Source organism: Elephas maximus, chromosome 1, assembly GCF_024166365.1.
Source record: "Elephas maximus indicus isolate mEleMax1 chromosome 1, mEleMax1 primary haplotype, whole genome shotgun sequence".
Classification (NCBI taxonomy): Eukaryota; Metazoa; Chordata; class Mammalia; order Proboscidea; family Elephantidae; genus Elephas; species Elephas maximus.
The window spans coordinates 148,256,363-148,400,541 of record NC_064819.1 but is presented as its reverse complement, the minus strand read 5'-3'; positions in this window follow the sequence as shown (position 1 = coordinate 148,400,541).

Below are 144,179 nucleotides of genomic sequence, written 5' to 3'. Positions count from 1 at the left end.
CCTCCAAAATACATTTATTTAATGGAATTAAAAGTTAGGCCGTGGATGAAACCTGATTTCACCTAAGGTTACAAATCTCTGAGTGTTCTTTTGAAAGAGAGGAAATTTTCCTCCCTGGACATAAAATAATAATTGGTCCTCTGTGGCCCTTCAGCACTTTCCTACTCGGGTTGCTTCAGCACGAACATTTTAGGGAAAATGCATAAATGGTCCAAATAGATTTTTTGAAATTTCTAGGAATCAGCTGGGAAGTTCTTCTGGTCTGGGCCAGCTTGGCTAATCTCAGCTGAGCTCACTCTTGCTTCTAAAGTCAGCTGGCAGGTTTGTTGGCAATGATATAGGATGGCCTTATTCACATGTTTGACAGTGGCGACTGGGTCATGTGTTTCTAAATATCCAAAATGCTAGCTCAGGCTTTATTATGGATTGAATTGTGTCCTCCCCAAAATGTGTGTCAACTTAGCTAGGCCATGATTCCCAGTATTGTGTGATTGTCCTCCATTTTGTTGTCTGATGTAATTATCCTATGTGTAGTAAATCCTAACCTCTATGAAGTTAATGAGGCAGGATTAGAGGCAGTTATGTTAATGAGGTAGGACACAGTCTACCAAGATTAGATTGTGTCTTGAGTCAATCTCTTCAGAGATATAAAAGAGAATCAAGCAGAGAGAGATAGAGACTTCATTACCACCAAGCAAGAAGAGCCAGGAGTAGAGCACATCCTTTGGACTTGAGTTCCCTGTGCTGAGCAGCTCCTAGACCAGGGGAAGATTGATGACAAGGACCTTCACCCAGAGCTGACAGAGAGAGAAAGCTTTTCCCTGGAGATGATGCTCTGAATTTGGACTTCTAGCCTCTAAATTTCTGTTTGTTAAAGCCATCCTCTTGTGGTATTTCTGTTATAACAGATCAGGTAAATAAGACAGGCTTCTTCCCAGGGAGGATGCAGGGTTCCAAGAGCAGGAAAAGAGAGTAAGCCCCAGTTCACAAGTGTTTTTCAAGTCTCTATTTGCCTCATGATTACTATTGTTCCATTGGCAAAAGCAAGCCATATGGCTAAGCTTAGAGTTAGTGAGAGAGGGTACTACCTAAGAATGTGAATACAGAGAGGTGTGAATTTGGAGTTGGGGACCATAACTGTAACAATCTGTCATGCCTGGTGAAAGATAATTAATAACTGTACTGTCAAACTAATGAGCATCTTTTGTTCAAACTTCTTTAACAAATTTTCTAAAATGAGGCTAGTAGGAGAAATGTAGCACAGAATTATATAACCATGTATGGACAGTAACTACAGTTCTGGGACAATAGGAAAAATCCTCTTATAACAGATCTGAACTTAGTGCACAGGAGGAATCATGCTTTTTGCTTTGGTTGGAGGAAGCCTTCACAGAGGTGGTGATATTTATGCAGGAACTTTTTCAAAACTCAAGTACAGCCCATTTATGTTTACGCTGTGTCTCAAAAGCAGAAAACCAATTTTTCGAAAAGAATGAATCATAAGTAATCTGAATGTGGATGTCTCAGTAGTGTGCCTAAAGTGGTTAGTTGACTTTAGTTCTTCATCATTCTCTAACATGTGAGCACTTGCCTTGCCTTTCCCCAAATTGCTGTGCTCTCAATTGTCTTTTGTCTTTAGCTCTTTTTATTTTCTTTACCTCATTTCCTCTTTAACTTTATTAAGTTAAACTTCCTTTCTCTTGATTCTTCTTCTTTATCCATTGGCTCAGACCATCATTTTTTATCCTGGGATCTAGCTCAGCTCCAAGGAGAACTAACAGGTTTGCTGAGAACAAAGGCAATTGGAGCATACACGTCCTGGAGATTTGTTTCTCAGAGTGAGATCACTTTGCCTTGGGAGAAGAAGCAATTCATCAAAGCCATTCTTCCTGCTTGTGCCTTGTCGAGGGAAGTTTTCTCTATGCCATTTTCTATTCCAGCATCAACATGATTCAATTTCTAACACTTCCACTCTCATTTTTGTTCTATCAAGAGTGACAAGAAAGGTAGAATGAATGAAATCCTTTCTACAGATCTATCTTCTCTTACTGTGGAAAGGACTTTATTTTTATATACCCTAGAAAGTGTGCTTCATGGAACAGCTCTGGAGTAATCTGAGAGCAGTGTTCACAAGTTCAGCAAGAATAAATTTTGAAGCTGTAGGCCACTTAGACAATAAGCTCCTTGAGTGCAATTTTCATCTACATTTTATCCCAAGAATTGAGCTCCTGTCTGATAGATGCTCGATAAATGTTTGAATAGGCTTAAGTCTGAATGAGTTGACATAGACTTGAACTTCATTTATATGTTTAGCTATGTCCTTAATGGATGGGTTTGTCTAGGGCCGTGTAAATAGACAGCTTGGAAAGTTACCTAAGACATGAGTCAGGTTACACATAGACATGCACGTCAGTGCCTATTATTTCAGGGCCAAGTTGGGTCCTAAGAGAAGCATCTCTGAATCAAGGGTTTGCATCCTAATCAAGAAATGAAGTTCTATGTGTCGGTTCTTGGCCCATTCTGTATCCAGGGATACAGAACTAAACAAAGGAAAACGTGTATTGTAAAAAGGTTTTCATGCATTCACTAGTTCCCTTGCAATCTGGCTCCAAAGCCTATTACAACAATTGTGGCCTTGGGCAGGCCAGGAAATAGTTTTAATTTGCTCAGGTCCTAAATTATAGACTATGCAATCGCAACGATTTTGAACCAGTCAGGAAAGCCATAGTTTTTAAGAGATTTTAAAGGGGTCTTTTCAGTTTACAGGTTAGAATGTTATAGAGTTTGTTGATGCAAAATAAAATAAAATTTAGTATTTTTTATTCCCCTGAGGAATGGTGAAGGAGCCCTGGTGGCACAGTGGTTAAGATCTCAGGCTGCTAACCAAAAGGTCAGCCATTCAAATCCAGCAGCTGCTCCTTGAAAAAAACCCTATGGGGTGGCTCTGCTCTGTCCTATAAGAGTCAAAACAGGTTTGGGTTAGGGGCAAGGAGTGGTGAAATTGAGCAGTATCTGTGAAAAATGAATATTGTTCATCCTGTATTAAATTGCTCATCAAAACACATTTCTTCTCTTTTCTTTTTTTTGGTTATTATCAGTTGTCAAAACACATTTCTTCTCTTTTCTTTTTTTTTTGGTTATCATCAGTTGTAACAGGTACTCAAACTCAGTCAATAAATTGTCAGGTCTTTAACATGGTCAGAAGCTGACATGCGATCTTTGTGAGATGTATACTAGGCTAAATTCTTCCCTCAAGGACCAGAATCCTGTTATAGGAGATATGAGTTTAGTTAAGGTCTGGTAGGTGTGCAACCACAGCAAACATGAATTAGACTGTAGCACTTCATTCATTCATTCAATGACTGAGTGTTCTCTATGTGCTGGGCACTTCACTGTTGAATTTGAGACCCTACCACACCAACCTATAATGTACTCCTAAATCTTTTAAAACCTTTTTACCACTGAAATTAATTTTTATGTTCTGGTATCTCACATTTTTTAGTGCCTGATAAGTGTTTGTTGAATGCATGAATGGAGATCTGGGTTTATTTTAGGTATGCATTAGAAAGTCTTGTTTCTCTTAAAATTATGCCTGCAATTTCAGGCATTTCCACCAGGTGGACAAAGGCGCTTCTATATTTTGGCTAAAGGAACCTTAGTGACACAGTGGTTGAAGCATTTGTCTGCTAACCAAAAGGTCTACGGTTCCAACCCACCCAGCGGCTCCATGGGAGGAGGATGTGGCAGCCTGCTTCCATAAAGACTACAGCCTTGGAAACCCTCTGGGCCAATTCTACTCTGTTCCACAGGGTCACTAGGAGTTGAAATGGACTCGATGGCAATGCATAGGGAAGAATAGAAGTCCCTGGGTGGTGCTTATGGTTAATACACTAGGCTGCTTATGAAACATTAGAGGTTAGAGCCCATCCAGGGGTGCCTTGGAAGAAAGTCTTTGTGATCTACTTCTAGAGAATCAGCCATTGAAAACCCTGTGGAGCACAGTTTTACTCTGACACTCATGGGGTCACCATGAGTTGGAACTGGCTCAAAGACAACTGTGAGTGGCTAACCATTGCATAATTTCATAGTATTCATCCACCACATTTTACTTATTAACTCACCTATTGATGATCTCATAGGTTTTTTATAACAACAACTTGTTACTACCGACAACTTTATGATGTATACATCCTCTTAAGTATCTTCTTATGAATTTGAGAGTTTCTCTGAAGTATATCCAGGAATAAAATAGTTGAATCACTAGGTATTTACATATAAAATGTCACTGAGAACTGGATGGCTGTTCTAGTTTATATTTCCTCATGATATATGAGATTGTCAACACTAAGTATTGTCTGACTTTCTAACTTTTGTAAATCTGTTGGGTGTAAAGTGGTATATTTTGTTGTTTTTAGTGTGAATTTCTGTGATTGAATGAGTGCCTCATATTTGTTAGTCATACAAGTGTAGCCTGTCTATGCCATTTTAAAGTAGTTTCCTTCTTTTTTTAATTAACTTACAGAAGTTTCTTGTATATTCCATATCAACAATAGTTGGTTTTTGAATATATAAATATCTTCTCCCAGTCTGCCAATCATCTGTTACCTTTGTCTTGATTTTGATATAAATATAAAATCATGATGTAAATATATTTGTCCCTAATGATTTGTTCTTTCATGTTTTAGAAGTCATTCTTCTTACCAAGGTATGAATTTATTCTACATTTTCTCCCAATATCTTCCAAGTTTCTCTTTTCACATTTACACTTTTATTCAGTTGGAATTCACCTTTGATGAGTAGAGATCCAATTTTACTTTTTTCTGTTTAGTAAGCCAGTTTTCATAACAGCAACTACTGAATCATCCAATGTTTGTGATGCCATGTCTATCATAAAGAAAGTTGAAATATGTTCATCAATTATTTATAGTATTTCATTTTTGTATCCATCTGTTCTTGTGCCAATACTATATTGTATTTATTACAATGTCTTTGGAAGTTGCCTTAATATTTCCTATCTCTCTTCTTTTTCATTTTTGAAAATTTCCCATGAATTTTAGAGTAATTTTGCCAAGTTTCCCTCACAAAATAATCTGGCTATGACTTTTTGTTTTAAAGATTTATTGAGATACAATTGACATATGTTATATTAGGAATTTCTGTCATCTTCCTTTCTATTTTTTTTATATCAAGCCTTATTTTCTGCTTCTTTTTGAAAATTTTCTACATCTTAATGTACAGTTTTATGAGTTGTGACAAATTTATATACCTACGTAGCAACAACCCCAATTAAAATATAGAACATTTCCTTCACCCCACAAAGTTCTCTTATATTCCTTTGCAGTTAATCTATCACCCGCTCTACCCCAACTTGCCCCCTGCAAACTGTAACCTGATTTATATCACTATGGATTATTTTTGCCAGTTTTAGAATTTTATATAAATGGAATAATCCATAATGTATCACTTGTGCCTGGATTCTTTTTGTTCAGCATAATATTTTTGAAATCTATCCTATTGGTATAGATAGTCTATTCTTTAAATGTGTTCTGTAGAAGAAGATTGTTGCCCTCTGGGATACATTCAAATTTCAGAAAAAGCCAGCAATTGATCAGAGCCAAATGTAATAAATAAAGTGGGTGACCAGTTGGTCTAATGCATATTTGGAAGACAGCATATTTTTGGATCACTTATTTTCTAAATGGAAAGACACATGGATTTTAGAATAGACAGACCTGTGTTCTCATCCTAGTTCAACAGAATAATATGGGTGGTGCAAGGCAAGTCACTTACCTGTATTACCTTTTCTGTACAATTGGGGTAATAATATATACTGGAAAGGATATTGTTAGGTTAAATAAAATAATATTTGGGAGGTACTTGACTGACAGTTAATGTTAAAAATTATATACTGAGTTAAAATTAATTACTATATAATCATATCTAATGCTTACATATTAGTTAAATTATATTTTATTACTAATAAGATGCATAGTCAAAAAAACTAGGTGATAAACATATTTCTAAATAGTAGACCTTGAGAAAATTGTACTTTAGAATTAGCATATCAATTTCCTATGCATAAATGGGTATTTCTAGTGTTTCGAAAGCCAATTTATTCTAAAAGCTAATTAGATTTTTAAAACTATTGTTTGCACTACTAATTTGCTTAGCAAACCTTTTCCCCATATATTTGCAGTGAGAATTCTCTACCTTGTCTTTGTCCAAATGATTACAGATGAGGGCATAGTAAATTACTGAGCTTTTTGCCATTTTGCTGAATTGAACTGTCTACATGGGGCCAGTTTTTCATTTATTGTAGAAACTCATGGCTTTTCCTTAGCAAAGCGATGATTAAAAAACATATGAGAACATTGCTGGCGATCATTTCTACCTGATGTCAGAGATTTTGATTGGATTTTCCTATCTAAGCACAGTTACCCCTCTTTCCCTCATGCTTCCACCCCTACCAATTGACTTATTGCTTTGGCATAAATAAAATAATGATAGTGATAATAACAATGGCAAACATTTGCTGAGCTCCTACTACATGCCAGGCATTATTCAAAAAGTACTTTACATATTATTTCATTTAATTACTAAAAAATCCTATGAGGCAGATATTTCTACTATACTGATTTCCCAGAAAAAACAACTTAGAAGGATGTAACAATTTTGCCCAAGGTCAGACAACTTGTATCTGAGCCTTGCTTTATAGTAACAATGGCTAAATTTATTCAGAGCTTACTAAGGCCAGGCACTAACTCATTCTATATGTTAACTTATTTTTGTCATTGAAACAATCCTATGACGTAGGTATTACCATTATACAAATGATAAGATTGAGGCAGAGTGGGGTTAAATAACTTGCCTATATGACCCAGCTAGTTAGTGAAGGAGCTGAGATTTGAATTCAGATAGGCTGGTTCCAGAACCTCTGCTATATTTCCCCTTAATCTTATGTCTCAAACAGACAAAAGCATTTACCAAGCTTTTAGTCTGCGCACAGTACAGACCAGAGAAGAAACACGTAGCTTTATTTTGTTTGTTCAATGAATTTTCTATCTTGCCAGAGAAGTAAAAGGAAAACAAATGAAACCGTTAGAGAAAAAGTGAGTGCTGAACTCTTAGCTACAAACACCAGGAGTAAAGAAAGGGTTTAGAAATGAGAACATGGTTATGTACTGGCTCTATGATGCCTCCGTGAGTCAGGTGTGGCAGGGGTTGCACATTTAAGAACTATGAGTGAAGAAGAAGGAGAGAACATTCTGGAGTGTGGCATAAAGTATGAACTTTCTATAAACAATCTGTTTCTAATTTCAGGGTTAAAACTAACTTATCTTGGCATTTTTACTCATTAGGGAAAAAAAATCAGCTTCTCAGTATTTTGCTCTACAGTCCTTTCTATTTGTAGGATTAACTTTGTAAATTAAAAAAAAAATCTTCCAATTCCTCAGTTCTATCAGAGTAAAAATGTTTCATATCCTATGGCATTAACTAGAGAAGTTAATTTCCTTTGCCTTTAATTTTGGCAATAGTTCCCTTTACATAAATAATGGCAGGAAGAATAAAAATTCCTTGTGACACTTCGACAGTAAATTTGGTTAAAATGACATCTCTTTATGAACACAGTTCATTTATATGTTTTGGATCAAAGACTTTTTTGGCAGAATGAGAGAGAATTAACAGGTTGGTTTAATAGAGAGTCTATCAGTTTTTAAAAACTTAGAAGATTTTTTTCCTTTAATAACAGGGTTAGTTTAGAACCCATCACTCTGATTATGGTTACAGGTACAGTGTGCACGTCTACACTGAATTATAAACTCTATCCACAGATCCTAACACAGTGCTTGACATACGGTAATCAGTAAACAGACATTTTTAAATTGAAGTTATTTGATGATGTTCTCTAGCTAAAATGTGTTACCGAGATTTTTCTCTTTGAGAATTCCTGATGCTGTGAGAATTCAATGAGGAGAAAAGACTATAAAATGCTTTTCCTAGAAATTAAACCTAGTTATTCATGGAAGGACAAGTCTGTGGCTGCCTGTGGAATAATTATATACCAAGCTCAAGCATTTTTAATAAGAGCATCTCGGATTATGTGGCATCTTTAAGGACATCAGGGTCTTTTGTAGACCTGTCCTAGGTAAACCAAACCAGATATCAGTTTTCTGAGGCGGGTCAGAGTTTGAGATAAGAGTGCAGATGTTTAGGAAGAGATTGTGCAATCCCCTTGATGTGTACTATTTCTGAGTCAGTCCAGAAGAAGAAAGTGCATATGAGAGAAAGAATGGAACTGATAACTGGTGGGGGAACCATCTGGAAGACCCTCAGCTTGTACAACTCATAACCTACTACGAGGGTCAGAAGACATGGTCTGTCCTCTGTTTTACAAACCAGATTGAAAAGGAAAAGTCATAAAGGAGACCACACATGCTCATACTTCAATGCACCTGGTGAGTAGGTAGAACCGTTTTCCTAAAAATTTTACTAATAGGCTTTTCCCCAATTATAACTTAAAACAGTAACTCTAAAGCAGATATGCTTAATAAGTGCTAAGATAGAAAATTAGCCTGTGAACATGACTCTCTTAAGAGCCATAAGACATTAAACAGGGTTTCTTTGCATGGGGTAACATAGCTGCACTTAGCCATTGACTTTACTTGGCTGATTTTAAGAGTGTATGCTCACTTAAGAATTCTGTCATATATCACTATTTTCTCTTTAGGGTCTTGGTAGCATTGCTTATTATTAGCTTAGGAGATGCCGCATGAGAGTACAAGATATCATATTGGTATGAGCCCTAAGATTAAATGAAACTCAAATTAGGAAGGACGCTGACTCTGAAGAAAGACATGGCCCTAAGTTCTACTCATGCTCTTAAAAATAAAAATCTACAATCAAGCACTGGTAAAGATTTGCTAAAGAGACAAAACTTGCTGAGGCAACATCATAGACTTAGAAATATTCATATGAAGAATTTTTCTTGTACGTCTTGTGACACAGCAGTGGGAACAGTCTTTGAATATAATACAACCTAAAGGAAAAGAGAGTTACACTATCTCCTCTCCCACCGAATGAAGAGCAGTATAATATTTTTTGTGCAATCTTCCACTATTTTTTTTTTTCATATGAAAGACATCATTTTTGTGGGTTATTGGAGCCACAATATAGAAGTTACAACGTTGTTCCAATCAACAGCACCTTTAGCTGTTGAATGATAATATTTTTTCTTCAAATTTTTCTCAGTGCAGAAGTAAAAAAAAGGAAAATTGTGCTGTGCCACAGAAGAAGTAGAGGATCCCAAGTCAAATCCCCTGATACTGAAATAAAAGGCCCCATAGAGCAGCTCTTCAGGAATGGGGTCAGAGAGAGGAAGGCTGTCCTCTGGATGGCTAACTTTGTATTTTGATATATTATTCTCTCATTATATATCACTTGTGACAGCATTCCTCGACCCAATTCCATACTTCAAAATTTGTTTTTTCTCATTTTTAAATCAGGCATCTTGAAAATGGATCTAAGTGAATTTAATTTGTTGAACATTAACAAAATTACACCAACAATACAAAGTGGATTCTACCTATTTCAAGATTTTTTTTTTCCTTCGGCAACTATTTATTAAGATCCACATGTCAGACACTATTTTGGGCAATGGCTATACGCAGTGAATGAGGCAGGGGGAGTTCCTGCCCTCCTGGAGCTTACCGTCTGGTTGGGGGGACAGGTCATGTACATAAGAAATAATTTAGATAAAGCCAGATAAATTCAGATGTGGAAAAACTAAAACAGGATAATGTGACAGAGAGGATCTGGGATTGGGTAGGGGCTGCTTTTGATGATGCAATCTGAAATGACATTTGATTTAAAATCTGAAAGAAGAGACTAACAAAACAACAGCTAACACATACACTCCAGGCACAGTTTTAACCCCTTTTCATGTATTAACTCATTTAATCATTCTAATAGCCCTGTGGAGTCTGTTATTCCTAGGTCTGGGAAAAGAGTGTTCCAAGCAGAAGGAATACTAAGCTCTAAGCCTCCGAGACAAGAACAAGTTTGGTGTCTTTGAGGGGCAGAAAGGAGACCAGTGTGGCTGAAAGTGAGAGCAGATGAAGTAGGCAGGGGCTAGATCACAGAGGGCCTTTTAAATCATTTGAATAAGTTTGGATTTTACTGTGGTTGCAAAGAAAAGGCTTGGGGCCCAGATTGAGGAGTATCTAGGTGTGTTTTATGGTCCAAGAGCTCACAAAGCTCACTGTGGCCTCTTTGTGAAGGATGCACTGTAGGGGGCGATGATGGAGGTGGCAAGCCTGGGTAGGCGGATGTTGTGGTGAGAGATGAGAAAGACTTGTGCAAAGGTGGTGGCAGTGAAGAGCAGGAGAAGTGATCAGAATCAAGCTACATATTAGAGGTAGAGCCAACATGATTGGTTGATGGATTGAAGGTGGGACATGGACCAACTGGGCAGTGGTGACATATCAAGATGGAGAAGATTTAGGAACAATGAATTGGGGGAGAAAGATGTGAACTGATAGTTCTGTTTGGTTCATGTTAAGTATGCAGCTACAATTAAACAACTAGAGTTGTTAAGTAACAGTTGGATATATGATCGGTCACTAGAGATTTGATTGTCACTATGTGGCCCAGTGGTTAAGAGCTTGGCTGCTAACCAAAAGGTCAGCAGTTCAAATCCACCAGCCACTCCTTGGAAACCCCATGGGGTGGTTCTACTCTGTCCTATAGGGTGACTAGGAGTCAGAATCAACTCAATGGCAATGAGTTTGGGTTTTTTTGGTTTTACTTTAGAGACACTATTGAAAGCCATTGGACTGGGTAAGACCACCCAGGGAAAGACTTGCAAAGAGAAGAAGATGGAGGGCAGATCCCTGGGGCATGCCCAGATTAAGAGAAAGGAGGAAAACCTGCAAGAGATTGAAAAGGAGGGTCAGTGAAGTAGGAGGAGAAATCAAGCTATTGTTGTGTCATGGAGGGCTACAGCGTAAAATGTTTCAAGTAGGATTAAGTGATGAACTACATCCAGGCTGCCTAGGAGCAGTTGGCTTTGACAAAATGTATTTCATTTTTTACTTTGATGAAAGCCATTTCAATGAAAAATTAGGAACAAAAAGCTCAAATGGAATGGATTAAGGAAAGAACAGGAGATGAGGAAGCTGGACTCTTCTAAGAAAAAAAAATTATTTTTTGAAAAATATTTAAGTGTAAAACATAGAAACTCTGTCCTACTTAATGTCAAAACACCTGACTATTAACACAAACCTGTATGTAGGAGTTTGTCATTGTTTATTTACTCAATATTTCACTTCAACAAAACTTTGATGTTGGTAGACCTAGCCTTCTTGATAGCACATCTTAGATTATTTCCAAAAGAACTGACAACAAAAGCTTAAGATACAAACATTATTTTGAAGAACTTTTATTATTTTTTCAGAGCAATACATGAAGAATTATTAGTACATACACTTGAGAAAGGCAGTTTTATTAAATATCTTAAGCAGCAACCATGTTTGTTGTTCTGGTACTTTTTTTTTCCAGTTTATCATTATTCCGGTTTCTTGGTTCTTTCTTTCATAGCATTGTTTATATTATAATATACAGAAACAGCACACTCGTTGACCCTCTAGCAAGATAGTTGCCATTTTGATCTGGCAGTCAAACTCAAAGGTCTGCCCTGAAAGCTGAGACAGTCGATCATAGTTTGGATTCTCAAGCAGTGTCAACTAATTTTAGTTGCCAAGGCTGGAATGTTGTGAGATGTGATTGGCAAGGCACTTGTCCAAGGCCCAGCAAGAGTTATGACTGTCCTTATGGTTAACAACTGCACAAATAGGGACAAGCTGAGTTTGTGAGCATAATTTCAACAAATTATTTGAAGTACAAGGCTACTTCCTATCTGTATTTATTATTCCAGCTCTTGGCATAACGAGGATGAAAAGCTCTGTTTACTTTGAGCTTTTCCCATTAAAAAATCAGTGATGCCTTCACTTCCCCACTCTGTGTACACATAACTGACCATATGTTTAGTCTTAAAAAAAAAAAAAATGCCATTGAGTCGATTTCAACTCATAGCGACCCTGGAAAACACTACCTAAAGAAAACCCCCCAAAACCTCTCTCCCAACTTGAAGTCTGTATGAAGAGCAAATGTCCTTCATTTTACCTTTCCTCCTTCATTAAACTTTTTGGAATAGGGAATCATTGAGTAAAGCCCTACCTCAAAATTGGAATAAATACATTAAAAAACAAATATAGGAAGTGAAAGGTTTAGAGTCTTGGCAGGTCTTTTCCCTACTCTATGAAATGCTTCTTTCGTGAAGAAGCCCACCCAGAGCTCTAGACAATACAATGGGAGTGTGTGTCTAGGAATCTTTTCGAAAGATTCTGGATGGGAATTAAAAAAGTATGTTTGCTACTTTCAGTTGCCTTACACGCTGGACACTGGCACCAGAGAATGGCATACAAAGAGATCTATTCAGGTTTTATTGCTCTTCTTGCTTGGCAGGCTCCCACCTGACTGCTATTGGCTTGGAAGCTGAGGAAATGTGGGCATGTCAAGATTTTATTGGGTCAGTGACTGTCAATAAAGCAGCTTCCTGGTTTCCCTGTGTTTGTGCACAGGATTCCAGCATTTCAATCCACAATCTTCGGTGTCTTTAAGTGACTGGTGTTCCTGATAGCAAGAGATTGCCCTTACTCAATCTGTTCTCAGATGAAGGTTGGCATATTTAGAGCTGATTAAAGCCGTGTTTCAATGAACCCAAGGTTTTAGGAATTCAAAACATAATATTTTAACCCTTAAAAAGAAAGATTTTGACATGTAATGAAAGAGGAAAAGTAAATAGATTGGTGAAAACTTAAATAAATATTAAATCTTTAATTTTTAATTATGAAAATAATTACTCATTGGAAAAAAAAATACAGCAGCATATCAAATAAAAAATTTCCCTCTTTCGAATCTCATTCTCCACCGATAGCACCTTAGAGCTTATCCTTACAAACACTTTATTCCACATATATAATCCAATATGTTTATACAAAAATACATTCACACATGCCTATTCTACCTTTCAAAAAAGGAATTGCAATATCATGCTGTTCTGAGATTGCTATTTACTTACTAATCTTGACATAGACATTTCTCCATGACATACAACACAGCAGAGATAGATAAAAGCTATTTTTCCAGTCTTCCTACTTCAATGGTGTGTAAATCTACAAATAAAGATGTGAAATAGAGGCCTGAAACATTTTATGTATTCATGTAAAACACGTATTGTCTTCTATGTGCTAGGCGGAAACCCTGGTGGCAGGGTGGTTAAGTGCTACGGCTGCTAACCAAAGTTTCGGCAGTTTGAATCCACCAGAAACTCCTTGGAAACTCTATGGGGCAATTCTACTCTGTCCTATAGGGTCGCTATGAGTCAGAATTGACTCGACGGCACTGGGTTTGGTTTGTTTTGGTATGTGCTAGGCAGAGATGAATCAGCTTGATTTTTTTTTTTTTCAGTTTGAGATATTATCCATTCACTTTGTACTATGAAAGGTGAAAATTTTACTCTCTAGTCACTCCCAACACACCCCCCCACACATACACTCACTCTTCCCTACATATAATTTTATGATATATGATAATTTTGTAAATCAGATTTTGAATTCGCAGTATTTACCGCTATTAGGAGTATGTGAAAATTACTCACAGACGAGCCACATGGTATATTTTAATTACCTTTAACTTTCTCATCCCAGTATTCCTGAGGGGCAGTGTTGCAAGGAAATAACAGCACTGTTTAGATTCATACACCAACTCCTCATTTACTCTCTGGGATGACCAGGACCAAGACATTCAACTTCTCTGTGCCTCAGCTTCTTCACAATAATGCTTACTTCATAGGAATTCTTTAAGGATTGAGTGGCTTACTACATGTATAATGCTTACAATGTTTCCTAGTAAGTACAGAATGTCATATAAGGGTGTTATTTGCTGTAAAGGTGTGAGGGAGGTAGCCTTTTTATTTTCTTACCTTGTGTCTTTATTCTGGAAACCCTGGTGGCCCAGTGGTTAAGAGCTACGGGTGCTAACCTTAAAGGTCAGCAGTTCGAATCTACCAGGCACTCCTTGGAAACTCTATGAGGCAGTTGTACTCTGTACTACAGGGTCGCTATGAGTTGGAATCGACTTGACAGCAACAAGTTTGGTTTTTGGTTTTGGTCTTTATTCTATGTTCTTATTTGATTAATGGCTATTGTCTTAGTTGCTGCCGTAACAAAAAAATACCACAAGCGGTTGTCTTTAAAGAACAGAAATTTATTATCAGGAGACTAGAAGTCTCAATTCAGGGTATGGCTGGTGTTGGGAGCGGCGGGAGGGTCCTTCCTCATTGGTAGCCTAGATAGTTCGTTGGAGTTCTTTGGTGTTGCTTGGCATCTGTCTTCCCTCTGTGTGTGTCTATTCTGCTGTTTTTATAACTCAGAAGTGATTAGGTTAAAGACATACCTTACTCTGGTATAATATAATTAACATAAAGAAAGAAAAACTACAAACAGGGTCATATCCAAGGGCCCAGACATAAATACATACTTTGGGGGGACACAATTCAGTCATAACAGCTGTATATAGAAATCTATGTTAAATATCATTTATTTTTTGCTCAGAATCTTGAGATCATTTCTATACTGTCTTCTGGTTACTATGAAGTCTGATGCTATTTCATGTCCTCTCTTTTTGTATATGACCTTTTTTTTTGTTTATTTTTTTCTCTTAATTTAATTTAGTTTGGTTTAGTTTTGTCTCTCTGAAAAATTTTAGTATCTTCTACAAATACCTAGTGGTTCCAATATTTTGTAATGATATACCTGAATATAGATCTTTCTTATTAATTGCTCAGGGCATTTTGTGGGCCTTTTAAATCTGTAAATCACATCTTTTAGTTTGGGTAAGTTTTTTCGTATTATTTCTTTGATCATTTGCTTTTCTATTTGTTCTTTCTGGAACTCCTATTAGTTAAATAAAACCAACTAATTTCTTTTCTTCCTGTTTTTCATCTCTGTTTTTTGTCTTAATTTTGGGGTATTTTCTCAACCTTTCCAACATTTCTATTGAAATTTATATTTTATTATGTTTTAAATTTCAATGAGTTTATTCTTCCCTGAATGATTCTTTTTATTTTTCAGTGCCATTTTATTGTTTCATGGCTGCCATGACTTATCTGCAAATATTAGCATTGTACAGTCTCTCTGCTCCCTGCATTGTCTCTGTTTCCGCTGATTCCCCGTTTGCTTTTGTTTGGATCTCTGCCTTCCATGTGAAAGGCTCCTTCAGAGAATAAAAGTCCACCTTTGTGGATGAGAGCGAGAATTGGAACTGCTCCTCATGGACTTCCAATCAATTGTTTTGTTTTCAGTTTTGCCACCTGAACTTTGCTTTTTCATAGATACCTTGAACTTTCAATTCCTGGGCCTTTCTTGAGCATGGTGGCATAAACTGCCGTATTTCTTGTTGACTTCTTCCCTTACAGATGCATAGATTTCTGAATTCTCCAATCTGTTAAATCAATTATTCCTCTTCATTCTACTTTCCTTCTTCAGTTTTTTATCAGTGTCTTTGCTTTCATTGTCTCTGCTGGTTTCTATATCCCTACAGGCTACACCTTTTTTAATTGCTTTACTCTCATTTTAGTGTGGTTTCACGAGGGAATATAAAAAAAACAAAAACAAAAACTCTCATTTTAGTGGGGTTTCAGGAGGGAATATAGATACATTTATATGTCCAATCTGTCATGTTTAACCTGAAGTCTATGATATTTTTCAGTAGATATTTTTCAAAATTTGGGATATTTATTAGGTGCCTACTGTATGCCATGCTCTCAACAAAGGGCTGCTTCTTGAATTTTTAACACTTACAATTTATTATCCAAAATATGATTCAGTATTCTTTAAAACCTGGTGGCATAGTGGTTAACTGCTCAGCTGCTAACCAAAAAGTTGGCAGTTCAAATCCACCAGCTGCTCCTTGTAAACCCTATGGGGCAGTTCTACTGTGTCCTGTAGAGTCACTATGAGTCAGAATTGACTCAACGGCACCCAACAACAACAATTCTTAAAAACAGAACCCCTAAGTATTTCTACCAAGCAATAAATGTATTAAATAATTGGCTTTTTTTTCCAGTTTGAGTTACTGAATATGTTTTAAAAGAAAATAATTAAACAGCATTATGTAACCAAATTTTTATAAATCAGATTATTCAGCTTCCAACGAGTGTAATGCAGATAACTTGTTTTCTTTTAGGTCTTCATGCTTGAGAGCATGTATGTGTATCTGTGTGAGTGTGTATATGTGTCTCTTTGTGTGTCAATGTGTGTATGTGTGTGTGAGTCTGAATATGTATGTACGTGTGTGTGTACAGGTGTATGTGTTATGCTGCAGACAAAGAATAACTCTGCTGGTGACTCTAACACCAAGGGCCTTGTCATCCCTTGATGCTTCAATCTCTCCATTTATAAAATTGGAATCATCGTTCATTGTATAGGTATTGAAATACATCATGTTAAAAACGCTTGGAAATAGCTCTCTTAGACATAAAATAAGCTGCTGCCTATAAAACTGGGATTAATGAAATATTAGAAGCAAAGGTGTTTTCACTAGTGAGGCTTATATTCCACCCAGGCAGCAATATGAGGTCTGGATTCGTTCTTCCTTCCTGGGATTATACTACTTTTCCATCTGAAAACCCCTTTCCAGTTAAAATTATGTTGGTGAGCTATGAAGGAGTTGCCTTTGTTCTTTGACCAGAAGACTGGTGGCAAAATGGAGGAAGAAGTTGGCAAGCAACTCATCTTTAGTACTAAAGGCTCACCAGGGAGACTGTTATAAAAATTAAATAAAAGCAAATAAATAGAACTTCCCTTAAAACCTTGCTGTGTAAGACCAGGAATGTTCATGTAACTATCCAGTTATCTAGTCTGCATTCAGAGATAGAAATGAAAAACTTCTTTCAACCCGATATCAAAAGGTTTTAGATAACAAATATGCCATCCTTCAGTCTGAAGTAAAGAAACACTTACTTCATTCAACAGTTAAGTGAGCTGCTATCTGGCCCTCATTATATCTGTGATTTACAAGGACCATGCAGGCCTGCGTTGCCCACGTCAGAGACCACCAATATAAACTGCAGCAAATGGGATTTTTATCTTTCAGCACTCCTCGGAGTTGTTGCACAAGATACACTTCTCAGTCTGCATATAATCAATCTAACGTAAACCATTATCTCTGCACAGAAGACTAAACGGAAAGCTCCTATGCACAGGATCATACTTAACCACCCCTGACACTCACAGCTCCCTGGATCCTCGCAAACCCTGAGCTGTGCAAGATGTTCCACGCTGAGACAAGCGGGCTCAGTGTGAAAGTAAAAAGGACACTATCTAATGAGAAGTTTGTTGACAGGCTGGGGAGTGAACATTTCACCAAAAATTAAATGATGATTTGTTCCCAAGCTTCCAAACTAGCTGGTAAATGTGGGCACATCAGGAGTGGGATTCTCCTTAAATTTCAAACTCAAGGTCAATACTCTTTGTTTCTTGGAATTAAAAAGATGTACATGGAGGCCTTTATTATCTTTGTTTGCTAGTAATATTATTTAGATATTCTGAAAAATAATTCAATTTAAACTTCTTTTAAAAATAACAAGGATTATATTCCTTTGGCAAAGGCTAAATTTAGGGATAAATTATGTTACCGTTTTGCGTGTGTATATTTTTTCACATTCTTTTGCTTTTTAAAGTCTTTATTAGAAAAAGCATGGAAACCCTGGTGGTGTACTGGTTAAGAGTTCAGCTGCTAGCCAAAAGGTCGGCAGTTCTAATCCACCAGTTCGAATCCTTGGAAACCCTATGGGGCAGTTCTACTCTGTCCTATAGGGTCTCTATGAGTCAGAATCGACTTGATGGCAATGGATTTTTTTTTTTTTTTGGTTCATTAGAAGAAGCATCTTCAGAGGAACTGTTCAACACCTGCTCTCACCTTTAATGTTTAGAGCTCTTTCTTGAATCACTGAGCTCAGTTTCTCCTAATGAAGGAGCTTTGGTGATTGCACAGCAGTGCTCAATGGGTCTAAAGCTCCCAACCTTCACCAGCACTCACTTTGTAATAAACACATGAATAAATATCCTGATTTCAACAGTAAATGAGTAGTGAGACCTTCCAGCAAGGTTATCTGTGAAGCCAGACCACATATTAGATCCCCCCCCGGGCCAATTAGTTTCTCCATAAATTACTGGGACAGGACCTGTGGTCTCACAAAAGTACTCTTGTAGACACAAGAAAGGAATCCAGAAAAGTACGTGTGGATAACACTTTGTAAATTACATTATTGATTTTGTGTGTGTGTGTGTGTACTCAATATGTACTTGGTTTTGAAAGTGGCAACACATTATTTATAAAATAAATTTAGTTCACTTAAAGATTGAAAATGAAGAGTTTAATCCCTACCATAGTTTCTCTGTTTCACATATAGCAGCTAGATTAATGATGATAGTGTAAAAATTAAGAGAAGTCCCTGGGTAGTGTAAATGGTTCAACACTAGACCACTCACCAAAAGTTGTAGGTTCAAACCCACTCAGAGGCACCTCAGAATAAAGATTTGGTGATCTGTTTCTGAAAGGTCACAGCCTTGGAAACTCTAAGGAGCACAGGTCTATTCTGTATACGTGGGGTCCACATGGGGTTGCCATGAGTTGGAATAAACAATAACTGGTTTGGTTTTTTGGTAAGCATTAAGAAAAGAATTGCTTAAAGAAAGAAAAAGGAGCAGATAAAATGTACCACCTTCCCTGGGATACCTGGAATGTTAAACCAAAGGATTTAACATAATTGAGATAATACAACTGTTTAAGTCAAACTTTTAATACCTGTGAAGACATGCTTTCATTTTTCCAATAACCTGAAAAAAGTAATTTTACAAATGCCCTTTTGTAGTTCTGTGTCAATTCTGTTGTCTCTTGGGCATAACAAGAATAGACCCCCCCCCCCGGTCTTTACAGGGTATCTTTGGCATTTGTTTTTTGCAGCCTAGGTGAGTCTTCATTGACCACTCTGGATGAGTAAAATTACCACATATTTATTCCCAAATACTTAAATTGATTCTAGATAGCTTCTATATTTGGAATTACATGCTGCCAACATAAAGAATTCCCCACATCATTTCTGTTATGAAGCCATTCTTCATTTCTTGCCCCATAGTGGAATTCTGATTTTTTTTTTTTTAACCCATGAAACTGGCTGTTTTTCAGAGAAAAGGGGGAAGCACTGATTTGTTTATTTTGAGGCCATCTTTCAGGTAGTAAACAGCCAAAACTCACTCGAGTGTTTTCTAAGAATCGGCATTCTAATACTTCACCTTGTAACCATCTAGGAAATATTCCAGAAACTTCATTTATTGGGTGCAATAAAACTCATGGCTTCAACGTAATTCTTTTACTATAAAAATAAAGGCATGTGCTATGGCAAGACATACTGGCAACTGCAAATATGTAGATAAAAGCCTTATAGAACCTTCCTCTTCCCTTTTTACCCCATCACAGCCACCAGCAATACCAACCTTTGCTAGAAAACCATCATGGACATGTTGCTCCATGGAATCACAGCTTAGCTGTGACAATTACAGCTCAATTTTGTATTATTGAAGTCCCCGTGTATCTCGTACTGATAGATCTAAGAAAGAATACTAATTTCTGCTCCATCCCAAAGTGACCAGTCACTATGAAGCTGTGCTATCCTTTGGCTGCTGAAACATGGTGGCTGACCTGATGGACCACATCAAGTAGGGAACATCAAACTGAGGCAAAAGGCAGGCAGCCTTTATCCTAGGATCAGTACTCAGTACTGAGGCCCTGGCAAGAGTACAAATGGAGGCTCACATACATATGTCTAAAATTTTAAGTATATAAATAAAACTAATAAATAAAGTACTCTATCCTTCTAACTTGACAAATGTACCTTCAAGATGACATGGAAGGCCAGGTTCAAATTTTGAATTCTCAGACTTTGTGGAGTTAACTTATACCGTAATGTGAATGGCAGATTTCAGGAGTAGCTTTTCAGGTCAAAGGACTGGGCTGCATTACGATGCTCTTGTGACAGATGCAGAGAGGAGATATGGAAATCCCCAAGACAAACGTAATATTTTGTAACACCTTCAAATGCTAGTCTTATTATGCTACTTATACTAAAAATTTCAGACACAGAAAGACCTCTACAAATCTTTTGCCAGAGGTCTCTGTTGGGCCATAGGTTAAATTAGGCCTGTAGGTATGTTTTATTGTTGTCCGACTCCTGCCATTCCCCTCACTTGGAGTTCTCCACTACTCCCTACTTCTCTCTGTCAAATTATCTAACCTTCCCATCTGCCTATTCTCCCACATTAGGTTTACACAGAAAGAGGAAGCTTCGTCTCCCTTCAAGACATCTTGATCATTTCAGTCAGAATTGAGTTCTCTGTCTTTGGATTACCTAACCCACTTGGTGTTTATACCGTCTTATGCTATTGATCATTGTGTATTTGTCTTATGTCTTTACTAGACTGGATGCTTCCAATGGTGGGTGCCGTGGCACAGTCATCTTTATGTCCCCTGTATCACCATCCACAGTACTAGGTGCATATTAATATTCAGAGAATTTTTCCAAATTCAATATGAATAAACAGTGAAAGTTGGTCCTTGTTCTCAAGAACCTTGTCTTCCAGTTGAGGAGAAAATGCTAACACATAAGGCAGTGTATAATTAAATTATTGCTTCATCATCATCATCACGTGTGATTAAAATTGTGTGGTGATGCCTATGCTTGGGATTCAGGACTGCAGTGATAGGGAAAGGCTTCATGGAGGAGTAAAGACATGAATATGACATTGAAAGATAGAGCTTGGCACATAGTAGTAATATTAAAAAAAAAAAAAATTGTTGCCATCAAGTTCATTTGGACTCCTAGCAACTCTACAGGACAGAGTAGAACTGCCCCATAGGGTTTCCGGGGCTGTAATCTTTACGGAAGCAGACTGACACATCTTTCTCCTGCAGAGCAGTTAGTGGGTTTGAACCAACGATCTTTGGGTTAGCAGCCAACGCTTAACCACTTCGCCACCAGGGCTCCTTTAATAGTAATATTAGCAGTTAATATTTATTGAAAACATATTTTGTGCTCAGCATGGTATTTTGTGCCAGGGAGCCTTAATATGCTTGATTTAATTCTCATAATAGCCTTCATGGTAGCTGCTGTTATCCCCATTTACTGTTGAGGAAATGAAGGTTTTAGACTTAGAGTCATGGGATAACCTAAGGATGTGGCTGAGATGGAATCTGAGCTGCCTGCTACTCCATGTTGCTTCCATGATTAAGAAGCTGATAGATAGAAGGACATGGAGGGCTCAGTGAATGAATGAATAAGTAATCACATAATTGCTAGTAATAAGGGGAGAGCAGGAGGGAAGCATTTCAGTCAAAAAGAATACTCAGCTATGAGAAGGCTGACTTTTAAATTGCAGTGGGTTTACAATGGGAAGATTAAGGCAAGAAGCTTTATTCCCAAACAAGAAGAAATAAAATGTGGGTTCTTACTCAACCTCAAATACTAGGGACTCTAAGCTACTGCTTTTACTCAAAGGCACAGTTAGATATTGTGGGTTCAGGGACTTTGCAGTGTTTGTTTCACTGCAGTTAAATTCTAAATTGCTGGACTTGTAAATTCTAAAAGGAGCCTACTGAAGTGTTATATGGACAGTAGATAATACAACTCTTACTACCAACTGCTGGGCACCATCACCATATTTGTAGATTTTACAAAGAACTTTCACCAGCGTCATCTAATTCAAATAATATTCATGATAATGATAATGACAGGGAATGAAAATAACTATGCTCTCTTCTTCTGCCTATTAAGAATATTGTTAACTGTTAAAAAGTAAACTATACTTGTAAGAAGTTTGTCACATTTGAGAGAAAAGTTTTCTCTTTTTTTTTCATTTTGATTATCGTTCAACTTTATATTCTTCCTCTATATTGTGATTTCGCCATGTTGGATTCCTGTGATCACTCTCTTCATTGCCATACAGTAAGTATCTCAGGTCAGCGCAGACAACAAATGGATTCTTCGTGTACAGCCAGGCTCTCTGGTCCTGAAAGTGGGAAATGGGGTGTAGGGGTTGTTGCTTGCAATCTCCAGAACTCTCAAAAGAAAAAGTGCGGAAGCCACGCAGCCCAAGGGAAAACCATGAGATGGGATCTTAGGTAATGAAAATTCTTCTTCTTCTTTTTTAATCATAGATTTTAATTTCCCATATAAATAAAGAAGCAAATGCAGTCCTCCCCTTCCTTCTTAGTAGCACCCCACCACCCCATTGCTTGGATCACAATGTACCATCATATTTCCCATAAGTAGGTCAAAAACCATAAAAGACTGTTTCCTCTAGATGCAGATGCATTTTTCCATGCCCTTTTTGTATTGAGCAAATAATTGTCACCACAAATACCATAAACAAGAAAACATTATTTGTCACCATTGCATCTAAGAACCACTCTTCTTTCAAATTTATGTTTTTGAACTTACCGTATCAATTCTTTTTCCTTTCTTCTATAAATGCCCTAAACAAACAGTCAAAAAGAAACACTAGATTCTTGCTAAAGTCTTTTGTGAACATTAACAATATAATGGAATTGTTTCCTGGGATTCTTAAAGGGTCTATGGAAAGTAATATGTTGTACACAAGTGCACGTAAAAATTCAGGTTAAAGCACCATTTTATTTCATTTTTCCAGCTTTGTTCTGTGGCATCTTGTTCGGGGTATCTGGTTATTTCTGTCATTGCATTCCACATTTCTGACAGATGATTTAACACATGTATACTTTGAACACTGCAAACTTGTGAAAGTAAACTCTGCCATGATTTACCTATCACCTACCCATCAATCACTGGGGCTGAGGTAGTTGTGTTACAGCAGTGCTGTCTCCCTCACAGTACTGCCAGACCGCTGAATATGGTGGGGGAACTGGGAGAAGAAACAGAGAACGAAAGTTTTGTATAAGGTGTCAGTTGATAATGCACATTCAACAATCTTGTTAGTTTAATACATCAAAACCTTAAAAAATGTCCAAATTTAAATGAAGAATGTGGTATAATGGGGGGGGGGCTTTGATTTGGTTTGAAAAAAAATTGACACTCTACATGATTCTTTTTGGTGTGGATTAATATTTGCGCTTGAATAGGGACCAAGAGTACACAGAGAAACATTAGAGTCGAATATGCTTGTCCAGGATATAAGTGTGAATGGGGTTGGGGTGATGATTACGGAGAAAGAAAAAAAAAAGCTTTGGGGAAATGAAGAGAAAAAGTATTGGAAAGGAAATATAAATATGCCTTGAATTCTTTATCAATATTAATGATGGACATTTACTGAGGGACAGGTAAACCAAACCTGTTGCCATTAAGTTGATTCTGAGTCCGCATGCATTACAGATTAGAACTGTCCCATGGGCTTTTCTTGATTGGAATCTTTATGAAAACAGATTACCAGGCCCTTCTTCCATGGTACCACTGGGTGGGCTTGAACTACCAACCTTTAGGTTAACAGTCAGTCTCACCTGGGGCACTCCAAATTTCAGGTACTAGTTTAAATATGTTATAGGCAATATTTTATTTAATCCACACAATAATTCTTTAATTATTATTCCCCTTTCATAAATGAGAAGAGATAGGCATAGAGAGATTGGCTGACTTGTCCTGAGTCCCACAGTTAGCAAGTAGTGGAGACGGGGGATGAACCCACAAGTTTGAATGCTTGAGTCCTCACCCTCAACAACTGTGCAACACCACTTTCCTAATGCTCTTTAGAAGAAAGCCAGCTTCTTCAAAGAAATGGTCTACTATTGTCCTTAGATGCTCAAGTAGGATCATTTACCCAACACATGGCCTGCCAGCCTAAATACAAACATCAGTCTTCTGGGGCTGGACTTAGTATCTCAGATCAGCGCAGACAACAAATGGATTCTTCGTGTACAGCCAGGCTCTCTGGTCCTGAAAGTGGGAAATGGGGTGTAGGGATTGTTGCTTGCAATCTCCAGAACTCTCAAAAGAAAAGGTGCGGAAGCCTTACGGCCCAAGGGAAAACCATGAGATGGGGTCTCAGGAATGAAAATTCCCCCTTTTTTTTTAATCATAGATTTTAATTTCCCATATAAATAAAGAAGCAAATGCAGTCCTCCCCTCCCTTCTTAGTAGCACCCCACCACCCCTTGCTTGGATCACAATATACCATCATATCTCCCATAAGCAGGCCAAAAACCATAGAAGACTGTTTCCTTTAGATGTAGATGCATTTTTCCTGTATCCTCAGGGGGTTTTGTAGTCTGTAAGCATGGGAACTGTCCACACAAACTCATACATCCACATTTCAGCTCCTTTCTCTCCATATTTTTTTAAATTTTCACTCAAGACAATTTTGACAGGAAAATTAGCATACTAATGTCCCAGTCCAATATTCTAATGCTTCCTTTTACCCACTTCCATACATATTTTAAAGGTAAGGTATTAGAAGAATAAAATAAATTCCTGAGAATTCCCATTGGCTTTGAAGTAAAGCAGAAGTAAGTGTAAATCTTAGCTTTGCCCTTACTAGCTCTGAGGGAAAATATCAGTTTGCTTATCCGTTAAATGGGGCTGTTGTGAGGAATTTTGACAAAACGTAGAGAAAGCCTACAGATACAAGTATCTTGCACATAAAGGGTTATTATAAGGGAGTTAGAGGAGGGATAAGTCCCTGGAGAAGGACATAATGCTTGAGTAGAGGGCCATCGAAAAAGAGGATTGACACAATGGCTGTAAAAAAGGCTCAAGCATAACAATGATCATGAAGATGGAGCAGGACCAGACAGTGTCTCTGTTGTACCTAACAACAACATGAACAGAGGAAGTTAGGGGCCAAATTGCATTAAATTGTATCTTAGTCATCTAATGCTGCCATAACAGAAATACCGTAAGTGGATGGCTATAACAAAGAGAAATTAATTTTCTCACAGTCTAGTAGGTTACAAGTCCAAATTCAGGGCATTGGCCCCAGGGGAAGGCTTTCCCTCTCTGTCGGCTCTGGAGGAAGGTCTTTGTTCTCAATCTTCTCCTGGTCGAGGAGGTTCTCAGGCACAGGGACCCCATGTCCAAAGGATGTGCTCTGCTCCTGATGCTGCTTTCTTGGTGGTATGAGGTCCCCAACTCTCTGCTTGCTTCCCTTTCCTTTTAGAGATAAAAGGAAAGGGAAACTCCTTTTACACTGGACCAGAGAGGTGATCTGAGTAAGGGTGGTGTTACAATCCCACCCTAATCCTCTTAACGTAAAATTACAATCACAAAATGGAAGACAACCACACAGTACTGAGAAGCATGGCCTAACCAAGTTGACATGTATTTTTTGGGGGACAGAATTCAATCGATGATAAGTTGCATTTAGACCTTAACACCTCCAAGTATGCAGGCATCAGCTGAAACCTGCAAGCCTTGTTTTCCTAAATACAAGCAATGTCTTGGGGGAACCTAGTTAATATCAAGTCTTCTAACAGTGCTTCAGGGTTGTCTTTTTTCCTAATTCTTTTTCCATTTTGTTCTTGACAAACACCACCTCCCAAGTGATGAGTAGGTAACATGGAATCTATGAAAGAGTAGACTCTCCATTTCTCTCACCACTACGTTTCTCTGGAGGAGCTGAGAAATAGCTGGTGTTTTCAGGAAAGGTAATTAATATTGAGAGACTGCCACTGCTTCAATCACCTGCATATCCATCAACTTCTGCAAGGGCAGAGTTCAATTAATTGATGACACCCTGGAGACACCCAAAGCAATTAACAAGTCTCTAGAACTTGGTGGAAAAACAAGCTGCAAGGTCCAATCTCCCATAAATTCCCATTGCTGGGTTCCATCTCTTAATTTATCCTTTTAGGCCAAATACCCTTCTGTTAACTTATTAACTTTATTAACCTTCTGTTAACTTTGCAAGAAGAAGGTGTAGAAGCTGAGCACAAAAAAAGTCACAGCATTTCATAATGAAGCATTAGAGCATAAGACTTTATATCTATGCTCATCAGAAAATACCATTTTGTTTTAAATCCTACAACATAAACTATTTCTAAGAGGAAGCTTGTTTTGTCTGGGTTTTCATAAAGTAAAACCCTTCTTGCTAGAACACATTTCAGCTGTTTTCCAAAAGAGAAGTAAGTCAGTGCTTGTGTTCCTAAATGTGATTTGTTGAAAAGCTGGACCACAGTGTGTGAAGGCCTCAGGTATTGTTAGGAAGAAGTTTCCAAGAGATGTAGGGTGATAGTAATGATGTTGAGATGAGGTTATTTATGCCACTCAGTGGAGGGAAGGGAAACAGGGTAAACCAGTGCTATTCTCTAACCTTGGACTCAGGAGTTGAATCCAAAGCACCTTGGCTGGGCCTCCCTTTTTGAGAGTCTCTCTGGAAACCTCCAAGGGGTCTGAAGGTTATGTTCTCTTTAGTGTAGAAGGGACCAAAGATGGTAGCCATGCTCACTAGTAAGAAAAATTGCAGATGGTAATTATGGCAGAAGAGAAGAGCCAACTCAGTAGTTATGGTCCAGGGACAAGTTCATACGGTTTCTTTCTTTTCCACTAGGCCAACCAGCATCATCAGGTAGTAGCTTTAACACAGCACACTATAGTAACCACACACAGTTAGTGGAATCATCTCTATTTCTGAACCAGGGAGAAAACTGGAGAGCTTTCTTGTTTACCTCCTCATCCTCCAAACTGTAGTACATCCTTTGACTGCTGCTTCTCTGGTCTGGTAAGTATTTATTGGCTTGTGTGATGTTTGCCTGTCTGGCCCTCACCTATTATGATGTACGTTCCCTGAGGTCAAGGTTAATATTTTTTTTATTCTAGATTTAACCAAGTGCTTGGGGACATAAATACTGTCTTATTATCAGTTTCCCTGGCAGCTCTTTCAGGGCCTACACAGAGGTAGCATATTTTATTTTTCAATTTTTATTTTAAATCTGTGCTTAGCTCTGGAGAAAATTCTACTTATACAATCATTTGGCCTGTCATCAATTTTGAAGTCACACCGTCATGTAAACAAAATCAATTTTTCTAATCCCCAGTAAAGTAAACTTAAGTGCAAAAAAGTCCAATGTGCTTCGGCTTACACTGAAATATATAAATACTTCTGTGTCTCATAAAAAAGCAAGACTAGGAGCATTGTAAGCTGTTTGCATTTGACATCATTCATTTTAGCTTTATTCTTTCTTTTACAAATGCAAAATCTACAGCTACATACCAGTCCTACTGAATCAGAAACTGGAGGAGAGGCCCAGTAATCTGTACTCTTTAGGTAATCCCAATACATGTTCAAGCTTGAGAACCATCATTCTAGACCAACCAACCTACCAGTTTCCAGACACATGAGTGAGGCCATCCTAGACAAGGAACACAGCCACAGGCATTTGTTTCACATTGTCTGTGGCTACTTTTGTACCACAATAGCAGAGCTGAGTAGTTGCAATAGGCACCATAGGGTCCCCAAAGCCTGTAATATTTACTATCAAACCCTTTACAGAAAAAAAAACTTTTCTGACTCCTGTCCTAGATCAAAGGTGTCCCTGAGTGGTCAAATGGTTAAGCATTTGGCTACTAACTGAAAGGTTGGTGGTTCGAACACAAACTAAAGGTATCTTGGAATATCTTCTTCCAAAATATCACAGCCATAAAAACTCTTTATCTTCTTCCCAAATATCGCAGCCATAAAAACTCTATGGAGTGCAGTTCTACTTTGCAACACATGAGGTCGCCATGAGTTGGAATGGACTTGATGGCAACTGGTTTGATTTTTGGGAGGAGCTAAACTAAGAAGTCCTCTTTGCTTTCAGCAAATGAGTTTGTACCATCTGCATATCGCAGGTTGTTAATGAGTCTTCCTCCAATCCTGAAGCCACGTTGTGCTTCATATAGTCTAGCTTCTCAGATTATTTGCTCAGCATACAGATTGAATAAATATGGTGAAATGATGCAACCCTGACGAACACCTTTCTTGATTTTAAACCATGCAGTTTCCCTGTGCTCCATTTGAATGACTGCCTCTTGGCCTATGTACAGGTTCTTCATGAGTACAAAAAAGTGTGCTGGAGTTCTCATTCTTTGCAATGTTATCCAAAATTTGTTATGATCCACAGAGTTGAATGCCTTTGTATAGTCCATAAAACACAGGTAAACATCTTTCTGGTATTCTTTGCTTTCAGCCAGGATCCATCTGACATCAGCAGTGATATCCCTTGTTCCATATTCTCTTCCGAATCCAGCTTGAATTTCTGGCAGTTCCCTGTCAATGTACTGCTGCAACTGCTTTTATGTGATCTTCAGCAAAATTTTACTTGAGTATGATATTAATGATATTGTTCGATAATTTCCATATTCTCTTGGATCACCTTTCTTTGGAATGGGCACAAATATGGATCTCTTCTAGTTGACTGTCCAGGTAGCTGTCTTCCAAATTTCTTGGCATAGATGTGTGAGCACTTCCAGCACTGCATCCGTTTGCTGAAACATCTCAGTAGGCATTCCATCAATTCCTGAAGCCTTGTTTTTCACCAATGCCTTCAGTGCAGTTTGGATTTCTTCCTTCAATACCATTGGTTCTTGATCATATGCTATCTCCTGAAATGGCTGAATGTCAACAAATTCTTTTTGGTACGGTGACTCTGTGTATTCCTTCCATCTGCTCTTTTTTTTTTTTTTATTAAGCTTCAAGTGAACATTTACCATTCCAATCAGTCTGTCACATGTAGGTTTACATACATCTTACTCCCTTCTCCCACTTGCTCTCCCCCTATTGAGTCGGCCCTTTCAGTCTCTCGTTTCGTGCCAATTTTGCCATCTTCCCTCCCTCTCTATCTTCCCATCCCCCCTCCAGTCAAGAGTTGCCAACACACTCTCCAGTGTCCACCTGATTTAATTAGCTCACTCTTCATCAGCATCTCTCTCCCCCCCACTGACCAGTCCTTTTCATGCCTGATGATTTGTCTTCGGGGATGGTTCCTGTCTTGTGCCATCAGAAGTTCTGGGGAGCATTGTCTCTGGGATTCCTCTCGTCGCAATCATACCATTAGGTGTGGTCTTTTAATGAGAATTTGGGGTCTGTATCCCATTGGTCTCCTGCTCCCTCAGGAGTTGTCTGTTGTGCTCCCTGACAGGGCAGACATCGATTGTGGCTGGGCACCAACTAGTTCTTCTGGTCTCAGGATAATGTAGGTCTCTGGTTCATGTGGCCCTTTCTGTCTCTTGGGCTCTTAGTTATTGTGTGACCTTGGTGTTCTTCCTTTGCCTTTGCTCCAGGTGGGTGGAGACCAATTGATGTATCTTAGATGGCCGCTTGTTGGCATTTAGGACCCCAGGCGCCACAATTCAAAGTGGGATGCAGAGTGTTTTCATAATAGAATTATTTTGCCCATTGACTTAGAAGTCCCCTCAAACCAAGTTCCCCAGACCCCAGCCCCTGCTCCGCTGACCTTTGAAGCTTTCATTTTATCCCGGAAACCTCTTTGCTTTTAATCCAGTCCAATTAGGCTGACCTTCCTTGTATTGAGTGTTGTCTTTCCCTTCACCCAAAGCAGTTCTTATCTACAGATTGATCAATAAAAAGCCCTCTCCCTCCCTCCCTCCCTCCCCTCTTTGTAACCACATAAGTATGTGTTCTTCTCTGTTTTTTCTATTTCTCAAGATCTTATAATAGTGGTCTTATACAATATTTGTCCTTTTGCAACTGACTCATTTCGCTCAGCATAATGCCTTCCAGATTCCTCCATGTTATGAAATGTTTCAGAGATTCGTCACTGTTCTTTATCGATGCGTAGTATTCCATTGTGTGAATATACCACAATTTATTTACCCATTCGTCCGTTGACGGACATCTTGGTTGCTTCCAGCTTTTTGCTATTGTAAACAGAGCTGCAATAAACATGGGTGTGCATATATCTGTTTGTGTGAAGGCTCTTGTATCTTTAGGGTATATTCCGAGGAGTGGGATTTCTGGGTTGTATGGTAGTTCTATTTCTAACTGTTTAAGATAACGCCAGATGGATTTCCAAAGTGGTTGTACCATTTTACAATCCCACCAGCAGTCAGTGTATGAGAGTTCCAATCTCTCCGCAGCCTCTCCAACATTTATTATTTTGTGTTTTTTGGATTAATGCCAGTCTAGTTGGTGTGAGATGGAATCTCATCGTAGTTTTAATTTGCATTTCTCTAATGGCTAATGATTGAGAGCATTTTCTCATGTATCTGTTGGCTGCCTGAATATCTTGCTTAGTGAAATGTGTGTTCATATCCTTTGCCCACTTCTTGATTGGGTTGTTTGTCTTTTTGTGGTTGAGTTTTGACAGAATCATGTAGATTTTAGAGATCAGGTGCTGGTCTGAGATATCATAGCTGAATATTCTTTCCCAGTCTGTAGGTGGTCTTTTTACTCTTTTGGTGAAGTCTTTAGATGAGCATAGGTGTTTGATTTTTAGGAGCTCCCAGTTATCTGGTTTCTCTTCATCATTTTTGGTAATGTTTTGTATTCTGTTTATGCCTTGTATTAGGGCTCCTAACGTTGTCCCTATTTTTTCTTCCATGATCTTTATCGTTTTAGTCTTTATGTTTAGGTCTTTGATCCACTTGGAGTTAGTTTTTGTACATGGTGTGAGGTATGGGTCCTGTTTCATTCTTTTGCAAATGGATATCCAGGTATGCCAGCACCATTTGTTAAAAAGACTATTATTTCCCCAATTGACTGACACTGGTCCTTTGTCAAATATCAGCTGCTCATACGTGGATGGATTTATATCTGGGTTCTCAATTCTGTTCCATTGGTCTATGTGTCTGTTGTTGTACCAGTACCAGGCTGTTTTGACTACTGTAGCTATATAATAGGTTCTGAAATCAGGAAGGGTGAGGCCTCCCACTTTCTTCTTCTTTTTCAGTAATGTTTTGCTTATCCGGGGGTTCTTTCCTTTCCATATGAAATTAGTGATTTGTTTCTCTATCCCCTTAAAGTATGACATTGGTATTTGGATTGGAAGTGCATTATATGTATAAATGGCTTTTGGTAGAATAGACATTTTTACTATGTTAAGTCTTCCTATCCATGAGCAAGGTATGTTTTTCCACTTAAGTATGTCCTTTTGAATTTCTTGTAGCAGAGTTTTATAGTTTTCTTTGTATAGGTCTTTTACATCCTTGGTAAGATTTATTCCTAAGTATTTTATCTTCTTGGGGGCTACTGTGAACGGTATTGATTTGGTTATTTCCTCTTCGATGTTCTTTTTGTTGATGTAGAGGAATCCAAGTGATTTTTGTATGTTTATTTTATATCCTGAGACTCTTCCAAACTCTTCTATTAGTTTCAGTAGTTTTCTGGAGGATTCCTTAGGGTTTTCCATGTATACGATCATGTCATCTGCAAATAGTGATAGCTTTACTTCCTCCTTACCAATCTGGATACCCTTTATTTCTTTGTCTAGCCTAATTGCCCTGGCTAGGACTTCAAGTACGATGTTGAATAAGAGTGGTGATAAAGGGCATCCTTGTCTGGTTCCCGTTCTCAAGGGAAATGCTTTCAGATTCTCTCCATTTAGAGTGATATTGGCTGTTGGCTTTGCATAGATGCCCTTTATTATGTTGAGGAATTTTCCTTCAATTCCTATTTTGGTAAGAGTTTTTATCATAAATGGGTGTTGAACTTTGTCAAATGCCTTTTCTGCATCAATTGCATCAATTGATAAGATCATGTGGTTTTTATCTTTTGTTTTATTTATGTGATGGATTACATTAATGGTTTTTCTGGTATTAAACCAGCCTTGCATACCTGGTATAAATCCCACTTGATCAGGGTGTTGTATTTTTTTGATGTGTTGTTGGATTCTATTGGCTAGAATTTTGTTGAGGATTTTTGCATCTATGTTCATGAGGGATATAGGTCTAAAATTTTCTTTTTTTGTAATGTCTTTACCTGGTTTTGGTATCAGGGAGATGGTAGCTTCATAGAATGAGTTGGGTAGTATTCCGTCTTTTTCTATGCTTTGAAATACCTTCAATAGTAATGGTGTTAAGTCTTCTCTGAAGGTTTGGTAGAACTCTGCAGTGAAGCCGTCTGGGCCAGGACTTTTTTTTGTTGGAAGTTTTTTGATTACCGTTTCAATCTCTTTTTTTGTTATGGGTCTATTTAGTTGTTCTACTTCTGAATGTGTTAGTTTAGGTAGGTAGTATTGTTCCAAGAATTTATCCATTTCTTCTAGGTTTTCAAATTTGTTAGAGTACAATTTTATGTAGTAATCTGATATGATTCTTTTGATTTCATTTGGTTCTGTTGTGATGTGGTCCTTCTCGTTTCTTATTCGGGTTATTTGTTTCCTTTCCTGTTTTTCTTTAGTCAGTCTAGCCAATGGTTTATCAATTTTGTTAATTTTTTCAAAGAACCAGCTTTTGGCTTTGTTAATTCTTTCAATTGTTTTTCTGTTCTCTAATTCATTTAGTTCAGCTCTAATTTTTATTATTTGTTTTCTTCTGGTGCCTGATGGGTTCTTTTCTTGCTCACTTTCTATTTGTTCAAGTTGTCGGGACAGTTCTCTGATTTTGTCTCTTTCTTCTTTTTGTATGTGTGCATTTATCGATATAAATTGGCCTCTGAGCACTGCTTTTGCTGTGTCCCAGAGGTTTTGATAGGAAGTATTTTCATTCTCGTTCCTTTCTAAGAATTTCCTTATTCCCTCCTTGATGTCTTCTATAACCCAGTCTTTTTTCAGGAGGGTATTGTTCATTTTCCAAGTATTTGATTTCTTTTCCCTAGTTTTTCTGTTATTGATTTCTAGCTTCATTGTCTTGTGGTCTGAGAAGATGCTTTGTAATATTTCGATGTTTTGGATTCTGGAAAGATTTGTTTTATGACCTAATATGTGGTCTATTCTAGAGAATGTTCCATGTGCACTAGAAAAAAAAGTATATTTTGCAGCAGTTGGGTGGAGAGTTCTGTATAAGTCAATGAGGTCAAGTTGGTTGATTGTTGTAAGTAGGTCTTCCGTGTCTCTATTGAGCTTCTTACTGGATGTCCTGTCCTTCTCCGAAAGTGGTGTGTTGAAGTCTCCTACTATAAATGTGGAGGTGTCTATCTCACTTTTCAATTCTGTTAAAATTTGATTTATGTATCTTGCAGCCCTGTCATTAGGTGCATAAATATTTAATATGGTTATGTCTTCCTGATCAATTGTCCCTTTTATCATTATATAGTGTCCTTCTTTATCCTTTGTGGTGGATTTAAGTCTAAAGTCTATTTTGTCAGAAATTAATATTGCTACTCCTCTTCTTTTTTGCTTATTGTTTGCTTGATATATTTTTTTCCATCCTTTGAGTTTTAGTTTGTTTGTGTCTCTAAGTCTAAGGTGTGTCTCTTGTAGGCAGCATATAGATGGCTCGTGTTTCTTTATCCAGTCCGTGACTCTCTGTCTCTTTATTGGTGCATTTAGTCCATTTACATTCAGCGTAATTATAGATAAATAAGTTTTTAGTGCTGTCATTTTGATGCCTTTTCATGTGTGTTGTTGGCCATTTCATTTTTCCACATGCTTTTTTGTGCTGAGACGTTTTTCTTAGTAGCTTGTGAGATCCTCATTTTCATAACGTTTAACTTTGTGTTTATTGAGTCGTTACATTTTTCTTGGCTTTTTTCTTGAGTTATGGAATTGATATTCCTTTTTGTAGTTACCTTTTTATTTACCCCTATTTTTCTAAGTAAAAACCTAACTTGTATCCTTCTATATCGCCTTGTATCACTCTCCATCTGGCAGTTCAATGCCTCCTATATTTAGTCCCTCTTTTTGATTATTGTGATCGTTTATCTATTGATTTCCTGTTATGTGTATTATTTTGTTTATTTATTTATTTTTTAGAATTAGTCTTAATTTGTTTGTTTTTGTGCTTTCCCTATTTGAGTTGATATCAGGACGTTATGTTTTGTGACCTTGTGTTGTGCTGATATCTGATATTATTGATTCTCTGACCAAACAATATCCTTTAGTATTTCTTGTAGCTTTGGTTTGGTTTTTGCAAATTCTCTAAACTTGTGTTTATCTGTAAATATCTTAATTTCGCCTTCATATTTCAGAGAGAGTTTTGCTGGATATATGATCCTTGGTTGGCAGTTTTTCTCGTTCAGTGCTCTGTATACGTCGTCCCATTCCCTTCTTGCCTGCATGGTTTCTGCTGAGTAGTCTGAACTTATTCTTATTGATTCTCCCTTGAAGGAAACCTTTCTTTTCTCCCTGGCTGCTTTTAAAATTTTCTGTTTGTCTTTGGTTTTGGCAAGTTTGATGATAATATGTCTTGGTGTTTTTCTTTTTGGATCAATCTTAAATGGGGTTCGATGAGCATCTTGGATAGATATCCTTTCGTCTTTCATGATGTCAGGGAAGTTTTGTGTCAGGATTTCTTCAACTATTTTCTCTGTGTTTTCTGTCCCCCCTCCCTGTTCTGGGACTCCAATCACCCGCAAGTTATCCTTCTTGATAGAGTCCCACATGATTCTTAGGGTTTCTTCATTTTTTTAAATTCTTTTATCTGATTTTTTTTCAGCTATGTTGGTGTTGTTTCCCTGGTCCTCCAGAAGTCCCAGTCTAGATTCTAATTGCTCAAGTCTGCTCCTCTGACTTTCTATTGTGTTGTCAAATTCTGTAATTTTATTGTTAATCTTTTGGATTTCTACATGCTGTCTCTCTGTGGATTCTTGCAACTTATTAATTTTTCCACTATGTTCTTGAATAATCTTTTTGAGTTCTTCAACAGTTTTATCAGTGTGTTCCTTGGCTTTTTCTGCATTTATCCTAATTTCATTTGTGATATCTTTAAGCATTCTGTAAATTAGTTTTTTATATCCTGTATCTGATAATTCCAGGATTGTATCTTCATTTGGGAAAGATTTTGATTCTTTTGTTTGGGGGGTTGGAGAAGCTGTCATGGTCTGTTTCTTTATGTGGTTTGATATGGACTGCTGTCTCCGAGCCATCACTGGGAAACTAGATTTTCCAGGTAGTCAGGTAAAAAAAAATGCAGTCAGTTCCCTATCTGAATTCTCCCTCTGGCTCCGGGTATTCGGATATTAATGGGGCCTCCTGGGGAGGGTGGAGGAGGGATCAGAGAGCTAGGAGTGTAGCACCACAGAATATAGAGCTGAACACCGCGTTCATGCTCCGCCCCTGTCCGCCAAAATCCAGGCGGGACGGGTCCCCGGCTAGGACACTGCTTTCCTTGCTCGGAGACCAGTCACTTCCTCCCGGGGACTTCTCCCTCCAGTGCGCGGCACCGCTCGTGCACACTGGGTGGGCGTTTCCCACATGAACGGGTGGGCCCGCCCCCAGGGTCTATTCAGGCGACTATAATTGGGCCCCGCGGTCACGCCCCGCCCGTGTGCGCGCCCAAATTCCAGCGGGACGACTTCCCGGCTGGGACGCTGCTTTCCCCGTTCCGGGACCAGTCACTTCCTCCCGGGGACTTCTCCTTCCGGTGCGCCACACCGCTCGTGCGCACTGGGTGGGCATTTCCTGCACGAACGGGTGGGCCCGCCCCCTGGGTCAATTCAGGGGAATAAAAATGAACCCCACGCTTACGCCCCGCCCGCGCATGCGCCCAAATCCCAGCGGGACGGCACCCCGGCTGGGACGCTGCTTTCCCCGCTCCGGGACCAGTCACTTCCGGGGATTTCTCCCTCCGGTGTGCCGCGCCACACGCGCGGACTGGGTGTGCGTCCTCCCGCACGAACGTGTGGGCCCCGCCCCGGGGTCACTTTAGGGAAATATAGCTGACCCCCCCTTGCGCCCCGCCCGCTTCTCGCCTAACTCCCGGCGGGACGGCTCCCCAGCTGGGATGCTGTTCTCCCCACTCCCAGATCAGTCACTGCCTCCTGGGTGCTTCTCCCTCCGGCTGCGCCTCTTCGCCGCCCGCGCCAACCAGCTAGACTTCCTCCCGGGAGGGGTTCAGGGGGGAAGGGGTGGACCCCCCTTCTGTGCCGTCTGCCCCCCTGGGCTCTGCCCCAGATTGGGCTCCGAAGGCCACCTGCCTGGTACGCTGGCTCCTGGTTCTGAAAACGGTCGCTGTCTGCCCATATTTGTTCGTTTTCCGTCTCTAAGTCTGTGCTTGTTGTTCAGAGTTCGTAGATTGTTATGTATGTGATCGATTCCCTTGTTTTTCTGAGTCTTTGTTGCAAGAGGGATCCGCGGTGGCGTCCACCTAGTCCGCCATCTTGGCCCCGCCTCTCCATCTGCTCTTGATGCTTCCTGCATCATTCAATATTTTGCCCACAGAATCCTTCAATATTGCAACTCAAGGCTTGAGTTTTTTCTTCAGTTCTTTCAGCTTGAGAAATGCTGAGCATGTTCTCTTTTGGTTTTCTAACTCCAGGTCTCCACACATTTCATTATAATACTTTACTTTGTCTTTTCAAACTGCCCTTTGAAATCTTCTGTTCAGCTCTTTTACTTCATCAATTCTTCCATTCATTTTAGCTTTTGACATTGAAGAACAAGTTTTAGAGTCTCTTCTGACATCCATTTTGGTCTTTTCTTTCTTTTTAATTACTTTTTGCTTTCTTCAGGTGAGATGTCCTTGATATATTCCCACAACTCATCTGGTCTTTGATCATGTTCAAAGTGTCAAATCTATTCTTAAGATGATCTGCAAAATTTGATTCCTGTGTTTTCCATCCAATGAAGTTCATATATATACATGCTGTTTATGTTATTGAAAAAAGGTATTTGCAGTGAAGAAGTTATCGGTCTTGCAAAATTCTATCATGCAATCATTAGCATCATTTCTATCGCCACGGCCATATTTTCCAACTACCAGTCCTTTGTCTTTGTTTTCAACTTCTGCATTCCAATCGCCAATAATTATCAATGCATCTTTGTTGCATGTTTGATCAACTTCCAGCTGCAGAATTTGGTAACAATCTCAATTTCCTCATCTTTGGCCTTACTGCTTGGTGCATAAATTTAAATAATAGTCTTATTAACTGGTCTTCCTTGTAGGCTTATTATCCTGTCACTGATAGCACTGTACTTCAGGATAGATCTCTTTGAAATGTTCTCTTTGAGAATGACTACAATATCATTTCTCTTCAATTTGTCGTTCTTGGCATAGTAGGCCATATAATTATCTGATTCAAAATGGCCCATACCAGTCCATTTTAGCTCACTAATGCCTAAGACATTGATCTTTATGCATTCCATTTGATTTTTGACAATTTCCAATTTTTCTAGATTCATACTTCGTACATTCCACGTTCCTATTATTAATGGATGTTTGCAGCTATTTCTTCTCATTTTGAGTCATGCTACATCAGCAAATGAAGGACCTGAAAGCTTGACACCATCCAAGTCATTAAGGTCGACTCTACTTTGAGGAGGCAGTTAGCTCTTCCTCAGCCATATTTTGAGTGTTTTCCAACCTGAGGGGCTCATCTTCCAGCACTATATCAGACAATGTTCTTCTGCTATTCATAAGGTTTGCACTGGCCAATTGTTTCAAAGTAAACTGTCAGGTCCTTCTTCCTAGTCTTTCTTAGTCTGGAAGATCCACTGAAACCTGTCCACCAAGGGTGACCCTGTTGGTATTTGAAATACCAGTGGCAAAGCTTCCAGTGTCACAGCAACGTGCAAGTCACCATGGTATGACACACTGGAGAAAAGATTGACATTGTCAAGGATTTCATTTTACCTGGATCCACAATCAACGCCAATGGAGCAGTCAGGAAATCAAATGACATATTGCACTGGGCAAATCTGCTGCAAAAGATCTCATTAAAGTGTTAAAAAGCAAAGATGTCACTTTGAGGACTAAAGTGCCCCTGACCCAAGCCATGGTATTTTCAATTGCCTCATATGCATGTGAAAGCTGGACAATGAATAAGGAAGACTGAGGAAGAATTGATGCCTTTGAATTGTGTCATTGGCAAAGAATATTGAATATATCATGGACTACCAGAAGAATGAACAAGCATGTCTTAGAAGAAATACAGCCAGAGTGCTCCTTGGAAGTGAGAATGGCCAGACTTTGGCTCACAAATTTTGGATATTGTTAGGAGGGACCAGTTCCTGGAGAGGGACATCATGTTTGGTAGAGGGTTAGGGAAAAAGAAGAAGACCCTCAAGGAGATAGATTGACACAGTGGCTGCAACAATGGCCTCGAACATATCAACAATTGTGAGGATGGCTCAGGGCAAGGCAGTGTTTCATTCTGTTGTACATAGGGTTGCTATGAGTTGAAACCGACTTGATGGCACCTAACAACAACAAGACAAGCAAATTTTAAAGGAGTCACTAGCTAGCAACAGAGATCAGCCAAACTGGTCTGGACCAAAAAACCAACCAGCTGACCCACATAATCATAAATGTTTGTTTTAAGTCATTAAAATTTGGAGCGGTTTTGTCTGCAGCAATACATGCAGTTTGAGTGCAAGATAACCACAAGCCAAAAAAAAAAAAAAAGGTTGCCTGTCTGAAGTTGATCATTGACCCTCCACCACCTTCCAGAGAATGACACATAACCTCCAACCTCTACACCCATGACCAAGCTTCTCTTCTTTCTTTGGCAAGTACGATAAACCTTCATTTCATTACATCTTATATTCCAACTGTATTTATTTACTTTTAAATTATTGTTATTTGTAGGAACTTGCATTTATTGTTCATTTGACATATTTTTCTGTCTGTAAAAATCATTCGAATGTCTTGGTTTGGCAGGGAACATATCATTTTCCACTAAAATTAATGAAAATATTTTTGTAATTTAATGACTTCTCACATAGCAGCAGGGGTTTCAGAGATGAATTAAGTTGTAAAAATATATAAAACCTGGAAAGAAATATAAAAGAAGTTAATGGTTACATCTGTGCAGTGGGATTATGAAAGTTTTGTGTATTTTGTACATATGTACACTTTTATTTATTTTCCTATTTTAAAAATAATGACCACAGATAATTTTTAAATCAGAACACCTCCCTCAACAGACGTAATTCACTTGTTTTATTTGTTTCTTACTTGAATAAGTCTTGTCCTGTGTTCCAAAAAATATTGCATATGTGATTTTAAATGATGAATGTCTCTGGGTTTTATCTTTACTGTTTTATTACTTATTGTGCTTGGTGTGTATGTGACAGGGGAGGCCTAATTTGAGATATAAAATAGATAATTCCAAACTAATTTCAATCACATTTTGTTAGGTGCCCTCGAGTTGATTCCAACTTATAGCAACCCTCTGTAAAACCAAACGAAATACTGTCCAGTCCTACACCATCCTCACAGACATTGCTAGGTTTGAGCCCATTGTTGTAGCCACTGTGTCAAACCATTTCCTTGAGGGTCTCCCTCTTTTTCACTGACCCTCTATTTTATCAAGCATGATGTCTTTCTCCAGGGAACGATCCCTTCTGATAACATGTCCGAAGTATGTAAGATGAGATCTCACCATCCTCACTTCTAAGGAGCATTCTGGCTATGCTTCTTCCAACAGAGATTTGTTCATTTTTCTGGCAGTCCATGGTATATGCAATATTCTTTTCCACCATTGTAATTCAAAGGCATCAATTCTTCTTTGGTCTTCCTTATTCATTGTCTGTCTTTTGAATGCATATGAGGTGATTGAAAATACCATGACTTGGGTCAGGGGCACCTGAGTCCTCAAAGTGACATCTTTGCTTTTTTAACACTTTAAAGAGGAATACACAGAGTCAGTGAACCGAAAAGAATTGGTTGACATTCAGTCATTTCAGGAGGAAGCATATGATCAAGAACCAATGGTACTGAAGAAAGAAGTACAAACTGCACTGAAGGCAATGGTGAAAAACAAGGTTCCAGGAATTGATGAAATACCAATTGAGATGTTTCAACAAACAGATGCAATGCTGAAAGTGCTCAATCATCCATGCCACGAAATTTGGAAGATAGCTACCTGGTCAGTCAACTAGAAGAGATCCATATTTGTGCCCATTCCAAAGAAAGGCGATTCAACAGAATGTGGAAATTATCGAATATCACACTCAGGTAAAATTTTGCTGAAGATAATTCAAAAACAGTTGCAGCAGTACATCGACAAGGAATTGCCAGAAATTCAAACTGGATTCAGAAGAGGTAGTGGAAAGAGAAACATCATTGCTGATGTCAAATGGATCCTGACTGAAAGCAGGGAATACCAGAAAGATGTTTTATTGACTATGAAAAGGCATTCAACTGTGTGGATCATAATAAATTATGGATAACTTTATGAAGAATGGGAATTTCAGAACATTAATTGTGCTCATGAGGAACCTGTACATAGAACAAGAGGCAGTTGTTGCAACAGAACCAGGGAATACTGCATGGTTTAAAATCAGGAAAGGTGTGTGTAAGGGTTATATCCTTTCATTATACTTATTCGGTTTGTATGGTGAGCAAATAATTTCAGAAACTGGACTATATGAAGAAGAATGTGGCCTCAGGGTTGGAGGAAGACTCATAACAACCTTCAATATGCAGATGACAGAATCTTACTTGCTGAAAGTGAAGAGGACTTGAAGCACTTATTGATGGAGATCAAAGACTACAGCCTTCAGTGTGGATTACACCTCAACACAAAGAAAACAAAAATCCTCACAACTGCACCAATACACTATACTGCAATAAACAAAGAAAGATCGAAGTTGTCAAGGATTTAATTTTACTTGGAACCACAACCAATGCCCAAGAAGGCAGAAGTAAATAAATCAAATGACGCATTGCAGGACCAGGCAGTGTTTTGTTCTGTGGTACATAAGGTCGCTATGAGTCAGAACCAACTCAACAGCACCTAACAACAACAACAGTCTTAACGGAAGCAGACTGCCACATCTTTCTGCTGTGGAGTGGCTGGTTTTAGGTTGACCACTGAATGCTTAACTGCTGTGCCACCAAAGCTCTTTTTAATATGGATACAAAGGTTATAAAGAAGGACATTTTGAGTGGGAGGAAGAGAAAGTTCAAGAGCATTGCCGAGGTAGGCTGAAAGTTATCTTTTTCTGCATTCTTTTACATCTAGATTAGACCACCACTGTCTTAGTTATCTGGTGTTGCTATAACAGAAAATATCACAAGTGGATGACTTTAACAAACAGAAATTTATTCTCTCACAGTCAGGAGCCTAGAAGTCTGAATTGAGGGTGCCAGCTCCAGGGGAAGGCTTTCTGTACCTGTTGGCTCTGGGGAAAGATCTGTCATCAATCTTCCCCTGGTATTGGAGCTTCTCAGTGCAGGAACTTCAGGTCCAAAGGACATGCGTTCCCCACTCCCAGTGCTTCTTTCTAGGTGGTATGAGGTCCCCCTCTTGCCTCATTGTTCAATTCTCTCTTTTATATCTCAAAAGAGATTGACTGAAGATGCAACCTAATCCTGTAGATTGCATCCTGCCTCATTAATATAACTTCCTCCAATCCTGCCGCTTTAACATCATAGAGGTTAAGATTTACAGTGCATAGAATAAATACATAGATCACAAAAAGGAGGACAATCACACATCAACATCACTGGGAATCATGGCAAGTTGACACACATTTTTGGGGACACAATTCAATCCATAATAACCACCCACTAATACTGTTTAGAAAAACCTGCTAGAGGCAGAGGGATGGACAAAATGGCCTGTTGAACTTCTTTCCAGACTTAGGGTTTTGTGAAAGTAAACCAAGAGTTTCAGCGTTAACACGAAAACCTCCTCCACTTGTGTCTTGTTAAATCTTGTGTGTCCTGATTATTCAGGGAAGTAGGTAAGCATCTGGGACTTGGTGGATTTCCACTTGAGGATAGATCCCTGCTGAGTGTTCAGTAAGGCAGCTTCAGTGTGCCTGTTTGCAAGCAGGACTGGACGAACTGCTGAGTGCATCAGCCAGCATGGTGTGAGTATGAATTTTATCCAATGGCATCGGCTTGTTTCAGAAAGTCCGGCTAGACCTTGTATACGCTGGCGGTATATGGGGGTCTAGTGCTAGAGGTTATAGGAAAATACATTCTCCACCACTATTTAAATATATGGAAAGTGAAAAGGAAACTTTTAATTTTTCAATTAAATTAGAAAAAATAGAAGTTACTTGTTCAGAAATCTATAATATAAGGGCAGTCTACCTCTGCTTTGGTAAGGCTATAGGATTTTTATGACGCAGAAGAGCTTATAACTTTGCCCCAGATGTGGATGTTTGAGCCTGATTCAGAGAGAAATGACTGGAATGGGTCCAAGTCCCAAGCTGGGGAAATAGCAGGAATTGTTTTCTCCTGACTATGCTCAGTGTTTTTAGTATAAATCACTTATCAGCCAGAGGTCCTTATAACTTATGTACTAAGGTATTTTTCTGGGGAAAAAAGTAACAGGGGAAAAATGAACTAATCTCTTTTGTAAAGCTCTGGTCTTCAAAACTCTTTTGGACATAAGTGCCAAGGATTTTCACCACCCAAGATGAGACGAACAAGCAAATCCATTAGAACTATTGGTCCTACATCCTCAGAGCTGAGAGGACAGCTGTCAGTCATGTTTGAAATTTCATCTCACTACAATAGCCCTAGAGTTAACACTGTGTATGAGAACAAATTCCAAACTGGAGGGGTTTGGCTTTATTAACAATAATATTTCAAGGCTTAATACTAGTGTGAAATTACCTGGGACTGTTCCAAAAGCATCCTAGACATTCCCCTTCTTTTTCTAGAACAGGCCTTTCTCAGGGTTTCTCTTTGGCATCCACTTGGGCTAAGATTGCTCTGGACTCTTTGGCCAGCAGGGGTCCATCTCTTGGTTATTCTGATCTAGAAACAAAGACTCTCCCCTCTGAAACCATTTCAACTCTTCCTTAGAACTTAGGCTCAAAGGTAGAGTGCTTTGTGAGGAATTTCACAATATATCATCAAATATAAGAGTGAGGTGAGCGGATCAGGTGGTGCTGGCAGGTGTCTGGTATATAGAGTCATTTGCTTCTGGGGAGCCAACTGCTGCAGCAGTGTCTGGATTCTACAGTCTATATTGGGCTATATATCTGTAACTGAAGGCAGAATCAGACCTGCTGATTGACTGAGAAGGAAGGCAGGAGCAGTTGAGCACCTGACATCAGGGCTGGCATTCAGGAAGTGCCTCCATGGTGGTGCTGTGCTTCTCTGAATGTCTTAGCTGAAGGCAGTTGTTAAGTCCTGGCAGGTGTTAATCCACACAGGCAAAACAAACCCCAGTGCCAGCTCTCTTTTGCATTGCATGCAGAAATATCTGCTGGGTTGTGGTTCCACTAAACTTTGTAAGAGCACTCTATTATGTGAGCTGTAAAGAATATTAGGAATTATCTCAGGAGGAAGGAAAAATAGAGACCCTGAGAAAGTGGAAGTTCATGCAAATAGCAGGGCTAGTTCTAGAAGAAGGAAATCCAAGTCTGGTGCTCTTTGTTTAATATACCACACTGCCTCCATCGTGGATGGAGAGTAGAACTATGGCCTGGGTGAACATGAGATTCTCATCATCATAGAAATTATTTATTAAGCACCTACTGTGGTCAAGTCAATCTCATATTCAGAATCGACTTGACGGCACTGTTTTTTTTTTTTTTTATGGTCAAGTGCTCAACTACTGGCTGAAAAGTTGGCAGTTAGAACCCACCTAAAGGCACCTTGAAAGGTCACAGCCTTGAAAGCCGTATGGAGCAGTTTTAATCTGCACACACAGGGTTGCCATGAGTTTGAATTGACTGGATGGCAACTAACAACAACAGTATGTGCAAGGCACTTTGTTAACAGAAAATTATAAGAATCAGTCCTTGTTCGCAATGAGAGGAACTAGAGGGTGATGGCTAATAACAGTGGAAGTTAAAGGGGAAAGTGGGATTTGACATGGCAGGAGAATTAATGACCTCTTAATACATGAAGCCATACAGTCATATGTTGCTCAACATACACGATATGTTCTGTGAAATAGGACATTATGTGATTTGGATGTTGTGCAAACACCATGTTATATACTTAGCAAAGCTATATGGGATTGGGATAACTTTTGTTTCACTTCCAAATCGATACTTCTCGTTTGCCCCTTGCTGCTGCTATCACTAGCAAATGTTTTGCGGTGTTTGGGAGTCATGATGCACTTCACAGTCAAATTTTCAAAAGGAAATTAATGAGAGAGATAATGCTGCAACACTCAAGAGATGCATGATACATAAGATTGGTTGCTGCTGCCTATGAGTTGAAGCATACACTGTTATATATGCTTACAAATAGAAAAAGTTCACATTAAAATAATGATAGAAAGTACAGTACATACATAAGCCAGTAACATAGGCATTTATTATGACTATTGAGACATATGTATTTACATGAGGAAATGCTCAAGAAGATTAACCATTAGAGAAACTCAAATCAAAACTACAATGAGACATCACCTCACCCCAACAACACCAGCAAGAATCCAAAAAACACAAAGTAAATGTTGGAGAGGTTGCAGGGAGGTTGGAACTTTTATACACTGTTGGTGGGAATGTAAAATGGTACAACCACTTTGGAAAATGATATGGCACTTCCTTAAAAAGCTAGAAATGGAAATACTAAATTATCCAGCAATCCCACTCCTAGGAATGTATCCTAGAGAAATAAGAGCTATCACAGGAATAGACATATGCATACTCATGTTCGTTGCAGTGCTATTCACAACAGCAAAAAGATGGAAACATCCTAAATGCCCATGAACAGATGAATGGATAAACACGTTATAGTACATATGCACACTGGACTATTACACAATGATAAAGAACAATGGTTAACCTACAAAATATCTCACATAGATGAATCTAGAGGGTATCATGCTGAGTGAAATAAGTCAGTCACAAAAGGACAAATGTTGTATGAGACCACTATTATAAGGACTCAAGAAAAGTTTTACAAACAGAAAAAAACATCCTTTGGTGGTTATAAAAGTGGGAAGGCAAGAGGAACACTAACTAGATAGCAGAAAAGTGTTAGCCTTGGTAAAGGAAAGACAACACACAATATAGGGGAAGTGAGCACAACTTGACCAAAGCAAAGCCATAGAAGTTTCCTAGACACATCCAAACACTTTGAGGGACTGAGCTGATGGGCCTGGGGGCTGGGTACCATAGTCTCAGGGGACATCTAGGTCAATTGGTGTAACGTAGTCCAAAAAGGAAATATTCTACATCCCACTTTGGTAAAAAGGTCTGGTGTCTTAAAAGCTTGTGAGCAGCTTCTAAAATACATCTACTGGTCCCATACCGTCCGGAGAAAGGAGAGTGAAAAAAACCAAGATAAATATTAGCCTGAAGGACTAAGGGAGCACATGAACCAGAGCCTCCACAAGCCTGAGCCCAGACGAACTAGATGGTGCCTGGCTACCACCACCAACCACTCTGACAGGGATCCCAACAGTACGAGACAGAACAGGAGAAAAATGTGGAACAGAATTCAAATTCACTAAAAAAGACCAAACTTACTGGTCTGACAGAGACTGGAGGAACCCCTGAGACTACGGCCCCCGGATACTCTGCTAACTCAGAACTGAAACCACTACCAAATCCCACTTTTCAGACAAAGATTAAACAGGCCTATAATACAAACAATGACAAGTGCGAGGAACGTGCTTCTTAGTTCAATGAAATATATGAGACCAAATGGGCAACTCCTGCCCAAAAGCAAGACAAGAAGGCAGAAAGGGACAAGAACTGGACAAATGGACCCAGAGAACCTGGGGTGGAAAGAGGCAGAGTGCTGTCACATTGTGGGGATTGCAACCAATGTCACAAAACAATATGTGTATGAATTTTTGAATGGGAAATTAACTTGAGCTGTAAACTCTCACCTAAAGCACAATTAAAAAGAAAAAAGACACATGTGTTATAGGTTATGTAGGTACTCTACCATTATATATGCCTGACAGTGCAATCACTATGTATACAAGAGACATGAGATACATGTTTCGATGTGGGAAGATGTTGCATTTGCTATGTCTGGTTAAGTCTGCTACATCCCATTCTCCAATCAGGATTTCTGAACTCTATCATAGGTGTATCAGACCATGGACATATACGTGGTCAGATGTCGTCCAAGCGGATGATATGTAGTACATGACTTCATTTCTCTCAAGTGGAGAGAAGGCATTTTGAGCTTAAGTTTTAAAGGTATAATAGTAGGTTCCCATAAAAACCTATAAATTTGGCTCTTTGTTTTAGCCTTGCCTTTAATTTCAAGAAAAAAACTCCCATTGTGAACTATGACGATAAAGAAGGGTGATTATCGGCTCATTTATTGGGTAACTTTTTGGTTTTGCCGATTCACATTTGAATGGCTTTAGAACAAACCTCAAATTGCCTGACTTAATTTCCAGGAAATCTGTTACTAGCATATTCAAGGTTATTAGCTTTTGCAATTTCCTGTGCCTTTAATGACTTAAAAATCATTCATATCTACTGTGTTTTATATTTTTATTCTCAGAGATATACTGTCCTACATTATTCTATACTATACTACACTAAATCCCTCTGGAGTGAGTTGGGTAGTTTCATGTGAATGGGTAATCTACTCCTCACAAATGGAAAATGGCTATTTTATGTAAAGATGTATCTTTCACAATATTTCTCCCTGCCAGGGCAGCCGCATACAGATGAGTAAGCTGCACACTGGACCACTCCACAGGCATTCCTAGAAGTGTACAGTGTTGTAGCCCTATAAGCTGTTCATAAAATTCAAAGCCTCTATAGACTCCTAATTAGCAATTACTTTGATCAAGGGGAGAATCAAAGAAGAGATGCAAATAGTTACATCTTGATAATAGTAAAGTGCTCTACCCAGGCTATCTATCTCCTGTCCTTCCTCTGCTTTAACTTATATGAATGGATACCGGTTAAGGTGTTAAATGCAGAGTGAAGGATGCAGGACAAGGTAACGCACTAAATGGGTATATAAGTTCGGGTTTGATCAAGGAAGCAAGACCACTATGAGTGATATAGTGATTAGATCTCACATAATTATGGGAACTGGTGAAGAGTCCTATGGAAGACCTCTGCATCTGGTGTGGGCCTCAAATCACTGTAGGCCATCAGAGCCAACTGTTGGGAAGTAACACTAGACATGAAGTGGGACAAACTGGAACCTGTGAGGACAAAATAATACTCATTAAGGCAATTCGGAACCTGCATTTGTGTTTTACCACCTCCAATGTCTGGGAGACTTGCAGAAGGCTTGCAGAGCTCTTTGCCATGAAGCTGTATATGTACCTGACCCAGGACTTGGAGAAATGGAAGAAAGAGATCCAGTGAGAGAAACTGTGGGCCTGGCTGCTGCCCCATGATGACAAAGTAAGTCAGCATGCTGGTGACAATGCGTGTGAGCTGCAATGGTGCCTGGAGCTGTATACCACCTTCAGGGTGTAATGGCTGCTTCACTTTCATCTTCCAAATCTCAAGCAAATTTTGAGACCAGTTTTAGCTGGGAACCATATAGATAGGAATTCTGGGAAATGTACAGCTTCCTAAGTGGACATAGTAGAAAACCACTACAACAGACTTGGCAATTCTTGTGAAGACACAATGACTCAGCTGATATTTTTGCTGGAGAGGTCAAGGCTGATGGTATACATATATATATGCAAGGAAGTTGTTCTCACTAAGTGAGCCAGGCACATCGAAACAATAATTGATTTGTGTGGACATGTGTCAGTGTTACTTTTATGTTAAGATGTATTTGTGTATATGCCATTTTATTCACCTCTTGATCAAAGTAAGGTCATCATCGATGAGCTTGTATTTCCTAGATTTATAATTCTATTCTAAAATCAAGTTAATAAAAAGACCTCAAAAAGTTATCTTGACAATTCTTTTCATATTCTGAGCTAGACCATACTCCATTTACTAATTGAGCAAACACTTATTCATCTACCATTGTGTCCCATTTTAAGGCTACAAAGCTGACTGAAACACTGTCTCCATTCTCCATGACAGGTAGGCCATCTATTACAACACTGCCTGAGATATGCTCAATGGGAAATGCAACACTGAGTACTATAGGGGTATCCGCAAGAGCTGCTCCAGAGAGATGAATCTGAATTTCTCAAATCAGGCATCTACTGAGAAACTAGATTTTTATTTTGAGAAGACCCACTAATTGTAACCTCTTTTTCCGTCTTAAGAATGACACTCAGAAAGGGGAGACATCCATCACATCCATCTACTAGAAACAGCAATTTCCTTACAGACCTTAGTCAGTACAAAAGCAGGGAGGTTGATGTATTGCCCTTTGGAAAGTCAGATTTGATGTTCTGAGTCAGACAATTCCTAAAAGTGATAATCAAGAAAAGTTGCCTAATGGTTGTAATAAAAATGATTCATACCAGGTGTCATGGATTGAATTGTGTCCCCTAAAATATCTGTCAGCTTGGCTAGGTCATGATTCCCAGTATTGTGTGATTGTCCACCATTTTGTTATCTGATGTGATTTTCCTACGTGTTGTAAATCCTATCTCTATGATGTTAATGAGATGGGACTAGCAGCAGTTACGTAGACTCAATCTACAAGATCAACCTACAATTTAAGCCAATCTCTTCTGAGATATAAAAGAAAAAGCAAACAGAGAGACAGGGGGACCTCATACCACCAGGAAACAAGAGCAAGGAGAATAGCGCATCCTTTAGACCCAGGGTCCGTGTGCTGAGAAGCTCCTTGACCAGGGAAAGATTGATAACAAGGACCCTCCTCCAGAGCTGATAGAGACAAAAAGCCTTTCCCTGGAGCTGATGACCTGAATTTGGACTTGTAGCCCACTAGACTGTAAAAGAATAAATTTCTGTTTGTTGAAGTTATCCACTTGTGGTATTTCTGTTATAGCAGCAGTAGATAACTAAGACACTAGATGACTGTTAGAGGCTGAGCCTAACAGGACATCACATCATTGTGGCCATCCCAGATCTAGGGTTGGGTCTTCGGCTTTGTAGTTTGAAGGACTTGGTTTTATTATTTCTGTGGTAGTAATCAGACTCTCAGGAATTGATTTATATTCCAAAGATATAAAAGATTGATTCATAAACTCAATATTAATTATAAATCTGAAGGTTTCTTGATGAACTTCAAATAAAAGTGCATGAAGTTGGATGTTATCTAGGGATATTTCTATAAAGATTGATGAAATACACTTCTTTACTGCATCTTTTTAGTTTCTTTTTTTTTTATTGTGATTTAGGTGAAAGTTTACAGAGCAAGGTAGTTTCTCATTCAAAAATTTATGCACAAATTGTTTCATGGCATTGGCTGCAATCATGCATTGTGTCAGCATTCTCCTCTTTTCCCTTCCCACCCTGGGTTCACTGTGTTCATTTGGCCAGTTTTCCTGTTCCCTCCCACCTTCTTGTCTGTGTCCCTGGGCAGGTGTTGCCCAATGGATCTTGTATTCTTGATTGATCTTAGAAACACATTCCTCACGTGTGTTATTATCTTACAGGCCTTCCTAATCTTTGGATGAAAGGTGAACTTTGGTAGTGGCTTCAAGTCGGAATTAGAACGGTGTCGGGGAGCCATAGTCTCAGGGGTTCCTCCAGCCTCTGTCAGACCAGTAAGTCTGGTCTTTTTTGTGAATTTGATCATTTGTTCTACGTTTTTCTCCCACTCTGTCTGGGACAATAGATTTATTTTTATCTAAAAAATTTGTTGGGCCATTTGGAAACAGAATCTCTTCTTCCCAAGCCACCTTCAACCTCCCTTCTCAATTGGGAATTACAGAAGAGAAATGTGTTGTTTGCGTACTGTTGATTCTGCCCATGGATGGTGATAGGGCTCCATCCTGTTTGCAGCCTCAAGTCTTTGAAAATAATTTGGATATGAAGGGATTTCCATCAGATGGCTGAGAGTGGAGAAGGAAATAGTGGAATTTTTAAGAGATAGAAAGTTTTGAAATGGCGATTGTAGAGAAAGGAAAGTGAGCTGACCAGGGAAACATGGTAGGATACCTGAGCAGGGCCCGGTAGAGGCTGTTGGTCATGAACTTGTCTGTCTTGCTTGAGAAGTACTGTTTTTGCCCACATGTTCTGAAGACAAGGCACATAATTGGATTTACCAAGAATTGGGCTCTTCCAGTCAAGCAGGTAAGAGGAGGTAAGGGTAGTAGGCTACCTTCCTCCATAACCAAGATAAGTTTTATGTGCATTGAATTCCAAAATGAAACTTATTTTTCTTTAAATCCTGGACAAATTTTAAATGCCCTTTTCTGAAATATGAAAAACAAAACAAAACAAAAACTAAGTGCAAAGATCTCCTACTGAGTTTTAAGATTATTCATTCGCAAAACATGAGTTTTGGAGAAAAATGTTCTCTTGTGCAATGTTTTCTAGTAGTCCTAACCATTTTGTGACTTGGCCCGCCTTAAGAATTTGAAGAAAGTTGCATCCGTGTACACATTTACAAACATTTCCAAATGATTTCAGAGATGAAGTTCAGATTAAGAACCCACAAGACACTTTAATGATATTAATTGGTATTTTTGCCCCCTATTGTTCTTCTAACAGTACACAGATAATCCTTTTTGCGAATGACCTCTTTCCCATTTCATGTCATCTTGCTGGGAAAATAAAGCAAGGTATTCTGTCATCCCTAGTCAAAAAGTAGTCACATGATCTAAGCTAGACCAATCATATTTATCCTTCCCAATGGTCAATTTTAGCAGAGTCATAAAGATGGTGAGGGAGTAGGGTGAGTGAAATGGCTAGAAGGCATACCCTTCTGACAATTGGCTACTAACCGAAAGGTTGGAAGTTCAAGTCTACCCAGAGACACCTTGGAAAAAAAGCCTGGTTATCTACTTCCAAAAAATTAGCCATCAAAAACCCTGTGGAACACAGTTTACTCATGGGGTCACCATGAGTGGAATCAACTGTAAATTAAGTGGACTAGTTGAATGCCTAGAGTCATTCTGTGGTTGCCCTGGCTTGTATCCTATTTTTGAAACTTATCCTCTGAACTTTAAACTCTTTTGTGAAATTCCTATTACCTCTACAAAAATTCTACTTTATGTATTAGTTGATCAAATTTGTTTACTGCTGCTTACCAAGAAAAAAACCCGAACAGAAGCAGGCCCAATTCAAAATTCTGTGCTTTAGCAATATAACTTTCCTGGGAGAAAAGGCTAAGATGATTGTTGTTCATCAAAATTATTTCTGATTAACTTGGCATATATAGCAGGAACTTAGTCCTCCCTAATTTGGCTTCTTGATAAGGGCCATCTGGTATGTCTCAATGTATATATCCCTCCTGCAAAGATGCATTCACATTCTTTGGCTTTCTAGTCCTAAAACAACACATTTCTCTATCTTATTTGATATGATCAGCTGATATAAACATTTTAGGACTTGAATACAAGCTTTGGCAATGAGTCTGATAAGGTTCCAACTACAGAAAAAATGAATTGGGAAGACTTTTTTCCTATGAGCATAGGATAAATGTTTCATAAATTACTAGCCGAAGATCAACTAAATAATTGTTAATTAGTTTTGAGTTGGATTCTTTGGGCTGGATTCAAGGTGGACTGGATTCAAGGTAGACAGTAAATGTATTAGCCCTGAGTCTGATGGTACACAAGACCAAAATGGCAAGATATAAGATAAAGATAGTGGAGGCATAGAAGGAATCGCTCTAATTTCTTTAGTCACCTTCTATTAAGATTTCTGCTTAACAGACACCAGAAGGTCATTAGAAGGCTGAAATGAGTCATGACTGCACCATGTATGAGCAACGTGTCTTGAGTTACCAGAATGACAAAATTGTTGGAAAGACAAAAAGGGGCTGGCAAAGGAAGGAGACAACATCCTAAGTATGCTCACATTTATAAAATATTATTATTAACTTTATTCAATCTTAATATAAAATTGTGAAGTATAGTTCTTATAGGACAGATCAAATTATTGTTGGGTGCTGCCAAGTCGATACCAACCCTATATGTCAGAGTAGAACTGCCTGTAGGGCTTCGTTACAGGAGCAGGTCACCAGGTCTTTTCTCCTGTGGAACCACCGGGTTGGTTTAAACTGCTGACCTTTCAGTTAGCAGCCGAGAACTTAACCATTGAACCACAAGGGTTAAAGTTAGTCTACCTCTTACTAAGAAGTGACTGCCCTTTATCTCTTCCAAATTATAGAACCATTAGTTTACTGGATCCAGCTCTATGATAAAAAAACCACAAACCTGAGTCTCCCAATCTATATCACTGGTGAAGAGCAAGTAGACTTTTTTATTTTTGTGTGTGTGTGCTTCAGGCGAAAGTTTATGACTCAAGTTAATTTCTCATTCAAAAATCCATACACATACTGTTTTGTGACACTGGTTACCATCCCCATAATGTGATAGTCCCCTCCCCTTCCCACCCTGGGTTCCCTGTATCCATTCATCCAGTTCCTGTCCCTTCCTGCCTTCTTGTCCTGCATTTGGACATGAGCTATCCATTTGGTCTCATATATTTGATTGAACTAACAAGCACGTTCCTCAGGTGTGTCAGTTTTTTGTCCTGTCTAATCTTTGACTCAAAAGCGGGTTTGGGAATGGTTTCAGTTCTGGGTTAGCAGAGTGTCCAGTGGCCATAGCTCCAGGGGTTTGTCCAGGTCTGTCAGAACATTAAATCTGGTCTTTTTCTGTGAATTTGAATTCTGTTCTACATTTTTCTCCTGCTCTGTCAGGGTCTTTCTGTTGTGTTCCCTGTCAGGGTGGTCATTGGTGGTAATCAAGCACCATCTAGTTCTTGCAAGTAGACTTTTGACCTTTTAAGTTTCTTAAATGATTCAACTGAATATATGTCTTTTATCAGAAGCCATCTAATCTTTTTTTCTTTTTAAGTACTTAGATCATAACTAATAAAAACCAGTTCTAAAAAATCTTTACTTTTCAGCTCTCCTGTTTCTAGATTCAGTTAATATCATCATCTTACGTTTGCACTTCCCCCTTGCTTTTCCATGACTATACATTACTTTTCAAAGACAGAATTTGTGTTGGTTCCTTCCTGGGGACACAGAGGGAGGTACTAAGATGCTGACTCTCAATTTCACCAAAGAGTGGGTCACTTCTGAGAATTCCAGCCCGTGTTGAATGATTTCTTACACATTTCTAGCGTAGAAAGTGGCACCTTTTGGTCTCATCCCTAGTGTGTTGTGAATGTTTCAGTGATATTTTTGGTGCAGATGAAAGAGAAGAGAGAGTTTGCAAAAATGCCTGTTGTGTAATTCCTGGAATAAGAGAACCAGTATGAAGTGGTAAGAATTATGAGCCCAAAGCATCCATTTTCTTATTTGACAAACAATTATTGAATGCCTACCCTTTACGAAGAGTCTTTGGGTGATGCAAAGAGTTAACGTGCTTGGCTGCTAACCTAAAGGTTGGAGGTTCACGTTCACCCAGAGCAGGGCTTCGAACTGGTTCTTTCTGCTTTGAACGCCTGCTGAGAATTTGCCTTTCTAACAAGTTCTCTGCTGAGAATTTGCATTTCTAACTAGCTCCTAGGAAGGCATACGTAAGAATCACCCAGGGATCTTGTCAAAATATAGATTTAATTCAGTGTATCTGGGATAGAAATGCGAAATCTCAGTGTGGGTCTGAACTGGTTCGAAGCTCTGACCCAGAGGAGCTTCAGTCAGGTTGTAGCCTGTGGGTCCGGTTTGTGGAAAATTGTAGGGAGCAGGTACTCCAGTGCTACAGAGATGAAGATCACCTTCTCAAGTTCACCTTCTCCAGCTTCAGGAGGAACTTCCTTCACGGGTTCACCTTCCCCAGCTTGAGGGGAACTTCCAGGGAAGGAGAAATGGATGACTATCGAAGGCAAAGGTACAGATTTAGGCAAAGAGAATAAATAGCAGTTCTCAGGCTTTACCGTGCATGAGAATCTGGCTAGCTAATTTAAAATGCTGGTCCTTGTGCCCCGTTCTCAAATATTCTGATACAATAGGTCTGGATTAATGCCAGACAACCTGCCTTTTTTAAGAAGCATCCCAAGCAATTCTGATTCATCTGGTGCCTTCTGACCTCACTTTGAGAAACACTTGGTATAATCACAATTCCCTGGCCATGGTGAGTTCTCTGCTTACCCATTTCATCCTGACCTTCCTGATGGTGTAATTCACACTTATAGTTCTTTCCTAGCACTAATGCAAACTGGCATTACATAAATTTCTTCTTTTTTTTATTGTGGTAAATATATATATATATATAAATAACAAAACATTTGTCATTCCAACATTCTTCACATGTACAATTCGGTGACATTAATTATGTTTATTACATTGTTCCACCATCATCATTCTTCTTAAAAGATGCTTTCATTTAAAAAAAAAAAAAAACTTCAAACATTTTGAAAATGTAATGTGTGGGGGTTGCCAGTGGTGCAATGGTTAAGCGCTCGGCTGCTAGCTGAAATGTTGGAGGTTCAAACCTACCCACAGCTCTGCAGAAGAAAGACCTGGAGATTTGCTCCCTTAAAGATTTTAGCCTAGAAAGCCCTATACGGACAGCTCTACTCTGTCCTATAGGGTCACTATGAGTCGAAATTGACTCGACAAGCACACAACAACAACAAGAAGAATGTGTAAGTGACCCAGCTGCTGTTCAGCACCTCCTCTCTGTTCTTTCTGCCCTGCCCTGAGCTGGGAGGGCTGGCTTCAGACACCAGGCTCTGTGTAGCTCAGATGCGGGCTCTGGGTAAGTGGAAGCTTCCCATCTCCACAGGACAGCAAGAGTGACCTTTGTTCCAGAGAGTCCATTTCTCACCTCAAACCCTCTCTCCCCTACCCCCACCACCACTAATACCTTTCACGACCTGAATGGAGCATGTGAAAATCTCTCTGTGAGCAAAGTTAGCTCAAATCCTGGCTTTGATTGAAAATTGGACCAGTGGAAGGCAGACGGTGAAGCAGTAGCTCCCCAGAGCAAGGGCAGACCCTAAAGTATGATTTATAGTAATGCCACTCTCTTCTGTAGTTTACAGACCTCTTTCCCTGAACAGGGAGTTAAACATGTCTTATTAACACTGGCAATTTTAGCACTTCCTTCCTCATGTCGTAATAGTCACTTCTCTAAGGTTTCTTGTTAAGGAACAAGCGGCAAATATTAACAGACTGCAGGATTTTGCTCCAGGCTTTCCCAGGGCTGTCCACTAATTACTCTGGCTGAGAAACTTGGTAAAGCTCAAAATTTAAACATGTTTTAAAAAATATTACTTTTAAACTGTTTTTGAATTAATAAATTTTGTATTTCAAGAGACTATTTTTTTAAACAAATTTTTAAACAATCTTTACAAACACACACATATGTAGCATATATAATAACACACACATATGTAGTGTATATAATATGTAGAGGGTATGTAATACACCCTTTTCAACCTATTACCTAAAGTCAAGAATTACCAAGACTTCGCCATCTTACATCTTCTGTTGTTTTGGATTGTTTGCCTTTTGCTTTTTGTTGCTGAGGTACTTGAAAACAAACCCTGCCACCAATGTCATTTCATCCTTACATATGTTGAACATATCTCTCAAAAAAAAAAAAATCAGCATTTTCTTACCTAACTACAGTGCCATTATTGATTTTAATAATAATAATTCATTGATATCGTCTAGTACCTAGTTCATAATTAAATGTCTTTATAATTGGTTTGTTTAAATCAGGATCCAAACGAGATCTGCATACTCATGACTTAAAACCTGTCTAAAATGGTAAGTGATTCTAGAGTTGGGTTTATGAAAGTGTCCAATCAAATTGTAGTTTTTTTTTTTTTTTTTTTTTGCCTTAAGCACACAGTACTGCATTGGTTCTCTCTGCTCCCCCCTTCCTTCTTCTCTTCACAAACCTTGGGAGCAAGAACATCAACTTCTTTCTCTCATGTCACCTTGCATATCATGTCTGTCACAGTTTAGTGCTTGTCTTCTTGCCTAGTGAGGCTAATTTGAAAGATAGGATAAGATGAAGTCAAGTTAACCCGCCTTCACAAGAATACCCTGAACCTCACTTGCAGTTTTTATGATGAAAATGGAGGGAGTTAGGTAGGAAATTTGTTTTTGGTTCTGTATTCCTTGTCATTTTGTCATGCCGTGGTGGCTTACATGTTACTGTGATGCTGGAAGTTATGCCACTGGTATTTCAAATACCAGCAGGGTCATCCATGTGTCCCCACAAAATATCTGTCAATGTGGCTAGGTCCTGATTCCTTTGTTTGATTGTCTACCATTTTATCTTCTGATGTGATTTCCCTATATGTTGTAAATCCTATCACTATGATGTAATAAGATGGATTAGTGGCAGTTATATAGATGAGGTCTACAAGATTAGGTAATGCCTTAAGCCAATCTCTTTTGAGATATAAAAGAGAGAGGTGAGCAGACAGACATGAGAACATTATACTACCAAGAAAGGAGCACCAGGAGCAGAATGCATCCTTTGGACCTAAGGTTCCTGTGCTGAGATGCTCCCAGACCAAGGGACAAATCCTTCCCTAAGAGCTGACATCCTGAATTTGGACTTAGAACCTACTAGACAGCGAGAGAATAAATTTCTCTTTGTTAAAGTCATCTACTTGCGGTATTACTGAGATAGCAACACTAGATGACTAAGACAGACATGATGGACAGGCTTCAGCAGAGCTTTAAGACTAAGACAGACTAGGAAGAAAGGCCTGGTGATTTACATCAGAAAACTAGCCAATGAAGACCCTATGGATCACAACAGAATATTGTCCGATATAGTCCTAGAAGATGAGCCTCTTAGGTTGGAAGGCACTCAAAATACACAGTGGCCACAACAATGGACCCAGGCATACCACCTATAATGAAGATGGCACAGGACTGGGCAAATTTTGTTCTGGGATGGGTGTGAGTCAGAGTCGCCTGGACAGCAAGTAACAACAACATTCCTTCAAAGAACCAAGCAGTGATTCCTCATACACATCTTCCCCCTCAATCCCCCGTTTTAAAAAAAAAGACCTGTAAAATGTAGCTGTGGGGCAATAGGAGCCTGATGTTTGCTTTGTTAGTCTATGCTCTCCAGAAAATCTTGTGACCTGTCTTTCTATTTAGATATTCTTGGTTCAGGCTAGTGTTCCAGAGTGATAAAATGCAGATACTCTGGACTCAGTTACCCCTGATTCAAATACTAACTCTGCCCTCACTAATTATCCTAGAAATTTTCTTAATGCCTTTGAACTTCAATGTCCATATCTGTAAAATGGATGTAATAATCCCAATATTAACAGGTTGTTTGTGAGGATAAAATGGGATAACATATGAATCACCACAATGCTTACTGTATGGTGGTCATTTAAATGCTACCTTGTTCCTCTGCCTTCTCTTCTTCCCTCTTAAACTGCTAAATAGGAAGGCTTTGGCAACTTCTCACAAAATGTATTTCGTGGTCCTTAACCCACTTTGGGGTACTTTCTTAAAGGCATTTCTCTTCACTGGTTCTTTCCCTTGGTAAAGTCACCCCAACGTGGCAAAATTGACATGTAAATGGGACGGCTGTTACTGGTTTGCAGAGATAATAAATGTAGACGTGTGGATGGTTTAGACACAATTTACATTCTGGGTTAGCAGGCAAGCCTCCCAAGGCCTCTTTAGTATCCACACTGGCCAACTGCAGCTTAATCTGACAAGGATAATGTGCAGAATGTAAATATTACCATTTGTTCCATGTCACCTCAGATCAGACACTAATTTGCAAATGTAATTTATCATGTCTAAAGAAAACCAAAATGACAGCTCTTACCAGTATTTGGTATTTTTGTGTTAACAATAGCTCATTTCTGATATTGTTTCAGGCAGAAAATATGTCTCAACATGTTCAGCTGGCAACGTGGGCTTTTATGTCACAAACCTCTCCTCAGCCTCTTCCACTCTCTCCCTGTTGCATGCTGTTACCTACACTGGTCTTTTGATTGTTTTTCCCTCTTCCACACTTTCACGTAGCTGGAGGAAATGTTTTGATAATATTCCAAGTCCTGAGATCTGTTTCAGAAGCAGACTGGATGGGTAGTGTGAAGACTTGAGGGCTACATCTGATCTAAAGTACAATTTTTCTGTTTTGGCCAAGGGTCCCAATCACAAAGGAGTATCTAGCACAACAAAAGTATCAAAAAGTTAGCCAAAGTCAAATTATAGATGAATTCGGACTGGCGAACTTGTGACAGTCAACTTCAAACACATTCTAAGCAATAAGTTGACCAAGAAACCACAACATGCAAGGGGACAGAAATTGTCTAGTGTTTATGGACCATGGGATACTAAATCCATCACAAAAAAAGCAAAGCTATCTGTGCAAAAGAGGGTCCTTAACCCACTTTGGGGTACTTTCTTAAAGGCATTTCTCTTCACGGGTTCTTTCCCTTGGTAAAGTCACCCCAACGTGGCAAAATTGACATGTAAATGGGACGGCTGTTACTGGTTTGCAGAGATGATAAATGTAGACGTGTGGATGGTTTAGACACAATTTACATTCTGGGTTAGCAGGCAAGCCTCCATTTTCATGTTAAGTGGGTTTCCATTAGTTCACAATTTTTAATTCTTTCATCCTCTCTTCATGAACCTTCTAACGCTGGGAGAAGAGTCTATTTTGGCAAGTCGATCATCTCTTTTATCTTTATAAGACCACTGTAGTTCATGGCCTACCAAGCCATAGAAAGATAAGTAAGTCTGCACGACTGGTGGTGAGTTAGATGGATGCTGGGAAAGAGGAAAGGCAGCAAATCTCCACTAGCCCTGGCAGCCTGCATTTCAGAGTGGAGACCTGCCAATCCCAGTAAAACACTCATGACGTTTCAGAAGTACAGAATCTTTTTGCCTCATTTCTCCATGGAAAAACAGGGATTCACGTATTCCCAGCTGAAAGGAACAGATTTTTGTCTATCTTTAATTGAAAATAATGTCCCACCACAGAACTTACACCAGGTCTGTGCTTCTCCCAAAGGTGAGCGGCACAGGAGATAAGAACAGAAAGTGTCTGGGAGGGGCCCAGGCCTGCAGATAACATTTTGGTCATCTTAATTGAACCAGCTTGTACAGCTGCTTTGATTCAGTGAGGCTAAATTTTCAAGAATTCCTTGACCTTTACTTAAACTGGTTTTGAGATAGACTATTTTTGTTATTGCTTGATGAACTAGAAGGAGCTAATAAATTAATCGCACTGTGAATAAATCATTAAAAAGTGCAAGATAACTGATTAAGAGTTCTGAGCTGAGAATTATCACCTGGCTGATAGCAACAATGTAAACATTGTTCAAGGAGCCAGAAGTTGGATTTTGTGTATTTTGTGCTAGGTCCTTAACTGCTCTGGGCCTTGGTTGTTCCAGACATGCAGTTGGAAGACACACTAATCTTAATATAACTTGTGTAAAGCTCTTGTGGGTTCTTGCATGGAAAGGCTTAGCTTTGGAAGGGCCTGGATTTTATTCCTAAACATCAGTGTCCAGAGGGGCTTTCCTTATAGCCTTACAGTGGTTTTGAAAATGAGGCAGATACCACCACCACCACCAATAACAACAAAAACAACCTCCACATAATCCCACAGGTCAAAGGATCCAGGAGCTGTGGTGAAATGCAGATTACAGTGAAATATAGAGAGATTACAATTTTACTTTTCTGCCAAACATAACTGAAATTCAATCTCTTTATTAGTCTTAGCGGGTAGCTGGTTGTAATGCATATAATCTCAAATCCACTCAAGAGGTTTCTCTGAGATTTCTGCCATTGATTAAGTATTCAACCTTAATTTATTGTTAAAAGATGTATGTTGCATAGTCTTCCTGACCTGCCGTTCCTTGTTAGACATATATTACCCTCCATTATGTAAAAATGAAACAAAAGTCAAACCTCACGGGTATAAATTTTCCCTTAAATAAACTATATTATATTCCAATCATTTTACAGACATAGAATTTTTCTGTAAGTCTTTCAATTCCCATGACAAATAAACATTGAGTATCTGTGCCTCAGTTTCCTCATCTGTAAAATGGAGATAAAAGTAGTATCTACTTCACAGGGTTGAGTTTGAAACAGGGCTTCCAGCCAGTTCATTCCAGTTTGAACCCCTGCTGAGAATTTGCATTTTTAACAAGTTCTCAGATGATACTAATGCTGCAGGTTAGGGACCAATTCTGAGAGCCACTAAACCTGTTATTGTCCAGTCAATGTCAACTCACAGCGACTCTGTAGCATTTCCAAGGCTATAAATCTTTAGGGAAGCAGACTCTCCCAGAGAGTGACTAGTAGGTTTGAGCCACCAACCATTTAGTTAGCAGCTGAGCACTTTAACCACTGTGCCACCAGGGCTCCACTAATAGAGCTGTGGTTCTCAAAAATTTATTATGCATAAGAATCACCTGGGTATCTTGTTGAAATGTAGATTATGATTCGGTATATCTGGGATGAAAATGCAAATTTTCGGCAGGGGTTCAAACCAGAATAAACAACAGTTCAAAGCTCTGGTTTTGAATAAGCTAAAAGTTGTGGAGCACTTAGAATAATGTCTAGAAAATAGCAAGCACTATATATATTAGTAATTATCATTATTTATTCTGTACCTAGCACTATGGCCAGGATGGGAGGTGAGATGCAGATATTAAAAAAGCATACGTCATAAATTCTTTTCTCTATGGTCTAGCTTGGGAGGGGATACCAGCGAATGTGAAATAACTAAGGATCAAGTTCTGGAACCAGGTGATTATTACAGCAAAATGAAGGGCAACATGTGGGAGTGGGCAATTGCTCTGAATTAGTTTATTTAGGAAAAGCCCCTTGGAAGGAAGATATTAAAGACTTTTTCAGAGGGATAGGCTGGGTTGAAGAGGAGAAAGGAAAGGACAGGGGTACTGCAGACCTGAGTAGCACAGGGTCAAAAGCTTGGCATCAGGGCTGAATATGGCATTTTTAGGAGCAGAGAGAAGCCTTAGTTGAGTGGAGAGTGCATTGGGAGTGGGAGTGTGGGAGTCTGGGAAGTAATGGGGAGATTTTGGGGAGGCGCATGTTGTGGGACTTTGCATGCCAGATTGTGGAATTTGTATTTTAGCCTGAAGGCAGTGGGGAACTATTTGTGAATTTTGAGCAGGAAAGTAACCAGATAGTAGTAGTCTTTTGTGTGAAATGAGAGAAATTTGAGGAAAGTGTGATGAAGGATGTGTATGTGATCAGGGTTTGGATTATAAAAATTATATTTTGGGAGTATTTACAACTTATTTTCTAGAGATTGCTTAGGCATATATCTTTAAATCCACCTCTAAATTAGGTAATTTATCTTCCACATCTTACAGAGGAAGAAGTTCCTGTAGAGAGTTTAAATGACAAAGTCGCCCTTTAACTCATTCATTAGATATTTATTAAATATCTGCTATGTTTCAGGTTATATGTTATAGGCAGTGATTAAACAGAATCAGGAAGATTTACAAACTCCCAGGAAATTTGTGATGCAGAATATAGACAATGGGCATTCAGGAAATGCTTGTAGAAAAAGCGATTGCATAATAGAATGAGTGAATAAACCGCATTATTTATAATGCTTTGGCATGATTCCATATCAAAAATAACAACACAAGCCTTTAGGTTTCTAATTCAACACGTGTGTACACTCTATTCTTAGTTGTAGCCAATTCAAACCACCATAACTCAAGTGTATCTGAATAGGCACTTGATCAAACATGCAATCAAGATGCATTGATAATTACCAGTGATTGTAATACGAAAGTCAGAAACAAAGAAGAAGGATTTGTAGTTGGAAAATATGGCCTTGGTGATAGAAACAATGGAGATCGCATGATAGAATTTTGCAAAAACCAAACTCATTGTAGTTGAATCAATTCTGTCTCGTGTAAATTGAAGTAAAGGGTAGGTAAAAAGATTTACTGGGATAAAAATGAGGTGGTATAACGATTGGAAAACAAAACAAAACAGAGAGAGTTGCATTTGTCAGGCAAAGACTTTGAACTTCTTTCCCACAGAGAATGGGGAGACACCAAATGCACTTAAGCAGAGGAAGGACAAGGTCAGTGCTATGCATTAGGAAGAGAACTGTGGCCATACGAATAAAATGAAGAGAAAAGTAAGAGCCTAGAATTGGAAAGACCTGCCAGAAAGCACTTATAATAGAGCAGGAAAGAGATAATAGAGCAGGAAAAAGATAACAAAGAACACCTTAACTAAAGGGGAGATAGTGTGAATGGAAGTAGAAGGGAAATGAGAGGGACATTGAGGACAAAGGATAAAAAGGAATGTAGATACGATTAGAGGTGGAAAAGAGTAGAAAAATAATGAATCCAACACAGTTCTAAGGTTTAGATCCTGGGCAGCTAGAAAAATCAAATTTCTATAAATGGAAAAAGGGACGTCGGAAGCAGTCGCGGTGGAGGGACAGAGATGATGAGACTGGTTTTGACTTATTAAGTTTGAAAAGCTGGTAAAACATTGAAGTGGGAACATTCAGCATAAGAGGAAGTCCCAGCAGAGATGAGACTTGGGTCAAGGAGAAAGATGTCCATAGCTATAGACAAACTGGGAGTCAAAGAGGATGGAAGAGATCTTGGTGGACACGAAGGCGTGGAAGGATTTGGAAAGAAATCATGACTAAAATGTTGGGAAGACACTTTAAGATAAAGCAGACATTGTAAATTAGTATCTACATTTATAATGCCCCTGTCATTGGCAGAAACTTTGGAAAGGGTTAAGGTAAGGAGCCCTGATGATGCAAACAGTTAAGTGCTTGACTGCTAGCCCAAAGGTTGGTGGTTAAAACCCACCCAGCCACTCTGCAGGAGAAAGAGCTGGTGATCTGCTTCTGTAAAGGTTATAGCTGAGAAAACCGTATGGGCAGTTCTACTCTGTCATATGGGGTTTCTATGAGTCAGAATCAACTAGGTAGCACCTAACACCACCACCACCACTAGAGTCAAGGTGCAAGACCAATTTAAGGATTATTAAAAGATGATTTTTGTTGCTGCTAAGAAATCATTCCAAGGGTAGAATTTAACAAAAAAAAGGAGGAAAGCCCATGTAGAGTACTAACAATGTCATAGAAAGTTGTTTAAAGCCAATTTGGGTGGGGTAGGATATTTTAATTCCTGAATTTTATTAACCATTTAAAACACATGATTTTAAACCTCCAGCAAGGGTAAGTATGTTTTTTGTTCTTGTTTTAAACTAGAAATTCTAGCGGTAGGAATCATAATAGGTAAATCTCCAAGGATTTATTTTTAAATAATTTGAATTATACATAAGGTCTTTAATTCCAGCCAGGAGTGTAAAATGCCTAGCCTTGAGCATTAACTAATAAGGCTGTGACTAGTACCCCCAACTTCCCAGCTGAGGGGACAGGAAGAACAGGTCTCCATTTTCCTGACTACTACCAGGAGGCCAGAAATACCACCTGAGCGACAGGACTTCAGGAGATTCACTGGTGTTCGCCTCCAGAACCTTCTTCTGAAATTAGTGAGCATGAAAGGAATGTGCTGTGAGCCCCCATCTACTGTTTATCAGGGAGAGTCTAGCAGATAGTGAGTTTGACAGTGAAATTCTAGCCCCAAAACTGATGAGATGCCAGCGCTTTCCTGCCTTGCTGGGACTGCCCGATGTATCTCTTCTTAATTCATAGGGGAGTGACTGGTATTTGAGCACTGATAACAGCAATCTTGGTGGTGAGGCTGAGTCAGGGAAGACATTCCAGAAAAACAAACTGGCTGAGAAAAGAGTGCAATAAGACAGAGGCACAGGACCTCGCCTTACTGCCATGGTGCTGGCTGGAGGAAAGGGTGGGCATCAAGCAGAGGCTGCAGGATCATTTTCTGCAGGAAGACGGAGCGCTCTTAAGCTGACGTTTTAAATAGGAGTGGTAAAGAGAAGCAGTAAATGTATTTGGTCTCCAGCCTAGAATAGTAGTGAAATTTGCTGAGGAATTTTTTGTGTCAGTGGATGGATAGCTGGAGCAAAGGTCCTGTGCTATGGAACCAATTAAAAAAACAGTTGTTTGCCATTGAGTCAACTCCAACTCATGGCGATCCCATGTGTGTCAGAGTAGAACTGTGCTCACCGGGTTTTCAATGACTGATTTTTCTGGAAGTAGATCACTAGGCCTTTCTTCCGAAGAGTCTCTCAGTAGACTCTAATCTCCAACCTTTTTGTTCGTAGCCAAGCATGTTAATCATATGCACCACCCAGGGACTATGGAAACCGTGGTTGAAAGCAGTTGTCTCTTCAAAATAAGATATATGTTTAATAACCCAATAAACCTGTTGCCGTCGAGTCAATTCTGACTCATAGTAACCCTATAGGACAAAGTAGAACTGCCCCATAGAGTTTCCAATTCAAACTGCTGACCTTTTAGTTAGCAACCATAGCACTAACCACTACATCACCAGGGTTTCCAATAACCCCAATAGGATAACCAAAAGCAAAATGTATATATTACCCTAATCTTTCTTAGAACACTTTATGGATATAATGTTGACTTTTCACATACAATTGTGTTTCTGTCATTAGTAGCTGAAAATTATAGAACAATTCACAGTTAACAATTAAAAAAAAAAAATGCTACTTGCCTTTTCCTTTGAGTTGGGTTGAACCATCAAATCTGTTTGAAACAATGCCAAGACAGAATACAGAGCTGGTTGTAGTACTGAAAAAAACGGTACCATATTTGGTAAAAGTGTTTCTAAATTCTGGGTTCATTTGGCACCTTGAGAAGAATATCAAGGAAGTTGCAAACCTGTTGGGTCAGCAGCCAGGGATACAATAGCACTGTACACCCAAATGGTGGCAAGGAGGTAAAGCAAAGACTGGCAATTGAGTAAAACATGGCACTTGGGGCCCAGAGGATTTCAAACTGGCCCAGTGGGACCACGTTTTGGGCTTTGAGAAATGCAGCAGAGTCTGATCAAATTTTAACTTTGTGTCATCATAAATACCTTAAGGATGGAAAATGAGTATCAACAAACTTACACCCTCTGGGTGTATACATTTATTATCTCTCTAAGTATTACTAGAACTTATCCTCTGATGATGCCATAGTGGTTTTAGACAAAATACACAAATGATCGGATTCCCCTTCTCTAACCTTTCAACTACTCCTCCCCACCCCACACCCTGTCCCCCAGTGAGCCTGCTACTTTCTAGTGACCTGGGCATTTAGCAATAACTTCTTTCCCTGAAAATCAGCTTCCAGAGTTTCTCAATTTCACTATTAGTTTTCTAGCTGAAAGTGCTTGTCTTTGCCTAGCAAAAGTCTTGGCAAATGTCGAATACCCATGCATTATATAAGCATTTGATGGGCTCATGGTGCTTCATTCTCAAAAATATCTCAGAGAGGCAGAAGACATTTGTTTTTAATATGCCAGCCCCCTCAATTTCCTTGAAAGGTTTGTAATAAAGACAAAAAAAGGATTTAAATTCCTTATTTATAGCATAGCAATTTACATTTTTATTATATTTGTTAATTTTCCCATTTTGATAATTTGACAATTTTGAGTTTCAGAGTTTGTACTGAAACTCTCGCAATCTGCATCCTGATGTTCTAGGTATTTGTCTGATTAAGAATTTTAAGAAAGAAGAAATAATATGAAAATTTAAATTATTCTTAAGAGGGGAAAGTATACTTTGTGGATTGGTGTGTACTGCTGAATTAGCTTTAAAATAATTATAATTTCTACCATATATTAAGCCAGAAACCCTGGTGGCGTAGTGGTTAAGTGCTATGGCTGCGAACTAAAGGGTTGGCAGTTCGAATCCACCAGGCGCTCCTTGGAAACTCTATGGGGCAGTTCTACTCTGTCCTATAGGGTCGCTATGAATCGGAATTGATTCGACGGCACTGGGTTGTTTGTTTTGGTATATATTAAGCCTTTCTCCTCTGATAAGTATCAAGCTTAAGGACTTTGCATATCATCTAAGAATTTTACATATTTTATATTATTTAATTCTTACAAAGATCATGAACTAGGTAACATTCGTATTTTCATTTTACATATGAAGACACTGGAGTTTGGGAGAAGACCTTACCAAGTGAATGGCAGGACCAGTCTTCAAGACAGGACTCATCTGACTCTGGAGCTGGCTCGCTTGTACCCAAGTTTAGGCTGCTTCTGAAGGAAACGACTTAGGTACCAAACAAAACGTCTATGAATAATTAAGTGCACATGATTTTTGGCCAAGGTAAGGTTAAAAACTTACTAGTAAGTGGGATGTATTTTTAAAGAAATTGTCAGTCCGTTACTTTTCTTGGCAACTAGGAGGGTGTGTGAGAAAGAAACATTTCTTTTCATCCTACACTTGGATTCTTTCTCTGTACTTCCAAGAAGTGCAATTTTTTTTTGTTTCAGTGAAAAGGGGAATGGTGGTTAGCAGGTGGACAGCTAGGTGACCAGTGGAATAGTCTGTGGGATGTAGGGGCTGCTACATGTAAAGGTGACCCCTGCATAGGCGTGACAGTAGCAGAGAATCCTTGGTAAATTACTCATGGTTCCTGTGGGGTGGAGGGCAATCTATCTGTCTCCTGCCCACACTGGTCTACTGCATTGCTGGGGGAGGGTAGTTGAACCATTCCTGGAGCGTCACATTTTCTTTGATTCTAGCTTCCACGGGTGGGCTTTACTTTGTTTGAAATTGATGTATTTCTAAAAAAGAGTATAATCACATCTATGCTTATTGATTCATGTTCAAAATGTAGTATAGTGATGCACTATGCCCATTTGTTTTCTTAGCATTTTGAACGATGAAATCGTAACTATCTTAATATCTATAAATAACTAAATAAATATTAAGTTATTTAAATTAATTCAGGGGGTGGAATCGACGAATGTTATGATAAATGCTTTTAGACAAGCCTTCTGTAAGGTGAATGTTGTTGTCGTTGTTGGGTGCCATCGAGCCTATTTCGACTCATAGTGACCCCAAGTGACAGACTAGAACTGCCCTACAGGGTTTTCTTGGCTGTTATTTTTACAGAAACAGATCACTAGGTCTTTCTCTCACGGATCATCAGCTGGGGGGGTACAAACTACCAACCTTTCGGACCCAGTGCTTAACTCTTTGCGCCACCAAGGCTCCTCTAATTTTTCTAAACTTGTTTTTTCACTTAACAGAATTTTTTAAAACAAGTTGTATCTGTATTAGACTTCCAGACAACATATTGACTAGAACATATATACGGTAAAGTTAGGCATTTATTCATTATTATCCCTAGGCCTCTGTTTCCCCATCCATAAAGAGATAGGATACATAAGTCACAACATGGTCCAGTGGAGTCTGTGTGCTATCATGTGGTTAGTACCTAGCCCACTGTGGATACCCAATTGGTGATTAGCTCTTGTTAATAGCAATCAGTTTGAAAGGTGTGCCTTAGAATGCAGAGCTCTTGGGTTTTTGTCTGATTCCAGCATCTACTCCTATATCTGTGAGCCCTGCTACTTCATCTCGAAGTGGAAGTGATAACTCGCTTGCCTTAAAGAACTGGATCAAATGATCTTTAGAATTAGAATCTATGCACACATATTAAAAAAAAGTTTAATTCAATAAAATAATTTAGAAACTGATAGTAACCAGTTATTTAAGTCTAATATTTCCTTCTCATTTGGTTTATATCTCCTCATAGATATAACTAACACAGCAGAAAAGTGCGATGGGCTGATTTCATGCATTCTCACGTACCTGGATAACCCTCTTCTGATTTTTGTCAGTGGCATGTTTTCCTAAGGCCTTCATCTTTTAAAATTCCCCATATTTCTTCCTCTCTTTCTTACTTTTTTTTTTTTTATCCAGAGGGATGACTTAAAAATGAGTTCAACATCTCAGCAAATTTTAGAGTTGTGATTAATTCTGTGTCCTCCCACATTTATTAGAAGCCTTCCCTTCTGATAGATTTGCCCTCCTAATACTCTTTAACCCTTTGGGTTTACCTTATCTTCCTGGGCTCTTTTGCTTGTCTTATCTCTATCCTGTTAGCCTTAACTGATGCAATTTGTTTTTCTTGAGTTTCCTCCTCCTCAGTAAAGACATGAACACTCACTCTGAATATTTCTTACCTCTTGCATTAATCTTTGTCAGCTGAATCCCAATCTAACACACTTTTCATGAAAGTTCTTGACAAAATCCAGGCCTTTCTTGTATTTCTGGATTTTCATTCCTCTTTGCAGAATATCATATACCTCTTGCCACACTTGACTTCCACAAAGTTGTTTTAGATGCTGTTTCTCACTTTCTTACATGGAATGGGTCCTGGAAATAGGTTCTTGGCTGGGAAGTTGGTTTTAGATCTCAGCAAATATTTTCCCCAGTGGCTTGCTCTGTACTTTATTGAGCTTGCTAGAATTCGAGTCCATTCTATGGGTAGTGTCTAGTCAAACTTGCAGTCTGATCTTGGGAAGGTCACTATATCTCTATAGAAAAAAAAAATGGGCTTCAGTAAAATGTAAGAATTGAGTATATCATTATTTTCCAGATTTTTTTCTTTCACAACAGTGGTGGCAGTGACTCCAGTATTCTGGGACCATATGCCACTCCCATGGCCTTTCCAAATCATGGCTTCACTAGGCCCTGGGTGTGAACAAATGTCTCAGACCCCACTGTACCCTGGTAAATCCCAATGCACATACACTCACATGCACACACTCACATACCCTCTCAGGTGACTTGGGGCAAAACACTAGATACAGAAATAAAGCAGCAATTCTGGGGTCCTCGGAGTCCACACCCCCAAAGCAGGGTAGACCTGGATGCGTTTTCGGAGCTTGCCTGTTGGGAAGGTTGTTCACAGGTTTCCTGCACTTTGCCCAGGAGATACACTAACCTCATTGACTCCCAGTCCTTGATACATTTTTGATACCTAAATACCCTTAAAGATAAAAATGGGGTTTTTAAGAGCAATTCTGATATTTTTATAAAATTGCATGGACAATTTCAAGTTTACTTGCTTTGGGTTAGAAATTGTTTTAAATTTTTGTGGGGTCAGGACCTTGGATCAGAAGCTTCGATTACATTTCTTTATATCTATCTCAGATAAGCAACATTGTAAAAATATAGTTGATTGTATTTATCATATTCAGGTCAGTTGACAATTTTTTTTTTGAAACTCATGGTCCACAGCAGAGATGTGGAATCTTTGCTGGAGGAGCATTTGGGAAGGGTTGGCCTACATGTTTCCAAAGGTCTCTGCTGGTTTCATGGGTGCATGGCTCATGAGAGGCAGGTTAGTTACAGAGGAAGCTGTCAGCCCTCAGGATCTTGACTCTGTAATTCATCAGTGGATAGAAGGCAGGAGGTTTTGTTCCAAGAAAGGGTCAATTGTCGTCCTTCCCTTCACAGCAGGCTTGACCTCACATGGGTTAGTATAGTCCTTGGGAATTTATTTAATACTCTGAAGTTAAATGTAAAGCAAATGTTGCTTCAAACACATTCTGACCTTGTCTTTTCTTCAAGCCACCAGCAAACCAACCAGAGAGAAAGTTTTCTCTCTGTAGGTTCTGTTGATTAGGGTGGCAAGAATTTGATAAGCTACAAGGTAACCACGGTGTCTGACATGAGTTACAAGCCTGGAATTTAATGCCATGTGGTTTCTCAGGAAATCTCAAAATTGCTGGGTAAAAACCTTTGACTCATCTGGAGAACAAAATGGCACAGGTCTCACAAAATGGCTTATACGAGTCTTTAGTCTTGGTATCCAAAAAGAAGGCAGAACAAAATGATCATAGTTCCCATTTTTTAATTCTTAGGTAACTGGATTAAAATTCTCAGATAACAGTGATCTGGTGACCTACTCACCACATATATTTGCAACATAAAATCAAGATTCTAAATGGTAATTGTATAGTATAAAAGTCATATTATTATATTAACATGAAAATGATAGAACATTTCATAACATATTTTCCAAACATATCCCTGGAAATTAAAGGAAGTATATGTCAATGTTATAGTGTATAGAAACAAAGGTTAAAGGTAAAAAGGAAGGTATTCATATAAATACCTGTAGTCATAACACAGTGATTAAGAGCAAGACCCCGGTTTGAATCCCAGCTTCATGACTTACTAGTTTTGCAACTTTGGACAACTTACCTATCATCCTGTACCTCAGTTTTCTTATATGGTAAAATGGGAGCTCCATTAGCATTAGTGCCCACTTCATAGAATTTTTAGGATTAAATGTTTAACACATGTAAAGCACTTAAAACAGTACTGGCCACAGAGAACACAGTAAATGTAGTCATGACTAAGACTCTGTATATCTTTAAAGAAGATATCTTTACCTTTGTATATCAGATAAAATACAGAAGACCTATTAATGAAATAAAAAGTTCTTAGCAAATAAGAACTTTTGACCAATGACCTGTGGTATTAACACCAGTCTCGGCCAGGCAATTATATATTGATTTGAGAATATTGACCAGTCAATACTTTGTTATAATATTGTAGGCTAACCCACATATTTGACTTGATATATAAACCCAGTGCCATTGAGTTGATTCTGACTCATAGCTACCCTATAGGACAGTGTAGAACTGCCCCATTGTGTTTCCAAGGAGCGCCTGGTGGATTTGAACTGCTGACCCTTTGGTTAGCAGCCATAGCACTTAACCACTGCACCACCAGGGTTTCCTGACTTAATATATAGAAAGCTTTTAATATGGAACCAAATTTGTTTGAAATCAGTCAAACAACTCTTTTCTGCAACAACCAATATATGAAATACCAAGAATATATGAAAGATATATATGGAATGCCAATAATTGGAGTAAAACTGAAACCTGATGTTACTAGGCCAAAAATGAACAGGTTGGGAAAGTATATGTGGAAGTATATAGGTATTGGAGTCCCTGGGTGGTGCAAACAGTTGAGTGCTTGACTACAAACCGAAAGACTGGTGGTTTGAACTTACTCAGAGGCTTCTTGGAGGACAGGCCTGGTGATCTGCTTCTGAAAGGTCACAGCCTTAAAAACCCTATAGAGCAGTTCTACTCTGCACATAGGGGTTGCCATGAATCAGAACCTACTTGGCAGCAACTAACAACAACAATATAGGTATCAGGGTTTTCGTGAGCAGACACAGCTTTCCTAAAGTGACTTTGTAGGTTGTGAACACACCAGTTTTAGTTAGAGGGACACATCATACGCGATTAGTGATTATAATCATCTTACTAGCTATTCATGCAAATGAGGTTATTGGTCACTATGATTTAATGTCTCAAATTATGAATTGTCTTGCATGGTTCTGTTTATTTTATAGACCCCTAAAAATAGTATGCCTTGAGTCATGGTGATACTCTCCATTTAAGGTTTATATCTGGCAGGCAGATTAATATTCATTCATTCATTCACTCAATATTCGAGCACCCGCTATGTGCAGGGCACAATGAGAACGTGGTAATATGTCTGTTGTTAGGACAATCATCCATGCTCTTGGTGATTTTACAGCTAAAGGGATGACTGATATATCAAAATTCTATCAGCAATTGGATAATTACAATGGAGTTTTGTGCCCTGATGGAAAAATCCAGATATTATAAGGTTTATATCATGGAGACTGGGAAAGGCTCCGCTGAAGATGTGACATTAAATTGAGCCCTGATAGAGAATTAGCAGTTAATGAAATGAAGTGGGTGCAGAACAGGGAGCGCGAGGAGGAGAAAAGCATTCCAGAAAAGGGAACGCCATGTGTGAAGGCACTAAAATGAGAAGTAACTACAAAAAGGCCTTTGTGGCTGGCACATAGAGAGTTGTGAAAAGAATATTCAAGGTGAGGCCATTCTACAGGCAATGGAAATGATGATGAGTTTTAAGTGGAGCAGGACGTTATCTAGTCTAATGGTTTATAAAGAAAAAGTGGGGAAAGAAGTGAAAAGGCTATTTCTGAAGACCAAGAGCAAGGCTTGGTGACTAATTGGATATGAACTGGAGATTGAGGGAAAAAGGGATATCGGGGTGATCCAGCTGTTTTCATGAGTGTGTGAGGGGATGGTGCTGCCTTTTACTGAGATGAGAAATGTTAGTGAAGGAGATTTTGGAGAGACGATCACTGGTTCAATATAAATATGCTGGTGAAACACCCAAGTGGAGAGTGGGGGGCAGCTGAGGATTAGTCTAGACCCAGTAGAGGTTGATGAATAATCAGCTAGGATAAAGTCTGAGATTTTCCACTGGAATTAGTTATCAGGAATGTAGTGAAGGCCATGGTCAGAGTAGTTTTGCTGGAATGGTGGCTTGAGAAAATTAACAAGCTTGAATAATTGAAGATAATTATGACTTTTTGTATTTGTGAAGAGATTTTGGATGGAACACATTTTTTAAAGAGTAAGAAAAGAAAACCAAATCCTCCTTTCTATATCTGCCCATTTTCCAAGTCTGGGCAAATGCTTATATTTCCTATCTCTTTTTATAACACATTGCCATTCCAACAATTTTTTTTGATAGGTAATTTCAAACTTTAAAGGGTCAGGCCTAGAATGATTTAAAACTGTACTTTACCTTTTTATACTACCTTACTTTGCTACTTAATTGTTGCCTTACTGCTTCTTATGTGGCGATTATGGCTCCTAGATTTCAGGGCCAGGTTATAGGCTTCCATCTATTTACTGGGGTTTCAAACTCAAATACAGGGCCAGGCATGTACCTAAATGGTTTAAGGAAGCATACTTCAGGGAGTCGTGGGAACCGTGATACTAGAGCATACAAAAAAAAAAAAAAAAAACCAAACCCAGTGCCGTTGAGCCAATTCCAACTCATAGCAACTCTGCAGCATACAAGCCCATCTGAAGAGACAGTGCGTTCTCAGTGTCAGCTGTTTGTTGCCACACTGGAATGAGGGTGTCACCCATATTGTCTGATCTCTCAATTTTTGCAGAGAAGCCAGGTATGTTTATTTTTGTATAAACTATCCTGATTTAAACATTTTTTTTGCAATTAAATATTTTGTAAAACCCTGACGACCAAACAAAACATGTCTACAGGAGTGATTTTGCTATGGATAGTCAGTTTGCCAACCCACCTTCAGAATTTCCTCATGGCCTCTAAACAGAGGGTACTCAAAACTACTTGCTAATTAATGACCAGTACAATCACCCCTCACTCTGCTGAAGGGTAACACAGTCAGCACGCAGCCTCTTAAAACGTTCGAAAGTTTTGATAACCATGTAAAACAAACCTTGTCACATTCCTCTGTAATCAGGAATTTTACTCTGTTGAAAACGCCTCAGTGATGATGAAACTTAAATGCCCTCACAATCAATCTCTCTTGGGACTATCAGAACAAGGCCAGCCCCAACTGCTCTGGCTCAGCCGCACTCAACTGCAATCTCTGCCAGACGTTTCCGTGCTGGGAGCCACTGGGCTGCCCCAGGAACAGAGCAGCCTCTACTGCCACAGGGATGCACAGCGTTGAAGCAGTTTCTTGGGAAAGCCCATAAAACAAATGGACATTTTTTTCATAATGATCTTAGACTGAAAAATAAAATTGCATGGCTCAACTCCCTCTCAGGCCAGTTTGGAAAAACATTTCTTCACTTTTTCCCCTCTATTCTTCTCTTCTGCCTGTGTGTTCTGGTTATAGCTACATTAGGAAAGCGGTGATAAAACTGTGTACCTTACAACCCACCAGCACTTGACTGACACTCCAGGGGGTCATGGAGTAAATAGGTGTTTGATTAAATGTGTGTCTGGAAAAGATGGAAGCCTTCGAAAGATAGTGTCAGAGGGGTGGACTTGGGCTTCTCTGGAAAGCCTGTTATAACAGGCAATGTACTTTCTCCTTTCATCAGCTTACTTTAATGGCTTGATAGCCTTTTTAAAAGTTTTTTTAGGGAAAAGATATGAGTGAGGTTTTGAACAAAATTGAGACTGTTTTTCCTCCCTTTCTGAAGGTGATGTTTTTAGAGCTTGCTAATTAGAGAGCAGAGCAACAAAGCGATGCCTGAGTCATTGTCTCCAAAGCTAGTAAAACTACACTCCACAGGGAAAATATTTTTTTGGAAATGCTCACAACTTAGTCACTCTGGTATAACACAATTGACATAACCTTTTTTCCTTTCAGGCTTCTCCTGAAACAACAGTTAAATACATGAGTCAAGCTGAAGGCTCATTTTCCCGTTTGTTCAGCATAATGCGGTAATTGCCCAAACGGCCATTAAACTGTTACCATTTTGGTGATTGATTTTAAAGGTCTCAAGGTGGATCCAGAAGTTCTTTGGACAAGCCTTAGAATCATCTATCAACCCAAAACACAATTTTGCCATCAGCGATGATTTACTTTCATGTCAGGGAAGCAATGATTTTTCCACTGAATTAAAAAACTTCAGCTTGGGCAGGGCCAAGATGGTGGAGTAGTCGGAAACTTCTGGTGGTACCTCTTACAACAAAGACCTGAAAAAACAAGTGAATCAATTGTGTGTGTGTATATATATATATATATGACAAGCTAGGAGCCCTGAACAGCAAATCAAAGTTAAGAAATCAGGCTGAGCAGCAAGGGGAGGGAGAGATGGCTCAGAAGCAGCGAGGAGTTGCTAGACCTGACTAGGCAGGAACTGGCGCGCCTCAGCCCTGAGCCTCTGGGGCGAATGCAGTAGGGCTGGCGGTAGCGTTCAGTATGCAGTTTCCTCAGCCACAGACAGTGAGTGGCACAGAGTCTACTCACACCTCTGGAATAGTGAAGAACAGTGCTCTCACCAAAAGATAAGTGCTTGCATCTAATTTAATACACGGATCAAAACGTACCCCTTTGGAAAGAGCACGCTCCAATTTATCTGATCCCTCCTCCCTTTACCACAGGCCCTAAGCTGGCTCCAGTGGCAGTCACTTTCCCAGGGTCTGAGATAGATCCTGCTGCACATCCTGAGCCATTCTCCCAGCCTTGGAGAAAGAACAAATTAACAAATGGAGAAAAAATAATCTGCCGGCTCCCCTAAGCTTGGAACTCATGGCAGAAGCAGCTCCTGTCCAGGCACAAGCGGTCCACAGGCACTGAATGCATTTCACCCCTGCAGGGATCCGTGTGGACCCATTTCAGCAGCTAGGCCCTTGTTGGCCCAGTCCAAGGGTGTATGTGCCTGAGGTCTGACTTTAACTGTTTCAGCTGTGCAGTGGAGAGGCAGGTTTTGATGTTTGCCATTGCTCTGCTATTAAGCAGGGTCCTCATCTACCCACATAAGGGACCTGAGGACTGATGACTCCACCCACTCCACCTAGCCACCTGCAACAGGGGTCCAAGGAAAAGTGATGCCTCCCAGTCCTTACAGCTAAAAGCATTGGGTACACATGGTCTGGCTACAGAGCCTACCCACCTATGCACTCTAGGGAGCAGGGATGCACCTTCCCCACAGACACTTGGGATGGCTGTCAGCTCCTTGTCTTGCTCAGAGTGTGACCCCCTGCTGCAACTAGATACCTGTGCATACACCAATCACCACTGCTCCTCTAAGACTGTAGCTGAGAGCCTGCACCACACACTTGGTGAATGACTACCTGGACACCTGAGCTGAATCCATACAAGAAAAGCGAATGGACTCCTACACTTATATACCTGGTAACAGCTCTAGCCATCTGGTGACATGACATTAGAATTTCAAAGGAGTCAATAATTAAGCTACCTCATTCAGGCAGCCTATTTGGGTATATCAAAACAAAACAAAGCAAGAAGCTAAGATACAGTAACCAAACATAAAATAAATACAATAACTTATAGACAGTCAACAAGAGACAACAGTCAATATCAAATCACATAAAGAAGCAGAACATGATCACTTCAACAAGCTCCCAAAACAAAGAATCAAGGGATCTTCCAGATGAAGATATTTTCCTGGAATTACAAGATGTAGAATACAAAAGATTAATATACAGAACTCTTCAAGACATCAGGAAAGAGATCAGGCAAAATGCAAAACAAGCCAAGGAACATACAGATAAACCAGTAGAGGAAATTAAGAAGGTTATTCAAGAACATAATGATAAATTTAATAGGCTGCAAGAATACATAGAGAGACAGCAATCAGAAATTTCAGAAGATTAGCAATAAAATTTCAGAATTAAGCAACTCAATAGAAAGCCAGAGGAGAAATGGAAGTCAGAATTAGTGAGAAAGAAGATAAAACACTTGGCACCAATATATTCGAAGAAAAATCAGATAAAACAATTAAAAAAAATGAGGACACCCTAAGAATCATGTGGGACTCTATCAAGAGAAATAACCTATGATTGACTGGATTACAAGAATATGGAAGCATAACAGAAAATACAGAGAGGATTGTTGAAGATTTATGGGTAGAAAACTTCCCTGATATCATGAAAGATGAGAAGATATCTATCCAAGATGCTCATCGAACCCCACATAAGCTAGATCTCAAAAGAAAGTCACCAAAACCAAAGACAAAGAGAGATTTTAAGAGCAGTTAGGGATAAACAAAAAGTCATCTACAAAGGAAAGTCAGTAAGAATAACCTCAGGCTACTCAGCAGAAACCATGCAAGCAAGAAGGCAATGGTATAATATATACAAAGCATTGAAGGAAAAAAATTGTCAGCCAAGAATCATATATCCAGCAAAACTGTCTCTCAAATATGAAGGTGAAATTAGGACATTTCCAGATAAACAGAAGTTTGGGAAATTTACAAAAATAAAGGCAAAACTACAATAAATACTAAAGGGAATCCTCTGGTTAGAAAACCAATGAGATAAGATAAAAACCCAAGACTAGAACACAGGACAGAGCAAACAAATACCAACCCAGACAGGGAAATCACAAAAATAAATCAAGATAAAAAACTCTCAAAACAGGGAAACAGAGACATCATTATGTAAAAGATGACAACATTAAATCAACAAAGAGGGACTAAAAAATGTAGTCATAGATCTTTCCTATGGACAGAAAGTCAAGGTGATATAGAGAGATAAAAGTTTGGTTTAAATTTAGAAAAACAGATAAATAATAAGATAACCACAAAGGAGACTAACAATCCTACACATTAAAATAAAATACAAGAAAAACATAAAGACTTAGCAAAAACAAAATCAACAACAATGAAAGAGAGGAAAAGAAAATATATAGAGACAAACTACTCAGCACAAAAAATTAAGTGGGAAAAGGAAACTGTCATCAACAAACACAAAAAAGACATCAAAATGACAGCGCTAAACTCATAAAAAAAAACTCATACCTATCCATAATTACTTTGAATGTAAGTGGACTAAATGCACCAATAAAGAGATAGAGAGTGGCAGAATGGATAAAAAAACATGATCCATCTATATGCTGCCTACAAGAGATACACCTTAGACTTAAAGACACAAACAAACTAAAACTCAAAGGGTGGAAAAAAATATATCAAGCAAACAACAATCAAAAAACAGCAAGAGTGGCAATACTAATTTCTGACAAAATAGACTTTAAAGTTAAACCCACAACAAAGGATAAGGAAGGACACTATATAATGATTAAAGGGACAATATACCAAGAAATAACCATATTAAATATTTACACATCCAACAACATGGTTTCAGGTTACATAAAACAAACTCTAACAGGATTGAAAAGTGAGATAGACAGCTCCACAATTATGGTAAGAGACTTCAACACACCACTTTCAGTGAAGGACAGAACATCCAGAAAGAAGCTCAGTAAAGACATGGAAGATCTAAATGCCACAATCAATCAACCTGACCTCATAGACATATACAGAATACTCCATCCAACAGCAGCCAAGTGTACTTTCTTTCCTAACGCACTTGGAACATTCTCTAGAATAGACCAAATATTAGGTCATAAAGCAAGCCTTAACAGAATCCAAAACATCAAAATATTACAAAGCATCTTCTCTGACCATAAACCCATAAAAGTATAACTCAATAACAGAAAAAGCAGGGAAAAGAAATGAAACACATGGAAAGTGAACAATACCTTGCTCAAAAATGACAGGGTTATAGAAGAAATTAAGGATGGAGAAAAGAACTTCATAGAATCAAATGAGAATGAAAATATTTCCTATCAGAACCTTTGGGACACAGCTAAAGCAGTGCTCAGAGGTCAACTTATAGCAATGCATACATCCAAAAAGAAGAAAGGACCAAAATCAAAGAATTATCCATATACCTTCAACAAATAGAGAGCAAAAAAAGAAAAGAAAAAAAAAAGTTCAGGCATCAGAAAAGAATAATAAAAATTAGGGCAGAATTAAATTAAATACAGAACAGAAAAGCAATTGAAAGAGTTAACAAGACCAAAAGCTGGTTCTTTGAAAAGATTAATGAAATCGATAAACCGTTAGCCAGACGGACAGAAGAAAAACAGCAGACGAGGCAAATAACCCAAATAAGAAATGAGATGGGCGATATCACAACAGAACCAACTGAAATTTAAAAAATCATATCAGATTACTATGAGAAATTGTACTCCAACAAATTTGAAAACCTAGAAGAAATGGATAAATTTCTAGAAACACACTACCTACCTGAACTAACACAAACAGGGGTAGAACAACTAAATAAAAAAAGAAGAGATTGAAAAGGTAATTAAAAAACTCCCAACAACAAAAAAGCCCTGGCCCTGACGGCTAAATTGGAGAGTACTACCAAACTTTCAGAGAAGAGTTAGCACCACTACTACTAAAGGTATTTCAGAGCATAGAAAAGGACAGAATACTCGCAAACTCATTCTATGAAGCCAGCATTTCCCTGATACCAAAACCAGATAAAGAAACCACAAAAAAAGAGAGAGAAAATTACAGACCTATATCCCTCATGAGCTTAGATGCAAAACTCCTCAACAAAATTCTAGCCAATAGGATTCAACAGTATATCAAAAAAAAATAATAATTCACCATGACCAAGTGGGATTCATACCGGGTATGCAGGGATGGTTCAACATCAGAAAAACAATCAATGTAATCCATAATGTAAATGAAACAAAAGACAAGAACCATGTGATCTTATCAATTGATGCAGAAAAGGCATTTGACAAAGTCCAACACCAATTCATGATAAAAACTCTCAGCAAAATAGGAATACAAGGAAAATTCCTCAACATAATAAAGGGCATTTATACAAAAGCCAACAGCCAACATCATCCTAAATGAAGAGAGTCTGAAAGCACTTCCTGTGAGAACAGGAACCAGACAAGGATGTCCTTTATCACCACACTCATTCAACATTGTGCTGGAGGTCCTAGCCAGAGGAATTAGGCTAGATAAAGAAATAAAGTGCGTTCAAGTTGTCAAAGAAGAAGTAAAAGTATCTCTATTTGCAGATAACATGATCTTATACACAGAGAACCCTAAAGTACTCTCAAGAAAACTAAAACTAATAGAAGAGTTCAGCAGAGTATAAACATACAAGATAAACACAAAAATCAGTTGGATTCCTCTACACCAACAAAGAGAACATTGAAGAGGAAATCACCAAATCAATACCACTTACAATAGCTCCCAAGAAGATAAAATACTTAGGAATAAATCTTACCAGAGACATAAAAGACCTGTACAAAGAAAACTTCAAGACACTATTGCAAAAAACCAGTAGAGACCTATATAAGTGGAAAAACATACCTTTCTCATGGATAGGAAGACTCAACATTGTAAAAATGTCTGTTCTACCCAAAGCAATCTATAGATACAATACAATCTCCATCCAGATTCCAAAGACATTTTTTAATGAAATGGAGAAACAAATCACCAACTTCATATGGAAGGGAAAGAGGCCCCGGATAAGTAAAACATTACTGAAAAAGAACAAAGTGGGAGGCCTCACACTACCTGATTTTAGAACTTATTATACTGCCACTGGCACTGGGTGGGTATACTGCCACAGTAGTCAAGAGCCTGGTACTTGTACAACAACAGATACATAGGCTAATGGAACAGAATTGCGAATCTAAAAATAAATACATCCACCTATGGGCAGCTGATATTTCACAAAGGCCCAAACGCTGTTAAATGGGGAAAAGACAGTCTTTTAACAAATGGTGCTGGCATAACTGGATAACCATCTGCAAAGAAATAAAACAGGACCCATACATCATACCATGCACAAAAGCTAACTCAAAATGGATCAAAGACCTAAACATAAAATCTAAAAGGATAAAGATTATGGAAGAAAAAATAGGAACAACCCTAGGAGCCCTAATCATGGCAAAAACAGTATACAAAACATTACTAACAATGCACAAATGCCAGAAGAGAAACCAGATAACTGAAAGCTCCTAAAAATCAAACACTTACGCTCACTCAAAGACTTCACCAAAAGAGTAAAAGGATTGTCTACAGACTGAAAAAAGTTTTTGGCTAGGACAAATCCCATAAGCGTCTGATCTCTAAAATCTACGTAATACTGCAAAAACTCAACAACAGAAAGACAAATAACCCAATTAAAAAATGGACAAAGAATATGAACAGGCACTTCACCAAAGAAGACATTCAGATGTCTACCAGATACATGAGGAAATGCTTATGATCAAATCAAAACTACAATGAGATACCAAATCACCCCGACAAAGCTGATGTTAATCCAAAAAATACAAAATAATAAATGTTGGAGAGGTTCTGGAAAGACTGGAACACTTATACCCAGTGGTGGGAATGTAAAATGGTACAAAAACTTTGGAAATCGATTTGCGCTTCCTTAAAAAGCTAGAAATAGAACTACCGTACAATCCAGTGATCCCACTCCTTGAAATATATCCTAGAGAAATAAGAGCATTCACAGGAACAGATATATGCACACCCATGTTCATTGCAGGACTGTTTACAATAGCAAAAAGATGGAAGCAATCAAGGTGCCCATCAACAGAGGAATGGATAAATGTTGTTGTTGTTGTTAGGTGCCGTCAAGTCCATTCCAATTCATAGCGACCCTATGCACAGCAGAATGAAACACTGCCCGGCCCTGAGCCATCCTCACAATCGTTGTTATGCTTGAGCTCATTGTTGCAGCCACTGTGTCAATCCACCTCATTGAGGGTCTTCCTCTTTTCTGCTAACCCTGTACTCTGCCAAGTGTTATGTCCTTCTCCAGCGACTGATCCCTCTTGACTACATGTCCAAAGTATGTAAGACGCAGTCTCGCCATCCTTGCCTCTAAGGAGCATTCTCGCTGTACTCCTTCTAAGACAGATTTGTTCGTTCTTTTGGCAGTCCGTCGTATACTCAATGTTCTTCACAACACCACAATTCAAAGGTATCAATTCTTCTTCAGTCTTCCTTATTCTTTGCCCAGCTTTCACATGCATACTATGCGATTGAAAACACCATGGCTTGAGTCAGGCACACCTTAGTCTTCAAGGTAACAGCTTTGCTCTTCAACACTTTAAAGAGGTCCTTTGCAGTAGATTTACCCAGTGCAATGCGTCTTTTGATTTCTTGACTGCTGCTTTCATGGGTGTTGATTGTGGATCCAAGTAAAATGAAATCCTTGACAACTTCAATCTTTTCTCCATTTATCATGATGTTTCTCACTGGTCCAGTTGTGAGGATTTTTGTTTTCTTTACGTTGAGGTGCAATCCATACTGAAGGCTCATCTTCCAGCACTGTATCAGACAATGTTCCAATGCTATTCATAAGGTTTTCACTGGCTAGTGCTTTTCAGAAGTAGACTGCTGGGTCCTTCTTCCTAGTCTGCCTTAGCCTGGGAGCTCAGCTGAAACCTATACTCTATGGGTGACCCTGCTGGTGTCTGAATACCGGTGGTATAGCTTCCAGCATCACAGCAATACACAAGGCCCCACAGTATGACAAACTGACAGACATGGATAAATTATGGTATATTCAGATAATGGAATGCTAGGCAATGATTAAGAACAATGATGAATCCATGAAACATCTCATAACATGGAGGAATCTGGGAGGCATTATGCTGAGTGAAATTAATTAATTGCAAAAGGACAAATATTGTATGAGACGACTGTTATAAGAACTCAGGAAGAAGTTTAAACACAGAAGAAAATATTATTTGATGGTTACGAGGGTTGGGAGAGAGGGAGAGGTGTATTCACTAATTAGATAGTAGAAAAGAACTATTTTAGGTGAAGGGAAAGACAATACACAATACAGGAGATGTTCAGCGCAACTGGACTAAACCGAAAGCAAAGAAGTTTCCTGAATACAACCAAACACTCAGAAGGAGAGAGTAGCAGGGACAGGGGCCTGGGGACCATGGTTTAAGGGGACATCTAGGTCAATTGACATAACAAAATGTATTAAGAAAATGTTATGCATCTCACTTTGGTGAGTGGCACCTGGGATCTTCAAGGCAAGCAAGTGGCCATCTAAGATGCATCAATTGGTCTCAACCCACCTGGAGCAAAGGAGAATGAAGAACACCAAAGACATAGGGTAAGATAAGCCCAAGAGACAGAAAGGGCCACGTAAACCAGAGACTATATCAACGTGAGACAAGAAGAACTAGATGGTGTCTGGCTCCCACCGATGACTGCTCTGACAGGGAACACAACAGAGATTCCCCGATGGAGCAGGAGAAAGTGGGACGAAGATCTCAAATTCTCATAAAAAGACCAGACTTAATTGTCTGACTGAGACTAGAGGGACCCCAGAGGTCACGGTCCTGGGACCCTCTGTTAGCCAAAGACTGGAACCATTCCCGAAGCCAACTCTTCAGACCGGGATTGGACTGGACTATAAGACTGAAAATGATACTGGTGAGGAGTGAGCCTTTTGGCTCAAGTAGACACATGAGTCTATGTGGACAGCTCCTGTCTGGAGGCAAGATGAGAAGAAAGAGGGGGATAGGAGCTGGTTGAATGGACATGGGAAATACAGGGTGGAGAGGAGGAATGTGCTGTCTCATTAGGGGGAGAGCAGCTAGGAGTACATAGCAAAGTGTGTATAAGTTTTTATATGAAAGACTGACTTGATTTGTAAACTTGCACTTAGAGCACAATAAAAAAAAAAAAAACTTCAGCTTGGAATCAAAAGATCTGAATTTGAAATCAGGTTCCTTATTAGCTGTGTGTCCTTGGACTCCTTATCCAACCTTTCTGAGTCTGTTTTCTTACCCATATAATCAGGGTAATAATTCATAACTGAAGGAATTGTTGTGAGAGTTTAAATGAGGTAATAATTTTGACCATGCCTGGTATAGAGCTTGAAAAAAAAAGCAGGTGCTCAATAAATGCATATTTATTCATTCATTTAGTTAAATGAAAAGCAAAAAAAAAAAAAAATTCTGTGTTTAAATTAGAACCTTCTTCTTTATCTTAATGGGTAACATAAGTTACAAAAAGAGAAAATTTTGTAATATGCTGTATTCCAATTCTTGTCCATTAGAATAGATTTTCCATCAGGATTGCAAAGTGTGTCCTTTTAGTAGACATAATTAAGAGTTGTCCTCCCTTTGTCCTGCCTCCCATTTGCTCTAAGTATTTTGTTTTTTAATCTTACAACTACCTATATAGTTTTTATATTCCCTGGAAATGTATTCTGTTTAGGAATACATTTTATTTTCAGAAAAGTTCCTCATTGTGTCTTCAATGTGTCTTATGGAGGGTCTTCTCACTTCTCTGAGCCTGTGTGGAGTTGCCTTGGGAATGAGCCGTGCCATCAGTCATGGACTTGTCAGGCTGGACAATTACCCAAGCCATACACAGATGCTGATTTATTCTCTTTGAAAGATTTTCAGGGATGCTGGTGCCACACTTTTCTTTAGGAGTCTATTATAATACTCCATTTTCCTGATATACACTAATTCTTTGTTTTGTATTTTAGTAGTTGTCCTAAGCCTATCCTGGATACTGAGTGTACAATTTAATCCCTAATAATTGTTTTGATTGGAGTCCTTAAGTGGTTCAGTTTATGCACTTGGCAGTTAAATGAAAGGTTGGAGGTTCAAGTCCACTCAGAGGCACATTGAAAGAAAGGCCTGGTAATCTAATTCTGAAAAATCAACTACTGAAAACCCTATGGAGCACAGTTCTACTCTGACACACATGGGGTCACATGAATTGGAATTGACTTGATGGCAACTGGTTTTTAATCTTTTTAAATTGTATTCGGTTAAATCTTAGATATGTAAGATTCCTAGACGCACCATTCTATGTGTATTTTCTGCATCAATCTAATTCTTATCTGTTATTTGTGTTTCATACTGTGATTGATTGAAAGTCACCTATCTGTGGCCACTGTTTTCTTCTTTCTTCTATGCCACCATTTAAGTGAAAGTATAGGACAGGGTGCCCTTTACTACTTATATAGGGGTGTCAGTGCTCTTAAGGAGCCATTTTGCTGGCGTTGGTCATAGAAATCAGATTTCAAGGTGACTACAGTCGGTAGGGAAACCCTGGTGGTGTAGTGGTTAAGTGGTACGGCTGCTAACCAAAAGGTCAGCAGTTCAAATCCGCCAGGCGCTCCTTGGAAACTCTATGGGGCAGTTCTACTCTGCCCTATAGGGTCACTATGAGTCGGTATCGACTTGACAGCAGCGGGTTTGGTTTTTTTTTTTTTTTTTTATGGTCAGTAGGGAAACCCTGGTGGTGTAGTGGTTAAGTGCTACGGCTACCAACCAAAAGGCTGGCAGTTCAGATCCACCAGCTGCTCCTTGGAAACTCTGTGGGGCAGTTCTACTCTGCCCTATAGGGTCACTATGAGTCAGAATCAGCTCGACATCATTGGGTTTGGTTTTGGATGGTCAGTAGGACTGTGAAGTTTAGAGTTGCTTATGTTTTTGTTTGTGTTTGTTTATTATTTTGTTTTTTAATCTTCAATATCACCTCTCAATTAGCACATTTTACCTTTAGGTTTGTTATTTTTTTTATTCTTAAAACCATTCACCCATGAGGTTTCAATTCTACATAGCCATTAAACCAAACTAACTAGCTGTGGAAAAAGTTCTGAAAAATGAATACAAAACAGTAGAAGAAAAGAAGCAAAAATCCTTTCTGCTTTTATTTCCTGGCACATCTCTGTCCATGAATTCTCCGATGTATGGTGACATGTTAGATATATCACAGACGCATCCAAGTGCCATTCATGGTGAAAGAGGAGGAAGAACTGGGTTACATATTTTTTTTCTCTGCTCTTCATCCCCTGTGGAAGGTGTATCTACAATTTTTTGCATTATTCAGATAATTTTCTTCCTGTAACTTTATTTTCCTAACTTGGCAGAAATAACATAGTTTTCTTTTTTAAAAAGCCATTTTGTTGTCAATACCTATCTAACTCCTTGGTAATCACAGAAGCGAATGAACATTTATTGGGAACTGGTTTTTTACAAGTCATTATACTACGGAGAATACAAAGATAATGGAGTCCTATCTTCAAGCAACTTGCTATATTTTGTATGTTTTCAAGATGTGAAACACACAAAATATAAAACTTCCATTCAAAGCAGTGCGTAACATACGCTATCTCAATTACATGAAGATTGTTATGGGAGGGGATGAATTACCTCTAGTTGGAGAGGTTATTAAAGTCTTCTGGGAGGAAAGAGATCTGAGGTAAATAGATATCCCAGGTAAAAGAATAAAATTGGGGAGAAATACATGACAATGAATAAATTAATGAATCATTTAAAAATAGATACAAAAAATGAATTTAATGTAAATGCTAGAAGAGAGTTTAGTGTTGTTGCAATAATTTAAATTTTCAATTTTCCGTAGAATATATACCCAATCACGATGAAAAGAGTGCACACTACAAAGTGCACAAATAGAAACAAATGTAAAATGATACAGTCTAGATGATTAGTCCAGGTCTCAAACACTTGCAGTTTTTGGACAAGAAGAGTTCAAAAGACAATGCAAAAAAACTTTCCAAAATTCAGCCAAATTCCCTTGGAACTGCTTAATATCTTTAGGCCGTTCTAAGGTTTAAGGAGTATTTGATTCTGAATGTTTTATCACAAGGTGTTTTTTTTTTTTTTTAATTTAGCTCATACCCACAGTCCATACTGAGTAATTTCACAAACTCTGAGGGAGATAGAGCTGGTGAGTAAAGATCTGTGTCATCTCTGACAATTTTGTTTTGAACTGGAAATACACTCTGACAAGGTCGCCAGGCACCAATCTCGGGGAGCACTGCTGCTGCCGTGTGCGTAAAGTTTAACTGGCATTGCCAGGGTTAACCTCCATTGTAATCATCAGGGCCATTCATTGATGGCTGCCCATGTGCCAGACACTTTGCGTGCGTTACCATGTTTTCTAGGAAGCTACTGCTTTAAAAATTAATGATAATTTCAACATTTTTAACATGTACAATTTGTCAACATAAATTACGTTCATCATGTTGTATATCCATCACCACTATCCATTTCCAAATTTTCCTATCACTTTTTAGCAGAAGCTCAGTGCCTCCTAATCAAAGAATCCCTGTTTCTGCTTCACTCCTACCCCTGGTAATTACTAATAAAATTTGGTCTCTATACATTTGCCTATTCTAGATATTTCAAATAAGGGGGATCATAGAATATTTGTCCTTTTGTGATTTGACTTATTTCACCCAGCATAATGTTTTCAAGGTTCGTACATGTAGCTGTATCAGGACTTCATTTCTCTTTATGGCAGGGTAATATTTCATTATATGTATGTAGCACATTTTGTTTATCCATTCATCTATGGATGGACATTTAGGTTGTTTCCACCTTTTGGCTGCTGTGAAAAGTGCTGCGATGAATATTGGTGTACATATGTCTGTTTGTGTTCCTGCTTTCAATTATTTTTGGTATATGTCTTAGGCTGGGTTCTCTATAGAAGCAAAACCAGTAATGTATATAAATATATATAGAGAGAGAGATTTATATTAAGGAAACAAAAACAACTCACACAATTGTAGGGGTTGGAACATCCCAAGTTCTTGGATCAGAATAGAGTCCTTTCCCAATTCAAGGAGCCACAGAAGCTGGTGAACCCAAGATGAGCAGGTTGGAGAGCAGGGATCCCGCTCACAGGTTGTGATGGTCGAGGACTCCCTAAGGTCAGCAGGCAAGACCGCAAGGTTTCTCCTGAGTCACTTAGATGCAGGGGCTGGCGACCCCAAGATAGGCAGGTTGGGGAGCCGGACTCTTGCTCACAGGCAGTGAAGATCTGCAACTCCCAAGATGGACAGGTAAGCTGCTAGCTCAAGTTGCAAGAACTTGAGGTCAGACAAGAGACAGCTGCTGGATCCAGAAAAAGCCAACAACCTTTGCAAGGCAAGCATAAAAGGAAGTAAGCGGTGGAAGGCAGAGAGATGAAGGCTGAGGGGGTGGTGAGCAGCCACAGGCCCCAGCCCCACCGGTACCACTCAGCAGATTCCATCATGGGGGTGATGATCACATCAAATTTCAATAGGAAAGTGATCACAACATTATACAACTGCCAAAACACTGAGAATCATGGCCCAGCCAAGTTGAGACACAGTCTTAGCCATCACAGTATATATCTAGAAGTGGAATTGTATCATATGACAAGTATTTTGTTATATACATTTCACCACAATAAAAAAATAAACGAACAGTGTTGGAGGGAGATGGGAACTGATAAAACAAAACAATACAAAAAAACCCTAGGGATGAGGAAGGTTAAGTAACCTACCCAGGATGGTGACAGATTCAAACTCATAAAGCTGTGTTCTTTTCATCTGGGGTTGGGACAATTTAAGTATAAAGAGTACACTATTTTAGAGAGTTAGTCATACTTGTTCAAGGGAGGCCTTACTGTTTAAACAAACAAGTAAATCAGTCAATAAATGAAAGTAAACCGATTTCATTTTCTTTGTATTTTCTGAAATTCTTTCAACAAGGAATCCCTTTTCTTGAGTAAGGTGTGGAGAGGTACAGACCCTGTTAGCAAAAACACACTTGGGAATGCTGTCTTGATGTAAGATCAGACAGGACAATGGGTTAGAGGAGGAATTCCTTTTCCTTCCCTGCTGGCATTTGCTGTAATACCAGGAGAAAGTTATCTGTACTTTCCCCCAGAACTGTGCCAACTTTCCCAGACAGGTGGGCAGACAGGCTAAGTTTAATTTGCAAACATTTTAATTTGAGGATTATTTTCTAATATCTTCCTATCAATTGTCCTAGAATTCTAAAATACAAAAGAAGGAGAAAGAGGAAAAGGAAGAGGAGGAAGAAGAAAAAATATTTTTCCATAAATATTCCCCATGCAATTCTTTTTCCTCTTAGAATGTCTCAATTGTTAAGAAAGAAATTTGAAATAAAATGTTAACTTTCCTCTGTCATTTCTCAACCTAATCCTTATCTCCAGGGGAATGAAGCACAATGTCTCACTTATACGGTCATTAGCTACCTCACACCTTGCTTGCTAAGTGAAGTAAGTGATCCTGGGTAATTTATTAAATTTAAGCATCAGATGTTAAATGTAATTCATCAGAATGATGAATACTAGTTCTCAGCTCAATGCAATGACAATAATATGTAGGAGATAAAGACAACGCTGAATTCTGAGATTTTTTTTTTTTCTTGAGCCTTACAGCTTTTCTACGACTATACAGTTTTTTTTCCTCTTCAGTACATGCATAGTCACCTATAGCTACTGATAACAAATGCCTGGGTTTCCTCCCATTTTAAGTATTAAAGTAATTTTTGTGCCATCTATGTACGCAAATACCTTTCTAAAGTACTTGCTGCGGATGCAATGCATTTGGCGGGGGAATGCATAGTGGGGCGGGGTGGGGGGAGGGAGGGAAGTAAACACTGTATGCATCCTTCTCGATTTCTCAAGAAGACAGCCTGAAGTGTTGACCAGAAACTGATGCCTAGCAAGTGCCCTGGATTCATTTTTGCATTTGACCTTTTCATTACAAAAATCACATTGCCTCATGAAGTCATTGGTAAGATGGTGCTCAATTCTCCTTTTAACAAAATATTCAAATGAAACAAATCTGCATTCAGACTTCTCTGAATGAATAAAAATACTTGTTAAAAAAAAAAAAAACTAAAAGTAAGGATTGTAATCATTGCTGAATCTAAGACCACACAACTAGCTGACAGAATAAGAGAAAAAGTACCACCTCTTCTAAACCCTATTAAAAATAGCATTTGAACATCCAAAGGTACAATTGGTGGTATTCCACTCTAAATATATTTTTCTAAGAAATAATAAGTCAGAACAACAAGATGGACTTTCATAGCATAATAAATTGTTTCATACTTATGTGTGCACCTTAACAGGTATCTCAGTTCTCTAAGATTAGGGAACTGTGGGTCATAAGCAAAGTGTGTGCTGGATGAGTAAACTACAGCCACCTAAAGGTATTCCCACGGACTTGAGAACATTTTTGAGGGTAACATTCAGAAATATAGCTCATCTAGACCAGATCTTTTTGATTTTCAATACCCTTTTTTCCAACTCATGAAACAAATTCTTTGAAGGAAAATACCAGGTTTGCACAGGCTAATGAAAAAGCCACATATAGCTTAAAAAATTTTGGGGGGGCAAAACTTCTGGTTATGTTATTCAAAGGAGAAGACAACAGCCTTGCAATTAGGGTCATTAATGTAGGTTAGGGTCTGGTTTCCTTTATTCCATGGCTTCTAGAGGAAGATCGATCTCTATCCTGGCCTAGTAAAAATATCAGTGTATAATGAAAACATAACTCTTTGATGTCTTTCTTTGTAGAATTTGCTTTCAGAAACTTTTGATGCTTTGCTCTATCTCCTCCTATTATTGCTTTTATCTAACCCCAAAAAGTCACCCACCAAAGCAGACACTCCGAAGTCCCACTGGGCTCCAGTAGAGAGGGCTGACATGACATATTAGTCCTAAATCTAAAACATATGTTTGGAAAATGCCTAGTTTCCTGGCAGTAATTAAGAATGATACTTGGCAGATTGGCAGTCACATAAAACAATCGTTAGTCAACCCTATATTTATTATGTTCCCATTTTATGGAAATGAAACCCACATTACAAATATGTGTAGGAAGCTGGGCCCAAAACGATGCACAGGTAGAATCAATTATAAGAAAGATGAAAAGAACACGGATAGTTTTTTTCTCATCCATTTCCCTTAGCCCAGAAAGGTCCTCCCCAAAATAAGCCACATCAAAACATTCTAAATGTTCCATTAACTTTTAAAACCGTGTTGGATAGGCTACCTCGTAAGTACTCATTTGACAGCATAGCTCACTGAAGAGCTCTGGTGTACAACTAATAGTTATAGAATCTTATCTTAATTAATTTTTATCTTTTCCTTTATAAATGCTTAATCATCTCCTTTATAAATGCTACTGTTGGAAAAAATTCAGATACTTAAATAGCCACATCAAATCTTTTGAGAAAACATGCATATATGATATATACATATATATTTACATTGAGGACTGATATACACCCAGAATACACAAGTTTGAGTACATGTCTTGTTAAAATAGTGAAATAGGTCTGAACCAGATGGAAAATATCCACTGTACCAAGCTTCCCATGTGTAACTTCATGTCTTCCCTTGGTACCCTCTGGAACTCCTTTCAGGCTAGCAGTTAAAGGGTTAATGGCCCCAGGATCTTTTTGTTTGGTGAGTGCCTGTGTTGTATTCGTTATGATGTATTTTGAAAATCACTACTGCACATGAGTATTGGCTCCCTTTACATGACATGTTCACACATGAAATGAGTTGACCCTGAAATCTTAATAGTAACACAGTCTTAGCAGCGCAGAAGCCACATAGGAAGGCTACAAAACCAGCCAACATGCAGCAAGTAGGCAAACACCAAACTCACATTATTTTAGTTATTAATAAATGTACTTTAAATAACTGCGTCAAAGAGGGGCAAATAGAGTCCACTTCAGAAACTATCCAAAAAAGTGACTGTGGCCCTAAAACGGATGTGAGATCGAAAATACAGCTGACATACTTTTCCATGGTGCATCTTCCATCCGAAAACGTGAAGAAATGAAAGTTTTCATTCTCCATTTGCCCACTTCCATGTGAAATAAGCCAGGCCATCCAAGCAATAACATTTACTTTGTTTTCTAGATTGCTGACTCCATGAAAAATTTCTCTTTGTTGCAAAGTTGAGGTTCCAAATAAAGCCCAGGGATAGGGAATTCAAGAGTCACTAGAGGAAATGTTTTAGAATTAATCTCATCTTAGAAATATGTTAGAGACTAGATACGACACTAATTGTTTTAATTTTATTTTTAACTTCCTGTGTTTTTATTCTTTCATTTGTCAGTATTTTCTTTGTAAATTTGAGAGCACTTTTCTGCCATTTAAACAGTAGTTAATGCATTATTAAACAAGAATGCTAGAGATATCAATTCACTTTTATTCTGCACGTATTTATTGATTCTGCTTGGGGATTCTATTTGACTCGTTAGGATAAATCTAGACATAAGTGCACTGCACTTAAAGAAGAAATCAATAATAAACTTTAACAACCACATGTTGTGCCCAACATTTTGTCACATTGTAAATATTCATTAATTCCATTGAATTAGTGGTTTTTGAGCAAACCTCGTGAGTTCTAATCATGATTTGGAGGTGCTAAGGACCTTCACTGACAATTGTAATGATTATAGCAAGAGGTGATGGTGGTATAGTGCTGTGATTCGGCACAGAGGCTTTGAAGTCGGGGGGAAAAAAAAACAGTTTTAATCCTAACCCTGTCACTAACCCTACCACCATGTGTGAATTATGTTAACTTCTCTGTTTCAGTTTCCTCATCTGTAAAGTGGGGTAAGAATTAAATAAAAAGATGTATAGGTCTGACACGCAGATAAATAAATGGTGTTATTAATAGTAGTAGAGGAGCCCTGGTGGCGCTGTGGTTAAGCGCTTAGCTGCTAACCAAGAGGTTGGCAGTTCAAACCCACCAGCTGCTCTGCGGGAGAAAGACGTGGCCGTCTGCTTTCATAAACATTTACAGCCTTGGAAACCCTATTTGGAAACACTGTCCTGTAGGGTCCCTATGAGTCAGAATTGACTCTATGGCAATGGCTTTTTTTTTTTTTTTTTTTATTCCAAGTAGTTATCATCATAAACTTTCAAGACATATTTTTAGGGAGTCATAAAAGTAAGATTATTATCAGATAAGATAAAAATCGAGCTGATACCAAAGTGTAATCTTAACACTGGAATGTTTTCATCAGCTTGGAAGAACTGTTAACTTTGGCTTTTTTGTTTTAATTGCCTCCTATTCACCTATTGGTGAGGAAGGAATTCTTGCCTGTCTTAGGCTGGGTTCTCTAAAAAAGAAATTCTCTAGAGAAGCAAAACCAGTAAAGCATATAAATATGCATAGAGAGAGAGATTTACATCAAGGAAATGGCTCATGCGATTGTAGAGGCTGGAACGTCCCAAGTCCTTGGATCAGGATAGAAGCGTCTAACTGACTTAGCTGCAGGGGCTGGTGAACCGAAGAACGGCAGGTCCCAGTGCAGGGCTCTTGTTCACAGGCTGTGAAGATCATCGGATCCCAATCCCTTAATCTGAAGATAAGCTGCTAGCTCAAGTCCCAAGAACTGGAGGTCAGAAAATAGGAGGCAGCTGCAGGACCCAGAGAGGGCAAAAGCCAGATGTCTGCTTATATTCGGATGCAAACCACACCCCCAAGGAAACTCCCTTTCAACTGATTGGCTACTCACAGCAGATCCCATCATGGAGGTGATCACATATAAACATTGAGAATCACGGCCCAGCCAAGTTGACACACAATCTTGACCATCACACCGCCCTAGGGTTATGGGGATAGCCAAACACATGACACCTGACATTGGACAGATGAGATCAACAGCAGTTTATTAGTCACATATACTCACAGTCCAGAGGAGGATAGTGCACGCCATGCACGACTGCACTTGGGAACAGAGTGAACAAATGGGCTGTGGGAGACAAGCTTTGTAGTATCAAAGGGATGCGGTATCCCGTGGTAACCACAAGAGGATGTGATTGGCTTGTTTGAATAATTCTGTGGACTGGCAGGGAACTAAAACCTGCCACTTGAGGATAAGCAGAACTGTACCTGGTACCCTTGGTAAGGAGAGTTGTTTTTCTAGGTGACCTGTGGAAGCAGAGTGAGAAGAATTTGCAGTTAGGCCAGATGAAGCCCTCCTGATTTCACCAGATGTTGAGGTAGCACAAAATATTGGGCCTTTATTTTAAGCCTTATATAACAGCTCTTCTCCATGATGTCTTTATTCTAAAAAAAATTTTAAAAACCCGACAACATCAGTGATACTCAATTGACTGAATGCTATCTGTTAAAGGAGTGTTGAGAGCCACTGAGATCATTCCTCCAGGCATTGCTAAGCATGACCTGTGGGAGGGAAAAATTTATCCTCGATTATATCAACATGCTTCAGATGAAATGGAGACTTGGCCATTCTCCAGGTATATTGGACCAGGATAAAACAGCTGTGTCAGAGGATTTAGGTCTACAGATATGCAGATACTCTGATTATGCTCTGATTAATTCCGATCACCTATCTACTACAGTAATTATCTAATTACATGACCACTATTTATATCACTTTGTAATTTAGACACCAGACGGCAAAATAACATTGCACACCTATTGGTCCTCTTCTATAAAGACCCAAGATTCTACTTAGTGCAGCTGCTCTGCTATTTCTAGGTGGCAGAAGAAAGAAAGAGTTAATTGCATTCTTCATTTTGGTACTTCATTACTTTAAAATAGTCTTTCCCATAGGGAATATTCCCGGATTCAGTGAGTCAAAAGTTAGGTATCCTCGTTATGCTACAATTTAGGGAGATTTCCAAGAGTAACCATACTTTCCTTTATGACCAGTACATCAACAGAGTTGCTTCTTTTATCAAATATTTCTGTTTTTAAAGGATGTAATGTTTTGAACGGTCAAGATACCATCCAATAGTCATTTGTATTATGTCAGTATTGTTTGCCTTAGGTATATGAATATGGGGACATTTTAATTTTTGTCCCAAGATCCTTAAAAACACAATGTTTAAATCTTAAAAATAGAAATTAAATTCCCCAACCCTCAGAGACTGGCCTTGAAGCTTCTGTCTAGGGATGAACCCAGAACAACTTGGTGGGTCATCAGTGTCTTATAATTCAAAAACCCAAGGGTTAGTAGTCCCTTTCTGCTCTTTTTTACTCCCCTGGAGATTGGGTTTGGGATTTTACATTTTCATTAGTATCTCCACCAGATATTTTGCAAGAAATGTGGAAAGATAAAGAATTTAAAGCTATTAATTTCACTATCTTAAAATTCTGGTGAAAAAAAAATGAAGATAAAGAGTAACATTACATTACTGTGGAAACGAGTTATACATTCTAACTCTGTGTCCTATGTCTAACTCCTGGCTCTGACATTGTGTCATTTATAAAGCAGCATATGGTATAGAGGAAGGTATAAACATGCACATAGAGATTTACTCTTCAGATTAACTTATATCAATTGATATAAGTAAAACGAATCAACAAATAGTATTTACCACCCGCTACATTCACAACATAGATGGTAGGCTTTGTAGTTAAATAGATATATTTTTACTTAACCCCCAAATATTTAGAGATATTTGATAAGTTATGGAAACTAATTTCTTTGACTCTCATTTTTAACCCAATTGAAGGGTTATTAGACTCTATTAATTAACAAATAAGTAACCCCAAAAGTATTTTTAATAACTAAAATATTAAGAGCTAAATTAAATTATTGTCTTGTAACCCATACATGCAATAGGGTTTTAGATAAACATTCAAGACTCAATGAATGATATAATTCCAGAATTTGGATAAAGCCAAAAAAGAAAATATTGCTTGCCTTCAAGTCCATTCCGACTCATAGTGACCTTCAAACACAGACTAACCAGGAAAACAGAAAGAATCTTGAGTGTTTATAGCAGAAAGGACTTAAGGTTGGGATTGATAACACAAATGATGGGAGATGTGAGAATTTAAATGGGGGATGGTGAGGTACTCAAAGTTTAACAATAGCAGGAGCAGGACACCACTACAACTTATAGGCTGAAGACGTAAGGGAAAGGAGAGGTATTAGTCTTTTATCTTTGGCAGCTTTTAAGATTTTTCTCTTTGTGTTTGATATTCCTCAATTTCACTCTTAGGTATAGGTGTGAACTTGTTTGTATTTGTCCTGCTCATGGCTCAGGATATTCCATCAAGCTGAAGACTGATGTCTTTCCTCAATCCTTGAAACTTCTAAGCCTTCTTCACTTCAAATATTGTCTCTCCCTATTTTTAGAATTTTTTCCTTTAAGAAAACTTAATAGATTTATGTTAGACCTTAGTATTCTATCCTCAAGTCCAGAGCAAAGATCACCTAGTAGAAGGTGCTAATTTGAAGCTTACAAATACATATTATTAAAACCTAACAGTTACCTTGGGAATAGTTTAGAATTCATGCTAACAAGTTATTTTTTTCAGGGAAGAGTATTTTATCACTGACATTGTTTTGATTTGCTGGTGCATGGTGATAATAAAAAGCATCAGGCAAATATTTGGTCAGTATTATTCTTGTTCGTAAAGCCGCTTCAGGCAATGCACCCCCTTGTTGACTGTACCTCAGGTACACCACTTTCACTGCCCTGACCTTGGTATGAGATGGGATGAAGGCATATGCTTTACCTATACATTCTCTATGGAGATAAACTCACAACTATAGCGACACAATGGCTCATTAAGGGATTCAAGATACAGAGCCCTGGTGATGCAATGGTTAAGAGCTATGGCTGCTAACCAAAAGGTTGGCAGTTCAAATCCACCAGCTGGTCCTTGGAAACCCTATGGGACAGTTCTACTCTGTTGGAATCAACTCAACTGCAATGGGTAGATATGTTTGCTAGTGCTCCTAAACTTTTGAGAAGACAACATGGTGGAAAAATAAGTAAGCCTTCTGACAAATACCACCTCCTGCCACAGTCCCAGAGGGCACAAGCCATTTGAACTATGCATGTCCACTAGTGTGGCTGTTTTTATGGAGTCTTGAGGAATATTAATGTAGATGATTGTCACCTTCATAATCACATTCGTCTCTCCAGATCTGATCCTCATTTGCAGAAGTTTCCACAGCACTTGTATGCTAAGTGAGACAAGACACAGCCTTTATCTGAGAGGGCATGAAAACTGGCAAACACACACATATACTCACACAAACACTACAACCTATAATAGAATTTGACTAACTCATAATTTATGTAGTAAATCCTTAATTATCAATGGTAATGGAACACAGACCTGGTGCCATGCTGGAGAGGCATATTATTATAAAACCCAGACCTTATTTTAGCTAAAAGTTTCAACCTTCTTCCCTGTCAGTTTCTGTGAACTTTTATTTATTAAAAACTCTGTTGAGGGCATAAATCTGGCCAGCCTGAGGTGTCAGACTGGAAGAACCAACAAATAGCTAAAGAATTTAATATCAACTTTCTTTGTCTAATTACTGAACCTCTTTAGGTGATTTAAGTAAGTATGGCACTATTGGTTCACACAATGGCATGAGTTTCCAATTCTGTAGTCATAAAACTATCCCAGCTCTCCTAACTTCAAAACTTCATAGTTCCTATCAAATTCTGTTCCTTAACCTAACAAAAAAACCGAGTGCTGTCGAGTCGATTCCGACTCATAGCGACCCTGCAGGACAGAGTAGAACTACCCTGTAGAGTTTCCAAGGAGCGCCTGGTGGATTTGAACTGCCGACCCTTGGGTTAGCAGCTGTAGCACTTAATTGAATAATTTGTCTCCTTATAAATAAAATTACTCAAATTGGGAAGGAAGGTGGACATGCAGAAAAATAATCATGAGATCACATCTAATAGTCATTAACATACAAAACAAATACTCCTTTTCAAATGCAATGCAGATGGGTTTATATTCTTGGTAACATTGGAAAGGAAGAGTTTTCCAAAATCTCTGAAGTGTAGTTACGAATCTATAAACCATAGCTGTGTGCACGCAAATAGTCGCCACCAGCGTTATAAAAAAAACTTTGCTGTCCTGTCAGTTTTGACTCTTAAACCAAACGTCCTAGGAACCCTATAAGAAAGAGTAGAACTGCCCCATAGGTTTTCCAAGGCTGTAATCTTTATGGAAGCCGATGGACACATCTTTCTCCCTCAGAGCAGGTGGTGGGTTCTAACCGCCAACCTTTGTGTGTGCTTAAGCACTGCACCACCAGGGCTCCTTACCAGCATCACGTAGAGGTTAAATTAGTCGTTAAAACCAAACACATTGCTGTTGAATCGATTCTGATTCATAAAAAAAAATTCATAGCAGAACTGCCCTGTAGGGTTTCCAAGGAGTGGCTGGTGGATTCAAACTGCCAGCATTTTGGTTAACAGTCCAGTGCTTAACCACTGTACCATCAGGGCTCCAATTAGTGGCTATCTTCAGCTTATGATTTCAGAACTCTGAAGAATTTCCATTCATCCCCAAATTCTTCCATCAGTGGACTAGCTTATTTCTGAAATTGAGCCACTAAAGATTCATTCCTGTGGTTTAAGGTTTCCTTCACTGCCAACATGTAAATATTCTTCAGGAAGTGAACGCGTTAAGCATCATCAGTCATTTAAAACAGCAGGAATGAGATTGCAGGACCAGCTCGAGACCAGCTTTTGCAAAATACTCAATGTTATGGTCTTTAGAATTCAAGTATTTTATATTGTCCATTTTTTCATTATTTGAGAGAAATGTGGTTAAAAATTCTTTTTTAAATTTTTATTATGCTTTAAGTGAAAGTTTAAAAATCAAGTCAGTCTCTCATACAAAAATTTGTATACACCTTGCTATATACTCCTAGTTGCTCTCCCCCTAATGAGACAGCACACCTTTTCTTTCCACTCTCTATTTTTGTGTCCATTCGGCCGGCTTCTGATCCCCTCTGCCCTCTTGTCTCACCTCCAGACAGGAGCTGCCCACATAGTCTCATGTGTCTGCTTGATCCAAGAAGCTCACTCCTTACCAGTATCATTTTCTGTCATATAGTACAGTCTAATCCCTGTCTAAAGAGCTGGCTTTGGAAATGGTTCCTGTCTTGGGCTAACAGAAGGTCCGGGGACCATGACCGCTGAGGTCATTCCAGTCTCAGTTAGACCATTAAGTCTGGTCTTTTCACGAGAATTTGAAATCTGCATCCCACTGCTCTCCTGCTCCCTCAGGGGTTCTCTGTTGTGTTCCCTGTCAGGGCATTCTTCAGCTGTAGCTGGGTACCATCCAGTTCTTCTGGTCTCAGGCTGATGTTGTCCCTGATTTATGTAGCCCTTTCTGTCTCTTGGGCTTATAAATACCTTGTGTCTTTGGTGTTCCTCATTCTTCTTTGCTCCAGGTGGGTTCACACCAATTGATGCATCTTAGATGGCCACTTGCTAGCATTTAAGACCCCGCACACCACTCTCCAAAGTGAGATGCAGAATGTTTTCTTAATAGATTTTATTATGCCAATTGACCTATATGTCCCCTGAAACCATGGTCCCCAAACCCCCACCCCTGCTACACTGGCCTTCAAAGTGTTCAGTTTATTCAGGAAACTTCTTTGCTTTTGGTTTAGTCCAGTTGTGTTGACCTCTCCTGTATTGTGTGTTGTCCTTCCCTTCACCTAAATTAGTTCTTGTCTACTATCTAATTAGTGAATAACCCTCTCCCTCCCTCCCTCCCCACTCTCATAACCATCAAAGAATATTTTTTTCTGTTTAAACAGTTTCTCGAGCTCTTATAATACTGGTCTCACACAATATTTGTCCTTTTGCAACTGACTAATTTCACTCAGCATAATCCCTTCCAGATTCCTCCATGTTATGAAATGTTGCACAGATTCATCGTTGTTCTTTATCCATGCGTAGTATACCATCGTGTGCATATACCATAATTTATTTATCTACTCATCTGTTGAAGGGCACCTTGATTGCTTCCATCTTTTTGCTATTGTAAACAGTGCTGCAATAAACATGGGTGTGCATATATCTGTTCATGTAAAGGCTCTTATTTCTTTAGGGGATATGTTTCAAGGAATGGGATTGCAGGATTGTACGGTAGTTCTATTTCTAGCTTTTTAAGGAAGCACCAAATCAATTTCCAAAGTTGTACCATTTTACATTCCCACTAGCAGTGTATAAGTGTTCCAGTCTCTCCACAACCTCTCCAATATTTATTATTTTGTGTTTTTTAGATTAATGCCAGCCTTGTTGGAGTGAGATGTAATCTCATTGTAGTTTTGATTTGCATTTCTCTAATGGCTAATGATCATGAGCATTTCCTCATGTATCTGTTAGCTACCTGAATGTCTTCTTTAGTGAAGTGCCTGTTCATATCCTTTGCCCATTTTTTAATTCAGTTATTTGTCTTTTTGTAGTTGAGCTTTTGCAGTATCATGTAGATTTTAGAGATCAGATGCTGATCGGAAATGTCATAGCTAAAACTTTTGTCCTAGTCTGTAGGTAATCTTTTTAATCTTTTGGTGAAGTCTTTGGATGAACATAGGTGTTTGATATGTAGGAGCTCCCAGTTATCTAGTCTCTTTCTGGTGTTTGTGCATTGTTAGTAATGTTTTCTATACGGTTTATGCCATGTATTAGGGCTCCTAGCATCGTCCCTTTTTTTCTTCCATGATCTTTATCTTTTTAGATTTAGGTCTTTGATCCATTTTGAGTTAGTTTTTGTGCATGGTGCGAGGTATGGGCCTTGTTTCATTTTTTCACAGATGGATATCCAGTTATGTGAGCACCATTTGTTAAAGAGACTATCTTTTCCCCATTTAACTGACTTTGGGCCTTTGTCAAATTATCAACTGCTCATATGTGGATGGATTTATGTCTGGATTCTCAATTCTGTTCCATTGGTCTATATATCTGTTGTACTAGTATGAGGCTGTTTTGACTACTGTGGCAGTATAATAGGTTCTAAAATCAGGTAGAATGAGGCCTCCCACTTTGTTCGTATTTTTCAGTAACGCTTTACTTATGACGTTGGTGATTTGTTTTTCCATCTCATTAAAAAATATCATTGGAATTTGGATCAGAATTGCATTGTATCTATAGATTGCTTTTGGTAGAACAGACATTTTTACAATGTTAAATCTTCCCATCCATGAGCAAGGTATGTTTTTCCACCCATGTAGGTCTCCTTTGGTTTCTTGCAGTAGTGTCTTGTAGTTTTTTTTTGTATAGGTCTTTTAGGTCTCTGGTGAGATTTATCCCTAGTATCTTATCTTCTTGGGGGCTACTGTAAATGGTATTGATTTGGTGATTTCCTCTTCGATGTTGTTTTGACTGGTGTAGAGGAATCCAAATGATTTTTATATGTTCATCTTGTATTCTGATACTGTGCTGAACTACTAGTTTAAGTAGTTTTCTTGAGGACTCCTTAGGGTTTTCTGTGTATAAGATCATCCCATCTGCAAATAGAGATACTTTTACTTCTTCCTTACCAATCTGGATGCTCTTTATTTCTTTATTTAGCCTAATCACTCTGTCTAGGACATCCAGCACAATGTTAGATAAGACTGGTGATAAAGGGTATCCTTGTCTCGTTCCTGTTCTCAAGGGGAATGCTTTCAGACTCTCTCCATTTAGGATGATGTTGGCTGTTGGCTTTGTATAAATGCCCTTTATTATGTTGAGGAATTTTTGTTCTATTCCTATTTTGCTGAGAGTTTTTATCATGAATGGGTGTTGAACTTTGTCATATGCCTTTTACTCATCAGTTGATAAGATAATGTGGTTCTTGTCTTTTGTTTTATTTATATGATTCATTACATTAACTGTTTTTCTAATGTTGAACCATCCCTGCATACCTGGTGTGAATCCCACTTGGTGGTGGTGAATTATTTTTTTGATATGTTGCTGAATTCTATTGGCTAGGATTTTGTTGATGATTTTTGCATCTAAGCTCATGAGGGATATGGGTCTGTAATTTTCTTTTTTTTTTTTGTGGTGTCTTTTTTTTTTTTACCTGGTTTTGGTATCAGGGATATGGTGGCTTCATAGAATGAGTTTGGTAGTATTCTGTCCTTTTCTATGCTCTCAAATACCTTTAGTAATAGTGGTGTTAATTCTTCTCTGAAGGTTTGGTAAAACTCCACAGTGAAGCCGTCCAGACCAGGGCTTTTTTCGGTTGGGAGTTTTCAAATTACCTTTTCAATCTCTTCTTTTGTTATAGGTATATTTAGTTGTTCTACCTCTGTTTGTATTAGTTTTGGCAGGTAGTGTGTTTCTAGAAATTCATCCATTTCTTCTAGGTTTTCTAATTTGTTAGAGTACAATTTTTCATAGTAATCTGATTTTTTTTTAATTTCATTTGGGTCTGTTGTAATATCGCCTATCTCATTTCTTATTTGGGTTATTTGCTTCCTCTCCCATTTTTCTTTTGTCAGTTTGGCCAATGGTTTATCAATTTTGTTAATTTTTTCAAAGAAGTAGCTTTTGATCTTGTTAACCTTTTCCATTGTTTTTCTGTTCTCTATTTCATTTAATTCTGCTCTAATTTTTATTATTTGCTTTCTTCTGATGCCTGAGAGTTTCTTTTGGTCTTTCTATTTGTTCAAGTTGTGGGGATAATTCTTTGATTTGGCCCTTTCTTCTTTTTGGATGTGTGCATTTATTGATATAAATTGACCTCTGAGCACTGCTTTCACTATGTCCCAAAAGTTCTGATAGGAAGTGTTTTCATTCTCATTGGATTCTATGAATTTCTTTATTCCTTCCTTAATGTCTTCTATAACCCAGCAATTTTTCAGTAGGGTATTGTTCAGTTCCCAAGTGTTTGATTTCTTTTCCCTGCTTTTTCTGTTATTGATTTCTGCTTTTATGGCCTTATGGTCAGAGAAGATGCTTTGTAATATTTCGATGTTTTAGATTCTGCTAAGGCTTGCTTTATGACCTAATATGTGGTCTATTCTAGAGAACATTCCACGTGCACTAGAAAAGAAAGTATACTTGGCTGCTGTTGGGTGAAGTGTCCTGTATATGTCTATGAGATCAGTTTGGTTGATTGTGGTATTTAGATCTTCCATGTCTTTAGTGAGCTTCTTTCTGGATGTTCTGCCCTTCACCAAAAATGGTGTGTTGAAGTCTCCTACTCTAATTATGGAGCTGTCTGTTTCAGTTTTCAATGCTGTTAGAGTTTGTTTTATATATCTTGCATCCCTGTCATTGGGCACATAAATATTTAATATGGTTATATCCTCCTGGTGTATTGTCTCTTTAATCTTTATATAGTTTCCTTCCTTATCTTTGTGGTGAATTTAACTTTAAAGTCTATTTTGTCAGAAATTAATATTGCCACTCCTGCTGTTTTTTGATTGTTGTTTGCTTGATATATCTTTTTCCATCCTTTGAGTTTTAGTTTGTGTCTTTAAGTTTAAGGTGTGTCTCTTGTAGGCAGCATATAGACAGATTGTGTTTTTTTAATCCATTCTGCCACTCTCTATCTCTTTATTGGTGCATTTAGTCCATTTACATTCAGTGTAATTACAGATAGGTATGAGTTTAGTGCTGTCATTTTGATGTCTTTTTTTGTGTGTTGTTGACAGTTTCTTTTTCCCACTTAATTTTTTATTGTGAGTAGTTTATCTTTATATATTGTCTTTTCCACTTATTTGCTGTTGTTGATTTTGTTTCTGCTGAGTCTCTATTTTTTTCTTCTATTTTATTATTTTGTTGAGTAGGTTTGTTAGTGTCCTTTGCGGTTACCTTAATATTTACCCTATTTTTCTAAGTTTAAACCTAACTTTTATTTCTTTATACTGCATTGTCCTCCTCTCCAAGTGAAAGATCTATGACTACATTTCTTAGTCCCTCTTTATTGTTTTAATGTTGTCTTCTTTTACATAATGACATCACTGTTTCCCTGTTTTGCGTGTTTTTTTAATCTTAATTTATTTTTGTGATTTCCCTATCTGGGTTGATATCTGCCCTCTCCTGTGCTCTAGTCTTGGCTTGATACCTGATATCATTGATTTTCTAACCAGAGAACTCCCATTAGCATTTCTTGTAGTTTTGTTTTGGTTTTTATGAATTCCCTAAACTTCTGTTTATCTGGAAATGTCCTAATTCTGCCTTCATATTTGAGAGACAGTTTTGCTGGATCTATATCATTCTTGGCTGGCAATTTTTCTCCTTTAATGCTTTATATAAGTCATCTCGTTGCCATCTTGCCCGCACGGCTTCTGCCAAGTAGTCCAACCTTATTCTTATTGACTCTCCTTTGTAGGTAGCTTTTCATTTATCCCTAGCTGCTCTTAAATTTCTCTCTTTATCTTTGGTTTTGGAAAGTTTGATTATAATATGTCTTGGTGACTTTCTCTTAACATCTACCTTATGTGGAGTTCAGCGAGCATCTTGGGTAGATATCTTCCCATCTTTCACGATATCAGGGAAGTTTTCTGGCAACAAATCTTCAACAATTCTCTCTGTATTTTCTGTTATGCCTCCCTGTTCTGGTACTCCAATCACTCGTAGGTTATTTCTCTTGATATTGTCCCACATGATTCTTAGGGTTTCTTCATTTTTTTAAATCCTTTTATCTGATTTTTCTTCCAATATATTGGTGCCAAGTGTTTTATCTTCAGTCTCACACATTCTGCCTTCCACTTCCACAATTCTGCTCCTCTGACTTTCTATTGAGCTGTGTAATTTTGTAATTTTATTGTTAATCATTGGAATTTCTGATTGCTGTCTCTCTATGGATTCTTGGAGCTTATTAAATTATTTATTATGTTCGTGAATAACCTTTTTAATTTCTTCAACTGCTTTATCTGTGTGTTACTTGGCTTGTTCTGCATATTGCCTGATCTCCTTCCTGATGTCATTCCTGATGTCTTGAAGAGTTCTGTATATTAATCTTTTGTATTCTGCATCTGATAATTCCAGGAGGACACCTTCATCCAGAAGATCCCATGATTCTCTTTTTTTAGAGCTTTTTAAAGTGATCATGGTCTGCTTCTTTATGTCATTTGGTATTGAGTGTTGTCTCTGAGCCAAGTATAAGTTATTGTATTAGTTTATTTTATGTTTGCTTACCATATCGTAGCTTCTTGCTTTGTTTTGTTTTGATATGCCCAAATGGGTTGCCTGAGTGAGCTACCTTGATTATTTTCACCTTTGAAACTCTAACATTCTGTTACCAGATGGGTAGAGCTGTTATCAGGTATATGAGCCTGGGAGTCCATTCACTTTTCTTGTATGGATTCAGCTCAGGTGTCCAGGTAGTTGGTCATCAAGTGTGTGGTACAGGCTTTGTCCTACAGTCTTAGAGGGGTAGGGGTGATTGGTGTAGGTATAGGTATCTGGTTGCAGCAGGGAGTCACGCTCTGAGCAAGGTAGGGGGCTGACAACCATGCCTTGAGTGTCTGTGTGGAAAGCACATCCCTGTTCCCGGGAAAGCATAGGTGGGTGGGTTCTGCAGATGGACCATGGGCACCCAATGCTTTTGGTTTTGAGGACTGGGAGGTACCACCTATTCTGGGACCACTGTCGCAGGTGGCTGGGTGGTGTACGTGAAGCCACCAGTCCTTAGGCCCCTGGGGTGGGTAGGTGATGACTCTGTTTAATAGGCAAAGCGGTGTCAAACATCAACCACCCATCTCTCTCCCACATAGCTGAAACAGTTGCAGCCTGCCAACAAGGGCCTATTATCCTGAAATAGGCCCACACAGGTCCATGGAGGGGGGGAAAGGTATTCAAAGTCCACGCACTGTTTATGCCTAGACAGAAGCTGCTTCTGTTCTGAGCTCCCCAGCTTGGTGGAGCTGCCAAATTATCTTTTTCCCCAGATTGTGAATTTATTCCTTCTCCAGGGCCGAGAGAATGGCTCAGAGTTCTCAGCTGGTCCTATCTCTGGCCCAGGGAAACCGACAGCCACTGAAGCTGGTTTGGGAGCTGGGGGCACAGTAAAATATACCCAAGTACTTAGCTTTTTCTGAAAGCACCGTTCTTCTCTGGTTCCAGAGGTGTGAGTAGGCTGTGCACCTGGCTGTTTCTTCCTGAGGAACCTGTGGCTGAATGCTACCACCAGCCCCCTGCAGTCACTCCCAGGAATGGTGCCCAAGGGTTCCCAGCAATTCATGTCCAGCAACTCCTATCCACTTCTGAACCGTGTCTCCCTCCACCTGCTGCTCAGTGCATTTTCTAAGTTTGCCTTTGATGTTCAAGTCTCCTAACTTGTCATAAGTATAATTGTTTCACTTGTTTTTTCAGGTCTTTGTTGTGAGAAGGATCACTGGAGGTGTCTGACTACTCCGCCACCTTGGCCCCAGTTCCTAAAAATTATTTTTATTAGGTATGTATTTTGTGGGTTTATCCAGATCTCAGGTAATATTTACATGTTGGAATCTGGCTTCCACATTCCTGTGGAGAATTTTTGGTGAGACAAATGCTGGGAATACTAAAAATAAAAAGTACACATCCATGTGGTTAATCCAAGATTCGTGCACACGTGCAAGATGTGTTCATGTGTTTATAGCAATGAAAGTTCATAGTATTTACAGTTAGTAGAAAAATGTGGTTTATTATTATTATTATTTGTTTGTTCATTTTATGCCTTCCAGTAAAAGCTTGATTAGATGGGACATTGTGAGAGTCATTCTAGATAATCTGATTTTCCCAAATAGTTTAAGATTAAACTCTTAAATCCTGAAAACATATTTAAAAATAAAAAAAAATCTTATAAAATATACTACACATTTACCTGGATTCATTTTATTATTAAATTTAGTCTTCATTAAAATTCCACTTTAAGTTTTATTTCTTGTCAAAATTGAAACATCTTATAGGAGACAGAATATAAACCTATAATTAAATTTTGAAAACAGAAAATAATGGGGAGGAAAACAATCCATTCTGACTCATAACAACTCTATAGGATAGAGTAGAACTGCCCCATAGGGTTTCCAAGGAGCACCTGGTAGGTCTGAACTGCCAACCCTCTCATTAGCAGCTGAACTCTTAACCACTACACCAGCAGGGTTTCCATGGTATCCTTGCTCTAAACAATCACAGTTAACATTTTGCAGTACTAGTTTATATTCGTTTAAAGTGTTTCCATACAATCATATATAGTTTAACATAGTTGTGATGAAATTATAGATTTTTTCACTGAAGAATAATTTTCTACATTTTTATATGGGTTTTGTGCTTGTAATTTTAATTAACAACAAACTATTATAACAAATTACTTTATAATTCCCCTAGTTGAATAGACAGTATTTAAACACCCACTTTCAATTTATAAATAGTGACACGACTAATATTTTCATAAGTGTAGCTTTTTGAAATCTAAGATAGATTCCAAGAAATGAAACTGTGAATCCAAGAATACGAGCTCTATTGAAAACTCTTGATACATTGTTCATTTGTTTTACAAAAATGTATTTTTCCACTTTACACAGCCACAGTAATGCATGAGAGTTGCTGCTAGCTTATCAGAGTTCATCAAATATAATTTAATCTTTTTGTGATGAAACAGAGTCATTATTATGATCATCAGTAATATGTGGGAATGAAGAGTTAAAAGGTCATGAACTTCACGGGAAATTCTGGAACTTGATGAAGTACTTGATTAAAGAAAAGTGTTTTCTCTCCCCTTCCCTCTTCTCCATCCCTCTCTCCTCCCCTCCTCTGCCCTCCCTTCTCTCCTTTCCTTTTTGGTGAGAAGTCTGGGTGGTACATTTCTCTTTCTTTAATACATTAAAGTGTGGAGATACATGATCTTCTGGTCGATGTATTAAAGAATGTCTTGCTACAAAATTAATTAGTAAGTCGAAGCTGCAGTAACCGAATTTCAGAATTTTCTTTCCAAGCACTAGAAAAAAAAAATTTTTTTCTTCATTATTGCTATCAGTTTGCTTTGAGTTGTGGTACCATTAAACATAGTCTATGTTTACTAAAGGACTTTATTGGACTACAGTCAGCTTCCTGTCAGTGCGTACCCATCACTTTATCTATTGACCTTAGTTTGATGATGGAGCCAGATTCTAACCGAATTTCTCAGTATGATGCTGTCATTGCATGAAAACAGAGCTCCTTCCTTTAGTAGGGCTAACACAAGACCTTAGGGGCTTCTGGTCACTAATTGAGACTTTCCCTTCTAATCTCTAGAGTTTTTTCAGTCCTTTGCACACTGGATTTCTTAGTGTCCACTTTCTACCCATTCATGAAGAAATGCTTGCTGTTCTATTTGCTTTTTCTAGTTGTCATGCTGCTGGTCTTAGCAACCATCTTCCATGTTCTCAAATCTAAGTTCTATCACTTACTAATGGCATAAGCTTTATGCATGTTACTTAACTTCTCACTTAGGTTTCCCAGTCTAAAATAGAAATAATATAATCATACTACATAGAGTTGTTGCAAGTGGAATAGGTTTGAATTTCATTCTCTAAACTCATGTATGCAAGAAACTGAATGTTATTTTCTATAAAGCACATTAATTTCTGACTCCAGGTGTCACGCTCAGCCAGTAGTAAATTTCAACCCAATCATTATTGGCCTCACTTCCACCTGAACGACTTGCGTGTTGCCTGGAAAATGGGGAAGGACAGTATGGCCCATTAGTCTCCAGAATCACTGATATCGCTATTATCACTGACATCCTCTATATCCAAGCCCACAGTGATCCCTGGATCACAGCAGCATCTGCTTTCGTGCCATGCTTAGAGTGCAATAACCTTTAGCAAGGCTGGGGACCTGGTACCTGCAGTTGCCCGAGATGCACCCTAAAGCTATTCCTCCTCCTGTGCTTTTGCCTTAGAGAAGAGCCCTTTGTCTCCCTTGCTTGGGAGCTGTAGACTTCTCCCTCTTGCCCAACTGACCGCCGTGTATGTGTGTTAGGAGGTGAGAGGCAGGATTGTTCAACTACTGTTTTGTCTGGGGGAAGACTTTCACTCTTGACTCTTTTTCAAACCATGTCTAAAAGGATATTAAGAAATACAGGTTTGCTTTTTAAAAACAAATCCAGAGGATCTTGCTGATTGCCTCTGCCTTCTGCTCTTCCCTGAAGAAATGACAAACAGAGCTTGCTAACTTCATGAGTGAGTGAAAGGAGAAGGGGACAGACTCAAGGAGAAAAAAGCCAATTATTAGTATCTCAAAATATTATCTTGCTGAATGGGAATTTGATGAGTGTCTTCCTTTTCTTCATTTTTTCTCTCTATGTTTTCTATTTTTTGTCTCTTCTGTTTCCTGCTTGTTACTAGCAAACCTCTGGTGGTGGGAGGTACAGAATGGCCTTTTACAACACTCACAAGCCAGTCATAGTGCTCCTCCTTTCCTTACGAGTAATGACCTGACCAATCAGAGGGTATCTGGACTTTGACACCTCTTTGCTGTCATTACTAGTTACCCTATAAAACGGAGCAGAACTGCCCCCAGAGTGCCAAGGTGTGGCTGGTGGATTTGAACTACTGAGCTTTTGATTAGCAGCTGATCTCTTAAGCACTAAGCCACCAGGGCTCCCGTTGCTGCCATTAACTCGTTGCCATTGAGTGGACTCTGACTCATTGCTTTCATTAGTTATTGAAAATTCAGTACTTCCTCAAAAGAAGGACTTATTTGCCTTTCTGTCTACTCTCAGGCCTGGAATTATTCTGGAAGCCTGGAGAGTCTGGGACTCTAGACACTGGGAAACTGGGGTTTTCTGTGTTAAACCTCTACATGTTTCCTCGGGATGAATTGACCAAAAGGTTCAATGTAGCATACCACTTTTACTCTGTGGGCACTTAGCAAATATTTGTTGACTAATTGGCAACAATTCCTGGTCTTCTTGTGGGAAAATGGGGAGGTAAAACAAATTAGCCAGGCCACCATGCTTCCTCTGTCACCCGCGGGAAGAGTTATTAGTGGCTACACATCGTAACTGAAATAGACCTCTGGTCAGGGAAACCCGAAGAGAGGGTTTACTGGGGCTGCTTTCAGTAAACACTTACACAAGATATTTCAGTAATATGTGACGGGAATGTTTGAGGTAAGACTTGTTTTCTTTTTTTTAATCGTAAGAAAAAGTCCTTATTACCAACAGAGAGGTCATTGAAATCTAAGTTAAAATATGTCAGAGAACTTTCTCTTCTTTAACTCAGAACTTTCTGCCCAAAGAAAAGGGAGACTGCTCCATGAGTTAGCCAATCTTGTTTTAAAGGACTCAAAAGTCTCATGCAAATAATGATGGTCAATGCTTACTTGCTTGTTTGACAACAGTAATTGGATTATACTCTAGTAAAAAAATAAAAATATATCTAATTGTAAGCTTACTTTGAATTTCTCTTAGAGTCTAGTCTTCCCATTATTTTTGTAAGAAGAGGTAAACATATGCTCTTCTATTTCCATGCATGTTTATGGTCCCTGGGTAGAAAGTCTTTTCCTAAGATAAGGCTCTTGCCCTGATGCTTTAGCCAACATTTGGGGTTCTAGCCAAAAGTTTCAGGAAAGTTGACAGCCTGGTTTATTCCTGTAGGGTATTTGTCACCCCATAAAGCTTTAGAAGTATTTATATCGGCCATACGAAAACACCTCTTCTATCTGAGAAGGAAAGGCAAGCCCTTTCACTTAGCTTAAAAACAAAAAAGAAAACACAAGCAAGCAGAGACGATGTAAAACCTCCATGTATGAAAGATCGCCTTTAAAATGATCCATAAATGCTGGGCCTTCTGAGTTCCACATGCATACCTAGCTCATGAATCACATGCACTTTATTTCAGTTCATTTTAGCTTTTACAACAACCAGAAGAGCTGTCCTGGGGTCACTAACTGCCTTCTGCTAACTACAGCTGATCAATATTACTAAACAAACGAGGAGGGACAGGAAGAATTGAGGGGACGTCACTTGAAGGAGGGGAGAGCGGGGTGACTAAAAATTCCACATTTCTACAGTTCTAGGAAATGTTTTATGCCAACGCATGTTTTATGTCAATCAAACATATAAAAGTTACTGTGGCTGCATAAGGCCATAAAGACGCACTTTTAAACTCTTAAAAATAAGGTACCATAATTACATCTTATAGAACTGTGCGTCCCACGGGTCCTTTTGCTGTTTTTAAGATACCCATGGTGAATGAGGTAAAGGAAGGAGGAGGGGGTGGGGAGAGAAACACTTTGAGTTCTGTGAGCAAAAAATTGCAAAAGCTGCCCAGATTTTCATTTAGGATCTCTCTCTCTTTCTCTTCCTCCATTCTTCCCTCCCTCCTTCTCTGTCTTTTTCTCTTCCTCTCTCTGATTTATTAGCTTTAATAACAGTGGGAGCTCTCTCAATTTTGCATTTGTGAACTGAAGTCATTATAGTCCAAGACTCATTTTTCCCCTGAAGTAATCTCTGATGGTGTCAGTCATCTGGGAAAGTGAAACAGCTTCCCCCCCCCCTTTCTTTTAACCCTTAACTAACATCCAGAAATTTCTGTTTGAAATTGAACTTTCATGCATTCACTGCAAAGGTCTCTTTTCAGCAATAATAAACTTGGACATCAAAAATTTTTGTAGTTGGAGTTATTAGTGTTCTTTCACAGGTCTGAGGGTCACATTGCAGAGAAGTCAGTTCACCAGCAGTGGGGCTTAGCAGAGACGTTGTAAAGGTGAACAGTAGGGAGGGGCGCTACTTCTGCCTTTGCGGTTGGAAGCAGACTAGTGCTAGTGGGACAGTGTTCTCCTTCTGAGGTGGAAAAATATATGTGCTTGCCTCTCTTTGTCTTGTGGTTTCTAACTTAGCTCATCTTAAGCTTGCCCAGAGCTTTGCTAGCCAAGAACAACGACTTAGGAGTTTATGGAGAATGTATTGGCTTTGTCCTTTACTAGTGATGCATGCAAGATACTTTGCCTCTATTCCTTTCATTTTTGTCTGCTATGAAACAAATGGATTAGACTAGATTGCTACAAAGCAACTTTGAACAATCTTCAGGTTCCAGTTGAAGACGAGCGTGGGAGGAGGTCCGATGGTGTGGGCTCTGTTGAAGTACAGATTCAAAGCTCCATGTAATCCCAAATATTAAATATCCTGGTGGGATGGAAGTCTCAGGATGAGTTTGTAGTGAACAGGCTTAATCAACATACACCAATCCTATCAGAGGCCAGCTATGAGATACCATTGTCTTGATGCTACTGTCATAGAAAGGCCTTGGAAGTTGTTATGCAACTAAGCTATGAAAAATATTCATAATTCAATAGGCTCTAGCCTGTATAGTTCAATAGAAAGGAAGGAAATGGGGAAAAATGCATTTACATTTAAGAATCCTATAAATTGCCTGAGTTTACTAGGGATAGAGATTACAAAGAGAGGTACAAGACTGATTTAAGGAATTATGAAGTAATCCTTGCTATAGGCCCATCGGTGTCACCATCAAGAATCTAGTAGCAGTTCTGGTCATTATACAAGCCCAATTGAATAAGAAGGGACTTCCCAAAATGAACTTGATAAACATAATTGTTTTCTTAGCTGGCATCTTTTAAGTTCAGGAAGTTTTATAATGGACAAACCAGGAACCCACTGGACACAGAGTTAGGCAAGGAGCCTTTCTGTGTGTCCAGAAGGAGAAAGAAATGGTTTGGTGGACACATGGTGCTATCTTTGCCATCAGCACAATGTTCTCTCCCAAAACAAATCCATGGTGCAATGTGTCAGACTCATAGAAAATATTGACTCTGGCTTGGGTGGAAGGTGGTAGTTCCACAACAGTGTGTATAAATGAACAAAAGGACAAGCAGTGAATTTTACCTTCTTACTCTTTTTACTCTTTACTCTTAGGTGGTCAAGTTTTAAAAATGTGTAGGTCATGTAGCACAGCAACCAGTGAAGGCGAGATTTGGCAAGAATGTGGTTTATTGAGGAAAACTGAGATGACAGATGGGCAAACTGGATAATTTGGGTTCTGTGCCCCCTGAAATGTCCTTTTTAGCAGTCTGTACAACCTAAGTTAGACGGATAATTGTTATATTATCTCTTCATTTTAGTATCCAATAAGTCCAGAAGGAAAAGGACAGAGAAGAAAAGACTATTCCTAAATGTCAGTATGTGTTTTGAAATTATTTTTCTAACAAATCATCTAGCATTGATCTGACCATTTCACTCCAATAGAAATTATTCCTTTGGAAAGGAACACTTCTTAAAATAAGAAACAGTGATTTAGCTACACATACAGAATTATTCATTTATTCTTTATTTCAATAATATTATCTGTATCATGGATGATTTAGTTATTTATTGGTTAATATAAGCCAAAGAAAGATTTGCTTGACTTTTACAGATTTTTTTCTAAAATATACACATATTAAGTACTTACTATGTTTCTGGGTATGTTAAAGTTAAGGAACCCTGGTAGTGCAATGCTTAAGAGCTCAGCTGCTAACCTAAAGGTCAGAGGTTCAAACTTACCAGTGACTTCATGAACCAAAAGACCGGACAATCTGCTCCCATAAAGGCTACAGCCTAGAAATCCCTAAGTAGCAGTTCTACTCTGTCCTAGAGGGTTGCTGTGAGTTAGAATTGACTTAACAACATGTGCCAATTTACTAAGCATGTATTGTGTGCCATGCATTCTCACAAATCGTTTCTCAACAGAATGAATGGTCTGAATAAATAAAATCCAATTCTTTTTTTTTTGCTGACTTACATGCAAACAAATTTTATATATAGTTACACGTTGATTTCTTCACTCATGGAATAAACATTTTCTGCATGATTAATGGGAGTCAACCTCAGTAAAGGACAATGTGAGAAAATAAGAAAAGTAGCCTCTATTCCTAAGAGGTTTCATTTCAGAAAAGCTTCTATGCACAAAACTGAAAAACCTTAGTTGCAGCCACAAATTACCCATGTTATTCTGTAATGTTGGCTGGCACAATAGAGTAAAAATACTTAATTCCTAGTTCAAATTTGGGATAATTTAGAAGCATTAACTTTGGGAACTCAGTCTTAAACAATTTAATTCATATGTCTAGGAACATTAAAAAAAAAAAAAAGGCAACAGAACAAAACTTAAAAATCCCCACTAGGAAAAAAAAAAAAAGTTTCTACTTTTCGCATAAGAATTTCCACATTGCCAGAATCAATGTGCATTAAACAGTTCCTGCAATGATCAAGAATCCATTTACTCGGGTTCTTTCACACATGCAAAAGCTATTTATGGTTTCTGCTTCAAAATGTATCCTTTCCAGCATCATTTTAAAAATAAAAATTACTCTGCATTTATGGTTATATCCTGGTAAACATAAAGCTACTATAGAATAAAACAGTACCTGGATGGTGCAAACTGTTAAGCATTCAACTACTAGCCAAAGGTTGGTGGTTCAAACTCACCCAGAGGTGCCTCGGAAGACAGGCCTGGTGATTTGCTTCTGAAGGATCACAGTCTTGAAAACCCTATGAAGCAATACTACTCTGTACACATGGGATTGCCATGAGTCAGAATCAACTTGACATTAACAATGCAACATCCTCTAAAAGAGTCATTTTAAAAACTATGCATTAGCTATTATCCACCTTAATTTGCATATTAATAGATACATCCCTGGCTAATGAGTTGGTGATGTCAGGTTAAGATAGCATGGTAAATTCAAGCATTGATGTATCTCCTCCTGCTCTAAGCATGTAATAATGGCAGACAAAATTTTGAAAAAGAAAATAAACACATAGGCAAGCTCAAACACAAGTCAAACACCACCATGGACAGAAGTGGAACAACACACCAAGTGTAGAGCTGCTAAGCCATATGCCTGCAGGAAATAATGACCAAGAGTTCAACCGTATTGAGTAAAAGGGACCAAAAACTGTTCCAGGTAATATAAGCTCCAGGTAACAGCACAGAGCCAGGTCTACGGATCAAAGCCAGGGGCTGGGAGTGGAGAGCAAAAATCTCCCCTCTCCCCCTAAGCCCTGCTCCACGAAAGGAAACAAAGTAAAACAAAAACGCCCATCACCGTTTGGGACTATGGTTTAAAATACACTCCAGGTGGTGAAAGGTAAACACACATTAGACACAATCCCACAAACAGGAATTGAACCAATCTGCCTGCTAGCTAGATGATTCATTCCACTGTATCCCTATTACTATCACAGGCCAAAAGCCTGGAAATGCTGCTGCAAGATCTGGTTCTGGACAGGGGCCTGGAGAGTCAGAGGGAAAGGTATTAATAAGGAAAAAGGGAGCCATTACACAATAATAAAGATGAACAATCCACCAAGAATATGTAAGAATTACGTACCTAACAATATAGTATTGAAATATATAAAACAAAATGGATAGAATCATAAGAAGATGTTGACAAATTCATAGGTGTAGAAATTTTAATATTTTTCACTTTACGGAGCACATGTGTTTTACCAAGGTGTCTACAATATTTGCTAATTCCCACTCGCCAGGCTGAATCAGCATGATGATATCCTGTAGAATAGCATGAGAGAGATTATTCACAGACATGAAGAGATTAAGACAGAGGGCTAGAGAGTTGGTCCTGAAGTAAAACTGTGGAGGAGTGATACTGTGCCTGCTAGTTGAAACTGAATGTGTCTGGCTTGGGAGACATCTATGTCAATTGGCCCAAAGTAGTTCATAAAGACAAAGTTCTGTATCCCATTTTGGTGAGTAGTGTCTGGGTTCTTAAAAGCTTAAGAGTGGTCACCTAAGATACAACTATCAATCTCTTACCATCCAGAGCAAAGGGGAGTGAAGAAAACCAAAGACGCAAGGGAGCAATTAGTCCAAAGGACTAATGGACCACATACACCTCAGCCTACATGACTCTGAGACCAGAAGAACTAGACGGTGCCTCACTACGGCTACTGGCTGTTCTGACTGGGATCACAACAGAGGGTCCTGGGTCCTGGATAGAGTAGGAGAAAAATTGTAGAACAAAAAATCAAATTCACAAAAAAGACCAGACTTAATAGTCTGACAGAGACTGGAGGAACCCCTGAGACTATGGCCCTAAGACACCCTTCTGAACTGGAACTGAAGCCATTCCTGGAGACTACCTTTCAACAAAGCCAGAGACACACCCCTAAAATAAATAACGACATCTAAGAGGAACGTGCTCCTTAGAACAATCAATTATAAGAGATTAAAAGGGCAACATTTGCCCAAAAAGCAAAGATAAGAAGGTAGGGAGGGGTAGAAAATCAAGATGAAAGAAAACAGGAAAACTAGGATGGGAATGGAGAGTGCTGACATATTGTGGGGAATGCAGCCAATGTCACGGAACACTTTATGTACAAACTATGGAATGGGAAACTAATTTGCTCTGTAAACTCTCACCTAATATGTAATAAAAAATTAAAAACAAACAACACCTAATGGAGTGTCCTTCTGTATAGATCTTTCTCAATAAATATTGGAGAGTTAAAAAAATAAAAAGCTTTATAGCAACGTACTCTTCACAGATAACATATCTATACTTTATCATGGACTTCAATGCCTTAGTCTCTTGGAGTGATGTATAATCCATTGCTGTGCAGTTGATTCCGACTCATAGCGGCCCAATAGGATAGGGTACAATTGCTCCATAGGGTTTCCAAGGAGTGGCTGGGGGAGTCAAACTGCCAATCTTTTGCTTAGCAATTATAACTCTTAACCGCTGCGCCACCAGGCTCCAGAGTGATATATAACGAGAGCTTTACGGCTCATGAGAGGTCACTGTGAGGATATCTTTGAGGCTTGAAGAGGTCTTTTAACAGTCTGCAAAGCTTAGCAGAAAGAAAGTAGCTAAATTCTCTGCAGAGGTACTGTCCTGCTTTGTGGAATTCACTACAGCCTCTGTCATCAGTTAAACGTTTATAATGTGACTGTTTTTGTGGTTCAGCTTCAATAATCCAAATATGAAATATTTAAAAAAGTGTCTGGTAGTCTTTATTAACAAAGAGAAAAAACTCTTTAAACTAATTGCTGCCTACCAGGTACCAGGGCATATGTTGATTAATCCAGTAGAGACCATGGCAACTATAATTGTGATCATCTCTTGATTAAGCTTATGATAACCAACTGTCATGCTCCAGAATCCACATGCTTTCTGCCTAGGTTGAATGGCTAGCTAAATGAAGATGCAGTAAGAATTGCCAACTCTGTATTTTTTAAATCTTTAATGGTGTACTACTTTCTCCAGGAATGTGATATTGCTTTTGATTTATTATTTTGATAATTTTGATAGGGAGGGGCAATTTTAGGGACTTTTACTTGGCCTTTCCTACCAGAACAGCCATTTCTCTGCAGGTCTAGAAACTAATACGGGTATTCTGCCAGTAGCTGAGTGTATTTATTCCGATTATACATTCTGGTAAAAAAAAAAAAAAAAAAAAGTTACTGAGGAAATAACCATGGGGTAAGTTTGGACCCTCTGGACAGACCTAGCCCCAAATCCATTTATTATGTCACCTCTATAACTTCTGAACCACAGCATCATTTGGGGGCCTAGAAGTTAGCAGCAGTTCAGGGTCAATATCCATTGTCCAATAAAAGCCTGACAATGTCCTTTAGTCCAAACTGCAGTCACCTTGGTAAATAGCTAAGGGTTACTTTGGGAAAGACTAAGTGGAAAAATCATGGTATATATAAGATTTTGGAAACATAGCTGAGTCTTTCTTCAAGCAGACCCTGTCTTTCCTTCTTTTAAAGGTTTCTGGGCCTGTGAACTGGCCTAGGATAGGGAATTGAGTGACAGATCATGGTTTTCTATTTCTCTGTTCACCAGATTTAAAATTGTTGTTGTTGTTGTTGTTGTTAACTGCGGTTGAGTTGGCCCCCAACTCATGGCAGCCTCATGTACAATGGAAATGCTGCCCAGTCCTGTGCCATCCCCATGACCGACCATTGTGATTCAGCCCGATGATCAGTTGCAAATCAGATTGTTGTGGTCTATACGGTTTTCATTGACTGATTTTCAAAAAGATCACCAGGTCTTTCTTACTAATCTTAGTCTGGAAGAGCTGCTGAAACCTGTTCAGTATCATGGCCACATGAAAGCCTCCACTGTGTGTGAAGTGCTTTGGCCGGGAATTGAACTGTGTCTCCCACATGGAAAGCGAGAATTCTACCATTGAACCACCCCATCCTCTTAGAATTTTTCCCATTTATTAATATCAAGTAAAACTTATGTAGGCTGCCCATCTATTTCAGTCATAGGGACATCATGATCAATTAACAACTACCAAAATCTTTGTGGCTCAAATTATTCTGATTGTTACTCCAGCACTGCTACCCATTAGTGTACCCAGGCCTATCTTGTTTCTGGTGGTTAATTGCTGCCATCATCACTGAAGAAAGTGTCTAATTATCCCCAAAGAATTCAAGGAAAATTTTTCAACAGTAGCATCTGCCACTGTCATTCTTGGCTTGTAGAGAAGGCTCTCTATAGAGTCTTTTAAAGATGCTGGAACTTTCCTAACGTATTTTTCAAAGCCTTGGTGAAATGAATGTCTGCTGGACCCACAAGAGAATAGAGTTAAAGGGTGGTAGCCAGGTCACACTTAATACAGCTCCAGCATTCTTACCTCCCTAAGCCTTTGGTTTTCTTCGTCTGCAGTTTACCAGGGAAGTCATAGCATCCCAGCTTTATTTAAAATAGGCCACCATTGAATCTAGGTTTCAATCAACCAACTGAGCAACTTTTTTAAAGACTAGGTCTGAAAGCAGTGAAAGGTGTGTGGTCTTGAAGACAATCAGCTTTCCCCTGCAAGAAAATTACCTCAGTGAGTGTCATTAATATTCTTTGGACAAGGGAGAATCTAATGTCCTCAGACGAGTGAGGAAGTCTGCTCCTAGCAACAAGGGATGCTTGGCAATATTTAGTGATTCAAGGTACACAGCTTCATCAATATCTACCAAAATGTCCCAAAACCAATCCTCAGAGTTCTACTGTGTTTGGATCAATGCTCTAATTTTAGCATAAGAGTCACGGCAATGCTGTAAATTCTTTCTGTGTTATAATTCAGCCACCTGCAGGATAAAACATTAGTTTTTTGAAATCTTAGCCATGCAGCTACAAGAAATAAGAATTCCTTTACAGCAGTTATAAATGCTATCTGGTTTTCTACCTGTGCTTTAAGTTGGAAACTTAAATCATGAGTTTGTCTTTTTATATTTCATGTTCTACACTGCAGTCATAAACAGCCAGCCCACCCCACAGACCCACATTTTATTTCCTCCATAATATTCTATTAAAGTGCTACTTGGTTTCTCAAATCCTTAACTTCTTTAATAACTCAACTCTGGCACATACTGATGGCAGGTTTTTAGTGTAAAGATTTTATAACATACACACAAAAAGTGGGCCAATCATAAATGACCATTTCAATGAATTTTCACAAAATGAACACACTTTTGTTATCAACACCCGAGTAAAGAAATAGGACATTGTAAAAATACCAGAAGTACCCACATGCCCTGTTTTAGTAAATAAAATCCCCAAAGATAAAAACTATCCTGATTTTTAATTTCTGTGTAAATTAATTAATATAAGGTGTACAAGTTTTAAAATTACCCTTATGTTCCCAGTTTGATTTGCTAATTTTAATTTATAATTTTTGTGTCTATATTTATGAGAAAGATTGGTTTGCATTTTTCCAATATTTTATTGTCTTTCTTAAATTCTGACATCAAGGTTATGCAGGGCTTATAAAATGAATTGAGAAATATTCACTCTTTCTTTCTATTATCTGGAAGAATTTGGATCACACTAGTGTTATTTCTTTCTGAAATATCTTTCCAGCTTCACCAGTGAAGCTATCTAACACCAGAGTTTTCATTGTGATAAGATTTTTGTTAAAAGAGTCAATTAGTTTAAATACATAGGGCTATTCAGATTTTATATTTATTCTTAAGTAAAGAAATTGGACACTATAAAAACACCAGGATATATAAAATTATATTCTTACAATTTTTCAAATCTCTTTATTCTTAGTTTTAGTAAATTGTGTCTTTCAAGAAAATTTTTCATCTTACCCAGAGATCAAAACATATTGGCATGAAGTCATTCATTGTATTTTTAAAATCACAAAGTCTGTATTAATGTTGTCTTTTCATTTGTTACTGGTAATTTTTATTTATTCTTTTTTTTTTCTTTGATCAGTCTTGTTAGGAGATTATCAATTTTACTAATCTCTTCAAAGAAACAATTGTTCTCATCATTGATTTTCTCTTCAGACCTTGGTTTTCTATTTCACTGATTTATTTACTTCTGCATAATTTCCTTCTCTCTATTTACCTGATATTTAATTTTCTGTTATTTTTCTAACTTTTTGAGATGAAGCTTAGATCACTGATTTTAGTCTTTTAATTTTCAAATATATCATTTAAGATCATGTATGTCCCTTAAAGAACTCCTTTTACAGGGCATATATTATCTTCAATTTCAAAACATTTTTAATCAAAATTATGATTTCAATCATAATACAAATTAAAAATGTTTTGAAATTAAAGATAATACATACAATAATTAAAACACTAGTGTGATTTTCTTTGGTTAATCATGATTTACACTAATGGTATTAACTATGATATTATCAAACAGAAATACGTTAAAATCCTCCCCATTTCCATTCCCATTGCTTTAAGATCCAGATAAAGAAATAAACCTCGCCCTATTCAAAGCAATGATTTCCTCCTTCTCCCTTTGCTCTGAAATATTGTTTATTTCTATCCCCTTTTTTGTTCCTGTCTGTAGCCTTGCTTTCACGCCACAAACAAGTTCATGTCTCTTTCACCCAAAAACAAATGACAAGTTTTCTATGATGTTTTATCAGCTAAAGGGCTGCTGTGAGTCAGAATCCACTCACTGGCACCTGACGACCACAACACTACTATTCTATTTCTCCATTTTCCCCTTCAATCAAGCTTCTTTAAAAAAATAATTTACTGTTCATGTTAACATATTCTTATTTTCTAAATGGTTCTTACCCTTGGAATCACTCTTCTAGCCCTATCATTCCACTTACTAATGTCTTTCTAATTGCCTCACATGATAGACAATATTCAGTTCTTACTTGATTTCTCCACCCTTTTTAACATTTATTTGATCACTTCTTCATCCCTGAAATTCTTTCCTCACTAGCCATCTACTACTCCATACTGGCTTTTCTTCCACCTTTTTATTTCATCTTAATCTTCATCATTATTTCTTCTTTTTCTACCCATCACTTAAATTTTAATAAACAGGAGAAGCCTATATTTAGTACTTTTATCAGTCTATATTTTCTACCTAAATGATCCTATTCATCCTCTTATCTTTAATTTTTACCCACTCCCAAATGGCTGCTAACATAGACTTCACCCCAAAATCTTATTGCCTACAGAAAATTTCCACCTAAATGTTCCATGAGCAGTCAAATTCAACATGTCCAAACATTTCATTACCTACCTACCAACTTCTTCATCTGATTTTTTTTAACCTCATTGGTCCAACATCCATCCATCCTCTTAAGCCTGAAACTCACAGATATTTTTAGTCTTTACATTCTCCATTTCCCACAATATCTGATTAAACATCAAGTCTTATGTACCTCAACATTCAGATATCTCTTGAATCTAGCCTTTCTTGGTCACTTTCATTGCTACTGTCTTAGTTTTGTCTCTTACCATCTCTTGGTTGGACTTTTGGGTTAACCTCCTGACTTTCCTGCCTCCCAGTCTTATGCTTCTTCAAGTTTTTTTTTTTTTTTTTCATTTAGTAGGTGAATTATCTTATCTAAATGCAAACCTGAGACTTCTCTGCTTCCAACCTTGCTTGGTCCCCTACTGTGCTGAGATCAAGCCTAAGTTCCTTTTGTTGGCATTCAAAGCCCCTTCTGTTCTGGCCCGTGAATAACTCTCTACTTACCTCCAGCAATAATGAGCTATCTCTTCCTTGAGCCTGTTGTGTATTTATGTCTTTTTGCCTTTCCATGTACTGTTTCTTCTCCCTGTGCTTTCCCCAACTGCACATTTCTTAGAATCCTATCCATACTTTAAAACCCCTTCTGGGAAGCCCTTTTCTGACAGGATCAATCAGCAGCTACTTTGTGCTACCTTTTTACCATGAACATACTTCTATTATTACAGTTACCATAGTAACTAGTCATTACTTATTTACATTCTGCCTCAGACTGTAAATTCCTTGAGGATAAGAGACATGGCTTATATATTTTTCATGTCTATCACAGTGCCTAGGACAAAATAGGTGCCCTATAAGTATATATTGAATTGACTTGATTCTCTGTAGATCTGTAGCAGGGGCAGTGGTGGTCCAGTGGTAAAAATCTCGCCTTCTATGCAGGAGACCTGGGTTTGATTCCAGACCAATGCACCTCAGGTACAGCCACCACCCCCCTGTCTTGCATTTTGCTATGATGCTGAGCAGGTTTCAGTGGCACTTCCAGACTAAGACAGACTAGGAAGAAAGGCCTAGCAATTCTGTTGTGCATGGGGTCACCGTGAGCCAACTTGTGGCAGCTAACAACAGATCTCTAGCGAAAGCAGGATATTTTACAACTGAACAGTAGATCAAATTGACTGATTAATTCAATAAAACTTCACTGACATGTGGTGTTTGCCAACTGTGGTGGCTTCTGAGGATACACAGTAAGTGAGAACCAATAGTCCTTGCCCGCATCAAGCATAGAATCCAGGAATCACCGAGTGGTTTCCCCTCCATCCTGCTGAGACCTTGGCTTCCTGCTCTCCAGGTTGCCCTGCTTTCTCTCGTCCTTGTTTCTTGTGGTTTGTTTGAATTCTGTGCTGATCTAAATTCCTCACGAACACCTTCCATCACCTGTTCGCTGATCCGTGACCTGTTCGTTTGACTGAATTGCATTTTAAAGGCCCCTGGCTTGACTTTGCTGGTCCTAATGCTGACTGCCGTGAAATGACTTCTGTCCCAAGTGACTATCATTCATGTTTTCCCTAAAAAATACAATGTACCCACAGTGTTAACGCAAAGAAGCCCCATGTCATAGTAGCAAATATGGCAAAATCAAGACCAGTAGACCAGAAATAGCCTACCTCTTGTTATCTTATGCGGTCATGTGCACCAAGATGGAATATTTCTTTCCTCAAAGGTGGGAACTGAGTCAGAGGCCATCTGTGTGGCCCTTGCTCACCACTCCTGAGTGACCAATAATTAATTTAGGCTGAATGTAATTACTCCCTTGTTAACAGTAGTTTTTCTGCACTTTCCACAGTTGGCTCTGGAGACACACTGTTGAGTGTGATGTATGACTCCTGGCACAGAGTGAAACCTGAGCCCTGTGAATGGACAGACAGGGAAGCTGCCTGTGTCTCATTAATGAATTTATGGGATCAACACTCTTATCTGAAGTGCAGTAGAGAAGTCTTCTTATAGAGCATTAGTCCAGGCTGGAAAGAAGACACTGAGCAGGAGAAACTCCACTTTCTTTGACCTTTTGAGTCCTATCACCTGAGTGCACACCCGGAAACAATTTACGCTGCTCTCAGGGAAAGGTAGCAATATGTTTGATGAAGGAAGGGAGAAGCCTAAGAAAGAGAGACTATTCACAGTGAACTGAACTTATTGTTATTATTCTCAAAAGTTATAACATCAAACTCATTGAAAATAGTTCAAAGTATAAAATTTCTTTATGAATGATGAAAGATCATTCAACTACTCCACTACCAAATCACTATATTTGTATATTGTTATGATTCTTTTGAATCTGCTTTGTATGTAAATTTTATAATTTACCTAAAGACAAAATTTTTTTTTTTTTTACAAAGACAAAAATTGAGAATATAGCATTGGCATTCATTTCCTGCACTGTAAGGCCATACAAAAGAAAGGAAAGGGGACGGAAATGAGAAACAGAGAGAGGGAGGGAGGCCGGAAAGGAGGGAAGAATGGAGGAAGAAAAGACGAGCGGAAGGAAGGAAGAAAATGTAATTTTTGCTGTGCACCTACTTTGTACCGAAGTTAGGCAAAATGGCATGGCCCCTACCCCCTGCTCTTCAACAAAAACTTGTGCATTAGAACCATGGACAGGCAAGCCAATCCTTTCTCCCCAAAATATTGGAGACAGACTCTTAGACTTCCAAGTAGTCCATGGGATCACCCATCACTCTCATTTTCTCCCACATATTCATAGGGGACATCTTATAGACATCTCAAGAAAGTAAGAATAGGTAACTAATACAAAGACTTGGTTCTGCTTTTACAAAGAGTCAGAAGAAACCCAAGTTTCTATTAAACTCTACCACAAACAAATCAGAAGAATTCTAACACGACATTCTAACACCCACACAACATAACTGCTGAAAATTATTTCCTACCTAAAGTGAAACTGTTTTAAAACATATTTTGGAGCTACAGCATTGCTTGTCCCAATGCCCTCCAGCCAAAGAACACAGTTACAGTTGAACTGGCTTGAGTTTATTAACTCATTGCAGTGAAAGAGAATGCATATCATGGAGATAGTGGGGCATCTCAGTAAGAGGGTATAAGAAGGAAATTATTATAGGAAATCGGCTTGTGTTAGATGACTCATGGGAGAGTTCATGAAAACAGGACTTTCCTCTGGATTGTATGCTGTCAGGAAGTGGGGGAAATCCTATAATTGAGTATCGTGTATTTTATCTAGTAGGAGATAAGACTAGTGAGGGTAAAGCTGTAATCAGTAAAGAAGCAGTGAGGTTGGACTGGTTTTGTGGTTTGGGAATACTCACATTTTTGTCTATCTTCAGACATGATTATGGAGTGGGCCTTTTTTTTTGTTTTTTCTTATCTTGATCCACCATGGTCACAAAGTGGCCTTGTCTGAAGTTGATGTTTTTGAAATTCTTTATATTCAACAGGAGAAGAAAGCCAAAGTCTAGCTCATAGTGCTAGGCCAACTTCTGCATGTCAGGGGCCACTTCTCTCTTACTCACTTAGAAACTAGAATTCACCGAAGTAATGACAAAAATGACAGAATTCTGGTGTATAATTTAGAGGTAAAATAAAGAAGAACCTTTATCTCCATTTTCTAAAGGCATATAAAGAAAATCTAGTCTTTAAAGTTAAATAGATGTAGAATAACCTAGAGAACCTGGTTATTTTGAGGTATATCTCACTGTCTAAAAGACAAAAAATGTTTTATTAGTAGTAGTAATAAATAATTATTTATTATTATCTAGTTGCTTTAGGACATGCTGGGGACGATATTGCATATTCACATTTTTATACTATCCATACTTTTTTTTTTTTAACCTACGATGGCATATTGATAAGTTGGTATGTTTTGCTATTTTTTTATAAAGTCATTGAAAAAAATTCAAATTCTATATAAATACTTTTGTGTAAGTTTTGCATTTAGAATAAGATGTGAAATGTATAAACATCTCTGAAAATACAGGGAAAATTATTTACTATAAGGAATTTTAAATGGAGTAGAACTTACAGTAGTATTCCAGGATTTAGGACAGATCTATATAATGAAGTCTGGGTCAAAACATGAATACAACTTTGAGAACTTAGAGAACACTTGAAAATAATTCATAAAGCTAGTAACTGCAGTCACTATGAGTTGGAATCAACTGGACAGCAATGGGTTTGGCTTTTTGTTTTTTTAGTAGCTGGAAAAACATTTTTCCTTTGAACTCATGCTCAAAATTGCTTTATTTTTCAACTTGAATTTGCCAGTGTAGGCTTGGTCTTTGTTTTGTAAATATTTTGTGTGTGTATATGTATATATATATAAGCAAATTGAAAAAATCCAAGTGAATACTGTGAACGTGTCTAGACTAAACTGACCAAATGAATGAGTTTGGAACTTATTTGATATTCTGTTTAAAACTGCCATGTTACACTTACATGTTAAATTGGGGTTGAAGGAGCCCTTCAAAAAAAAAAAAAGGTTCCTAAAATTATTTAAGTCTTCATGAATAATATAAATTCTTATTCCTGAGAATTTTGCTGAAGTGCTTGACACTGGACAATTAGAAATATTTCGAACTCTTTCCAAGTAATTCATGCTTCGAACTTGGAAAAGTTCCTCGTCATTGTGGAGCAAGAACTTACTGCTTCGCATGTATTGAAATTTTCCTTTACATGACAATCATACAATTCCTCTCCAGCAAATGTACGTATTCATCTTTGGGGCCATTTTACTTCAAAAATGCCTTCGAACACAAATGACCTACCAAACAGTGTCTCCACCAGAAAGCCATGGTCATGGAAGAAAAGGTAGTTTGCCAGAGTAGAGTAGGGAGAAATACTACATTTACTCAAAAAAAAAAAAAAAAATCACAAAAGAACTGACTTAAGTCAAATTGACCTGTTTTTGGTTAAAGAGCTTGCATGTTCCTTTGTAGACTTTCCCAGGCCTGAGCTGAAAATAATGAGATATAATGGTAACCCTGGCAAGAAAAAAAAAAAGAAGCTATTTTCAAAGTGTCTGCACACTGTACAAATACTGTTGGCCGAAAAGGTTGAATGTGCATTTTATAAACGATGGCTACTATGCACTACTAAACAAAAGAGTAGTACATAAGATACTGTATATCATCAAAATGATTTAACCTTCATTTTAAAAGAAGCTTTAAAGCCATAAAGTAAATAACTGGCCGTAGATCTAGAAAACAGGAACACACTGACATCTACATTAGCCCACATTTGGATTGTTAAACATTAGTGGCTCTAAGTGTCGGTTCAAGCCCAGGTGGGCCAAGTTCCTCTGGAACTTTTCTTTGGAGCCTAGAGATGGGGTTCCTAACCTTGCTGGATGCATAGAACACGTCTGCATCTTCTCTGATGTTCGGATATAGCTCCACAAGGGTAGGATAGGGCTCTCAGGTAATGGAAAAGAAGTTCTATGTCAACTACCATTAACGATGCCTTTTGAAAATCTGTGATTATTTGAAAGATATAAAAAATTAAAGTGTTTATTTAAGAAGACTTTTATTGTACCAGCCACTCTTTTAAGCACTTTATAAATATGAAGTCATTTAATATTCGTATCAACCCTATATTTTTCCATTTTACATATGAGGAACTGAGGCTCAGAGAAGACAAGTAACTTGCTCAAATTAACTTGGCTCATAAATTTGGAGACAGAATTCGCGCCTAGGCATTCTGGCTCCAGAGTGTGATCTCTTAACTATTAGGTTATGTGCACAGGGTTGACCGTTTGCACATGAGTTCGCATCAGGTGACTGGACTGCTCTGGAGCTATTGCAGTGTATTGAGCAGCACTTCTTACATTTGAATTGCCTTAGTTTCTTAATCTTCTTTATTCACCGTCCAGCTTTTGCATTCATATAAGGAAGCTGAAAATACCATGGCTTGGGTCAGGTGCACCTGAGTACTCAAAGTGACATTTTTGCTTTTAAACACTTTAAAGAGGTCTTTTGCAACAGGTTTGCATGTGGTGCCGGCGAAGAATGTTGAATATACCATGGACTGCCAGAAGAACAAACACATCTGTCCTGAAAGGAGTACAGCCAGAATGCTCCTTTGAAGCAAGGATGTGGAGACTTTGTCTTATGTACTTTGGACATGTTATCAGGTGGGGCCAGTCCCTGGAGAGGGACTCATACTTGGTAAAGTAGAGGATCAATGGAAAGGAGGAAAACTCTCAATGAGATGGATTGACACAGTGGCTGCAATAATGGTCTCAAACAGCAATATTTGTGAGGTGGACGCAGGACCGGGCAGTGTTTCATTCTGTTGTACATAGGGTCACTGTGAGTCAGGACCAACTCAACGGCACCTAACAACAACACAATAGTTTCTTAGTGCTGCTGTAATAGAACCACCACAAGTATGTAGCTTTAATTAACAGAAATTTATTTTCTCACAGTTTAGGAAGAAAGAAGTCTGAATTCAGGTCACCAGCCTAGGGGAAGTCGTTCTTTCTCTGTTGGCTCTGGGGGAAGGTCCTTGCCTGTTTTCAGCTTCTGTTCCTTGGTTCCTTGGCAATCTTGATGTGGCATGGCATCTATCTTCCCCTATCTGTGCCTACTTGTTTCTGTGCCTAATCTGCTCTTTTATATCATAAAAGTGATTGATTTAAGACACATCCTATGCTGATATGGCCTCATTGACATAACAGAGAAAACCCTATTCCCAAATGGGATTATGTCCCCAGGTATGTTGTTGTTGTTAGGTGCCATCAAGTCCATTCCAACTCATAGCAACCCTATGTACAACAGAACAAAACACTGCCTGGTTCGGCACCATCCATACAATCATTGCTATGTCCGAGCCTATTGTTGCGGCCAGTGCCCATCCATCTCCTTGAAGGTCTTCCTCTTTTCCATTGATCCTCTATTTTCCCAAGCATGATGTCCTTCTCCAGGGACTGGTCTTTCCTGATAATATGTCTAAAGTATATAAGATGAAGTTTTAACGTCCTTGCTTCTAAGGAGCATTCTGGCTGTACTTCTTCCAGGACAGATTTGTTCATTCTTCTGGAAGTTTGTGGCATGTTCAACATTCTTCACCAACACCATAATTTAAAGGTATATCTTTGGGGGACACAGTTCAATCCATGATATTAGTTGAACAAATAAATGAGTTGAGTGCTAAGAATAACATACGAAGTAATAAAAAAAAAAAGTTATAATTTACTAGGGATTGCTATCCCCCAACCCCCCCCCAAAAAAACCTGTTGCCATCAAGTTGATTCTGACCAATAGCAACCCTATATGACAGTGTAGAACTGCCCCATAGGCTGCTGAACCTTTTGGTTAGCAGCTGAGCTCTTAACTACTGAGCCACCAGGGCTCTAGGGATTGATCCCACTCCTTAGCAAATATGTCAACCAGTCTCATGTTGTTCTCTTTCTTGTGATATTTCTTTGTATTTCAGGTAAAATCAAATACCTATTTGGGTAAGTGATACAGTGTTCTTGAAAAGAAATGTGCTCTGGGTTCAAACAGCTAGATTTCATTCCCAGAATAGCAAAAGCTAACCTGATGGAGTGAGGGAAAATAGACGGAAACAAGTAATTTGGAAGGATATATTTCAAGCAATTCTGGTAGCAGGAAAGAATGGGAGAGGGACATGTCATTGTTGCTGACATGTTGGAAAGGGCAGTTAAACATAGAACAAGGCTAACAATTTGAGTTAATGACTGACACATAGCAGGGCACATTAAACATTAGTAAAGGAACTGTCTATGATGCGCAGTATATGCTCAATAAATTGAAGCTGAAATTTCCAGATATTTAGGTTTGAGAGAACTAACTTTTAAAAGTAAATATTGATGATTAGATGTTCATACAAAAAAGTCATAGACCCTTTGATTCATTTAATTAACTTCAAGGAAATTAAATGAATAAGATCTGTTTATATTTTATTATTAAATTATATCTTTAAATATTTATCCTGAAAAGTAAAGTCTCAAAATAAGTCAGCTAATATCCTCAAAGTGCTGCCATTTGACATTAAAGCTTCTTTCACCTCAAAAAATGTTTGTGTTAACCCAAGGGCAGAAGGCAGTGCTGTTCTGTGATCTAAAAACAGAGGGTTATCTTGATGGAAAAAGGTTTTCACCTTCACCTTTCAGTGTAGATAATGATGTGGACGGTGGCAAGGTAAGTGGAGAAGTCGTGGCTCAGAAGTCAACAGCAGAGGTTTCTAGAGCATCAGTTGACTCAGCCCATAGATTCTTCCTCCAGAAGACAATAGGTAGTCCCTCCAGTTTTTTCTCTGTGCAACAAAAAGCCTCAATCTTTGAAAGTAAATCTGGTTACATTAGAACATATCAGTGGCTTCTCATCACTGTTTGGCTGAACACAAAAATCTTTAAAACGGCCTCTGAGGACTGGCATGATCTGGCCACTCCCTCCCTTCCTTTTTGCGTCATTGCTCACCATGTCATCTCTGCACTGTTCCAGCCCGTTTGAAGATCTCTCAATTCCTTCATTCAGGGGTGTTCTCTCTTGTCTCAGGGAATTTCTTGCACACTATTCTTTCTAATTTAAACACTCTTCTCATTGTTTCCTGGCTAATTTCCACTCTACCCATGACTCAAATTTATAATTCTTGCTTTCTGCTACTTTTCTTTTTGCTCATCATTATATCCTAGCTCTGATACAATGACTGAAATTTATAATTCTAGCCTAGATTTCTCCTCAGAGTGCCAGATCCTTATGCATATATTCAATTGCTTCCTTGATTTGAATGTTTTAAAATTAATTCCAACTCAGCAAGCCCAATACTTACCTCATGATCATTCTCTCTAAACCTGTGTCTCTTCCAGTTTAAGTATCTCAGAGAAAGTTCTCCCTTTCATCCATTTGTACAAAGCAAAAATTTAGAATTCATTGTTTGCCCCTTGTTCTCCCTCACCACTCTTATATGATCAGCCACCAAAATGTATGGCTTTACTCTCTAAATATCTCTTGAATTCTTTTCCTTCTATTTGTCTACCTCCAGTGAGGTGAAGCCAGTTCTTTATTATGTACATGAATAAACCACTTGGGGAGCTTGGTAAAATGCAGATACTGATTCAGCAGGTCTGCATTTCTAACAAGTTCCTAGGTGAGGCACGTGTTATTGGTTTGCAGACACCCTTTTTAAGTAGTGAGGCTCTAAACTATCATCAGCTCTTTCCTGGGTGATTGCAATATCACCCTCATAGGTATAACCTCTGCTTTTCCATTACCCACATTACAGCCAGAGTCATCTTCACCAACTGAAGATCTTCAGAACCTCCCTATTGCTTTTGGGATGAGGACAAAGAGCCTCAACTTGGATTATGAAGTCTTCCATGACCTGGACCCTTCCTAGTTCTCCAGCCTCATCTGAGGCCACGTCTACTCTCACTTTCTACCATTTCTGTTTTTGCTCATATCCTAACCTCTGATACAAAGTCACCACATAGCAGACATTTAAATGTTTGTTTAATCAATTAGTTAATTAATTAAGGCAGAAGCAATGTAAGCCTAGCCTATAGATCACCTCGCCTTGAACTCTAGTGTGGGGTTGGGAGGAAACTAAGGTTTTAGGAGGAGCTAGTTTTTTTTTTTTTAGTTAAAGGATCCAAATTTTTTTTTTCTTCTGAAACCATGATCCTTTTGTACATTCTTACCATGTCCACATTGATTTAAATTAATGCAAACTAAATACAATGATCACCTATGGAAAACTAATTATATAACCTGTTCTTGCATAGCGCTTCATAGTTAATAAGACCCTTTCACAAGTGTTATTTTATTTGAATATCCTAGCATTCCTGTTATAAGTAGGGCAAGCATTATCATCTCATTTTTGCAGACAGGAAACTGAGAGGCATAACCCTTAATTGAGTTGCTAAACTCACACAATGGCAGAGCAAGGACTTTAACTTATATCTTCTACTGCAAAATCTGTTTTTTTTTTTCCACTAATGGTGTCCTCTGAAATTAGGGTGAAATGTTCCTTCCTCTTGAACTCTGCTTTCTGAGGCTGGAAGTAGTGCAACACCACATCTACACTAGACGCAAATAGGAATTATGTCGTAAGAATTAAAAATCTGTTTGAAACTCAATGGTTGATGGCTCATGTACCACATAACTATTTTATCTTCAGCTCAACCTAGCTTTTCCCACACTCCAAACAGTTAAGGACAAAGATTTCTTAAACATGATAATGCCTGCACTGATTCACACATGTCTCGAACAGCTCATATGATACTTTCCTTTTATCATAATATTTTGCATCATTCACATTAAAAAAGACTGTTTCATAGGGAACTAATGACTGCCACTTTCCCAGACATTTTCCAAATGTTTTGCAATTACTAATGGGTTGACCTGCTAATCCTGTAAATCAGCACAAGGTCACTAATGATGGGGTTAGAAACCACAGAAAGCCTCAGTTACAGGACAGCAGTCAACTAACCCATGTCAGGGCACCAGTGTGGGCTTCCTTCAGACCTTTAGATAAAGTTTTAGCTTTTGAATGTATACTATTAATCATACAAAAAAGCATTCAGACATTCTGATTCTGTAAACATTTAAATAATATAACCATTAAAAGTTTCACTGCATTCATACCTACTTAAGATACATTTCTTTCAAATAAGAACCTCTTTCTAATACAGAATCAAAACAAAAACTAAACAACCAAAAAAAAAAAAATTCTTCAACTGATTTAGTTAGATAGCTGCCATCAACTCAACTCCAATTCGTGGCAACCTTATGTACAACTGGAAACCCTGGTGGTGTAGTGGTTAGTGCTATAGCTGCTAACCAAGAGGTAGGAGTTTGAATCCGCCAGGCGCTCCTTGGAAACTCTATGGTGCAGTTCTACTCTGTCCTATAGGGTCACTATGAGTCGGAATTGACTCGACGGCAATGGGTTTGGTTTGGTTTTTTTATGTACAACAGAACGAAATGTTATGTGGTCCTGCATTATCCTCACAATTACCAACCTATTTGAGTCCATCATTACAGCTATTGTGCCAATCTATTTCACCGAGGGTTTCCCTTTCCCTCGTTGGCCTTCTACTTCACCAAACATGATGTTCTCCTCCAGTGATTGATCCTTCCCAATAACGTGTCCAAAGCAAGTGAATCAGACAATGCTCTGTTGTGACCCACAAGGGCTTTCACTGGCTAATTTTCAGAAGTAGATCACCAGGCCACTGAAACCTGCCCATCATGAGTGACCCTGCTGGTATTCGAAATACTGGTGGCGTAGCTTCCAGCATCATAGTAATATACAAGCCACCACAGTATAACTGATAGATGGATGCTGTCTTAGGCTGGGTTCTTTAGAGAAGCAAAACTAGTAAAGCATACAAATATATATAGAGATTTGTATCAAGGAAATGGCTCATGTAATTGTAGAGGCTGGGAAATCCCAAGTCAGTGGGTCAGGATGGAGGTTTCTCCTGACTCACATATCTGTGGGGGCTGGTTAACCAAAACAGGCATGTCAGACAGCAGGGTTTTTGTTCACAGGCTGTGGAGGCCAACGAATCCTAAGATTGGCAGGCAAGATGACAGGTAAACTGGTAGTTCAAGTCCCAAGAACCGGAGGTCAGGCAAACAGGAGCCAGCTGCAGGATCCAGAGGGAGTAAAAGCCCAAGGGCCTTGCCAGGAAGTCCACCTGTATTTGATTCAGGCCACACCCCCAAGGACTCGCCCTTTCAACTGATTGGCTACTCACAGCCGGTCCCATCATGGAGGTGATCACAATATATCAGATGTCATCCTGGAAGTGATTACATCATTATATGACTGCCAAACTATACCATAACTGCCGAACCACTGAGAATCATGGCTTAGCCAAGATGACACACAGCCTTAACAATCATAGATGTCAACTGGTTTATCCACTACTAAAAGCCAGGAAAGAGAGTCACTCCCATACTGGAGAAATTCTAGATCTTCAAGAAGCTAAACAAGAAAGCACATATGTAATCTCTGGAGATAAAGATGGGTAAAACTCAGGTTCTTGGGGTAAAGTTTAAGAAGAAAGTACCTTGCCAGGATAGATCAGCCATTTCAGTAAAACACAAAAACAGTGAAGGAAAGGTGGAGGGAAATCTCCAGAGTCTACCTTTTCATCATTCTCTTTTTGCTCAAGGATTGTGGGACCCCCTGAGTTGTGTGTCTCTTACCTGTCTTTTCAGTAGCATTGTCAGCTTGGAGAAACTGTCCCTAGACAAGTTCTTTCCTTTCTGATCCTCTGCTCCTGAGGGTCACATTTTTTTGTTCCAGGAACCTCTGGCTGCTCAGCTAAGCACTGATAAGGAATATCATAACTGCTTTGCTCAATGCAACTGTCCAGAAAGAAATTGGAAAATGGACCCTTGTTTCTAGAAATGTAGCTGTTTTGAGCACTGGGGAGATAATCTCTCTGTAGAGCTAAGTGAGATTTTTTTACTCCTCATTCTGAATTATCTGTGGTCGAGAGGATGCAGCCCAAATCTACAGTGTGAGTCTTTGGTGATTTCAATAACTTGAACATTCATTACTGCTGTTTTAAGAAGTATGATGCTGGTAAAATGATCAGTTCTTTTTGATTTGTAGTTAGTTTTATCTTAGGGCTGTATTTATGTATTTGGTTAAAAGTGGCTAATGCCGATATAGAGAGAAAATCTCCAGTCAACTTCAAAACCCACCTGATATAACACTACCAGTTTGACCATCCCCAATTATTTATTTTTTTGGGTAGAAACCTGTTCAAGAAGTTGTAATGCTGTAATTCTAGAACAAAATCCAAAGTCTTTCCCCCAATACTAAATGTTCTGCACCATCTAAGTCCATTCTGACTTCCCAACATCATATCTCAGAACTTCCCAATGCAAATCCTTTTGTCAATCTTAAAACTAGTTATCGTTCATTCAACAGACATTCATTAAGTATTAATAAGTACATTTATTAAGTACTATGGTTTTTTTTTTTTTTTAGTCATTATCTACGCATTGAGGATTATAGCCTTAAACAACATAGATAAAGTTAATAACCTTAAGAAGTTTACATTCTAGTAGGGAGAGATGGACAAATAAATATGTAATGGGACAGGGGGTGATAAGGGCTATGAAGATCTGTAAAGCAAGGAGGGAGATATAGGTGTGGGAGTAGGGGTACATAGGGGAGTCAGGGAACTCTCTGACTGAAAGACATTTGAGCTGAGACCTGAAAGAAGCAAGGTTGCATGCCATGGTTAAGAGCCAAGTGAAGAGCTTTCCAGGCAGGGGGAACAGCACATACAAAGGCCTTGGAGTGGAAATGTGCTTGGTTTGTTCAAGGAGAGCAAGGAGGTCAGGTGACTGGGGTGGAGTGAACAAAAGAGAAGTGTTAAGAGATGAGGGAAGAGGTAGTGGGGGAATGCACTCAGGTAGGACCTATTAGGTTTTTACTCTGAAAGAGATAAAAAGTCATGGAAGAATTTTGAACAAAAAAAGTAACACAATATGATGTTTATTCTAAGAGGATCACTTTGGTTCAGTTTGAGAATTACCTATATAAGTGTCAAGGGTAAAAGTAAAGAGACCAGTTATGAGATTATTGCAATAATCCTGGTGAGATGTAATGATTTGGCCCAGGCTGGTGGCAGAAGGGGTGATAAGAAGTGGCTAGATTCTGGATATATTTTGAAAGAGGAGTTGGCAGGATTGCTGATGGGTTAGATGTGGGCTTAAAGAGAAAAAAAGAAGTCAGGCATGACTCCAAGGTTTTTGGTCTGAGCAACTGAAAGAATGGAATTGTTATTAAGTGATTTGGGAGAGCAATTTTTTTTTTTTTTTGAGCTGTGAAATCAAAAGTTCAATATGGGGCATATTTTGTATAGTTTCAAGATGCTATTAGACATACAAATAAAGACGTTGAATGAGCAACTAGTTATGCAAGTCTGTAGTTCAGGAGAGTAGGCAGGGTTGGAGATAAAAATTGGGCAGTTAACACTATATAAAAGGTATTTAAATCAGTGGAACTGAATGACATCACTAGGATGTGAACATATAAGGTAGAGCAAGAAGAGATTTAAAGATTGAAACTTGGAGCCCTTCAATTTTTGAAGGTCAGGAAGAGAAAGAGGGACAAATAAATGAGACTGAGAAAGAGCAAACCATGAAGCGAGAGGAAAACCATCTCGATGATTGCTTCCTCCTTGGCTTAGTTCATGTCAGTCACTTTACTGGAAATGGCCAGAAATGTCCTCCTTAATCTTTTCCGTCTATCCACACATCCTACTCATCTATCACAACCTAGTGCTTCAATATGTGTTGTTGCAATTTCTTTTGTCTTGTGTTTTATATGACTATGTAACTCTTCCTTATGTTTTAGCTCTTTCTGATTTTTTTTTTTCAAACAATTAATACACCCACCCTCAGTGCTATTCTTTGCTTTTAATTTTGTTGGTTGGTTCTTCTCTGAGTGTGCCTAGGTAGGTCAATTCTCCTGTCACTCCCCAACCATCCTAGGCCACAGGTATAAACGCACAAGAAAATCATTGGTAGCACCTGTTTATCAAGAGATGGCAAAAGAAACCAGTGGTGTTTGGAGTCTGGGATTAAATTCTGAGGTGGCCCTAGCACCTGGAGATGTGGAATTTGTAGCCATCATAATACGGCATGAACTCAGTGGCACTTAAGATCATCAGTGAAAACAAATCAATAGATAGGTGCTAAATAAATTATGACTCAAGAAAATAGAAATGTTTGGAAAGCCATTTCTTCCCTTAAAGAGTTTATTCACCGAGACAAGCCCATAAGACAGAAAAAGTAACAATTTAAGAAGTATCAATTCGTTCTGTAAATTATATTCTGGGTGATATCTCTTATTTATTTTCAGAGCAGTATAGTCTCTTTAGTGAATGGAAATTTAAATTTAATGGAAATTTAAATAGAGTTGCTAAATTAAAAATTAAGAGCTGTAGAAAAGACTTCGAATTTTAAAACTAGACTTATTAGTTTCAAGTATTGTTTATATATGGCATAAAACTGCACCTATTGGTCATTAATGCCATTAACAATTGTACCGTTAAAATACCCAGTAACTAGGACAAAATATGACATTTTGTCCAACAATAACAACAACAAAGGATAACAGCTGAGCCAGGACCGGCCTAGCAGAAGGTCAGTACAGCTTGGCAAGAGGTAAACACATGTGGGATGCTTTGAAAACTGACTCTGAAAATCAGACTGTGAAAATAAGGAACTGGGATGTCCTTCAGCTGACTAAGCACAGCTTTCTGAAAGCAAGGGACAGTCTGGAAGTGGCAACATCTGCAGATCTGCTTCCCTTCCCTCCCCAGAGACATGCCACCAATGCTATATGTAGTTTAATTTGGGTTTAAACTAATAACCTAGAGAAAGCTACTTTTGATGTCTGGTACATGAAGTTAGTACACAAAGTTAGAGGGTTGGTTTTCCCCAAGCTTGGAGTTTTAGAAGGAAGAATGCTTTTGTCTCTGTGCTTATGATGATTACAAGTTAACACATATTAACCATAGCATTATGTGATCACAGAATGTAGGTGTGAGTCTGATGCCTTTTTGTTGGGTGTTGGTCCTGGCATTCCGTATAATGAGGGAACAGTAGGAAGGAGGAGCCCTGGTGGAGTGGTGGTTAAGAGCTACGGCGATCTACCACTGCTGACCAAAAGTTCCATAGTTCCAATCCACCAAGCTGCTCCTTGGAAACTCTATGGAGCAGCTCTACTCTGTCCTATAGGGTTCCTGTGAGTCCAAATCAACTCAACGACAGTGGATTTGGTTTGGTGTTTTTAGTAGGAAGGAAGAAGTCCTGGACCAGTTTCACGCAGACTAGTCAGTTGGACAGGTTCTCAGTGATCTTATTTAAATGCCATAAGAAGAGCAGGAATTCAGCTATGACGGATGATTTGATTAAGCTTTAAAGTAGCAAAAGACAGGCCTTTGGTGTTTGGCTTAAATGCCCTTTTTTTGGTCAACATTCACGTTACTATTATCTAGACTTTTTTCCTTTTAAAAAACCGTGTTTTAAAAATCTGCTAATGTTGCCCTGTGGAGTTAATGTTGCCTGTAGTATCCAACTTTACTAAGTCACAGATAAAGCAGGTGGGATATGTGGAGAAACTCAGGCCAAATTTCCAGTCAACTTACGTTGTGCATGTTGCAATATTCGCAAATAATCCTTTATGTGGGAACAATACAATTGTCAATCAATATTCCTGCAAAAGCAGATCTTAGAAAATACTGTCAAAATCTGAGGGCTTACAGTTATCTTCTTTAGTTAAAAGAGTTATTTACATCTATTGCTATTTATTCTATTACATATCATTGAAAATCATGGCGGTTACATTTTATACTATTTAAATGCATACTCAGTTATTTGCATTTCTTTTGTTTGTCTTGTAAAGTATATTCTGGGTAATATCTGTTATTTATTTTCAGAGAGGTGTATTCTTTTTAGTAAAAATAGAGTCGTCAAATTCTGGAGGCTTTTTAGTGAATGAATCATATAAAATTAGACTAACCCTTAAAACAGAAATGTTCTTTTAATTTTCTAATCTTCTTTTCTATATTGTTCATAAGAGCTATAAGCACCAGATAGATGTATATCGGTTGGCTTACTGGTAATACCTTATTTTGGCTTCTTGATTTTTTTTTTTTTAATTTAAAGAAGTCTTTGTCTTAAAAAAAAAAAAAAAAGCATGTCATCGGTCAAAATAATGCTATCACTTCTGAAAATATTTTCATTTTCTGACATGCACCAAGGTGCCGTAAAGTAGTGTTGACAACTACATCTTTAGCATTCCACAAATCTTACAGAGATATATCATCAGAAAACCGCACGGGCTATATCCGGGCTTTGACAAAGCTGAAACATGGGCCTGCCAGCCACAGATAAGGCTGTGAAATGTTAGTCACCAAAAAGGTGATAACAGGAACAAGGATCAAATGCATGTACACCTTCACCTTTGGACACCTGCAGTTTTGAGCTGTGCCACTTGGTAAAAGGGATTGCCTTTTGGCAAAGTCAGTGGACATGCCAAGTGTGAGACAACATGAAAACACACAATGGGTATGCTGTTTAACGTGCCACTGGTAGGGTGCTGGGGGTAAGAGATGCTTAGAAGCCAAAGCACAGTGCCTCTGAGCAAACTGGAAAGGAAAGTGCTCAGCGTTGGAACAACATGCCACGAAACTCCAAGGATCAAAGCAGCAGGCCATTGTGTAGCTGCCAGCAGTGGCTCAAATGGAAACTAGTACAAAACAAGTGGAATCTTTTTCTCCCCCTCCCTCCTCCTCCTCCTTTTTTTAATCCCAGAGTGTTTTGGGATTTCAGGCTGCTTTCAATTTCATATGGAAAATTTCAGTAGATAGGAGGGGACAAAACCCATTCCACTGGACCTGGACGCGAAATATTAAACTAAAGCATTTTTTAAAAAGACTTCTTAAAAAATGTAACCAGAATAACTAAGAATACTACCTTTAAGACAGAATTTATAATCATTTACTCCTTAATGGTTCCTCCTCCATGCCATCCATTTTCAAACAAAGCTGAGTTTATGGCCATCATACGAGATTACATTCCCGTGCGGTTGCAGTATTTCTTTTATAATGATTTATTTAAAAGGGCTTCACCATGATAGCTCTCCAACTTTGTTCCTTCCTGTATATCACTGTTCAGGGTCAAAAGCTGGGAAAAGGGCTGGTCCCTAAGGCCTAACATATTTCACCAGCGGAGACTCTGGCTTTTCACTTCTCTTTCTCTCCTCATCACTTTATGCTTAAAGAAGAACAGATGTGGAAACGTTTAGAAAAAGACTAATTGAATTTCACAAAACACAATTTAGCATTGTTTGAGGAAGTACCTAAATCAACAGCACATTTTCCAAAGTCCCAGCTTCGCCTAATTAGAACACCAAACGTGTGACTAATTGGCCACACTTCCACCAAAGGCTCGGCTGCAGATGAGCTGTTGCCCATTCCTTTTGGCCCAGCTGAGGCCCGGAGGTTTGGCGGCAAGGTAAGGGAGGTTGCTGTAAATGAGCTGGGCCGAGCATACTGGGGAAACTCCACCAGGGCCAGAGAACAAATCTGTGCGAGGCAGGAGAGGAATCGGAATGTTTACGCTGTGGCTGCACCCAGAGGATTATCAAGAGATTATCAGTACATAAATTAAGAGATACTCGGGGCTCCATAATTGGGAGAGTTAATAGCCTGCTCTTTATCATTTCGACTTCATGGTCTTAGAACTAGACGTCTAATTAAAACATAATCTGATATCATCAGGGAAGGCTCCACTTAACCCAACCCTTTACCACTGGCAGATCTGTTTTTTGCATGCAACAGGCGGTTTTCTTTCTTCCTCACTTTATTTTCTAATGGTGTGCAGGGGAGTGTGTGGGAAGAAAGAGTGTAATTAGAGGAAAGGCAGAGGATGCTTCTGGGCTCAGTTATATTGTAAAACCCTGAGCATTTTGCTTTAGCGAATCTGCCATCCCACTTTCTCCTCCTAGGCATAAAACCCATGGAACTAGACAAGACTTTAAAAGTCATTTAGTGGAACTTCCACGTTTTATAGATGAGGATTCTGAAGCCAAGCGAGGTACCGTAATTTGCCTACAGCCACAGCTCTTTGGTAGCAGATTTAGGAATAGAAATCAGATCTTCTGACACCCACATCTAGTGCCATTTTTACGTCCTCCTTCACGCTCTAGCGGATGTTAAACTCTAACAGTACCTACGGGGTTTTACAGTTACTTGCTGATTAGAGTATCTGTTCAGTTCAAATCACTTCAGCAACAAAATGACCTGTTATGTTCTAAATTTGCTAGAGAAGCGTATATAACATTCTAGTTTGTTAGTGGAGATTCTGGCTTCTGGTCTCCACAAATTAGGGGGCTCTACTTGTTAGGGTAATTGGCTATCTAAATATCTGAATATTTGCTTTTATTAAATCATGTCATTTTGATTTCTATATGATGAGAAATGATAGTGAATGTATTTATTTAACAAGAATGCTTTTCTGAAAGAATAGGCTGTTTGTCTAGACTGAAGCTATGTGGAAACCCTGTTCATACTGATTTTGTGGCTGTCATCTATTTTACACTCAATAAAAAAAAAAAAATCTGGCTTTAAAGTACAAAACATGTTCAGAAAAATAAGTTCTATTGAGCTGCACCGATGTTCAATGTGTTATCTTGGGGGAATTTTTAAGCTTTCCCCTTGTTATGCAGGATATGTTTTTTATATTTCTTTTTTCACAATTGGTTGATAAAATCTCAAGGGATAAAATTAATTTAGCACTTCGCAAGAAAAATATGGTTATTCAGGAAATGTGAATATTTCTTTGATTATCTAATACTCAGAACAATCCTTGTTCCTGTATTTTTCCATGAATAAAGACAAACTGGAGCTGAGTATATTCATTTAGAAGTGATTGCTAACTTCCACATGCCAATGAAAATGAAGTCATAGAGCTCCTTTTTCTTAAGCTTTAATTAAAATGTTAGAAAGTTAAAAACAAAGTTAATAAAAGAAATCAAGATCCGATGTTGCCAAAACATACATAAACAATCTTGAAAATTTCTTGTTGGTGAATAGCTTAGTTCAGATAGAAGAATGCTGTCCTTGGGATTTTTGATGGGGGTAGGCAGAGAAGAGTGATTGAGACAGTGATAGGTCACTGAGGGACTGATCAGATAATAAAACTAGATAAAGGCGTTTTGACTTTCTAATAATAAAATGGAATTGACCATGAAATAGTTCAATCAATTGTCTGATGGGGACAAACGGACATGTTAAGAAGTGAATCTATCATTTATGAGGAATTAGCCTTGGGAACGTTTCTTAAACTCCATTTGCTTCCGACTTTAAGCACAAATGAACAAATGGAGTGTGGCATGATTGTATGTCAGCATGGTGGGTTTCAGTTATTTCTCTTCTTCCCTCCGAGTTCGCCACAGCCAAATGGGCTGTTGGGTGGTCAGGATTTGTCATGAAGATAGACGGCCACTGGGAAACTGCTGATTGGTCTTCTGGGCTATGATCCAAGTCTTTGCTTCATATATAGGTGAGTCCTCAGTGTCACCATAAACGTGGTGGCAATAAAGTTTCTTTTCTTTTTTAAATTATCTTACTGGATAAATCGAGGGCACCTAAAAGTTAGGAAATGGTTCTGTCTGACCTCTTGAAAGGAAATGCCATTTAAATGCAGGCATTTACTGATAGATTCCAGCATCAAGCAGAAGTGATCAGTGGCTATCTTTAACTTTGATCAAGTGGGTTGACTTTAAAATTATTTAGTGGCAATAAAGAAACTACGTGGCTTAAAAGTGTCACTTATTAATTCAGAAGTAAAAGAAAATAAGGACACAAACAAATTAAAATCAATCGAATATAGATTTTTAAATTTAAGTTATATCTACAATCTAGTTGGAGTCCTGGTGGTGCAGTGGTTAAGAGCTCAGCTACTAATCAAAAGGTTGGCAGTTTGAATCCACCAGGTTCCTTGGAAACCCTATGGGACAGTTCTACTCTGCCCTATAGGGAGGCTATGAGTCAGAATTGACTTAATGGCAAAGTTTTTTTTTTTTTAACCATCTAGTTAGACAGTTTTGATTTTTTCTCTTAATTTCACTGTGATTTTTGGTTACTATTTGTCATGGATTGAATTGTGTCCCCCGAAAATATCTGTCAACTTGGCTAGGTCATGATTCCCTTGTATGATTGTATGATTGTCTACCACTTTATTTTCTGATGCGATTTCTCTACATGTTGTAAATCCTATCACTATGATGTAATAAGATGGATTAGTGGCAGTTATATTGATGAGGCCTACAAGATTAGATAGTGTCTTAAGCCAATCTCTTGAGACATAAAAGAGAGAAGTGAGCAGAGAGACACGGGGACCTCATACCACCAAGAAAGCAGCGCCAGGAGCAAAGTATGTCCTTTGGACCTAAGGTTCCTGTGCTGAGATGCTCTCAGACCAAGGGAAGACTGGTGCATCACAACTACCTCCCTTCAGAGCTGTCAGAGACAGAAAGCCTTCTCCTGGGGCCAGTGCCTTGAATTTGGACTTCTAGCCTACTGGTCTGTGAAAGAATAAACTTGTCTTTGTTAAAGCCATCCACTTGTGGTATTTCTGTTAAAGCAGCATTAGATGACTAAGACACTATTATTATTTTGCTTATTGTTTGTTATTTTTCACTTATTATTTCCTTGGGTTTAGGGCATCATATATGACAAACCTCATTACATAACAATGTTCCTAAAGTCAAGACTCAATGTTATCATTTTTTGAAATATCAGAGTGTCATTAAAAAGGAATTCCAAGTTGACGGTAAAAGAATAGGAAGCTGGGTGGGTTGAACTACAGAACCATTGATCTGTTCTAGCAATTGTCGACATGATGATGACTATGACTATTAACAGATTGAATAATCAAAGAAAGAACCAGTAAATTATAAAATTTTAGATACAGAAGTACCTGTAACTAGCATTGGTTCCTAAAATATTTTTTTAATATACTCAAATGAAGAGATTGGATTCTAGCCTTAGTTCTCCACTAACTAGCTGCTCAACCTTGAGTAAATAATTTAATTTCTCTGGATTTCACTTTCTTTTGTATGTTGAGTACATGAGACTAGATAGATTAACTGTCTGTATTTTAGGATCATGTGGGAAGCTTAAAAAATACTCATATCCAGGCTTCTCTTCAAATCAATTAAATCAGAATCTCTAGGTATAGGGCCCAAGAACTGGCATTTTTTAAAGCTTCCTCAGCTGATTCTAAGATGCAGTAGTGTTGAGACACAGACAGACGCTTGATAAGAATATCTGAAATGCTGAGCCTCTATAAAACCATCTGTGTTGCAAACCCAGTAATTTTTAATGATAAAACATATTTTAACTGATTTCTATCCTTTATATTTAGCAACCAATCCAAAGTCACATTATCCAGAACTAAAGCAAACCTTTCAAATTAATCATTGTTTAATATGCTCCTAAAATAGCATCATATGAATCCCTTACATTCTGGATGGATTATCTGGGTTATATAACGAGTTGGCACTAATGAACCAAACAGATGGATATTAAAGAAATCACTTTTCTACAGAGAATATGCTCACAGAGCACCAAATGGTCAGATGAAAATGGGAGAGGTGGAATCTACCTATAAGATGCAAAACATGTGTACTTCTTTTTATTCAATCTGTTTTCTCCCCTGCCTTCCTTACCCTACCTATTCGATTTTGTGCCTTTTCTCATAGTTCTTTCAAGGAATGGACTTCTCTTTGTTGGAGTCATGAGAAAAAAGACACTCTCAGATATGCATGAATAGAAGCAAGCATTTTCCTTTAGCTTCCTTCTACTCAAGGACCTCAAAAATAGATGTCTTCTGAAACTTTTATATCAAAGCAAAGTATTTTTAATTAAAGTTTGGGTCTCCTCTGAACTATGAAGACTAGACCAGACCAAGGACTGCCACATCATTTTTCTCCTCATTATCACCTCATTAAGATCCCAGAACATGCCTCAGAGGCAGGGGGCTGAGACATGGAGCTTAACAAGGTGATAATGAGGAGAAAATGTCTCCAGACCATTTGGGGCACAGCCCATGCCAGGGCAGATGATGGCAGACAAAGTTGGAGTAGAGAAGAACACATGTCAGTTACTAAAATGTTCTGTGAATGGGTTTGAATATTTTAAGATAATTTGTATTTTCTTCTGGTTGCCGCTAGTGAGCCAAGATAAACAGAAAAGGAGACTTGGGCCTAATACTTTGAGGTAGAGACTGCAAGTTGCTTCCCAATATTCATTATCCTTAGTAATATGAACCTTGATATTTATTTAGCTGGGAACATTGCCATTCAGCTAAAAGACTATATCCTCTAGCTTTCCATGAAGTAGGCCAATGAAACTTAATAAAAACATGTCTGCTACTTCCTCCAGTTGCCATCAAGTTGACTCTAACTCACGGTGACTCAATATGTGCCAGAGTAGAACTGTGGTTACAGGGTTTTCAACGTCTGATTTTTTGGAAGTAGATCACCAGGCCTTTCTTCTGAAGCATCTCTGGGTGGACTCAAACCTCCAGCCTTTCAGTTAGCAGCCAAGAATGTCAACCATTTGTACCACCCAGGGACTCCTCTGCTATTTCCTGTTGTAGTTGTTGTTAGCTACCCTTGAGTCAGGCTCCAACTCATAGAGACCCCATGAACAAGGGAATGAAACCCTGCCTGATCCTCTGCCATCCTTGTGATTAGATGTGGATAGGACCATTGTGATCCGTAGTGTTTTCACTGGCTGATTTCTGGAAGTAGGTCACCAGGCCTTTCTCCCTAGTTCATCTTAGTCTGGAAGCTCTGCTGGAAACTTTTCAGCATCACAGCAACATGCAAGCCCCCCCTGACAGATGGTGGCTGCACATGAGCTGCATTGGCTGGGAAGCAAATACAGGTCTTCGCATGGAAAGCAGGAAGTCTACTACTGAAACATCAGTGCCTCATGCTATTTCCTAGAAGTGTCTTTAATAGAGGGACTTGTCTTTTCATCACTTCTTTCTTTCTTTCTGCTGGCTGGAAAGTGGACAACATAGCTGGGGCCAAGGCAACCATTTTGGACCATGAGGTGGTGAAGCATAAGGATAGAAGCAACCTGGGCTTTGGTGACCATGGGGCACCATACAGCCTCACTCTGGATTCTTTTACCAGAGAAGCAAACATCTATCTTGTTTATGCCACTAGTTTTGTTGGTAGTGATATGTAAACTGAGTCCAGTACTAACTACACATGCTAGAAAAGTTTAATTTTATGTTTAACTGATGCCATATATAAATCAAACCAAAGCACATGTCCTTTCATCCTCAATTCTAAGTCATTCCCAAGCTAGACACCTGGTAACAGTAGTGTGCTAGTGCTGT